General features: G+C 36.9%; 1 protein-coding gene across 1 annotated transcript; it reads left to right on the top strand.

Annotated features, from left to right (window-relative positions):
• The first annotated feature begins 18,600 nt into the window (after positions 1-18,600).
• LOC138087777 (alpha-1,6-mannosylglycoprotein 6-beta-N-acetylglucosaminyltransferase B-like) lies at positions 18,601-78,816 on the top strand. Its single transcript, XM_068983111.1, has 3 exons — positions 18,601-18,702; positions 70,993-71,064; positions 78,280-78,816. Exons 1-3 carry the CDS (start codon positions 18,601-18,603, stop codon positions 78,814-78,816), a joined length of 711 nt encoding a protein of 236 aa, XP_068839212.1.
• The last annotated feature ends 65,363 nt before the right edge of the window (positions 78,817-144,179 follow it).

The following is a 144,179-nucleotide window of genomic DNA, read 5'->3' on the forward strand; positions in this document are numbered from 1 at the left end:
AAAATATTATTTTATTACTTAAAAGCAAAATGCTGTAACAATTTATTACTCAGAAACCATATGAAAAAGATGACAGATGAGAGTATAAAATTTTTATATGTTATCATGACCATCATTTTTAATGATAATAATTTAATCAATTTTAGAAGCATCTGAAGTCATGACTAATTTCTTTTCTGTAACATTATTTCTTAAAAATATGAGTTTTAACAGCCAAAAAGAAGAAAAAAATGACTGTAATAATTTAAGTGTCTAAAATGGAAAAAGCTACTAAGAATATAAATTGAAAGAATGTTTTCTATAAGTATCTGTCAGGGTTTTAAGCATTTATGTTTAAAATATAATGCTTAATAAAATATTATGCTTAATAAGGAATGCATGATATGAATGAGACAAAGAATATAAGTTCTGGAATCCTGCTAGTAAAAATGTCAGTGCCTATGTAAAAAGAAACATTAAACAGGAAAGAAATTTATGTGTGCTAAAATATTTAGCAAAGGAATATGCACTGGTATCAATTGTTTACTGACGTGTTATATTTAAATTTCTCTCTGGAAATTCATTGAAATTCCCTAGGTCCAAACATGACTAAAAACCAGGGAGTCATATAAATACTAAAAGACTGTCTTACTGTGCATAAGATTGAATCAAAAATCATAGGTTTACGTGGAGGTGAAGTGATTTTTATTCTTTTGTTGAGAAAACATACCATATACATATAAAAAAATGTGTAAAGTATATATATTTATATATGTGAAGTGTATATTGGTATGCATATATAAATAGGTATACATTTATATCTTCAAGATATAACTACTCATCACTGTTGTACAATCATTTACACATGTGACTTGCTGACTCATTTGCAAAGGTGGCAATTTCCCAAAATACCTAAAGGAGTTTTGATTCTTATTAAGACAGTGCTAAAAGAGGCTGAAAAATTAATTAAAAATATAATGTCTCAAGACACAGAGCTTGAAATGTTTTTTCTTTGTTCCTTCTGTTGAAATCCCTATTATAAAATGTAAAAAGAGAAGCCACTCAAATCCCATTTGCATGCAGAGTAAATAGAAATCAGCAAATGATAGTGTAGCTTATTAAATTTGCAATGTCTTTTATGAACCTATCTATTCATTGTCTGTCTTGAACAGCTTTGCACTTCCTGTAAAGCGTGATAAATATAGCAGTAGGTTCCTTTTAAATGTTTAAGTTCCAGAGACAAATAAATAGCTTATCTGTTTCCTGCTGGAAAGTATAAAAGCAATATTCATACAGATATAAAAATGGCTGCATTTATTCCTCTGGATGACTTCTAGTACATCAGCTGCAGGAAGTTGAAGAAATGACAGTAATACTGGTGATTTTTTTTTTCAGTCTAGCTCCACACATTATAAAATAACCTTAAAATGAAGCCTGTTAGAAAATTTAATATACTTTATCAAGAATTCATAAGTATTTTAGATAAAAATTAAGCAGCCATCTTTATTTGTCAGGTAAATTTCAATGAGGATTCCCTTAGTGGCAAAGATTGGAATTCTGACAAGAATTCAAGGTCTCTGAAAGGGATTGATTAGCCATATGTGACTGGAAAGCAGAGACCTTAAGTTCTTTCCAAAACAAGGACAGCAGGTATTAGATTCCTCTTGGTGGATCCAGTTCACGGGGTCACAAAGAGTCAGACACAACTGAGCGACAAAACTGAACTGAACTGAACTGAAACTGCTATCTATGCCACTTGAAAACAAAACAAAACAAAAACTCAGAACTGCCCTCCTCCAAAAAAAAAAAAAAACCCAATACCTTAATTCACATAGACAAAATATGTAAAATAGAGCACTGATTAAGGAGAAGGCTGCCATGAATCAGACTACCAGATCTGAAAACTAGTACCACCAACACTTACTATACACATGACTCTGAAACATGTATTTAATTTCCCCATCTTCGTTTCTTCTTTTGCAAAATGGGAAAAACATATAGTACCTTTCTCTTAGAGATTTTATGAAGATTATGTGAGATCATAAATATAGGGTACTTATAGTTCAATGTCAGAACCATAACAATTACTCATTAAATACTGGTTGTTGTTGTTGTTATCATTACATAATTACTTATGGCTAAGGGCCACTGTTTAGTAGCCTTTGAGTGAATGATGAGAATTATTGAAATATACTGATTAATTAAAATTCAGTACTCACTAGAGTTTATGGGGGACTTTTTTCTCTCTTCTTTTAGTAGTATTGCAAACTTATGATCTCATAGGCAGTTTTCAAGATTTTCAATAACATGCTTCATGATCATTGTTAGATTTATTCTAGTTTCAAATTTTAATTATTCATGCATTAATCTTTAGTCATCATTTGCTTTTAATTGCTGTGCTATTTTCATCCAAATTTTTATTTCAACCCTCTCTATTCTTCATCTAACTCACTTTTTATTCCCAACAGAAAGTGAAAACTTGTGGGACTGTGGTCCATCTAGCCCATTCTCTCACCCATGTTTGTCTTAGGATTTTTGTTCTACCTAAAAATGTGAAAGTCAGAAAAAATTAGACTCTATTTTAGAGACTTAAGAAAATAAAGGGATTTTTTTCCACGAGGAATCTAACAGGTTAACACAGTGTGACCTAGTTAATTAAGTATTCCTTGAAGAGTGATTTGTCATAATCTATTCAGTTCTTAAAATTCATTGTATCTGCCACTGACTTCATTTGTGTTCTCGTTCTCTCTCTAAACTGAATTTCTAAACAGCCCCCTTTTATTTTTCCATTGATAATCTCTGCCTCCTTCATTCCATCCACTTATTGTCAATAGTTGTGTTTCCAAAGAGTAAACCCTTGATATTACTCTGACTTTATAAAAAAGTTTAAAGGCTATTAGTATATATGGTGAGATTGACAAATGAAAGCAGACATAAAACCACTGACCAAAAGATTTTGCTCATTAATAATAGCAGCTTTTAGTTCTGAGCTTAGTGTATTGAATATTCTCAACAGAGATTATCAGGTGATTACTGCCAACTGGAGAGGCAATGGCACCCTACTCCAGTATTCTTGCCTGGCAAATCCCATGGACGGAGGAGCCTGGTGGGCTGCAGTCCATGGAGTTGTAAAGAGGCAGACACGACTGAACGACTTCACTTTCACTTTTCACTTTCATGCATTGGAGAAAGAAATGGCAACCCACTCCAGTGTCCTTGCCTGGAGAATCCCAAGGACGGCGGAGCCTGGTGGGTTGCCGTCTATGGGATCGCACAGAGTTGGACACGACAAGCAACTTAGCAGCAGCAGCAGCAGCAGAGTTGGTAAAGGAAATCAGACCTGCCTGCCATTCTTGCTTTATGGAATCACATTCACATTCCTTTGGTATGGTTGATGATTTTCGCCTGATGGTCTCAGCCTACCTTTCTAGTCTTAACAGTAATTTCTCAGTACATTTCCTGAGCCTTGGGTCACCTTTAAAATATTGTAGCTTTTCTCATGTTTCTGCTTGTATCTGACTTGGGTTACTTAGTATTCATAGACTAAAAACTATCATAGCATAACTTTCACTGGTCAATATTTACTTTAATGGATGACAGACTTTACTTAGGCTTAGATGACCTAGACTGAGGCATATAATATATGAAACTGTACTGTATGTGAACCAATTTAACTCTTAATATGGCCAAAGTTAACCCATTCACAGAGTTATGATAATGATTATTTTACATTGTAGACATGAATATATCTGAGAAACATTGTATTGTTTTTCCTTCTTCAACTGAGGGGTTCTGTAGTAACTAATAAACTTTCTACAGGATGACTTGGTAAAGTGAAAAGCATCATTTTCACTTCATGTTCCACTGTTTTTGCAAAAGGAATGCAACTGTTTGTAACCACTGATACCTAAATTTAACTTTTAAAATACTCTCTAGACCAATGAAATGAGATCCTGTGGATTTATTTTTGGTAAAAATGGATCTCTTAAGCTGGGTTTCAGAAGTCAGAATGTATTCATTTATTTTAGTCTTTATAAAGACTTTCGAACTGCCTAATTTGGCATTTAATCTTCAAGTTTAATGGTTTGATAAGATATCATCCTCACATTCTTGTTTTGTAATATTTTTCAGTTACAGGTTTTGAGACAGGCAGCTATCAGAATATGGCTATAAATCATATAGGATCATACTTTTGCAAGACGGTCCAATAATACTTGTGTAGAAATGTGTTAGTGGCCATGTACATGAAAGATAAGAAGAGGCGAAAGGTAAGTTCTGCTTAGCTTCAAGATCATGACTTCAGTTATGTTTTAAAAAAAATCCTTATGTTTAGAAATTCTCTACTAAAATCCATATTTCCTTGAAAAGAAAAAATATAATACAATAAACCAATATTGGGTATTAGTGTCTTACTTGAAATAAATTTCATATATTAATCAGTCAACTAGTAATTCCTTGACAAAGAGAGTAAGATCTAGAAAAACATTTGATTCTATAAAATTCCCTTCTTTCTTCCTTCTCTCCTTCCCTACTTCCCTCTTGACTTCTTTCACCTAAAATTTTATTTACTGAGCACCTGAAATGTACCAGGCATTTGGTATATTCTCCTCTTTTGTAACTGGTTGATCCTTAAGGATCTCATTCATTCTCATTATCTGTTTTCTCTGAAATGTGAACCAGCAGCCCAGCCCTCTCCCTTGAACCCCCATCTAGTACAAGCAAATATCCATGGAACATCTCCATGTGGATGTGTAAATAGGCATCCTAAGCTTAATTTTTCTCCAAGTGAACACATGTAAAGACTCTGAGGAAAGAAGCTGCTCATTGGAGTCAAGTAACAATAAAAAGTCTAGTGTTCTCAGAGCAAAATAAGAGAGTGATGACAGAAAAAGGTTGAGAGCAAGACTGAGGCATGATTTTCTCTCCCTATCTCCTCCTGCTTTAATCCGTTTAATGGGTATGTGGTGCTTTCAGATATAAGAATTAGTAAATCCCGGTTTCCACTTATTCTGGGCAAATATTGAGAGAGACCTTAGATTCCCTAATTTCACTTCCATACTCCCACTCTCCAACCTTCTAAAGACCACACAGCACTGGTACTTGCTTTAAAATATATGCAAACTCCAAACACCTCCAGCCAACTCCACTGTTAATACCTTGATCCAGGCAGCAGTTATCTCCTGCCTGGATAATTGTAAAGCCCCTTAATTGGTCTCTTTGTTTCTACCCATTCCCCTGCACTCTGTGCCCTTCACACCAATAAGAGAGGTCCCTATGTTATCAGATTATATCAATATTCTGTCCAAAATCCTTGGTGACTTCACTGAAAAACACTAAGTCTGCATTGCCATCTATATGGTTCTATGTGTCTAATCGTAGCAACCTTTCCAATCTCACTTCCTACCCTTTTCAGTTTAGTTCAGTTCAGTCACTCAGTTGTGTCTGACTCTTTGCGACCTCGTGAATCGCAGCACGCCAGCCTCCCTGTCCATCACCAACGCCCGGAGTTCACTCAGACTCACGTCCATCGAGTCAGTGATGCCATCCAGCCGTCTCATCCTCTGTCGTCCCCTTCTCCTCCTGCCCCCAATCCCTCCCAGCATCAGGGTCTTTTCTAATGAGTCAATTCTTCGCATGAGATGGCCAAAGTTCTAGAGTTTCAGCTTTAGCATCAGTCCTTCCAAAGAAATCCCAGTGCTGATCTCCTTCAGAATGGACTGGTTGGATCTCCTTGCAGTCCAAGGGACTCTCAAGAGTCTTCTCCAACACCACAGTTCAAAAGCATCAACTCTTCGACGCTCAGCTTTCTTCACAGTCCAACTCTCACATCCATACATGACCACCGCAAAAACAATAGCCTTGACTAGATGGACCTTTGTTGGCAAAGTAATGCCTCTGTTTCTCAATATGCTATCTAGGTTGGTCATAACTTTTCTTCCAAGGAGTAAGCATCTTTTAATTTCATGGCTGCAATCACCATCTGCAGTGATTTTGGAGCTCCAAAAAATAAAGTCTGACACTGTTTCCACAGTTTCCCCATTTATTTCCCATGAAGTGATGGGACTGGATGCCATGATCTTCATTTTCTGAATGTTGAGCTTTAAGCCAACTTTTTCACTCTCCACTTTCACTTTCATCAAGAGGCTTTTTAGTTCGTCTTCACTTTCTGCCATAAGGGTGGTGTCATCTGCATATCTGAGGTTATTGATATTTCTCCTGGCAATCTTAATTCCAGCTTGTGTTTCTTCCAGCCCAGTGTTTCTCATGATATACTCTGCATATAAGTTAAATAAGCAGGGTGACAATATACAGCCTTGACATACTCCTTTTCCTGTTTGGAACCAATCTGTTGTTCCATGTGCAGTTCTAACCGTTGCTTCCTACCCTTTTACTTTTACCTATTCTGTTTGGCTTTTCCTCGCCTCTTTGCTGTCCCAGATAATCATGATAGTGTGATCACTCACCTAGAGCCAGACATCCTGGAAGGTGAAGTCAAGTGGGCCTTAGAAAGCATCACTATGAAAAAAGCTAGTGGAGGTGATGGAATTCCAGTTGAGCTACTTCAAATCCTGAAAGATGACACTGTGAAAGTGCTGCACTCAATATGCTAGCAAATTTGGAAAATTCAGCAGTGGCCACAGGACTGGAAAGGTCAGTTTTCATTTCAATCCCAAAGAAAGGCAATCCAAAGAATGCTCAAACTACCACAAAATTGCACTCATCTCACACAGTAGTAAAGTGTTGCTCAAAATTCTCCAAGCCAGGCTTCAGCAATACGTGAACCATAAACTTCCAGATGTTCAGCTAGTTTTAGAAAAGGCAGATGTTCCTCTGGTTTTAGAGGAACCAGAGATCAAATTGCCAAATCCAATGGTCATCAAAAAAGCAAGAGAGTTCCAGAAAAACATATATTTCTGCTTTATTGACTATGCCAAAACCTTTGATTGTATGGATCACAACAAACTGGAAAACTCTGAAAGAAATGGGAATACCAGACCACCTGACCTGCCTCTTGAGAAACCTATATGCAGGTCAGGAAGCAACAGTTAGAACTGGACATGGAACAACAGACTGGTTCTAAATAGGAAAAGGAGTACATCAAGGCTGTATGTTGTCACCCTGCTTATTTAACTTATATGCAGAGTACATTATGAGAAACGCTGGTCTGGAGGAAGCACAAGATGGAATCAAGATTCCCAGGAGAAATATCAATAATCTCAGATATGTAGAGGACACCACCTCATGGTAGAAAGTGAAGAAGAACGAAAGAGCCTCTTGATGAAAGTGAAAGAGGAGAGTGAAAAAGTTGGCTTAAAGCTCAATATTCAGAAAATGAAGATCATGGCATCCAGTCCCATCACTTCATGGCAGATAGGTGGGGAAACAGTGGAAACAGTGGCTGACTTTATTTCTGGGGCCTCTAAAACCACTGCAGATAGTGATTGCAGCCATGAAATTAAAAGACACTTACTCCTTGGAAGGAAATTTATGACCAACATAGACAACATATTGAAAAGCAGAGACGTTTCTTTGCCAACAAAGGTCCATCTAGTCAAGGCTATGGTTTTTCCAGTAGTCATGTATGGATGTGAGAGTTGGACTACAAAGAAGCTGAGTGCTGGAGAGTTGATGTTTTTGAACTGTGGTGTTGGAGAAGACTTTTGAGAGTCCCTTGGACTGCAAGGAGATCCAACCAGTCCTTCCTAAAGGAGATCAGTACTGGGTGTTCATTTGAAAGACTGATGATGAATCTGAAACTCCAGTACATTGGCCACTTGATGCGAAAAACTGACTCATTGGAAAAGACCCTGATGCTGGGAAAGGTTGAGGGCAAGAGGAGAAGGAGACTACAGAGGATGAGATGATTGGATGGCATCACCGACTCAATGGACATGAGTTTGGGTAAACTCTGGGAGTTGGTGATAGACAAGGAGGCCTGGAATGCTGCAGTTCATGGGGTCGCAAAGAGTCGGACACGACTGAGCGACTGGACTGAACTGAACTGCTGTTCCATGTCATTCAAAACCTTGGAAACTATCACTCTTTGGATATAATTTCTCCTTTTCCACATTTCTTCTGGTTTGTTCCCTCTTTTCATTCATGTTCCATCTCATATACATACCATTTCACATTAGAGGATATTACCTCTGCCACTTTTTTCTCTACTTCCCTTATGTTGCTTCAAATTTCCACACAGCACTGATGTTATCTGGTATGTAGTTATAGCTATCTGCACATATAGTTATATGCATATAGTTTTCTGGTTAGTAGTTACAGCTGTCTGAAATCCTATAATTTATAAATTCCTATTAAGGTCCTTTAGGAATGTGCTGCTTCATTCTCTCTTGTATCCAGCTCCTGGATCCTTGTCCAGGTGATAGTAGTTGCTGAAAAAATAGTGTTTGAATGAACCATTATGGGTGTAGAGGTATAGCATGAAATTACTTGAGCATTTTTGTAAAATTTGGAAGCAAAGGGAAGGTCACATACTGCATATAGAGCTTCAGTCAGGCAAAGAAATCTGTACAGAGTTTTAGGTGTCATGAAAATACTTGTACAGAGGGAGTGGAAAGAAAAAGAGGTGCAAATATACACAAAACAGAAAGGTATCACTCATTTTAAATTGTATACAATATCAGCTTTAGCTGCTTTTATAAATAAATCTAACATATTCGTAATGATTTGGAAGGGAGGCATGTTTTCCCTTTTATTTCCCCTCTTAATTTGCTTTTATCAAAATTATTCCTTCAGACCAGTGTGGAAGATGATGAATAGAAATATTTCTAAAACATGATTTTCATCCTACAAAACTTAACCAAAGGTTTACAATTGGCTTGCAAAAAAATTAATAGATGAGATTTATTGCAAAATCACTTCTTCTGTATTATGTTAGGCTGTTTACGATGGCTCTAAGGTCTTTGAGCAATTTACCCTAAGTATCTCTTATTTTCCTATGGCTCATTTATTTCTAGTATATCTTGCTTATGTTAGGAGTAATTTCATTTTATTCCTCCATACCTGCTGATCTTGTCACAATTAAAGCAGTTTCTTTTCTCTGTCACATCCTGCCGTAGGCCCCTTCTCTTTAGAAGTTATGCTGACATTCTTCCAAAATACACATAACAAAGTTATGATGCTAATATATCCAAATGAGTCAAATAATGTCAGAAAATTCTATTGACAGCTTTCTTTATCTCCAAATTAAGATCAATTCTCATTCTTGAGAACAAAATGTCCCTTTGAAAGAGTGACAGTGAAACCAAGGTATTTTACTTTGGTTTTGCATTTTTTAAATACCTGAACTCTTTTAGTTATATTCCAGCTGCTAAGAACTAGATACTGCGATATCTTCCAATAGTAAACTATTACAGTGAGAAGGGATCATTTAGACCATTCGTTTATTTGAGAGATGAAGACACTGAGGTGTGAAGTAATTTGCCTAGGGCCATATTAATAGAAAGAGAAAAGGGTACCCTAAGACATGACAGCATATATGACATCTTTTAGGGAACTAAGTTGCTCATAGTGTTTTTAGATAAGAATTTAAAAATCAGCTTAATTAAAAATATTATATAATACATCTATAAATTATACATATTTATACATGGAAACAGTGTCAGACTTTATTTTGGGGGGCTCCAATAACACCACAGATGGTGATTGCAGCCGTGAAATTAAAAGACGCTTACTCCTTGAAAAGAAAGTTATGACCAACCTAGATAGTATATTCAAAAGCAGAGACATTACTTTTCCAACAAAGGTCTGTCTAGTCAAGGCTATGGTTTTTCCAGTGGTCATGTATGGATGTGAACGTTGGACTGTGAAGAAAGCTGAGTGCCGAAGAGTTGATGCTTTTGAACTGTGGTGTTGGAGAAGACTCTTGAGAGTCCCTTGGACTGCGAGGAGATCCAACCAGTCCATTCTAAAGGAGATCAGTCCTGAGTGTTCTTTGGAAGGACTGATGCTAAAGCTGAAACTCCAGTACTTTGGCCACCTCATGCGAAGAGTTGACTCATTGGAAAAGACTCTGATGCTGGGAGGGATTGGGGGCAGGAGGAGAAGGGGACGGCAGCGGATGAAAAGGCTGGATGGCATCACTGACTTGATGGACGTGAGTTTGAGTGAACTCCGGGAGTTGGTGATGGACAGGGAGGCCTGGTGTGCTGCAATTCATAGGATTGCAAAGAGTCAGACACGACTGAGTGACTGAACTGAACTGAAGTGATACTGATGGTATATTTCCCCGCTGTGTGTATTATGCATACATTATTAAATGCCTTGATATAGGAAAATGTAGTGATAGTATTGCTATATTTAAGCACTTCATAAAAAGAAAATGGGTTTACTTTTGCAAGTTTTTATTTACTCAGGTCTTTATACAGCTGGTGGAACTGTTATGTCTAAGTCACTAAAAGAAATGTTTATTCAAACATCCATTTATGAAGTGCTTTTGTATTCAAGTTGTCTCTGCAAGTTAATTTTAATTTCTTGTGGATACATCTATAAACTTTATTTTAAATTGTATTAAAATTCTGATACTTTTCAAAATGAAAAGAAAAAGATATAAACCATACTTAATTTAGCTTATGTACACATTTAGACGGGTCTTCCTAGTTGGTGTTAGTGGTAAAAAACCTCCTGCCAATGTTGGAGACATGAGATGCAGGTTCAATCCCTGGATTGGGAAGATCCCCTGGAAGAGGGCATGGAAAACCACTATAGTATTCTTGCCTGGAAAATCTCCATGGACAGAGGAGCCTAGGGGTCTATAGCCATAGGGTCACACAGAGTCAGACACAACTGAAGCAACTTAGCAGCAACACACACACTTAGACGCACATTTGTTTGAAAGTAAAGAAGCAAACTAAATGGTTCATGATTCCTCGGATATTATAATATTCCTATTTTTTGGTAAACACTCACAGACTTTTATTTATTTTTTTTAAGAGAGAAACTATATTTTCTTCTTTATTTTCAGTTCAACAAAGTATTCGTGTTACAGCTCAAATTACAGGTTTCAGCATTTGGAAAGGCTCAGGAATGTTTTCCTTAACCGTTCTTGAAATGTCCTCTGAGAAACTGTCTGCTTTCTAAGGCTCAGTTATTGACCATTCTCAGAAATGGGTTTCTATATTTAATAACCTAACACATTCCTCTAATATTAATTTTTTTTTTTTTACTTTACAATACTGTATTGGTTTTGCCATACATTGACATGAATCCACCACGGGTGTATATAAGCTTTTAAACTATATAAAAAAACAAATAGACTAAGAATAGATATGGGCTTTATCAACCTCAAAGAATATTTGATAATGTTTTAAGAATGATCTTCTAAAAGTAAAATGGGACAAAGTATGCAGGATAATTGCATACTTGGCACAGACATAATTGATCTCTGCAGCTCAGTATAACCAACATAAATATTTCTAATATATACTTTCTTCAATCCTCATGCCTTCTTTTATATATCACCTTATTCCCAGACCAATTCTAGTCGTTCAGACTTTCTTCCTACTCTTTCAATTTTTGCATTACAAAAGATTGAAGATAATTTGCAAAGATAAAATGATCTTATATTGAAGGTGGGGTGAGGAAAGGGGCTGAAGTCAAGAGAAGAGAAGACCACTCTCTTATCCATTAGTAAATTCAATTCCTCTTCTATCAGCTGGCTTTGCAGATGCTTGAATTATTATGCAAAAGGAGTGTTAATGTCATAATCTGCATAATGTCACTAGCAGATTTACTAATTTGTTTCAACACAGTATAAAGAAATACTTTACATGAAAAAGTCAAACTTCAGGAATATATTTCAAATGACCAAAAGCAATAATGAAAATATGTATATATATATATTATATAATAATAATGTTTGTGCCATTAAAAGGAAAAAAAAGCTAGACCATTGTATTTGTGCTGAAAGTAAGATTTGAGTAGGGGATACTTAAGTGGATAAGAAAGAACAGCTCTTTGTTACTGGCCAGTGGTACGATATGACTGGCATTATGTTGTGATGAGGGAAGGTAGCAGAAAGAAATAAGTGATGGTTGCTACTTGGGATTCTCTTTTACAAGCTACCAGGTATTGTGTCTGCTTCTGTGAAAGTGAACACATTCTGTAGAGAGGAACTGAGATGCTGAATTGACTAGAAATCATGTTAAATTAGAAAGCGTGCCATACAAAGAAGAGTAGATATGAAGGTGGGGGTGGGGGGGATAAGAGGTGTTTTCAAAATCATACCTGAAGTTTTATCAGACAATGCTCAGAATAAATTCATTTTGTATGGCTTTCATGATAGAATTAGAGTCAATTAAGTGAGGCAAGGGAGAAAATGATTCAAAGAGAGCATGATTCAAATCTTTATTATCAGATATTTTAAGAAGAAAAGATATGTGTTAGAAAGCGCTGAGTATGGGCCACTTGACAAAACTATTTCATTAAAATAAAAGATAAGAGGGAGGAAGGATAATCTGAAGGATTAATTAATTAAAAATCCTTACCACTCTTATAATTTTACATTCAGTAGACAAAGATCTAATCACATGGACCACAGACTTGTTTAACCCAATGAAACTATGAGCCAGGCTGTATAGGGCCACCCAAGATGGATGGGTCATAGTGGAGAGTTCTGACAAAATGTGGTCCACTGGAGAAGGGAATGGCAAACCACTTCAGTATTCCTGCCTTGGGAACTTGATGAACAGTAAAGGCAAAAAGATAGGACACTGAAAGACGAACTCCCCAGGTCAGTAGGTTCCCAATATGTTACTGGAGATCATGGAGAAATAACTCCAGAAAGAATGAAGAGACGGAGCCAAAGTAAAAACAACACCCAGCTGTGGGTGTGACTGGTGATGGAAGCAAGGTCTGATGCCGTAAAGAGCAGTATTGCATAGGAACCTGGAATGTTAGGTCATGAATCAAGGCAAATTGGAAGTGATCAAACAGGAGATGGCAAGATTGAATGTCGACATTTTAGAAATCAGCTAACTAAAATGAATTGAAATGGGTGAATTTAACTCTAATGACCATTATACCTACCACTGTGGCAAAAATCACTTAGAAGAAATGGAGTAACCACCATAGTCAACAAAAGAGTCTGAAACAGTACTTGGGTGCAATCTCAAAAACGAAAAAATGATCTCTGTATGTCTTCAAGGCAAACCATTCAATATCACAGTAATCCAAGTCTATACCCTGAACAGTAATGCTGAAGAAGCTGAAGTTGAACGGTTCTATGAAGACCTATAAGACCTTCTAGAATTAACACCCCCAAAAGATGTCATTTTCATTATAGGGGACTGGAATGCAAAAGTAGGAAGTCAAGAAACACCTGGAGTAACAGGCAAGTTTGGCCTTGGAGTAGAGAATGAATCAGGGAAAAGGCTAATAGACTTCTGTTAAGAGAATGCACTGGTCATAGCAAACACCATCTTCCAACAACACAAGAGAAGACTCTACACATGGACATCACCAGATGATCAACCTCAAAATCAGATTGATTATATTCTCTGCAGCCAAAGATGGAGAAGCTCTATACAGTCAGCAAAAATAAAACTGGGAGCTGACTGTGTTCAGATCATGAACTCCTTATTGCCAAATTCAGACTTAAATTGAAGAAAGTAGGAAAAACCACTAGACCACTCAGGTATGACCTAAATCAAATCCCTAATGATTATACAGTGGAAGTGAGAAATAGATTTAAGGGACTAGATCTGATAGATAGAGTGCCCTATGAACAACTGACAGACGTTCATGACATTGTAGAGGAGACAGGGATCAGGACCATCCCCATGGAAAAGAAATGCAAAAAAGCAAAATGGCTGTCTGAGGAGGCCGTAGAAAAAGCCGTGAAAAGAAGAGAAGCCAAAAGCAAAGGAGAAAAGGAAAGATATATCCATTTGAATGCAGAGTTCCAAAGAATAGCAAGGAGAGATACCAAAGCCTTCCTCAGGGATCAATGCAAAGAAATAAAGAAAACAATAGAATGGGAAAGACTAGAGATCTATTCAATAAAATGAGAGATACTAAGGAAACATTTCATGCAAAGATGGGCACAATAAAGGACAGAAATGGTATGGACCTAACAGAAGCATAAGATATAAAGAAGAGGTGGCAAGAATACACAGAACTATACAAAAAATATCTTCAAGACCCCGATAATCACGATGGTGTGATCACTCACCTAGAGCCAGACATCCTGGAATGTGAAGTCAAGTGTGCTGTAGGAAGCATCACTATGAACAAAGCTAGTGGAGGTGATGGAATTCCAGTTGAGCTATTTCAAATCCTGAAAGATGATGCTATGAAAGTGCTGCACTCAATATTCCAGCAAATTTGGAAGACTCAGCAGTGGCCACAGGACTAGAAAAGGTCAGTTTTCATTCCAATTCCAAAGAAAGGCAATGCCAAAGAATGCTCAAACTACTGCACAATTGCACTTATCTCACACGCTAGTAAAGTGACGCTTAAAATTCTCCAAGCCAGGCTTTGGCAATACATAAACCATGAATTTCCAGATGTTCCACCTGCATTTAGAAAAGGCAGAGGAACCAGAGATCAAATTCCCAACATCGGCTGGATCAATGAAAAAGCAAGAGAGTTCCAGAAAAACATCTATTTCTGCTTTATTCAGTATGCCAAAGCCTTTGACTGTATGGATTACAATAAATTGTGGGAAATTCTGAAAGAGATGTGAATACCAGACCATATGACCTGCCTCTTGAGAAATCTGTATTCAGGTCAGGAAGCAACAGCTAGAACTGGACATGGAACAACAGACTGGTTCCAAATAGGAAAAGGAGTACGTCAAGGCTGTATATTGTCACCCTGCTTATTTAACTTATATGCAGAGTACATCATGAGAAACGCTGGGCTGGAAGAAGCACAAGCTGGAATCAAGATTGCCTGGAGAAATATCAATAACTTCAGATATGCAGATGACACTACCCTTATGGCAGAAAGTGAAGAACTAAAGATCCTCTTGATGAAAGTGAAAGAGGAGAGTGAAAAAGTTGGCTTAAAGCTCAACATTTAGAAAACGAAGATCATGGCATTTGGTCCCATCACTTCATGGCAATTAGATGGCGAAACGGTGTAAACAGTGTCAGACTTTATTTTTTGGACTCCAAAATCACTGCAGATGATGATTGCAGCCATGAAATTAAAAGATGCTCACTCCTTGGAAGGAAAGTTATGACCAAACTAGACAACATATTAAAAAGCAGAGACATGACTTTGCCAACAAAGGTCCATCTAGTCAAGGCTATGGTTTTCCCAGTAGTCATGTATGGATGTGAGAGTTGAACTATAAAGAAAGATGAATGCTGAAGAATTGATGCTGTTGAAATGTGGTGTTGAAGAAGACTCTTGAGAGTCCCTTGGATTGCAAGGAGATCCAACCATTCCATCCTAAAGGATATCAGTCCTGAAAGTTCTTTGGAAGGAATGATGTTGAAGCTGAAATTCCCATACTTTGGCCACCTGATGGAAAGAGCTGACTGATTTGAAATGACCCCAATGATGGGAAAGATTGAAGGCAAGAGGAGAAGGGGATGTCAAAGGATGAGATGGTTGGATGGCATCACCGACTCAATGGACATGAGTTTGAGTAAACTCTGGGATTTGGTGATGGACAGGTAAGCCTGAAGTGCTGCAGTCCATGAGGTGCAAAGAATCGGACACAACTGATCAACTAAACTGAACTGAACTGAACTGAGACAAAGATGATCTAAATAGAAAAAAAAGTCACCTCTATTACAAATAGAATTCATTTCAAATTTATGTGCATTTTCCAAAAACTCTGAAAATTTACAATTTTATGTCCATGAGATAAGCATACACATCTTTATTATGCCATAGACATCTAAACTCATACCTAAAAATATAACCATAACAAAAACAATAATAATAAAATTTACTATATAGTGAGCACTCAATAAAGATACATGAGGCATTAAGCATTTTAAATACATTTCCTTGCTTATTCCCCAAAACCTATTGGGTAGGTATGATAGAATTCATGGATTTGACAAGACACACAGTTGGTAAGTAGCAGAACTAAAATTTCAACTCATGTTTGTCTGAATTTAATCAGTATACCTAACTGCTATACTTTTGTTATGGCTTGTTCTTTAATGCTTCTCTAAATGAAACATGAATACATGTAGCATAGAAGCCATTATTATAGGGAAGAAACTTGTACCACACAGATATCCCCATGTATAGACCTGAAATTCATAAATTTTCCAAAATCACTCAGTAACACTGTGGAGATCTATCTTTAAACAAGCCTCAGCAATGAGTCAAATGGGCATTTTGTGATGTAACAGTCAATTCCTAAAATATTACCTTCTAAGCTTAATGCTGTCAATGCTTATCAGAAAAATTAGGAATAATTTATTATAATTCTCCAAAGAGAAGAACTAATTCATTAGAATTCATAAATATAGAAAGATTTTTACATTTTCTACATAAAACCAGTTGTTTCTCTGCCTTCCTGGGAATGAACCTACTCATGCAATAAAAATGTCTTTGTGAAATTTTACAGAGTAAAGGCCAAGTGAGAGAGTAATAATTTTACATTTTTTTCTTTTCTTAAAGAGGGCTCTTGTTTAACCTTTTATAAGGTATGAGGGACAGTGTTTTTATTAAGGTAGATTTTTCTTTTGAATCAAACATGAAATAAAAAATTAAAAATAATGGAAATGAGACTAGCATGGAAAGTAAACAATGGTCATTCAAGAATGCTTCATTTAATGTAATTCTTCATATGATAAAGATAGTTAATAATCTGAAGAGTCAAAAACATAACTGAGAATGTTAGAATAACAAAAGAAAGTTTAAACACAAAATATGTGCTCAAAATCTACATACCAAGACTGGCTTATTCTATCTAAACAAAAACAACAACAAAAGCTATCTCGCCCTTTTTAGATTTCTTTAAAGCTTGGATGTTGATTCATAGAAATTTGTAAGAAAGAATGATTGCTATAAGCAGACAAATCAGTAGCCTAAAATCAAGAATGAAGGAAAAAAGATCATATAATTAAGCACAATAACTGAAAGCATTCATTTTGTGATAAGTATTCTTTTGAACTGAGTATGTGAACTGGCTAATTTTATTTCCCTCCAACAGCAGGAGGAGGCTCGGAACAAAGTTTTGAATTATGCCTTTTCCATTCTAGGGCATTTCTGGTGGTTCAAATCTTAAAGAATCTGCCTGCAATATAGGAGACTCGGGTTTCTCAGGGAATCTTCTCGATTCTTGCCTGGAGAATTTCATGGACAGAGGAGCCTAGGGTAACACAATCCATGGACTCACAAAGAATTGGACACAACTGAGCAACTAACACTTTCACTTTTCCATCCTAGGGTTGGAAAAGAGATGGTTTATTCACATCAGTAAGGCTGTTTCTTGGCACTGTGAACATTGTTATGACACCTGCCAGGACTCAAATAAGTGGTAAGGAAAAAAAAGGCCACCATTTGCCATCTAAGGTAGCTCCTTATAGCCAGATAGAAGAATAAGCAGAATACTCCAAACAAATTCATCACAAAATTGAGTTATATGGACAGATTGATGGCAACTGGGATTAAAATGTCTAGACATTACCACAAAGAAGAGTCTTGGAACTATATTGTGTGAGTTTGGCAAAAGCACTAGTAAGTGAATAGAAAGACAGTATATTGAGAAATCAGAAAGAAAAAAAGAACAAAACCAAAACAATCTTTTCAAAATTAAAAGAATCATAATGCAAATACACAGAGATGGAGAGATAGAGCTCTAATAAAGTTATATAGAAAAGACTAAGTTCAAAGATTGAATCTGAAACAAGAATGACATGGAGCAGGACCTTATGGTCATTACACTCCATGTCCTCTTCCTGCCTTTTGTCCATGGAAAAACTTTAGCCAGAGAATAAGTTTAATCCGAGAAGTGAGAACATGCAGAAACAAAGGAAATGGTCAAAGGAGACCAAATAATAATAACTTAGTTATTAAGCATAGTCAAGGGCATTTAATTCCTTCTCAAGGGCTGGGCTATAGATGATATTCTCAGCCGTATCCTATGAGCTGCCTTATGGAGACTGAAACCCGCACCAAGTGAAAGAAATTAACTATATAATGACCAGACCATAGCCATGACACAAGCTGCCACAATTCCAAGAACTGGCCCTAAAGAAATGGAAACAAAAAATCGACTCTGGAGCTGAAGGCCAACTGTACCTAAAACGATCAAGATGATGCTGGTCAGACCACTAACGATGAATTTCAAGATGACTGTCAGTGATGACTGTACCGCATGTAGCCCTCTCCTTCAACCTATAAAATCTGATTATCATTGTGAGTATAAATCAGCCTTTGGGTAGGACTTCCCTCCACCACAGGTTTCTGGCATCCAAAATAAAACAACCTTTCCCTCAACCTTGCTCCTTTCTTGGCTTTTTGTGTGGTGAGCAGTCGGAGCCCACCTTTGGCTACAAGAAGACAAGTGGTTTCATTTCCTCATCTGAAAACAACATGTGTTCAGGCTACCCTACAGAGTGACAGGGACGATCATATAAAGACCTCTCAAAGTGCTTTGGAAATTGCAGATGGTTGCAAAAATATCAGATAATGATGGTGGTGGTGGTGGTGAAGAATGAGGAGGAGGAAGAGGAAGAGGGAGAAGAGAAAGAGGAAAGAGGAATGGAGTGGGAAGGGGAAGAAGAAGAAAATATGGTACACAGATGAGCAGGGCTCCACACAGAATGAAACACTCTCTGGAAAGTTAAGTTACAATCATGGTATAAATTTAAGCCAAGCTAGTGACTTTGTTTAGGCATTTCCCAGCCATAAATACTCAAACACATTCTTAGTAGAAATAAACTATTTTAGAAAGCAAAAAGAAATACATTTTTAAACAGTTCTCTTATTTAATGGGGTTTTAATATTTTCTAAGAGTCAAAAAGTGTTTTTTTAATCTTTATTTTTACTTTATTTTACTTTACAGTACTGTATTGGTTTTGCCATACATTGACATGAATCCACTACGGGTGTACATGCGATCCCAAACATGAATCTCCTGCCCACCTCCCTCCCCACAACATCCCTCTGGGTCATCCCCGTGCACCAGCCCCAAGCATGAACTTAATAAAATACAGGGAGGCCTGGCGTGCTGCAATTCATGGGGTCACAAAGAGTCGGACACAACTGAGCGACTGAACTGAACTGAACTGAAATGGAAGATGAAGGTGAGTTTTTCTGAGAAATAAATGTGTTGATAAGTGATACTTCTACTTTTTTTTTTTTCTTCTTAAGGATATATTTCTTGGATGTGAGAAATCCTGTCAGGAAAAAAAAAAAAAAAAGAAACTTTTTAGATGTGGCTTCTGTTTTGAGCCACAAGAAATGGGAAACGGTCTCATGATTATTCCCTTTTCCTTTCTCCTTCAATTGCAATTGATTTTTATTAGAACCATGAGCATTAGAAAAAGAGTGTCTGTCTCTCTTAATGAACTGAGATGTGCAGGTGCATATGATAAGTTCATAAATATCAGGGCTCTAAAGTGCACAGATTCCCCCCAATTTTCTGCAATATTTTTTGTTTCTTATCTTTATGACTAAATAATGATGAGAAAACTAATGATGCCATTACCCTGTAATTGGGAATTGAGCCTGTTTAGCAATGATAAAGCATGCACTGAGCAGAGTTAATGGGCCACCAAGCAGCCCCACTGGGTAGCTAGTCCATAGAGCACAAAGATTGAACATTTGCAAGGTAGGATGATGTTCGTAAAAGGCAGTGAGCATCAGGAAATGTTTTCTGCTGATAACTGTCTACTGCTCTATCAGCCTAGGGAGAGTTGAGAGCTCAAGAAAAGATCTAAAGTGATTCTTGATGTCAAGAGCTGTCTGCCTCCATGATTGAATGTTTTATAAACTTCTCACTGGCTTTACTTTCAACAAAGAATCCATTATTGTAATCCTACCATATTCTACCTCATAATTTAAAAGGGAAAGATATTACAGATTTTAGGGGCTATAAGTGAAGTTGCTCAGTCGTGTCAGATTCTTTGGGACCCCATGGACTGTAGCCTACCTGGCTCCTCCGTCCATGGGATTTTCCAGGCAAGAGTACTGGAGTGGGGTGCCATTTCCTTTTCCAGGGGATCTTCCCAACCCAGGGATCGAACCCAGGTTGTCTGCATTGCAGGCACACACTTTACTATCCGAACCACCAGGGAAGCCATCAAGGGACTATAAGCATATGTCTTTATTTATAATACTTGTTCCATCATGGTAGCTGGAACATAGTAGTTTCTCAGTGAGCTATTTGTTCCATCAAGATGCTTCAAATTTGGTAATAATTGCTCTTATTTATTGAGAATTTATGCCAGGCATTACGGTAAACATTTTAGATAGATCACTTAAACCTCACAATAATTCTTTGAAGTGAGTTTGATTGACTTCTTCAGATTTTAGTTTGGAAATGTGGGGCTTAGAGAGGTAAAGCGAGTGTGCCTAGGGTTATACTATCAGTAAGTAGTAAAACGGGGATTTGAAAGAAACCTGATCAATTCCATGGTCTTACATCAGACTGCATTATACCACATCATACAAAGTGTTTTCCATGCAATAACTCAAGTGAGCCATTCAAATGTTCTCTCAATTAGGTTGAGCTGGTTTTGAGCTCCATTGTACAGATGGGAGTTTAAAGAAATAAATATATGCTCAGGATTTACACAGTTATCAAATGCCAAAACCAGGTCACAATCCATTTTCTCTCTCTCTGAAGCCAGGGGACCTGGAAGTGCAGTGCATTACATATTTCCCAGGCAATCGCCAAGCCAAGTGTTCAGCACTAAATGTTAGAGGAAAGCACCTTATTTTTGGAATGCCTAAGTATCCTGGAAAGGGGCACCTCCCCTCTGTGTCATTCTTCCCTTCCAACAAGAGAGGAGGATGCAGCCTGGGTCCAGTGCTACCTCCCTTGTCTCTTTCAATCTCTTCAGCGAAGTTCTTTTCCCACTCTTAAACCACATATATCTAAACCTACAGCAAGTTTTCAGGTAATTTTAAGGGGGATCCTTTATCACAGCTCTTGATTTCACAGAATGTGAAAGGACATTCTGCTCTCAATTATACTCACCAGAATGGCTGCGCTTCATCCTGTAATCCCTAGGAGGCATCTCTTTGTGGTTTGGGGTTTTAGACATCAGTGGAAGCAGCTGTGAGTATAGTAACATTCACCCAGTAGCTACTGTCACTCTAATCATTACAGAAGCAAACTCCACCACATGCCACAGAAGCAGAGAGTCACAGCCCAGATCCGGAGGACCTCTGGGGCATGTGCCACAGCCTGTAAAAAGCTTCATTAACTTTCTCCAAAGTTCTGACTTATTTAGCTGTTGTTAAAATATTTCACATGCTCCTCCAGAAATAATTCTGATTAGCTTCATGGTACAGATTAGCACAAGACATCTAGTGGCTCAGCTGGTAAAGAATCCACTTGCAATGCAGGAGACCTGAGTTTGATCCCTGGGTTGGGAAGAGCCCCTGGAGAAGGGAAATGCTACTCACTCCAGTGTTCTGGCCTGGAGAATTCCATAGACTGTATAGTCCATGGGGTCACAAAGAGTTGAATACAGCTGAGCAACCTTCAGTTTCACTTTCACTTTCTAACAAAATATCCCTCTCTTTGAGTGGAAAATTCAAATACATTTTTCCCCTCACTGGATTTTCCAGAATTTAAAAAGGTTTTGGCCTCTACTATAGACTCATGTTGACACATTCTGGGCATGTAGAGGAGAAAATGATGACAGTTTAATCACAAAGACATGGATGGGTATGTTTGTAGCTGAGTATATAGATATCAGACTTCCTTGGTGGCTAAGACGGTAAAGAATTTGCTGGCAATGCATAAGACCTGTGTTTGATCCCTGGGTTGTGAAGAGCCCCTGGAGAAGGGAATAACAACCCACTCCAGTATTCTTGCCTTGAGAATTCCCACTGGAGCCTGGAGGGCTACCGCCTATGGGGTCACAAACAATAGGACATACTGAATGACTAATAACATAATTATCACATAGAAGAATTTAATATATAGTTTTCCTTCACCTAGAAACCCTTACAGATGGAGATTTGGCTGGGGTCCCAAGGAAGCAGTACAGATTACATTATAGTTAACCACTCTCCTGGGTGCACATCAAGTTAAAGACGAGGGGGAAGGCTGGAAATTTTGTGATAGATGCGAGGAAATGAATAGTTTCTTCACTTTATTTTTTTCTTCATTTTTTTCTTCCTTTCTTCCTTCTTCCCTCTTCTCTTTATTTTATGACCTAGCAATAGATTAGGACATTTCTATTTTTTCTACCTCCTTTCCTTGATGGAAAAGATTCATTTAAGCAACCCTTTATAAAATATTTGCTCTTATAAATAGACATGTTCCCTTATTCCCTTCCACTGAACTACTTCAGATAACCTTGAGCATAGGTTACTATTTGGGATATCATGCAGATTTAGTTCCATCCATCCATGTAGCAATCAAAGCATTTATTGATTACCCACTGTATGTTGAGCAATTTCTGGGGACTGAATAATGATTCTCAGACCGGCATTACTGATGATACATGACCTTCTTATCGGAATCTTATACTTATGTGCTTATGTGTTCCAGAGGCAACCAACCATTTATTTACATCCACAGAGCCCTGATATAATTGTGTTAAGGTATTCCATTTAGAGAAAGGTAAATCTTGCCATCAGTTCCAATGATCTGTTTTTCAATTGAAGAAGGAGTAGTTTGAGTCTTTCAAATCATTACAATATTTCACTGAAAGGAAAAAAAAATCTAAAAAACAGCTAATTTTAAAAGAATAGTGTCATTAAGAAGTGTTCAATTTAGTTCAGACATTATTATCTACAACATCACAATCTATTCATTGCCTGATCTGTTGAATGTGGAATGTGGCATGAAGTTCAATCATCTTTTTTCAGTTCTACCCTTCACCCTTGGTACCCACTAACGTGGAACGTGTGGATAAAGAGGGCTGTCTGTAGTAAGTCATTTTAAACAAGGGACTTGAACATTCTCAAATATTGCTATCTTCTAGAATCCTAGGAAACCACCCCCCTCCTGCCCCGGATACCAAGGACAACTGTAAAGAACAATGATAAACTTACTTGGGCATCAGAATAAAATTTTAAACTAAGGAGGGAAGTTATCACTAGTGATAGTAATAATAGTGCTAGCAGTAACAGAAAACGGAAGCCACAGGAATAGAATAAACTTTCACCACCATATCTTTCCAACTCAGCAGCATCTGTAGCTACTTTCTCATCTTTCATTCCTCTTATTAGGTGCATTCTCTATGCTCCTATTTAAGACCAATCCTCCCCATTTGTACAAGATGCCAATCCTTTCCATCTACTCAGAACATTCACTCCAGCATATCCCCTCTCCCCTCTTAGAATATCACTGTTTTCCTATCTCTACTGAATCCTGCTCACCAATGTATAAATATTTTTGTATTCATGAAAAGCCTCTCTTGCCTATACTTCCCAAGTTCAGTTTACTGCTATTTTCTTTATTCCCATATACAATAGAACTCTTTAAAATAGTTTATATTTCCTGGTTCAATAAGATGTTCATCACTTCTACACTCTCCCCCAACCAGCACTGGCTGGTTTTGGCAGCTATGATTTCTTCTTTTTCTTAATTACCTCTACTGAGGTGCTAATACATATCTCAAGCCAAACACACCTGAAAGTGAGCTTCTAATCTTTGCCCCAAAACCTTTCCCAATTACATCACGACTAATGATATTTCTGTCCTTGTAGGTTCCTCCCACATTTAGAGTCATTCTTGGTATGTCTTTTTCTTATACCACACAGCGGACCAGAAGATTGGCTTGGCTCTACATTCAAATTATATCCAGAGTCAAACATTTCTCACTATCCCCTTTGCTAATATTACCAACTCTCCCTTGGATTGTCATAACCAGCATTTCTGCTTCCACTTTTGATTCTCTTCCATCTTTTTCAGTTTATTTCAAACACAATAGTAACTCTTTCATAGCACACCAATGACTTACATTTCGCCCACAGGAAAACCCAAGTCCTTAAAATGGCCTCTAAATCATAAAATAATTGGCCTCCTTTATCCTCTGTTACATTTCCTAACCTCTTCTACTATGACTTTCCCCTTGTTCATTCTACTCCAGACTTATTTTTCTTTTTATTGTGCCTCAGACACACCAGAGGTATTCTGATCTTAGCACTGGGTAGTCATCACACTGGGATATCTTTCCCACAGATATTGAGAGCATTGAAGGTGCATCTATTCACCACTTTTCAAATAAAATTTACATTTTTTTGAGTGCCTTTTTCATCACACTATACTATCAGCTTCTCACTGTTGATGTTGACCTTGATAACCTGGCTGAAGTAGTGATTGTCAGAATCCTCTGTTAATAAGTGGGGGATGATGCTATAGTCCCTGAGAGTTGAATATATATACATAAGTTCTTTGCACAGGAGATTCTTCTCCACAAGAGGTTTGCTTCTTCCCTCCCATTTATTCATTTATGCTATCATATATTTATAACAGTATGGATTCATGGATATTTACTTTCTTCTTTGGATTATGATTAAATGTCACTGTATTTAATTTGCTAATTTTTTTTCCAGCTTTGCCCACTGGGAGACCTTTCAGTTAGATCCATTGTCCCTTTTATAAATCTTCTGTGTGTGTGTGTTTGAGTATTTCCTAATTTTACGGCACCACAAGACACTTTATACTCATCCTGTGTATATTCTGCCCCAGTCCCAGAATCAAACATCTTTTTTTTTTTTTCTAAGAAGCTCTGGTTTCTTTTATTAGACAATCATATTACAATCCAATAAATGGGTGCTAGATGTATTCACTGTTACTGGGAGGAATCACTGATTCTGCATCTTTTCAGCTGACAAAGGTAGGAGTTATACATTAATATATTAACATGTGTGTACACATATCTGAATATTTGCAGATGTAGCTGTGAAGTAAAAGTCATATTTTATGAGAATACAAGAGAAATTTAAACAAGCAAAAATAAACCTTCCCTGCCCTTTGGCCTCCTCTCTCCCCTCACTCAGTACCGTGTATCTGCACTTGGCACTGACCAAATCTTTTACATCACCAAAACTCTCCCATTGGTAGGAATCCTGCTCAACTGTCGACAACAACATTCTCCCAGCATCAACAAGATAACCCCTTAACAGATCACATACCTTCTTGATCTTGTAAGGGACCCCATGTCCCATGACATAATATGTAGATCTGGATTATGTAAACTGTCAATAACACATCACTTGATATTCAACCCTCTGTCTCAAAAAAACTTTTATAACTGTGCCTTGACTTCTGACTTGCTGAACAGTTCTCATAGCTTTTTGAGATGCTCTTCCCACGTTATAATACTCAAATCTGGCTTGAATAAATTTCTCCATCTCAATCTTAGATCAACTGATTAACAAATATCCATGTTTATAATAAAATAAATTAACTTCTTACAAGTGGCTTCTGGGTGGTGCAATGGTAAAGAACCCACCTGCCAGGAGATTCAAGAGATACAGTTTCAATCCCTGGATCAGGAAAATCCCTGATAGGAAAAGGCAACTCACTCCAGTATTCTTACCTGCAAAATTTCAGGAACAGAGGAACCTGGAGGGCTATAGTCCATGGGGTCACAAAGAATCAGACATGACTGAGCATCCACACACAACTTCTGGCAAGACAGGATGGGGAGCACTGCTGACCTGCTCTGCAGTGAAGCTAGTGTGGACACAAGCCCATGGAAATGGTCCTAAGGACAAATAACAAATGAAGAAACATCTATTAAGGAAAATCTGTAAACGTCAACAAGAATGGTGAAAGTTTGGAGTATTTGGACCAAGATGACTACCTCCACTCCAGATTGCTGCAGCCACAAACCCAGGGCCTTGCCTCATGGCTACCAGCCAGAAGGCTTTGGGAGGAGTAAAATTTCAGCATTACTCATGCTTTCCCCAGATGCACGGTACTGAGGCTAAGTCCCAGGAATTTCAAACAAGAGGTGAGAAGCACCCTTATACTAACCCTCACTCATGGAATGTTGATTCTACCATATGGATGGGTGCACTGAGAATGCTGGTGTCACAAATTCCTTTGTCCTGGCTCATAAAGCAGTGGTTCCATGAAAGGAGAAGCAAGCCAAAAAAGACGTCAGCTACTGTTGGCTGCCACTCTATCCAGTGCTCATTTCCTAAAGTGGGAATGTCTTTGGGAGGAAGTTTGCTGTTGTCCCCATCCCAGCTGCAGAGACATAGCTCAGAGATTTTAGCTCGGAAAGGGATCAGGCTTAAAACAGATAACTTCTAATCTCTTCTCAAAAGACCTGAATTTACTTGTAGCAGAGTATGAAAAAATTTAAGTATGAAGGCATGCTCAAGAACAGTGAAGCTTGTGGTGAGAGGAAATCAGGAAGATATTAGGAAATTTAACCAAAGGTACAACCTAAACTATAGTCTGGCTAGCTTGCAGGACAGAACTAGCAAATAAGACAGCTGGGAGTGGTCCTCTTATGTTCTGAAAAAATATAATGCATTGATCTCAGCAACTATTCTTTCAAAAGAGACACAATTTGATTGGATTCATTTGTACAACAGTTTATACCCCTGAGAATTGTTGAAACAAGACAGGAATCAACAGGCAACTAGTGGAGGTTAATATCTGAATGTAGCTAGAGAAAGAGTACTACCCAAACCATTGTTATCCCAGGATGACTGTGGGCATACACAAAACTGCACTGGATAATTAAAATTATATGTGTGGGGGGGGGGGATGTTAAATCACTAAAGTGATATAGTCATTAAAACTAACCAGGGAAACAAGGCAGGGACCTGGGCATGGGAAGTGGGCATAGGGAGGCAGGAGGGCACCAGCGCTGAGCTGCTACAAAACATGGTCGAAAACCTCCAGTTACTAACAAAAACGGATGAAAAATGCACAGTAACAGGAAAATAAAACCCTTACTTTGGGGGAAAAGGAAAAAAAAATTTAAAAAAAAGGCTATACAAACTATGAGAGTGATTAGATGCTGTGTTTAAGAGAAAAAATATTTAAAACAATCATTATAAATATGTTGATAGAGCTAAAGGAAAGCCTGATAACAGATACAATGCAAATTATGATTGACCATCTATATCAATAAATAGAAACCGTGCCAAAGAATCAAGTAGATATTAAGAAGTGAAAAATAAAACATTTGAATTTTAAAAAAATCACTAGAGGAGTTCTAAAGCAGATTGGAACTGGCATAAGAAAATATTAGTAAACTCAAAGACAGATCAATAGAGGTTATTCAAGCTAAACAATATAGAGAAAAAAATAATAAAGAAAATTGAAATGTGACATACTATTAAGCACATCAACAAATGCATAATAGGGATACAAGAAGTAAAGGAGGAAGAGAAAGGAGCAGAAAAATTTAAATAAAGACTAAAAACTTCTGAAATATATTGAAACATAATAACCTACACATTTGGAAAGCTCTACAAACTGTATATGATAAATACAAAAAGGTTCATGATAAAACGCATCACAGTAAATGTGCTGATTGTCAAAGACACATAGAAAATACTGAAACCAGAAAGAGGAAAAAAATGACTCCTCACTTATAAGGGGATCCCCAATAAGATTAACAGCTGTCTTCTCATCAGAAACAATGGAGGCCATCAGGAAGTGGGTTAATATGTTCAAAGTACTTAAAGATACATAAAAAATTGTCAATTAGAATCGAGCAAAGCTATCAAAGAAAAAATGAAGGTGAAATAAAGGCTTTACTAGATAAACAAAGTCTGAGAAAATGTGTTGTTACCAGACCCACCTTAATACTAAAGAAAGTTCTTGACTCTCAAAGCAGAGGATGCCAGATAATCAAATCCATGTGAAAAAAAGCACCATTAATTGTGCAGTTATAAGAGAGAGTATAAATGCATGTTTGCTTTTCTTTCCTAAACTATTTTAAAAAGCAATTATTAAACAGCATGTATATAAGATATTGTACATATAAGATACAGAAATATATACTTATATTTACAAAAAAAAAACAGTACAAAGTAGAAGGGTGTGTGTAAAGCTGTTATTAGGCTGAGGAAATAACTATAGGCAGTACAATAATAATAACAGCAACTTATTATTCAGTTTGTAACATTATGGATGTAATGTGTATAAAAATACAAAAAAAAGGAAAGGGATAAATCTATATAGTAGTCTTTCTATATGACACTAGAAGTAAGCTAGTATAAATATGAAGCTGATTCTGATACATTTAGACATATATAGTAAATCACTGAGCCATGACTACTATAAAAAGTATATGTATGTTTAAAAAATTAAAGAAATTAAAATGCTACGTTAGAAAATAATCCAGTTTATGCAAAATAAAGTAGTAAAGGAAAACATAGGAGCAAAAAGACAGGGAATATATAGAATACAAAAGTAAATAAGGCAGATATAAATTCAACAACATCATTAATGATATTAAATATGTTTAAATTAAGTAATCTAATTAAAAGGCAAAGATTTTCAACATGGGTTAAAAAACAACTCATTTGTATCCTATCTAAAGGAGATATATTTTTGATTCAATGATATAAATAGGTTGAAAATGAAATCATGGAGAATACATATCATGACAGCAATATAATAAAATAGAGTGACTATACTCATATAGATTCTATATACTTTATAACCAGAAATGTTACTAGAGGTAAAGAGGAACACCACATAAAGATAAAATCTCGTCAGCACATGGCAATAAGCATTTGCTTATATTTTTGGCTGCAGCAACTTAGTTAGCCTAGCTGCTATGCATCACTTGTTACCCTCCTCAACCAAAAGACTGCTCTGGGCATATTTATCTCATTGAGATGATGGAGTTGAAGGAAAGCATATGGTTATACAAGAGATCTTTTGAAGTCTAAATACAGAGATGATTCACTGTCATATCTGTTCTCTTTTATTGATCTAAGAATGTCACAAGGCAAAGTCCAAGGTCAAGGGGTAAAACTAATAAATAATAAATATCTTTAAGTTGGATAAACTGAAAAGTTACGTGACATTGAATATAGAAAAGGATGACAATTTGGACCAGTAAAGAAATCCATGTTTCAGGATTCCATAGCACACCACCTCCGCTACTGAAACGGTAGTGGCAATAGAACCTCTGCTCCTCAATGATCCTCTTTTTAAAATTTCTTAAATGTATCAAGCCAGGGACTAAGGTGGAAACATAAGGAAGCAAGAGAACATTCCAAGTGGATGTGAGGATGGTGGTATCCAGTTTCTATCTGGCTTGTTAATTTCTTTAAAGCATATGATTATGTTTCTCTGAGTGATCTCCGCCCATCGCTCCTGCAGTGCAAATATCAGTGCTTCCCAAAGGTGAGTGCATAATTTGGTGGTTTCCTAAGGTGCTTCCCTGATGGCTCACAGGGTGAAGAATCTGTCTGCAAGGAAAGAGACAGGAGAGACCTGGGTTTTATCCCTGGATAAGGAAGATCCTCTGGAGAAAGAAATGGCAACCCACTTCAGTATCCTGCCTTAGAAATTCTATGGACAAAGGAGACTGGTGGGCTGTAGTCCAGTGGGTCACAAAGAGTCGGACATGACTGAGTGACTAAGCATGAAGGCAACTTAACAATGAGAACTTTCAGAGAAAACAAGACTTTCATTGTTTTGTTATTCTACAAAAATAATCAGTCATTCTAAATGCATTTTCTGATATTTATTATCAATATATAGTGGTCAGCTTCAAATATTTACTCATCTATTAATCTAGCTCTCAAACAGTGTATTTATTTTTTATCTGCCTTCTGTTGATCTTAAATCTTCCAAAAAATAATTATGAGTATAAATGACAACAACAGAAACTACCAATAATAAAATAACATTTTCTCTCAAATGAATAGCTCTTCTAAAATTGCCAAAAGTGAAAATATTATATTTTCTAAGACATTTGATATAGGATACAGTATCTGTTATAAAAAAAAGTAACATGACTTGGAACTTAAGTTCTCTTTTACAAAAGTCATATAGTTGGATTTCAGCTTGTAGACTAAGAAAATGTATGAAAGTTACTCTGGTATTCTTACCAGGTTTAAAATATGAACCTCTTAAACATTTAAAACATAAGACCTAGAGAATTTCATTAAGAGCACACTATTCTTCAAATGATACTTCATGTATTTGAAAGCGAATTGAGGCTCAGGCGTTAGGGAAGTGCAAATCCATCCATAAATTTTGTATGAATTCATTAGAGCAAATGAATACTTAGCCTTTGATTATTTTTAGACTTTTAAACTCTACAACCAAACATGCAACCATGAAACAAAACACAGGAGCATCCAAAAAGCTTCCCAGGTAGCCCAATGGTAAAGAATCCATCTGCCAATGCAGGAAACGTGGGAGACATGAGTTCGATTCCTGGGTTAGGAAGATGCCCCTGGAGGAGGAAATGGCAACCCACTCCAGTATTCTTGCCTAGAGGAGCCTGGCAGGCTCCTGGGGTTTGCAGTCCATGGGGTCGCAGAGTCAGACACGACTGACTGAGCTCACACTCGAAATAGGATTTTAGACATCATTTTAGAACTGTTATTCTATATCTTAGGATTTGTCATCAAGATTGAAATTTATTTAAATCTACAATAACGTTGATTCTATATATTTTTTAAAATTGTCTACTTTAAAACACAAAAATGTCAATATTCTTGCTTAATCATACAGTCTTTATGAGTGACAGTTACATACTCACAGAAATATAAATGAGCAAAATTATCTTTATATACATATTTTCTTATTTAGCCAGTTAAATCAATCCATGGTTGACTATATTTTCTAAATTCAGTTGCATAGTCTAAGAACAAATGCATGTTCAGCCCTAAAAATGACTGTAAAGATTATAATATTCAACCCTCTCATTTTACAGTACACAAAGTGTGCCCATGAATGGACAGTGATTTAACACAATACCAAGCCAGAACCATGATGCAGATGCTCAACATACCAATTCAGCTTTTATCTTCATGGACATAATTTATTTTTTGGTTCAGATTTTACTTTTATTTATTATATGCTTTGGGGATAACATCCAGAAATTAACAAAAGCGACTTAAGGATGAAAGTGACTAAAATCATGACTATAGAACTGAAAACTGAAAAGAAAATTATTCTTCTCCCTTTAAAAAGATCAGTGACAGTAAATAACGTTTATATCCCAATGCCAGGAATTTGAGCAAGATTTTAATTAATTGTTACCTGGAGTCTAAATCTTTCTTAAAGTGCCATTTAGAACTTCTACCCTCTATGATAATTAGCAAGCTTAACTAAGAAAGTGATATTGTACCAAATTATCAATGCGTAGGTATATAATATCATTTTGCTGTTTTTACTATTGCCATAATCTGTTTTCACTATTTTATCTATTCCCCCCACATACTGTAAATATATTATAATGTCATTCCAAATTCAGAAATTTTCAATTCTCTTTTTAGCTTGTGGCACTGGGTGATGCCATCCATGTTTATAGTTACTTAGTTCCAATCTACTTCAAACCTCAGACATGAAAAGATGACATTTCTTACTCATTAAGATAAACAGTGCCTTCTTTCTATCACTTTAGGGAATATGTTAGTCAAGTGCTATAATGTTTCCTTTTTGGTCTTTATAATATTAATAGCTATGCAATAAGAAGTGTACTATTGAACTGTCAGGAATGATTTGTTACCAGATGTTAGCATAATTTGCCAGCTGTCAAATTTTAATAATTTTTATTTGCCTAAAATGTGACAGTTAACTTTCATGGTAAATCAAGACATATAGCAGAACTTATTTGATATTACAGAAATTGAAGTCAAGCTTGTGTGTCACTTGAACTGAGCATACACTTCACATATGGTATTCCGAATGCATCTTTTTGTAATATACCACAAAATTTGTGCTTTGCTGTAGGTTTTTATTCATTGTGTTTCAAGCAGAGCTAAACAATCTATAGGGCTTCGGTACGTATGCATACAACAAAAAAAACTTTACTTCTGAAACTGTTAGCTTCTTTACTTAAATGTATTTCATCTTTTTTTCCTTTCTCTGATAATCTCATGTGGGTGCAAAAACAGAGGGAAAATTGCCCTTTAAAATGACCATGTATTAATGTCTCATGTTAAGATATTTGTATTTTCTTCATCTATAATATTCATAAGACTGAATGATATAAATTCAGTCTGCCAATAATTTTTCCAGGCTCTATGAGGCAATCTTTCTTAATAATGAGTATTATTATGTTAGGACTATATTATAAAGTTGATTTGGCTAATCCATTCAAATAACTTGCAATCCAGTGGGGAAAACAACAGCTTCCACTGGTATTGGCTTTACCTCCACCACTTACAATACATTTAAAAATCTTCAGCCAGTTTATGGAAAAGAAAAAGACCAAAAGTAATGTCAAGCAATTTTCCAAATCTAGGATGATTCATTTTTTCCTAATTTATAGTCTGGGAAGTATAAAAAAATGTGCACACTCTAAGTTATATTAAGTTCACATTCAACAAAATCTTTAATGTTGATTTAGTAAACTTTCATTTGTTGAGAGAGTTTTTGGATTATTGATTCAGTCATATTACTAATGATTGTTCTGTTCAAATTTTCTATTTTTTCCTGATTAAGTCTTAGAAGAGTATATGTTTCCAGAAATATATCCACTCTTCAAGGCTGTCCAATTTGTTTGGCATATAAGTATACCCTCTTTTGATCATTTGTATTTTGGTGATGTCAGTTGTAACTTTTCTTTCAGTTCTGAATTTATTTATTTGGGTCTTTTCTTTCTCTGTTGAATCTGACTGAAGGTTTTTTCAATTTTGCTTATCTTTTCACAAATAAGATGTTAGTTCCATTGATCTGTTTCAGTGTTTTTATTTTTTTCTCTATTTCATTTATTTCCACTCTAATCTTTATTATTTCTTTCTTTCTACTGACATTAAGCTTTATTTGTTCTTTGCCTCCCTTTTTAAGTATAAGGACAGATTGCTTATTTGAGGGGTTCTGTTTCTCGTTGGTTTCCTGAGGTAGACTTATATCACTCTAGACCTCCCTCGTAGAATTGCTTTTGCTGCATCCCATAGGTTTTGGAACACTGTGCTTCCAATTTTATTTGTCTCAAGGTATTTTTTAATCCCCCGTTTCTTCACTGACACATTTGTGATGTAAAAGAGCATATTGTTTAGTGTGAACATATTTGTGTTTTTTTTTCCAGTTTTCTTATAATTGATTTATAGTTTTGTACTATCATGGTTGGAAAAGATGCTTGATATCATTTCAATCTTAATTTTATTGAGACTCATTTGGTTCTAGCATGTGATTTATCCTGGAGAATGTTTCATGTGCACTTGGAAGCAATGTATACTCTACTCTTTCTGGGGTGGAATGTTTGTATATGTCTCGTAAATCAGTTTGACCTAACTTGTTGTTTAAGGCCAATGTTTTCTTAATTATTTTCTATCTGGATATTCTATCCATTGATGTAAATGATGTGTTGAAGTCCCTTATCATTATTTTATTAATGTCAATTTCTACATTTATATCTGTTAATCTTGTCTTTATCTGTTCTTCTCCTTAGGTTATTGAGCATGTTTATGAATATTACTTTGAATTGTTTATCTGGTAGATTGCTTATCTCTGTTTCATTTAGTTCTTTTTCTGAGGTTTTGTTTAATTCTCTTTTATTTGAAAGGTATCCTGTTGTCTCCTCATTTTGTTTCTATGTGTTAAATATATCAGCTATGTCCCCCAGTCTTGAAAGAGAGGCCCTATGCAGAAAAGGTATCCTGTGGGGCCCAGTGGCAGAATCCTCCCTGGTCACCAGAGCCAAGTACTCCAACCATTTCTCTGCAGGTTGCGTGTCTCCTCTTATTGTAGCTGAGCCCTGATTGCTATAGGCATGTTAGTTAGTTGAACTGGTTCCCAGGCTGGCTGGGTGCATTGCTTGGCTCTAACTGCTGGACACAGTCTGTAAGTGGGGCTGGTCCTTGGCCTGGTTTGATGAAAGGTTCTGGTCTGAGTACTATCAGGGCAGTGATGTGCAGACTTGTTCCCCCAGAGTGTGAACCACTTAGGAAGGGTTCTGGTGATGGTCATGGCAGTCCTTTAGGTGGGAGAGGGCAGGAGCCAATTGGAGAGGCCAGTGGGGTGGGCAGGTTGAGTGGACTGGGTCCTCAGGGAAACAGTGGGGTTGGTGGGGCACCTGGTGTTGGCTAGGTTGATGAAGAGTGACAGAAATAACACCCACAAGAGCTGAGCCAATTAGCTGGGGGAGAGTAAACAACAACAACAAAAGGTTTACCAGCACTTCCATGACTAGAGAAAGCACCACTGGATCCTGCCAGATGTCTTTTAAGCATATATCTTAAAATTAGTCAGTGCATCTTCTTTTCATATAATCCAGGTGTTCTTCAAGCTGCTGCCTCTCTACTGAAATTTGGAGCAAGTGACTTTGTATATGAGTCTTTCAAGAGAAGAGTCACAGTGTCTCACAGCAAGATGTGGTGGTGGTGGTGGTGGGGGTACCTCTACAATGGTGACATCCCTCCTGCTTGTGGATCACTGAATGGGGATGTGAAGCTTTTTAATATCTATTTTTATTATGTATTTGACTGTTCTGGTTCTTAGTTGGAGCATGTGGGACCCAGTTCCCTGACCAGAGATCGAGCCTGGGCCCCCTGCATTGGCAGTGCAGAGTCTTAGCCAGCAGACCACCAGAGAAATCCCAGGATGTGAGTTTTGACAAGGCTGCATCTTTGCCCCTCCTACTAACCTTGATGCGTCATTTTTTATAACTTTGGTTGTCTAAAATCTGTTCTGCTAAGTCTTCACGTCATTCTCAGAGATAGGTGTTCTATATGCAGTTATAGCTTTGATGAGTGCATAGGAGGAGGTAAGTTCAGGATATTTCTACTCGCCGTCTTGATCTGGACTACCTCCCCTTCATTATTGAAGGATTTTTTTTGAGGGGATGGGGCTTGAGCAGATATTGAATACATTGTTCAGAATCTTTTTCTTCAGCACTTAACTATTTCACCCCACTTTCTTTTGGCCTCTGTGATTTCTGAGGATAAAATCTGTGGTTCATCTTGTAGTCAGTTCTTTCTTGCTAATTTCAAGGTTTCTCTTTGTCTGTGACTCATTGGGAAAAGACTCTGATGCTGGGAAAGATTGAAGGCGGAAGGAGAAGGGGGGTGGCACAGGATGAGATGGTTAGATAGCATCCCTGACCCAATGGACATGAATTTAAGCCAACTTGGGAAGATAGCGGAGAACAGAGGAACCCGGCAGGCTGCAGTCCATGGGGTTGCAAAGAGTCAAACATGATTTAGTGACCGATCATCATCAACAACAAATAGTTCTCAACAGTTTAATTATGATGTGGTTAGGTATGGATTTCTTTGACTTCATACTATTTAGAGTTCAATGAGCTCTTGGTTCTTTGAGCTCATCCCATTTAGAGTTCAATAAGCTCTAGGTTTTGCAGATTAAAGTTTTTCATTAATTTGAGACATTATTATATTATTTCTTCATATATTCTTTCTGATTCTTTCTCTCATTTATTGGGACTTCCATTATTCATATGTTGATATTTCAATTTGTGTCCCAGAGATTTCCAAGAATTTGCTTACTTTCTTTTTTTTTTTATTTGCTTACTTTCTTTTTTTTTTTTTTTCTTTTCTGCAGACTTTGTTGTTCAGTGTCCCAGTCATGTCTGACTCTTTGTGACCCCATCGACTCCAGCATGCCAGACCTACCTGTCCCTTACCATCTCCTGGAGTTTTCCCAAGTTCATGTTCATTGCATTGGTGATGTCATCCAGCCATCTCATCCTCTGACACCCTCTTCTCCTTCTGCCCTCAATCTTTCCCAGTATCAGGGACTTTTCCAATGAGTCATCTGTTTGCATCAGATGACTGGATGCAAAAATACTGGAATTTCAGCTTCAGCATCAGTCCTTCCAGTGAGTATGCAGGGTTGATCTCCTTTAAGAGTGACTGGTTTGAACTTCTTGCTATCCAAGGGATTTTCAGGAGTCTTCTCCAGTACCACAGTTCAAAGGGATCAATTCTTTGGCATTCTGTCTTCTTTATGGTCCAGCTCTCACAACCATAAATGACCACTGGAAAGTTTTGCAGACTAGATATCTCTATTCTTTGTGTTTTGCCAGAAAAAAAAAATCTGCTTTTGTAGACCCTCTAATGAATGTTTTCTCAATTAATATATTTTTAAATACATAATTTCTATTTCTTGTTGTTGTTCTACTTCTAAATAAGTCTCTCTTTGTTGACATTTTCCACATTGTGAGGAATCAATCTCATATTGCTTTAGCTCCTTAGATGTGGTTTACTTTAGTTCCTTAAATTATCAGATTTAAAGTCTTTGTAATAAGTCCAATAGATGGACTCTTCTGAGACAGTTTCTTTTGACTACTTTTTCCCTGCATATCAGGTATACTTTCACATTTCTTTGCATTTCTCATAATTTTTAGTTGAAACATAGTTATTTTAAATAATATAATGCGGCAATGTTGAACCCCAGAATCTGCCCCCTTACCAAGATTTGCGGTTGCTGCTCTTTGTTGTTGTCGTTTCTGCTGGCTTGCTTAGTGACTCTCTTGAACTAATTATTCAGAAAATTTGGTCATATGTCTCTGTTCATATAGCCTGGTGGCCAACTAGTGATTGGACATATTTCCTTAAATATTTAAACAAATGGCTATACCATCTTTGTCAGGTACTCCTAGTATTTGTTGGGATCATGCCATCATTGACAAGCCAGGGAGTTTACAATTCTGCCTTAATCTTCACTGCCTGCTTTCACGTTTCCTCATGATCAGTCAGCAGTAAGAGGATGGGCATTCCTGGGTCTTTTCTGTGCATGTGCACAGTACTATAGTATCTAGTCTACTAGATATCCACATATTTTGGAGCTTTTCAAAAATCTCTGTGGATACATCACTACCACCACCCCGCAACCCGCCCCCCCTCCTCGCCCCCAGTTTTCTATTACATATTTGGTCAGCATCTTGTTTGCTCCAACTGTTCTTACACCTCAAACAGTTGCAATGTCACTGATTGTTTTAATAAATGCCATAAAAAAAAAAAGTTGGTTGCAGACAGTGAGTTCTGAATCAGGTTAAATAATGACAAATTCTGTGAATGGTGGTTTCCAGGGAAGTGGCAGACAAGTCAAATCATGCAAAGTTTCTGAGAAAGGGACTTTGGGGAAACTTAAAATGGTTTACTTCTTCTAGTGAGTGCCATGCTTCTGTTGTTCCTGACTACAGTAATTGCAAGGCTGTTCCTTTTTAAGGGAACCATACAGTAGGAAATCATGGGCTAAAATGACACAAAGCTCACTATTATTACTAAGATACATCCATTTTTCTCGAGCAAATGCTCCTCATACTGGTGCAAGCCTTTGGATGATTTCCATAAGTTGATTTTGACAATTTTTTTCAAGTTCTTATTGCTTGGGATGAATTGTTTTGGGGGTGGTGGTGCATAATTTGCTATTTGTGTTGATAACACTTCTCTTAGTGGTTCAATTTTAATTCATATTGCTTTATTTTGAGTTTTTGGGTTTGGGATATCCACTTTCAAAGTGGTCTATCATTTTGATTTACCTTGACTTCTCTCTTCTTAAAAAAAAAAAAAAGTTTTTTCATGCCCCAGAAACTTCTCTACATGGCTTAGACCCTCTTTACAGTATGATGGCATGATAGCATTTTATGCTTGATGACATGCTTTTATAACACCAAGTAAAAAGCTTAAATGAAATATAATTACTTCTACCATAGCTTTTGGTTAATACAGTTACATATTATACCAGACCCAACAGATTCTATTTTTTACTGGAAAGAGCAAGAGTTTGTGGCACTCTGCAAATTTACCACATATGTTACCTATTTTATCTTCACAAAATTTTATGGAATACATATTGTTATTCTCACTTTACAAATGCTAAAACTGAGACTTAAGTTAAAATGTACAAAGAGTATAAAAAAGTGATATAAATCTGATATGTCAGACTAACCCTAAATTTGTATCTTTTAATGATTACAGAGTAGAAAGCACTTTTCCTAAATTGTTTTCACAGAACCATAGTAATTAGAAATTTGCTGAAAAAGAAAAGGGTTATGAAATCGAATATTTTAAAAGCAAAAATGAAAATCAGTAAATTGGAAACTGTTTTTAGATACTCACAATGTTTGTTTTCTTGTAAGGTTTTCTCTGCAAAATAACTTTTGTGTAAATAACTGCTATTATACTCCAGTGGAAAATTTAAGGAACACACTTTCAGGAAACAGTAGATAATCACTCTTAATATTTACTAAAATGACTTTAAGGGTCACAATCATTAGCTGAAATTCATCTCTGAAATTTCAAAGGTTGAGTAAACTCTTACATTTCAAGGCAAGAAGTTGAATCAGGTGCTTTAAACAAGGATGTGGGTAAGATTGTGCAAATACAGATATCCTTCACTTACCTAGTAAGTATAGCAGAACCAATTATTGTGGAAAGGAGTTATTTTATTTGGTGACATGCACCATAGAATTTAAGAATATAGAGTAAGATCATAATTCCCACTTTTCAGATCTTGGTTTCTGCTCTGAGTGTAAGTATAACATTTGCTAAACTGTTTTCATTCCAATCCCAAAGAAAGGCAATGCCAAAGAATGCTCAAACTACCGCACAGTTGCACTCATCTCACACGCTAGTAAAGTAATGCTCAAAATTTTACAAGCCAGGCTTCAGAAATACATGAACCGTGAACTTCCTGATGTTCAAGCTGGTTTTAGAAAAGACAGAGGAACCAGAGATCAAATTGCCAACATCCACTGAATCATGGAAAAAGCAAGAGAGTTCCAGAAAAACATTTATTTCTGCTTTATTGACTATGCCAAAGCCTTTGACTGTGTGTATCACAGTAAACTGTGGAAAGTTCTGAAAGAGATGGGAATACCAGACGACCTGACCTGCCTCTTGAGAAATCTGTATGCAGGCCAGGAAGCAACTGTTAGAACTGGACATGGAACAACAGACTGGTTCCAAATAGGAAAAGGAGTACGTTAAGGCTGTATATTGTCACCCTGCTCATTTAACTTATATGCAGAGTACATCATGAGAAATGCTGGACTGGAAGAAACACAAGCTGAAATCAAGATTGCCAGGAGAAATATCAATAACCTCAGATATGCAGATGACAACACCCTTATGGCAGAAAGTGAAGAGGAACTAAAAAGCCTCTTGACGAAAGTGAAAGAGGAGAGTGAAAAAGTTGGCTTAAAGCTCAACATTCAGAAAACGAAGATCATGGCATCCGGTCCCGTCACTTCATGGGAAATAGATGGGGAAACAGTGGAAACAGTGTCAGACTTTATTTTTTTGGACTCCAAAATCACTGCAGATGGTGATTGCAGCCATGAAATTAAAAGATGCTTACTCCTTGGAAGAAAAGTTATGACCAACCTAAATAGAATATTCAAAAGCAGGGACATTACTTTGCCGACTAAGGTCTGTCTAGTCAAGGCTATGGTTTTTCCAGTGGTCATGTATGGATGTGAGAGTTGGACTGTGAAGAAGGCTGAGCACCGAAGAATTGATGCTTTTGAACTGTGGTGGTGGAGAAGACTCTTGAGAGTCCCTTGGACTGCAAGGAGATCCAGCCAGTCCTTTCTGAAGGAGATCAACCCTGGGATTTTTTGGAAGGAATGATGCTAAAGCTGAAACTCCAGTACTTTGGCCACCTCATGCGAAGAATTGACTCATTGGAAAAGACTTTGATGCTGGGAGGGATTGGGGGAAGGAGAAAAAGGGGACTACAGAGGATGAGATGGCTGGATGGCATCACGGACTCGATGGAGGTGAGTCTGAGTGAACTCCGGGAGTTGGTGATGGACAGGGAGGCCTGGCGTGCTGCGAGTCATGGGGTCGCAAAGAGTTGGACACGACTGAGTGACTGAACTGAACTGAACTGAAACTGTTTATACTCTGTGCCTTTGATTCCTTAGTGTAATATGAAGGCAAAAATAATACTCCCTTTATTGAATATCTAAAGTTGAAATGAGGAAATGCCCATAAAACTGACCTTTTGTAGGTAGCCATTAAGTTTATAAGAGTAGTAATTACAAATTTTTGGTATTCTAAAGTTTAGCAGTAGTCTATTGTGTTTACAACAGATTTAGCCAGACACAATAAAGTCAATAAACTAAACTCAGGACAATTGTTAAGGCAGATCTCAACAAGTATACACACAGAAAGGCAAAGTAGGTTCCGTGCTGGCCTTATACATTTGAAAATATGTTTCAAAATCAAGTGAATGCAAATAAACATTTGTAAGGGTATGGAGAAAAGGGAACCTTCCCACACTGTAAGTGGAATGTACACTGGTATAGTCACTGTGGAAAACAGTATACAGTGTCCTCAAAAAATTAAAAATAAAACTACTCTATGGCCTAGCAATTGCACTCCTAGGTATATATAGCCAAAAAAAACAAAAGCACTAATTCAAAAGATACATACACCCCAATGTTCATAGCAGCAATATTTACAATAGCCAAGACATAGAAACAACCTAAGTGTCTATCAACAGATGAATGAATAAAGAAGCTGTGGAATACATACAAAATGGAATACTACTCAGCCGTGAAAAAGAATGAAATTTTGTCATTTGCAGCAACATGTGTGAACCTGGCAAGAATATGCTAAGTGAAATAAGTCAGACAGATAAATAAGTCAGACTCTATGATATTTCTTACATCATAGAATCTAAAAAATACCAAAAGAAAACAGCAAATGTAACACAAAAGAAGTAGACTAACAGGTATATAGAACAAACTAGTAGTTACCAGCGATGAGACGGAAAGGGGTAATACAGGGGTAAGGGAGTGGGAGGAACAAACTATTGGTTATACTAAGATAGGCTCAAGGATGTACTATACAACAAAGTGAATATAGCCAATGCTTTGTAAATAACTATAAATGGAAAGTAACCTACAAAAATTAAATAAAAAATTAAAAGGGGGAAAAACCTTTTGATCACTACTTTTCTTAGTGATAAATCTCAGAAATTTCTATGTTATTGCATTCACATAATTTTTCTATCTTTAAATCTTGATTACATATATATATATATACATATGTATGTAGGTATATAGATATATTTAAACATAGTTGCTTTCTCTCTGTGTATCCAGGGATAAATAGAAGAGTTAAAATGACAGAACACAACTGATTTTTTCATAGTTAGAATACTCATGTAAGTCTCAGATTGTGCTCAGACTAAGTAAGAGTTTTCTTTTAAAAATGTGATATAGATTGAATTTATTTACACCTAATATATATTATTGAAAAATGATGTTATAAACAAAAATGGACGTCATTTTCATTAAAAAATAAAAGCTGCATATAAAAATCTACAGAAATATGCATCAAGCTATTCAGTGTTGTGTCTTTGTGGCAAATTGCATAAAATTCTCTCTGCTATAGATTTCTGAAGTATTTATATTTTTAACAATTATGTGGATGTTTTTGTAAGGTCAGATGAAAAAGTTGATTTTAAAAACTGAAATTTGTTCAGTCAGTTAAGAAGGAATTTAGAAAAAAATTAAACCTGAATTGCATGAATTTAAATATCAGCTAGCTGCACCCTCAAATGCTCAAATAACTTCTCTGGTTAAATCTAAATGTCTTTTCTAAAATTTTGATAATAAAGGCACAGAGTTTATGTCTTATTATTAAAAAATAAAGTCTATAATTTCATCTTTATCTTTGCAACATACAATTGGAACTATAGACACTTCAAAATAATTGGGTTTAAAAATTTGTTAGTAAATATTTTGTGAATCATATGCTTCTTGGGAATAATTAGGCAATATGAAGTGTCTTTAGTTAGGAGACATAGTATAGTGCCTTCAAACAATGATAATTGAAGTAACTGGTAAAAATATTTATTATTTTAAACATTAAGTTGAGAAACTTATACTTGCATATTTCCTACACACGAATGGTTGTGGCATAACAAAAATAAAAAAAAAAAGGACTGCTAAAAACAATTGATTGAGCTCTATAAAATTTGTTTGAAAATGATATATTTGCCCCTAAAGATTAAAGGCTTATTTATAAATTCAAGAATTTAGCAATTTTGTTTCAATTAAATGAGCTTGCACATTTGCAGATCATTTTAATTCATGTTAGAAGTGCTCATAAAAATGAAAGTTTAAAAGAATTCAGTGATGAAATAGTATCTGGAACATCAAACACATTTATTGCTTGCCATAAAAATATGACATTATATAAAATGCAATGAATATATTAAAAGGCATCTTATTTATTATAAAAATTAATATATCAAACACTTAATAACTAATAAACCTTGAAAGAGCTTTGTTTTCTAATAATTTTGTGATAAAAGATAATGTTGACAAGAATGTTCTCTATGAAATATCTACAATGATGGCAGCTATTTATTGTATTTAGTAAGTGATGAAAAATACATTTTCTTATATAAAAATAGCTTAGATAGGGCACTCTATAACCTTCTTGAGGAACTTTGGCCAAGTCCAATTAAAGGTTTCTAATTAAAATTATATAGATAGAAAGGGAATTAATGTCTTTGTTTGAACTATTTGTTTACTTCAAATGTACTGTATATAATTGCAAGGCCAAGAAGAAATCATTAGAATTATTCTTTACCCTGTTGATTTCCTGTTATATCAATTCATTTCAGAACTTATTTTTCAAGCTTTGAAGGAAACAGAAGTAGCTAAATATAGGACGTTAACCTAGGTGAGTATTTTTCCCTGTCATTATTAGCTAGAGACAACATGTATTGAACAAAATAAAGGTTAAGCTTCAATTAAGCATTCTAAATATATTTACTGAGATATTAAAAAAAACTCATAATGCCTCTACCCATACAATTTACCAGAAGCTCTGAATAAAATAAATTATAGCAGAAGCCGTAAGAATGCTCAGGTGGTTTTCCATGGTATATTACAATTGCCCTAACATTACACACAGTTGTTTCTCAGAGGGGAAAAAATATGTTTTCCAAAAATAAATAAATAAATCTGTTTCATAAATGCTGCCAACATTACAGAAAGTCTTTGAAGGAATGGCTGAAAGTAAAGATACATACAGACCTATTTTTTCCTCCCCAGACTCAAATGCTCTTTCCAGAACTTAAAACTATGTGGAAACAGGTCATCGATGTGTTACCTTCAAGTCCATTGCTACAGCTAGCATACTAGAGGCTTCTTTATTGCTGAAACTCAAGGGATTAATCTATGGCTTGAAAATCAGAACAAAGCCTCAGCACTAACACACAGATTGAGGAAGACAATTTTCTGAAGAGGAAGTGGAGATCATCCCCTGGCCCTGGAGAGAGCCATTGTTTCTCTCTGCTTCTCTGCTTCTAAGAAAGAGTCTGGATACTGGCTTGAGCACACTCTTCTGGTTCCTAACTGTGAGCTGTCTTGGCACATCTTTTTCTGCATCCAAAAACTTCACGGTCTGAAACAGGTGTCAGGTCAGGTGCCACTCAGAGAGTGCTTTACAAAGGCGCCACTAACACAATCATCTCTGAAACTCTGGCTGAGCAATGACACTCCTCGAGGTTGCTTTAGGTGTGTCTCTAACACTCCTGAAACTGCACGACTCAGTAATTTTGGTAAAAATATACCACAATTTAGTGGGGAAAACATGAGCCAGAGAGTTATTTGACATCATGTATTTGTTCAACTCACTGTCTCATTCTGAGGAAGGTGCTGTGATTATCATTTAGGTATGGGAAAACTAAATTTAGAGAAGTAAAGTCATTTGCCTAATATTATATAAGTAATTAGGAAACAGCTAGGAATTTAATCCCTGTAAGTCTAATTTTAATACCTATCCTCTCAATATATTTTATCATAATAAAAGTAGTGTGTGTGTGTGTGTGTGTGTGTGTGTGTGTGTGTGTGTGTGTGTGTGTAAGACAGAGAAAGAGGCAAGAAGGGAGGAAATTCTCTTCCTCATGTTTGGAAAAATTGTCTTTACTTTTTATAACAATATTTATCTTTATGATTTATGGAATTTAAGAAAATGTGTCTACACTTGGAATCACTGAGTCATCAGCTTTCAAAGATATCTATTTAGATGTGGCAATTAACACTGTAACACATTGTGGTAGATTTATATTTTGTCAACTTAGCCAATCTGGAACAATATTTTACAGATTATATACATATAGATAGATATATGTGTGTGTGTATATATATATACACACAGAGAGAGAGAGAGAGAGAGAGAGAGAGAAATACAGTATCTGGTTAACATGAGGCAAAGGTGACAATTTACATAAGATCTGAAAGACAAAAGTTAAGGAAGCAGATATATATACATCTACATAGAGAGATATAGCTCAGCTGGTAAAGAGTTGGACACATAGTGTGTGTATATATATGAATATAGATATATTCTAAGAGACTTTTTTTTTGTTTTACTTTACAATATTGTATTGGTTTTGCCATACATCAACATGAATCTGCCATGGGTGTACACGTGTTTCCCCATCCTGAAGCCCCTTCCCTCCTCTACCCCCATACCATCCCTCTGGGTCATCCCAGTGCACCAGCCCCAAGCATCCTGTATCATGCATCAAACCTGAACTGGCAATTCGTTTCGCATATGATATTGTACATGTTTCAATGCCATTCTCCCAAGTCATCCTACCCTCACCCTCTCCCACAGAGTCCAAAAGACTGTTCTACACATCTGTGTCTCTTTTGCTATCTCGCATACAGGGTTATCATTACCATCTTTCTAGATTCTATATATATGCGTTAGTATAATGTATTGGTGTTTTTCTTTCTGGCTTACTTCATTCTGTATAATAGGCTCCAGTTTTATCCACCTCATTAGAACTGATTCAAATGTATTCTTTTTAATGGCTGAGTAATACTCCACTGTGTATATGTATCACAGCTTTCTTATCCATCCGTCTGCTGATGGACATCTAGGTTGCTTCCATGTCCTGGCTATTATAAACAGTGCTGCGATGAACATTGGGGCACACGTGTCTCTTTCAATTCTGGTTTCCTCAGTGTGTATGCCCAGCAGTGGGATTGCTGGGTCATATGGCAGTTCTATCTCCAGTTTTTTAAGGAATCTCCACACTGTTCTCCATAGTGGCTGTACTAGTTTGCATTCCCACCAACAGTGTAAGAGGGTTCCCTTTTCTCCACACCCTCTCCAGCATTTATTGCTTGTAGACTTTTGGATTGTAGCCATTCTGACTGATGTGAAATGGTACCTCATTGTGGTTTTGATTTGCATTTCTCTGATAATGAGTGATGTTGAGCATCTTTTCATGTGTTTGTTAACCATCTGTATGTCTTCTTTGGAGAAATGTCTGTTTAGTTCTTTGGCCCATTTTTTGATTGGGTCGTTTATTTTTCTGGAATTGAACTGCAGGAGTTGCTTGTATATTTTTGAGATTAGTTCTTTGTCAGTTGCTCCATTTGCTATTATTTTCTCCCATTCTGAAGGCTGTCTTTTCACCTTCCTTATAATTTCCTTTGTTGTGCAGAAGCTTTTAATTTTAATTAGGTCCCATTCATTTATTTTTGCTTTTATTTCCAATATTCTGGGAGGTGGGTCATAGAGGGTCTTGCTGTGATTTATGCCGGAGAGTGTTTTGTCTATGTTCTCTTAAAGCTAATTTGTTGTTGTTACGTTTAGTCATTCAGTCATATCTGACTCTTTTGTGATCCTATGGACTGTGGCCTGCCAGTCTCCTGTGTCATGGAATTTCTCAGGCAAGAATACTGGAGTGGGTTGCCATTTTCTACTCCAGGGGATCTTATTGACCCAGGGATTGAACTCAGGTCTCCTGCATTGGCAGATGGATTCTTTACCACTGAGCCACATGGGAAGCCCAAAAAGCTAATTTAGGTTCATAGCAAAATTGAGTGAGAAGTAGAGATTTCCTCCCATATCCCTTGTGCTCACACATGCATATCTTCCTACCTCACTATCAACATCCTAGACTGGAGGTATACATTTGTTGAAATTGCTAAATCTATATTGACATAAGTACCACCCAGAGTTCACAGCATACATTAGGATTCCCTTTTTGAGAGAATCTGTCTCCATATATTTTTCACATGCAGATGGTTGGATTTCTTGTAGCTCTCACAGGCTATTGTGTCTCTTCTATCTTACTTTCTGAAGCGGGACAGAAGCAGGATTCTGCTCGTTCAGTTTGTGGCATATTGCCTCTTTCAGTTTCTCCGACTCCTGGGCCAGGTGTGTGTTTAGACCTGAGAGCAAAGGCGGCAGTCTCTCCTGCAGGACACTCTGCTCTAAAAAGGTGGAGGCTTGGAAATGGTGAGCTCCTCACCTTGTTTCTGTCTGTCCTTACAGTCTCCTGCTCGTTCATGATTTTCTTCATCATGTCCTTTTCTCTGGAACTGCCTGCCCTGTGGATTTCAGACCCAAGCACCAGACACAGAGGCCACAGCTTCAAAAATTTTTAACTAGTTATCACAATTGAAAAGCATAAAATCAAGTTCATACAATGATCAAATCCACACAATAAATTTCCTGTTGAATGAGAGGAAAGAGTTGGAAGAAGAAAGAGAGCTCTCCTATAGTGATTCCACTTTTCTGACTGTTCCCTGATTGATACAATGTTGATTCATTTCCCCTTTCCCCATTATCACCTCCAGTACATATTTTGTTTGCTTTTTTTTCACTATATTTGTCTTGTCTATACACACAACTGATTATTTTCTAATTAGCTTATTCCTCTCAGAGGATTAAATTATTTGTATGTTGATTCTCCTTCATCTTCTGTTTTCATTAGTTTTTTCTCTAACAATGTAAGCATACCTTTTTCTCAACTTCATTTCATTCTGTTTTCTAAAGGTGATATTATTTATTTTTGCTATGTTTTAGAGTGCTTTTCATTTTGGACTTTCCAATGTGACTTTTGCTTTCACAGCGTTATTGTTGATCAGTTTCATTTATTCACTAATCCCTTTCAGTTTACTTGTTTCCTAATTCTGTTGTTTTTCTTTCTCTTCTTTGAACTCTTTGAAACTTTGAAATTCTTATTTTCATTATTTTTTGGGTATTTAAATCACACTTATTCATTATTTATTTATAACTAATGATTTAGCTCTGTTTTTACTACGTATTACAGGTTTCACGATTTCAACTGCTTTTCATGTGAGGAAACTTGCAGAGTCTCTTTGTATTTTTGTTTTTGTTGTGGTTACTCATTTTCAAATGGGAGTACTTTTTTTTTTTCCTGGACCAGATGATTTTTTTTTAATTTTATTTATTTTTTACTGAAGGATAATTGCTTTACAGAATTTTGTTGTTTTCTTTCAAGCATCAACATGGATCAGCCATAGGTATACACATATCCCCTCCTTTTTGAACTTCCATCCCATCTCCCTCCCCATCCCACCCCTCTAGGTTGATACAGAGTCCCTGTTTGAGTTTCTTTAGCCATACAGCAAATTCCCGTTGGCTACCTATTTTACATATGGTAATGTAAGTTTGCCTTTTACTCTTTCCATACATCTCACCTCTCCTCCCCTCTCCCTATGTCCGCAAGTCTATTCTCTATGTCTGTTTCTCCATTGCTGCCCTGTAAGTAAATTCTTCAGTATCATTTTTCTAGATTCATATATATGCATTAGTATACAATATTTATCTTTCTATTTCTGATTCACTTCACTCTGTATAATAGGTTCTAGGTTGATCCACCTAATTAGAACTGACTCAAAGGTGTTCATTTTATGGCTGAGCAATATACCATTGTGTATATGTACCACAACTTCTTTATCCATTCATCTGTCGATGGACATCTAGGTTGCTTCAATGTTCTAGCTATTGTAAACAGTGCTTCAGTGAACAATGGGATACATGTGTCTTTTTCCAGTTTGGTTTCCTCAGGGTATATGTCTAGGAGTGAGATTGCTAGGTCATATGGTGGTTTTATTCCTAGCTTTTTAAGGAATCTCCATACCACCTTCCATAGTGGCTGTATCAATTTACATTTCCACCAACAGTGCAAGAGCATTCTCTTTTCTCCACACCCTCTCCAGCATTTATTGTTTGTAGACTTTTTGATGATAGCCATTCTGACTGGTGTGAGGTGATATCTCATTGCAGTTTTGATTAGCATTTCTCTAATAAAGAGTGTTGTTGAGCATCTTTTTGTGTGTTTTTTAGCCATCTGTATGTCTTCTTTGGAGAAATGTCTGCTTAGGTCTTTTTCCCATTTTTTGATTGGGTTGTTTGTTTTTCTGGTATTGAGTCGTATGAGTTACTGGTATATTTCAGAAATTAATCCTTTGTCAGTTGTTTCATTTGCTATTATTTTCACCCATTCTGAGGGTTGTCTTTTCTTTTCATCTTGCTTAGTGTTTCCTTTGCTGTGCAAAAGCTTGTAAGTTTAATTAGGTTCCACTTGTTTACTTCTTTTTTTATTTCTGCTATTCTAGGAGGTGTGTCATAGAGGATTTTCTTTGATTTATTCTGAGTGTTCTGCCTATGTTTTCCTCTAAGAGTTTTATAGTTTCTGGTCTTAAATTTGGGTCTTTAATTCATTTGAGTTTATCTTCATGTATGGTGTTAGGAAGTGTTCTAATTTCATTCTTTTATATGTAGCTGTCCTGTTTTCCTGGTATCATTTATTGAAGAAACTGTCTTTGCCCCACTGTATATTCCTGCCTCCTTTGTCAAAAATAAGGTACCCATAGGAGTATGGGTTTATTTCTGGGCTTTTTTTCTTGTTCCATTGATCTATATTTCTGGTTTTGTGCCTGTACCATACTGTCTTGATGACTGTAGCTTTGCAGTATAATCTGAAGTCAGGAAGGTTGATTCCTCCAGCTCCATTCTTTTTTCTCAAGACTGCTTTGGCTATTCGGAGTCTTTTGTGTCTCCATATGAATTGTGAAAATTTTTGTTCTAGTTCTATGAAAAATGTCATTGGTCATTTGATAGGGATCACTTTGAATCTGTAGGTTGCATTTGGTAGTTTAGTTATTTTTCATAATATTGTTTCTTCCTACCCAGGAACATGAAATTCACTCCATGTTTATGTCATCTTTGATTTCTTTCATTAGAATCTTATATTTTCTGTGTACAGTTCTTTTGTCTCCTTAGTTAGGTTTATTCCTAGATACTTAATTCTTTTTGTTGCGATGGTGAATGGGATTGATTCCTTAATTTCTCTTTCTGATTTTTCATTGTTAGTATATAGAAATGCAAGTGATTTCTGTGTATTGAATTTGTATCGTGCAACTTTGCTAAATTCACTGATTAGATCTAGTAATTTTCTGATGCTATCTTTAGGGTTTTCTATGTACAATATCATGTCATCTGCATACAGTGAGAGCTTTACTTCTTCTTTTCCAGTCTGGGTTCATTTTATTTCTTTTTCTTCTCTGATTACTGTAACTAGGACTTCAAGAATTATGTTGAATAATAGTGGTGAAAGTGGACACCCTTGTCTGACCAGATGATTCTTGAATGTCAGAAGTAGTTGGGAATGTGAGTTGGATCAATATCTTAGATTTTATTTTATTGTTTTAAATACTGAAATTATTCTCAGATTTAATCTGTTCCATAATATATCTTTAGTCTGGCCTTGGCCAGAGTGCAGCTTGATTTGTTAAACATCTTTCTTCTGATTTAGACTGATTGCCATCCACTTAAAAAAAAGAATTTTATTGAATTATAGTTGATTTACAATGTTATGCTAATCTCTACTGTACAGCAAAGTGACTCAGTTATACACACACACACAAATATATATAATTTATTTATATATTTTTTTCCATTATGGCTTATCACAGGATATTGACTATAAAGAAGAAAAGTGTAAGTGATAGGTTTAGTTTGTTACCCTTCTATACAAATCAATCCCGCTATATCATTTCTCATGAAAAGCTAAGGTATTCTCCTACAATGATACTGGTTAAGCCTGCCCCTATAATTTCAGTATTGCAACTGCCTTTTTTTTGGATATGAGAAAAATATGATAGGACTTTAAGCAAGTTCTGATTCTGCCATATGTTATACAGATGACTTTGCATAGTTTAATTTCTCATCCCAAATTTCCTTCAACAGTTGTATCAGTTATCAAAATAGAATACTTTGTTTAAAGAATAACATGTGTCATTTAGTATGTGTAAGTCAAACAACTTGAGAAAGTCAGAAAGTCTGCACAGAGGAGGTACTATATGAACTAGATCTTGGAGGATCAGCATGATTTATTCAAAAGTAGAAGTGTAGAAAAGCGATTGCATGCAGAGAGAAGAATATGTGCAAAGACATAAAAGAGTAATAAGAAATGGATAAACTGGAAAATTAAACAGTTGGGTGTGAATTTATTAGACTGGAGGGTATGTTCAGAAGGAATGAGGAGGTAGAAATTGGAGAAGTAGAAGGTCATAAGGATGCCTTACCCCACGTCTATTGTTTTAGGCAATTTTTACACATTGTGCTCAAATGTTATTTTCTTTTTAGTTCATTAGTTTCATATTGAATCACTTGCATAATTGCAGTCTAGTGACTTGTGTGTTTTTAATGTGCATGTTATTGTTCTATAGTTGGTATTTTTAGTTAATACAATTCAGAGGTGTAAAAGGAATAGTGTAGCTAAGTAACCCCATGCACAATATCATTGGATCTTCATTTTTTTAAAAAAAAAGAATCCAATCTAACAATACCTTTTGATTGGGGTGTTTTGACTGTTTACATTGACTGTGATTATTGACAAAGTTTGACTTCAATATTACATTTGCTATTTGTTTTCTGTTTATGACATCTGTTATTAATCCATTTTTTCTCTTATATTGCTTTCTTTGGGGTTAAGTATGGTTTTTATATTTCCGTTTTACTTCTTTTGGTGAATGAACAATACATTGTTAGTGGTTGCTTGAGGGCTTAGGCATACATTTTTAATATTATAACTTTATTTTAAGTAATATTATGCCACTTCAGTGCATTATTTTTAAAAATGGTATACTTACTTTACCATCTTTTGTGCTGCTGTTTTTATATTTTACTTCCACAGGTGTCACAAACTACATTAAATATTGTTATCATTTTTGCTTTAAACAGTCATTTTTAAACATACTTTAATAATAGGAAAATATTAAATATTTGTATGCAAATTTCCCTTTTCCATTGCTTCTCATTCCTCCATGAAGAGCTGTCTTTCTGTATGACAGCATTTCCCTTCTGCTTCTAGGATTTACTTTAAAATTTCTTTTATGCAGGTTTACTTTTGCATATTTATGCCTGAGAAGTCTTTATTTTGTCTTCATTTCTTAAAGTTATTCCTGCTCTGTATAGACTTCTATACTGACAGACTTCTCTTTCTGTACATACTTGGAAGATGCTACTGTCTTTTGGCTGACTTTGTTTCCTGTGAGAATTCTGCCATTCTTATCTTTGCTTCTCCATATTTAATGAGTTTTTAAATTTTCTCTCTCAGACCGCTAATAATACATTCTCTTTATCATTGGCTTCCAGAAATTTGATTTTGATTTTGTTTTTATTCAATCACCCAGTTATGTCTAACTTTTGCAACCCCATGGACTACAGCATGCCAGGCCTCTCTGTCCCTCACCATCTCCTGAAGTTTGCTCAAGTTCATGTCCATTGCATCAGTGATGCCATCCTGTTATCTCATCCTCTGATGCCCTCTTCTCCTTCTGCCCTCAACTTTTCCCAGCATCAGGGACGTTTCCAATGAGTCAGCTGTTCACATTAGATGATCAAATTACTGGAGTTGCAATATCAGCATCAGTCCTTCCAAAAAGCATGCAGGGTTGATTTCCATTAGGATTGACTGGTTTGATCTGCTTGCTGCCCAAGGGACTCTCAAGAGTCTTCTCCAACACCACAGTTTAAGAGCATCAATTCTTCTTCCCTCAGTTTTCTTTATAATCCAGCTCTCACAACCATACTGTGACCAGTGGGAAGGCCATAGCCTTGACTCTCCAGACTTTTGTTGGAAGAGTATTGTCTCTGCTTCATGCTGTCCAGATTTGTCATAGTTTTCCTGCCCAGAAGCAAATGTCGTCTGGTTTCATGGCTGCAGTCACTATCTGCAGCGATTTTAGAGTCCAAGAAGAGGAAATCTATCACAACATTCACATTTTCCCCCCTCTATTTGCCATGAAGTAATGGGGTCAGATGCCATGATCTTAGCTTTTTTTTTTTTTTTTTTTAATATTTAGTTTTAAGTTGGCTCTTTCCTTCTCCTCCTTCACCCTCATCAAGAGGCTCTTTGGTTCCTCTTCACTTTCTGCCATTATAGTGGTGTCATCCACATATCTGGATTTTTATGTACCTTGGTATGATTTAGGCTTCTCTGGTGGCTCAGACGCGTCTGCCTACAATGTGGTATGATTTACTTTACATATTGTATACTTGGGGATGTTTGTGATTCTTAGATCTATTTATAGTTTTCATAAGTTTTTTTTTAAATTAAGCAATTAACTTTGAAAAAATTTTTCTAATGCTACTTCTCCCCATTCAGACAGTAAAGTGTCTGTCTACAATGCAGGAGACCTATGTTCGATCCGTGGGTCGGGAAGATCCCCTGGAGAAGGAAATGGCAATCCACTCCAGTACTATTGACTGGAAAATCCCATGGACAGAGGAGCCTGGTAGGCTACAGTCCATGGGGTCGCAAAGAGTCAGACACCACTGAGCGACTTCACTTTCACCACAATTACACACGCATTAGGTTATGTGACGCTATACCACAGCTTAGTGGTGGTCTGCTTTTCTATTTCATTTTAAATATGTTTACTTCTGTGTCTACCAATTCACCAAGCTACTAACCCCTTACTTGTCCTTCTTAACTTTCCAGCTCCGTTTCCTAAACTCTAAGCATCTACTGGACTTTGCCTTAGGTTCGCCTTCCTCTATTGCTACCCGGAAACACTAAACTGCTACATTGTAGGACTCGCTTCACTTGTTTCCAGTCTCGCCGGTGGTGCTGCCCTGCACTGCACGAAGCTCAATGGTGAAAGCAACTGCTTCTCATTTTGTCCAGTTTTCTATTTGTTTTTGGTGCAAGGGTTAACATCTTGACAGGAAGTGGAAGTACTATTTTAAACCCACTTAATGTAAATAAGCAAGTTGGTTAACAGTAAAAGAATGGAAAAACAATACACGATTCCTATATTAATCGATAGAAAACTGAAGATCCTATATAGATGTCATATCAAATAGATTTCAGAACAAAGAATATTACCTGGGCTACAGAAGGTTATTGCTTAATGATGAAAAATCAATTTAATACCATGACCTAAAGTGATTGAGACATTTATTTAGTTGTGTTTGAAACAACCCAGATTCCCACCAACAGTGAACAGCTAAACACTTTATGATGTGAGATATTACTCAGCAACAAATATAAATGGACATGCAATAACATGCATGCGTTTCAAAATAATTGTTGAGTGTAAAAAGTCATGCCAAAAAGCCTACAGACTCTACGATCCCATTTACATGAAGTTCTACAAATGAAAATAAATCTTTAGTGACCTAAAACCCATCAGTATTTGATGATGTGTGAGTAGGGGAAGTCAGAGGGAATGACAAAGTGGCAGTGGGGGAAGGGTGACCATTATGTTAATTATCTTGATCACAATGATTATTTATGTCTGCATACATATATCAAAACTCATCAAAATGTACACTTTATATTGAATCTATATACTTTTAATTATGCTTCAGCAAGCCAGAACAACAATTTAAAACAGAGAAACAGATTTTGGACTCCACATTTCTGTGTTCCCTATCTCAGCTCCCTACTAGCAATGCCAATAATTCAGAATCATTATGAGAAACAACCTCACTTATTCTTTCAACAAATATTTATGGGTTCCTGCAATGTGCCACTTCCCACTTCAGTTGTTGCAAATAAAATGGAAACAAGGTAAATAAGGCCTCTAGACATGTGATTATTACATTTTGTTGGAGAAGGAAGAAAAAAATCAAACATAAATAGAAAAATAATTGCAATGAATGGTAGGGAACAGCGTTAGAGAATAACTGAGGGACCTGCACTACAGTGATCAGGAGGAGGCTCCTCTAAGTAGATGAGCCTTGATGTTTGAGGAGTCATTCAGACAAAGAGACTGGAAAAGAATATTTCAGGGATAGGCCTAGACTGCATTAAGACTTGCAATGAAAATAAGCTAGGCTTGTTTCAGAAGCTGAGAGAAGGTCATTATGGCTATGTCTCTAGAAGCAACACATACAGAATACTCATTCTGTGCTCCTTTTTTCATTTTAATTTTGCAGCTTCAGTCCCTTCTCTCAGAGCACTCTAAATATCTCTCATAATCTTTTATAATTTCTTCTAGAGTAAACATTTCAAGCTTAAGAAAAAATCACCATGAAAAACCAGGAAAAAGAAAGAAGATCCTAAACCTTTGAAATAATGAAGCCAAATATATTAGAAAAGAGATGTTCTCATTTTAAATATTTTTTTCTATACCTTCACTTACAGTCTTAAACTGGGACAGAGATTATTTCATTGAAGCAAGATTCTTATGGAATTAGTGTCACTGTTAGATTTCTACAGAGTGTCAGAGCCAATATCAGAAAGAATAAAAGAGAGAGAGAGAAAGCAGAAAAGAAGGGAAAAAAGAGGGAAGGAAGAACAGAGGGAGAGAAGAGAAGCAACATCAAGGACAGGATTAAAATTATAAATTTACTTTAAATATATCTTTCAATGTTGTCTATAATATTTACCTTGTCATTATCCTTTCAAGAAGTGCTAGAAGATAACAACAGTGTTAAAAACAGCAGTCTCTCTGTACTCACTGCCAACATAAAGGAAGCATCGTGAATCCTAAAAAATATCAGTACTCATAGTCTCACTAGAATAATCACAGATTCTTTCTTTGTGAACATGTTATGTGAAAAATGAGGATGCTAAAATTGTCTGCCAGTTCTATAAGGTACAACTCAAGGATGCCAGGGGAGTATTAACTAATGTAAGGCAATCAATAAAGTCCAAAGGTTGCCTTCAAGCAGTGGAAGTAATGATTATAAATATGTGTCCCAGATGCCAGGAATCAGGATCGGCAAGACCAGCAGGTTTTACTTCAAAAGCAACACAGAGATGAATAAAACTGAAGAAATTTCCTATAGAGGAATGAAGTTACAAGATGGGTAAATTCTAAACATTTCCTAGATGTGCTTTCATTTGGTAAATGAAAGGTAAAAGTTGGTCTTGAATATTGCCCAAATCTAAGGTTGCTGCCCTGGTGAGAAGGAAGTTAGCATGGGAGAAATCTCTAAAATAGCCATGTTGCCTTGTTTTGAAGTTTCTCTTAGGGGTTAGTGCCAAAGGAGCCTTCTGTTCCTATTAGTTCAACAGCGATAGCAGTTTGGAATTAGCCAGTTACCTTGGACTGACCCAATGGTCAATAGTCAGTGGCCCAATGGTCCCCAGTCAAAAGTGGCTGGAGGGAGAATGCAGTCTGGTGTTATTCAAATAACTCCTACTGCAGGTAAAAATACAAACCCCAGGACTGCTCACATCAGAGATTAAGGAAGAACAAATGAGTTTCTACAGGTATCAGAACCAGCATACATGATGATGATGACAGGTAAGAAGAACCAAAGAGGAGCTTAATGGTTCTGGCCCACCACTGTACCTTAAACAAGTCACATAGAGTCATACATTTCTGTTTCACCTCTAAAACAAGAACACATTTTCCTACTTCACAGCTTATTTGTGAGGATTAAATAACATAAAAGGACAGTGTAAATTGTAAAGCCCACACAGATGTTAGCTATTGCTATGGAAATACTACAGCCAGGATGGCACATTGTTCTATTTGCCATCGCATTACTATGAGGAAAAGGTTTTGGCTCAAAATAAATTTGGATGGCGACATAGTTTAAGACAAGTGGGACAGTGGCAGAAAAACAACAGCTGGTTGTCTATATTAGTCTCTTCCACTGTTTTCTTCAATACTGGGTTTCTATCACAGATAATATAGCCCCTAATTATCAAACAGCATGTGGCTTGGAAGGGCTCAGTGATTTGTGAAATAAAAGTCTTCTTGAAGACTCACCATGGTCATAAGCTCAAATGGATCCAGAGGGGCTTGTCAAGATGCGATACATATTTTAATAACGTTTTAATTTGCTTTTTTCTTGAAAGAACTGGATTCTTGTGTCTCATTGAGCAAATAAGATTCTGAAAGGAACTGTGGTCACACACAGAAAAAAATGCACTTTGAGAGAGAGAAAGAAATCTGTCAAGGTGAGTTGTAATAGGTTAACATGGCAAGAAAACTTTAATAGAGCCCTTGTGATTAAGACTTAAAAGAAATCATGCTGTGGGTGATTATGCATTTTTATATAATTGGGAGCCCAAAGCTTTAGTACTGTACCATTTTAGAGGCTAAAAAAAAATATTTTGCCTAACTGTATTTCCTATGATATTGGCATATACAAAGTGATGTTTGATAGAAAACCTGGTTTAGTACCCATCATAATCCAGTATCTGTTATTTGCCCCTGTGTATTTTCTCTAGGAAACATTTATGACTAAATACTAATGTCAGTGAAAGAAGGCTTGGGTGATTTTCACCTGTCACATTCTATTTATTTAAGCACATTTTGACCACCTACTATACTGAGCAATAAATATATATGCTTTATTTAGGGGTCACAAAAATAACAATTTTTAAGTAGTTTCCTACAATAAAAACAAAGATATAGTATACTTTAGAGAAAGAATTGGGTATAGACTCAATTTCTATTGTTACTTGTATTGTGCTCACAGCTAACAGATGTGGAGTCCAGGTATTAACTTGACATTCTGACTCAAGTCCATTCACATAACCACTAAGTTATACTGTGTTGTTGTTGTTTAGTCATTAGGTTGTGCCTGACTTTTTTGCAACCCCATATACTGTAGTTCACCAGCTTCTGATCTATGGGATTTTCCAGGCAAGTATGCTGGAGTGGATTGACATTTCCTACTCCAGGGGATCTTTGAGACCTAGGGATCAAACCTGTGTCTCCTGCTTTGGCAGACAGATTCTTTACCACTGAGCCTGCTTCTCTTACATATTCTGAGAAATACTAAAGACTGTCTTAGTGTATGAACCAATTATAGGATTATCCATGGGAAAACCATGGCCAAGTATAGCTATAAGTCATGAAGTCACCAATTGGTAAACATTCACATAAATATAGCTTTCGGGTAGGAGGGCTGTTTGCAAAAGAGGAACCAATGAAAATTCAACACTGTTAAAAAGCACCAGCATGTGGCTAATTATGCAAGATAAACCATACCTCAAGGATGCCATGAGCTTAAAATCAGAATTGTCCCTTTCTAGTTAGTTGTGTGCCTTCAGACAGTGCACTCCTTCAAGCTTCAGTTTGTTCTTGTTTAACACGGGAAGAATACCTTAGTTAATCATATAGTAAACTGCCATATAAATTATACATAAATAATTTTAATATAAGCTATTAAGGGCTAAACACATAAAGGTATAAATAAAGTGATACATTTGGCATGAGTGTGATACAAGTATGAAAACACCCAGATAAAAGTAACTTCAAAATAAAGATTTATTATTCCTTTGTAACAAGTTGCCTGGAACCAGGTGGCACCTGGATTGGTTCAGTGGTTCAATAATGGCAGTACTCAGAATGGATTTCTCTGCAACTGTCTCAATCTCCCCAGCAGAGTGGTTGGCTATGGCAAATACATATAACTGCATCTCAGTTCTACAGTTAAAGCTGGAAGGAAGGGGAAGGGACTTTCCTTATGCATATTAGTATTACCATGGTGGAAGTTCTTTTCTAGCAGATTTCTCCTTCTGGCCTATTGGCCAGGCAATGGTCACATATGAGCATAGGCTATTGATGAAGAAGGTAAGACACATACCTGAAGCCTTCAGTGTTTAAACTGGCCCCTACCCTCAATGAACAAGATGGTATAACAGCTGTTGGAGAGGCTGCTGAAACTCCAATATAAAAAGGAGGTACTCTTGATTCATTGAATTGCAGAGGCAAAGGCATGCATAGATGGAATGAAATCATGAAGGCAGGTGGTGGTAGTGATGGAATACATAAAGATAAACATTTTGATTTGATTCGACTTGTGTGAAATTACTTAAAAAGCAGCAGAATAAGATTTTTTTCTTTCAGTTACCAGTTGCTAAATTCCTTTTATATTTATGCGGTATGTATGAACCTGCAGCTAGATCCTGGAAGACATTAAATTTGAGATAAAGGAGTTGAAATGATGGTGCCTACAAAACTGGAGTCGCTCAGTCGTGTCCGACTCTTTGCAACCCCATAGACTGTAGCCTACCAGGCTCCTCTGTCCATGGGATTTTCCAGGTACTAGTACTGGAGTGGATTGCCATTTCCCTCTCCAGGGGATCTTCCCAACCCAGGGATCGAACACAGGTCTCCTGCATTGTAGACAGACGCTTTACCATTTGAACCATCAGGGAAGTCCCTGGTGCCTACAAAAAAGCATTTCTAAAAGCATTGGGAGTCCTAAATACTGGGCCATACAATGTTAGCTGATTGGGACCAGGAGGTCTACAGCAATCATTGATAGATTCATGATGAAAGTCAAATAAAAAGGAGCAAGAAGATTAGCATATATTCACAACTACTGTTATCTCTGAGGAGTTAGACTTCCCTAAAGTTTCTCAGTGTGTTGACATATTGGACAGGACTGAGCCGTGGGGCACACGCTGTATAATTATCCTCTCCATTGCCTTCTGTTGTATTTTCCATTTATGCTGTTTCCTGGGGGACCAGCTGGCTTCTCTACATTCTGTGAGGACCAACCTGTATTTGTGGCTTCAGCCAGCCATTTTGTATATTCATGAACTTTGTCAAGGAGGACCAGCAAAAGAGATGCATTTGTACAAATCTATCCATCCTACCAGAAAATTTCAAAAAGAATCTTGACTGTATTAAGGATAGAACATAATTTCTGTGTTATGAAATCAGACACCTCATCTGTTTCATCTACTGCTATATCCCTAGAACCTAGAATGCAAATAGCACATAGTAGACAGACAGTCAGTGACAGATTTTATTTTCTTGGGTTCCAAATCACTGTGGATGGTGACTGTAGCCATGAAATTAAAAGATGCTTGCTCCTTGGAAGAAAAGCCATGACAAACCTAGGCCGCATGTTAAAAAGCAGAGACATCACCTTGCAGATAAATGTCTGTATAGTCAAAGCTATGGTTTTTCCAGTAGTCATGAATGGATATGAGACTTGGACTGTAAAGAAGTTAGAGTGGCAAAGAACTTATGCTTTTAAAGTGTGGTGTTGGAGAAGACTCTTGAGAGTCCCTTGGACTGGAAGGAGATTGAACCAGTCAATCCTAAAGGAAATCAACCCTGAATATTCATTGGAAGGACTGATGCTGAAGCTCCAATACTTTGGCCACCTGATGCAAAGAGCAGACTCATTGCAAAAGACCCTGATGCTAGGAAAGACTGGAGGCAGGAGGAGTAGAGGGTGACAGAGGATGAGATGGTTGGATGGCATCATCAACTCAACGGACATGAATTTGAGCAAACTCCAGGAAAGAGTGAAGGACAGGGTGGCCAGCCATGCTGCAGTCCACAGGGCTACAAAGTCAGACATGACTTAGCTACTAAACAAAAAAACAAACAGATGGCCAGTGAATGATAATTATTTTACTAATAGATGCATCTACTAGTTATTGACTTGCAACCCAGCTGCTTTCAAAGATAGAGAACTGCTCTGAACAATTATCTCAAAATGAAACATTCCCTGGGAATTTGGAGGTATGTGTCCCTTTCCAGTTCTAATACTGCTGCTGCTGCTGCTGCTAAGTCGCTTCAGTCGTGTCCGACCCTGTGCCTGGTGTGCTGCGATTCATGAGGTCGCAAAGAGTCGGACACAACTGAATGACTGAACTGAACTGATCTGCTTCCCAGTTTGTACAAGCCAGAAAAGCTGGCTGCTCAAAGATTCTGCAGCCACGTAATGAAACCCAAGCACCGGCGAAGGTGGATTCATGCAGAGTACACATTCTAGATTCTCAGCAAAGATGTTATAGTCATATATAATTTGAATCAACTGTCCATGTAAGCAGGAAGGACAAAGCCTTGGAAAATGGAAGAGACAATGCATGAAATGACAGCTTAGATACCACCTGTGCCTCAGGTATGGGCAGTCACCGAAGAGGCAGGTGCTGTTAAGAGCTGAGAGTGAAACACAGTAAGGTCTCCTAACCTTACCAGTTAAGATTTCCAGATAGAGGGTTTCCCTGGTAGCTTAGTGGTAGGAAATCTGCTAGCCACTGCAGTAGACACAGGTTCGATCCCTGATCTGGAAAGAACCGCCATGATGCGGGGCAACTAAACCAATGCACCACAACTACTGACTCTGTGCTCTAGAGCTTGGGAACCACAGCTACTGAGCCCACGTGCTGTAACTATTGAAGCCCACGTGCCCTAGACCCATGCACTGCTACACTAGAAGCCACCACATTGAGAAGTCCACATACCACAACTAGAGAGTAGTCCCCACTGGCCACAACTAGAGAAGAGCCCATGCAGCAACAGAGACTCAGCACAACCAAAAATAGATAAACAAATAAAATTAAGGGCTCCCCAGGTGGCATTAGTTATATATATATATATATATATATATATATATATATATATATATATATATATATATATATATATATATATATATATATAATTTTATTTAAAGTAAATGGTTGCCAGGTAGAATCTTCATGTGCCAATTGGTACCAGGTGACACTATAATGTTGTCCTAAACACTACAGAAATCTGAAATGAAAAACATCTGATGATTCAGAATTTATAACCTAAAGTTATAACAGTGTTAAGGATAGAGATTATTATACTCATTATCAAGGAAATGAGCCATGGCATTAATAATAATCCAAAATATCTGTTCATATAGATATGATACATATTTGTCTTTGGGAATGCATTAATTTATTTTTTAAAGCCGTTTTAGCCTTTTCAGTGTTAGTTCAGGTTAATACTTAAATTAGCTTGCATTTTCTAAGCACTTATCGATTGATGGAACAGAGAGTGACATCAGATGTGTGCTGGGAGGCAAAGAGAAATCAGCCTGAGATTAAACAGCTCTGAATAATTCATACATGGGTAATTGAGAGATGATTGACAACCAGCAATTGAACAACAAATAACCTTTGTAGGTATTTATAAAACTTCTCTTACTCGCATAAGACATATCTGAAATGGTAAAGTACATACTGACACTTTCCCCACGTATCACTCATTGTTTCCCCAGAGAAGCAGAACCAATAGCACAGAATAAATGGATGATTTTCTTCTGCTTTTTGTTCTATTCAAGGCTTCAACAAATTGAATAATGATCATTCACTTTGGTAAGGACAGTCTATGGAGTCCACTGGTTCATAGGATAATCTCATGTGAAAACATTTTCAAAGACACATTCAGAAATAATGTTTAATCTGGGCATCCGGTGGCCAGTCAAGTTGATATGTAAAGTCAGCAGTCACACCCGTGGTCCAGATTTTACAGCACCAATTGGAGCAGAGGACGAATAATTTTCTGTGTGCCCAGGAATCTGGGGCATTCAACAAACTTTACTCCTTATAAGACAGTTTTGTTTTGTGTAGTGAAAGCATTTCAGCAAGATTGTAAAGTCATTTAAAAGGTTGTATTAGTTTCCTTTATTACTGTTGTAATATTTTATTTTATTATGCGCTTTACTTTATTCAGTTTACTTTATTATGCACTGGGTGCATAAAGAAGAGAAATGTATCATTTTACAGTTCTGGAGGCTAGACATCCTGAGAGCAAGGTGTTGGCAGGGCTAATTCTTTCTGAGATCCATGAAGAAGACCCTGTTTTGTGATTCTCTCCTTGACACGAAGGTGGCCACCTTCTCATTGTGTCTCCTTAAACTGTCTTCTTCTATGTTATTCTCTCTGTGTTTCTAAATTCTCTTTTTTTATATATAAGGTCACCTGTCATTTTCAATTAGATCTATTGCCTGGGAAATGTCCTAGACATAGGAGGCTGGTGGGCTACAGTCCATGGGGTCACAAGAGCTGGACAGAGCTTAGCAACTAAACAGTGACCGCCACCATTCTAATGAACTCATTTTAATGTGTTGACCATTTTAAAGAATTTATCTCCAAATAAGATCACGCTCAGAAGCACTAGGGGTTAAGACCCCTACATATCTTCATTGGAGGGACACAGTAAACCTATAACAGAGGAGATGACTTGGGAATAACAAACCAAAACAAATATTAGCATGAAATATATAGGTTAATTCTCCAAAATTGTCCAAGCCAGGCTTCAGCAATACATGAACCATGAACTTCCTGATGTTCAAGCTGGTTTTAGAAAAGGCAGAGGAACCAGAGATCAAATTGCCAGCATCTGCCGGATCATGGAAAAAGCAAGAGAGTTCCAGAAAAACATCTATTTCTGCTTTATTGACTATGCCAAAGCCTTTGGCTGTGTGGATCACAATAAACTGTGAAAAATTCTGAAAGAGATGGCAATACCAGACCACCTAACCTGCCTCTTGAGAAATCTGTATGCAGGCCAGGAAGCAACTGTTAGAACTGGACATGGAACAACAGACTGTTTCCCAATAGGAAAAGGAGTATGTCAAGGCTGTATATTGTCACCCTGCTTATTTAACTTATATGCAGAGTACATCATGAGAAACGCTGGGCTGGAAGAAGCACAAGCTGGAATCAAGATTGCTGGGAGAAATATCAATCACCTCAGATATGCAGATGACACCACCCTTATGGCAGAAAGTGAAGAGGAACTAAAAAGCCTCTTGATGAAAGTGAAAGAGGAGAGTGAAAAAGTTGGCTTAAAGCTCAACATTCAGAAAACTAAGATCATGGCATCTGGTCCCATCACTTCATGGGAAATAGATGGGGAAACAGTGAAAACAGTGTCAGACTTTATTTTTTGGGGCTCCAAAATCACTTCAGATGGTGATTGCAGCCATGAAATTAAAAGATGCTTACTCCTTGGAAGAAAAGTTGTGAGCAACCTAGATAGCATATTCAAAAGCAGAGACATTACTTTGCCGACTAAGGTCTGTCTAGTCAAGGCTATGGTTTTTCCTGTGGTCATGTATGGATGTGAGAGTTGGACTGTGAAGAAGGCTGAGCACTGAAGAATTGATGCTTTTGAACTGTGGTGTTGGAGAAGACTCTTGAGAGTCCCTTGAACTGCAAGGAGAACCAACCAGTCCATTCTGAAGGAGATCAACCCTGGGATTTTTTGGAAGGAATGATGCTAAAGCTGAAACTCCAGTACTTTGGCCACCTCATGAGAAGAGCTGACTCATTGGAGAAGACTTTGATGCTGGGAGGGATTGGGGGCAAGAGGAGAAGGGGACGACAGAGGATGAGATGGCTGGATGGCATCACGGACTCGATGGACGCGAGTCTGAGTGAACTCCGGGAGTTGGTGATGGACAGGGAGGCCGGGTGTGCTGGGATTCATGGGGTCGCAAAGAGTCGGACACGACTGAGTGACTGAACTGAACTGGTAGAGGTTAATGAGAAAATACTACCAAATAGCAACTGAATGTAAGGCATGTATTCAGTGTGGGGCAGACATGGTTATTATATTTAAATGTTGCTTTTAAAGAGTTTTTATAACTGAAAAATAAAGCTATAGTAGAAATTTGTAGTTTAAGAAAAATCAAAGGAACTTTAGAAATATACCAGGGAAGTTCATGTATAATTGACAAGCTGATTAAATATGTAGTAATGACTGGCAAAGTTCAGAAAAGGAGAATGCCCCTGTAGATTGTGTGATGAGATGTTCAAACACTTTCAAGTAGGTTATAAGCTTTGAATATACATGTCTAAAACCTATGAGAAAATTATCCAGATATTCCATAATTTACATTTCTGCTATACTGACTTGCTTTAGTTTGCTAGCTAGTGTCCCACAGATGCATCCTAAGTCTTATTTTCCTGCCTTTGCCCCTATAGATTATGGTGTCCTTTCCACCTTATCTCATTTCCACTTTCTATCCTCTCTATCTTCAATTCAACCTCATTCTTTAAATTAAAAAAAAGAAGTTAAAAATGTCTGTTATGTATGAAAAGAAAGAAAAAAAGAAAGAAATCATGATTTAAAGGCAAAAAAAAAAATTAAAACCCACAAAGCCCCCACTGATTTCCGGTCACCTGTTTTATAATGTGATGCCCTACATCAGTATCACCATGTACACCTCCATGGGACTTATCAAATTCTTAGATAATATAAATACTATACTACATAATGGGCTTCCCAGGTGGCTCTAGTGGTAAAGAACCCACCTGCCAATAAGTGACATGGGTTTGATCCCTGTGTCAGGAAGAGTGGAGGAGGGCATGGCAATCCACTCCAGTATTCTTCCTTAGAGAATCCATGGACAGAGGAGCCTGGCAGGCTACATCCATAGGGTCAGAAAGAGTCAGAAATGACTGAAGCAACTTAGAAAACACATGCTAAATGATATAAATAAATAGTTATGTGTTATAGTTATATAAATATTTCTTTCCAATTTTTGTTGGAAAGAGAATTAAGGATTATATATAAGCATATATACATATATATATAGTTAAGGATTATATTTTCTTTGTATCTCCAAAGCCTAGAATCTGGAAATACAGATTCCAAAAAAATTTTAAATATTTTGCAAGATAAGCAAAAGTTCACTCAATTTAAAGAGATAAAAACTTTAGTTCTGATGTTCTGTAGTAGCAATGGAATTATTTATATATTGGTTGAAAGAATCTGAGCACTTAGCTGTTATATGTATGAAATATCTCAAATGAGCAAAACTCAAAAGTACTGGTGACTAATTTCACAGCTAGGCACATGCACAAAAATATTTTTTCTAAGTAAAATGATAATTTTTTTGTGACAATCATTGTTTTCATTTGCAAGGATTAAAAAAGGATATCCTTGAAAAATTAATATTTCCCTGTGAGAATATCACATATCTAAAATCACATACAAGATACCTAGCAATATTTTTCCTGTTTTCCAAAGCTTAGAAGAAGTTTTCAATGGAATAGAAACAACACTAAAATGCCTACAGAAATGAAATATTTTTTCAATATGCAAGTTACAGCACATTCTAACTATTTTTCAATACTAGCAACTATGGTTTGTTGGTAAAAAAAAAAATCAGTATATTATAATTCCACTGTTTATCTTCACCATGATGTTGTTTTTTAATTAAAATTACATAATGTTCTCCTCTCTACATTTAGAGTAATATGATAAAATTAATTTCTCAAAATCAGAGGTTTTATGACCAGAACAGTTTAATGGTGATAATGAAGAGAAGGGGGATATCTACAGTTTAACAGACTCCATAACATCAGCGAAGATAACCAAACAATATCATAGAAAATTATGTAATTCCATGTCTCCAAAGCAGATTTTTTAAACAAATTAACTTGACCCATGCTAAGGTATATGATGACTAACTGAGAGGCTAAATCATCAGTGATTGAATGAGCCTATAGTTATTCACCCATCATCACCATCATATTAGACCACTTAATTTGAGCAAGAAACCCTTCTCACCTTTTTTATTTTATTTGTTTATTTATTTTTGAGTATAGCTGGTTTTGCTTCCCTGATTGGCTCAGTGGTAAAGAATTTGCCTGCCAATGCAGGAGATGTGGGTTCAATACCTAGGTTGGGAAGAGCCCCTGGAGAAGGAAATGGTAACCCATTCCACTATTGTCTGGGAAATCCCATGGACAAAGAGCATGGTGGGCTATAGTCTGTAAGTTCACGAAAGAGTTAGACTCAACTTAGTGACTAAACAACAACTAGTTTCTGTATATAGCTGTGTCAGTTTCTGCTGTATAGCAAAGTAAATTCAGCCATTCATGTTCATCTGTCCCCTCTTTTTTTTTTTTTAATTTCATTCCCATTTAGGTAACCAGAGAGCACCAAGTAGAGTTTCCTGTGTACACAGTAGGTTCTCATAAGTTATCTATGTTAAACATAATAGTGTATACATGTCAATCCCAATCTCCCAATTCATTACACACATCCCTTGCCCCCTCGGTGTCCACATTTGTTCTCTACGTCTGTGTCCCTATCGCATCTCATCTTGAATTAGTTTACACAGTATAAAGCAGTCAAAGAATAAAAAATATCCGCTAAAAGTTTACTGAATTGGAAACTGTCTCCTTAGACACTAGAAAATATCAATTTTTAGACTTCTAAACATATTAATGCTATAGATGCCACAGTGTTAAGAATACATTTTTCTTGATTTCAAATTATATAGTCAGACATTCTGATTTATTATAAAATCATTCTGTAATATTCTACTCTTTCATAGAGCTAGTTTATGTATTAAGTTAAACTGAACCAAATATAATTCAATTCTTTGATAATAATACTAGGTTTAGCTTAAGCTAGAAAACCTATTGAAGCTGGGTACCAAGTAAAACAGTCATGTGAATAATTTCTCTTTCAAAATCAGTTGAATCATCACGATATTCATAAATGAATTATTTAGATGTCTTTGGAGTATGGAGGAATTATGTTTTATGAAGTCAATAGCATTTGCTGGCCACATCGTGCAAGAAAACAACAATCAAAATGGACTTAAGTTTTAAAAAAATGACTGAAAGGGCTAAAGGTAGCCCAGACAGAGCAAAAGCCAAAACTCATATGATTCCAGAGTATGCTGGCATTAGGATAAGAGTGCTGTGGTCATGCATTTATACTTGTATAAGGGTCTTCACCTCTCTCCTTTCCTCATCTGCAAAATGAGGAGGCTCAGTTGAATAAAATCAGATTATCTCACAGTTTGAGGAGATCCTTGTGGGCACTTGACCAAACTTGCAGACCCGCTGTGCTTAAGCACAATGGCTCAAGTTAGAGAGAATCTATTACTTTATGAAGCAGAATATTGAAATTTATGACACCTTCATTGAAATTATTTTTCATATTCATATAAACTGTTATAGGAAAAGGTTGCTATTTCATGCGTGATGAAATCAAGATTTAGAGATTTAGAAAGAGTAAGTGATGTGTTTAAAACCACAAACCACAAAACCATTAAGTATTATGGTAGAAGTAAATGAAGGTATTTTGGATTCCAAGTACAGTGTTCTTTCCATTACACTCCATTGCCTCTCTAGAAGCCTGCTCATATTACACTAGAAGCTACCTCTCTCCAATCCTCTTCCATTGATCCCCCATGATTATTTGAACCAATAAGCATTTGATATATTTTAATAGAGCCAATCTCTCAAACATATGCTTAACTCACTGAAAGCTCTCTTGAAGAAGCCATTTCCCAGCAATGTATAGATATTTCTTGATATGCTTATAAATATATTTGATGAACAGAGTGAGGTGGGGAAGAAATTAGAACAGAAAATGCAATTCAGACAGAGTCATTGCTAATTATAAATCAATGAGAAATTAGAAGATTTTTTTTGAATTAGATTATTTTAGAAAATACAAGGTAACAGAAGAGTAGCAGCTTCAGTTACTTTAGAAAAGCTTCATGGAATGCATGAGAAGTTAGGGGGTTTTAAATAGAGGGTATTCCAAACAGTTGTATGTCATGTGAATTTTGTAGTCTTGTTAGATTTCAGTAAGAATTTGTCAGACCAAGGAAGCAGAGCTTAAGAAGAGTCCTATGGTGTGATGAAGCAGGAAGGCAGGGGCACCATGCTTCTACCTGTTGCCATATACAGAAGAGAGAAAACTTCATGATCCTTATGGATGATCTTTCACCTCAATGATCATTTTCCTCCTAGAAAGCAGTATAAACAAATGCCAACCTCATCATTGCTGCTCTCCACAGAATAGGTAGTGGCTGGGAACTGGATGCCCAGACAGAAAGTGCATTTTCCAGTCTCTGCTGCATTTGAGGGAAGTCATAATACTATCTCTTGCCAATGGAATATAAGTGAAAGTGGCATATTTCACCTCAGTTGTTACAAGGTTAAGAAGTGTGAAAGCCTTCTTCTCCCTCATTCTTTCTTTTATTCTACCTGAGCACAATTGACCCCAGAATGCTAGACTTAAGAGAGGAAGTTCAGAGATGGAAAGATCTAAATTCCTAAATCTTCAAGTTGAGTAGAGCCACATTCTGTCTAGGAACTGCATCAGAACTGTCATCTAAGTAAGAAATTAGTTGCAATGTGTTGGTCAATACAATTGTTTATTTGTCACATTAGCTTTCATTACTCTAATTAATATTGGAAAGCACTGGTGAATAAGACAGATATAAGCTGAGCTGAAGGAAAGTTGGAAATAAGTTTTGTTGTTTATTTCTTACACAATAGTCATCCTCATTTCTCAGGATTAGTTTCTCTGTATTCCAGTCATTCCATATTATATTTTCAAATTAAAAAAAAAAAGTTCAAAATCAGAAAATATTTGAAATTTAAACTTTTTTGCAAACTTTAAAGGTGAAAATAATGAAATATTTCATTATTTTCTCTTGCTCAAGGTCTACTGAAATTTCACATGCATAAATGCACTAGAAAAGAACATGGATTCACATTTGCTTTTTCATTATTCCATTCAGAAAACATTTGTACCATGAACTGTTCCACTAACCTTGGATCCTTCCCCAGGTTTTCTCTCTTACTTATATGATATTGATTACTAGAATACTCTTCTAATATACTCATTATCAGAGAAGCGCACAAGATTCTGAAAACAACCTTTAATTGTGTGAGCATTTAAAGTTAATTTGGTCTTCATTACTTTATTTTAAATGAGGCTTCATTTTCATACTAAAATTATTCATACCTTGATTTTATAACACAACTCATTTGCCCCTTAAAAGAAAAATGTTTTTTAATTTAAATTTTTGTAAATGTATCATCTATCAATAATTCAAAAACAGTACAGTAAGTGCTATTTAACATCTTATTGGTCATCTGTCACTGTGTGAATGGTAGTCAATAATAATTTGTCAAGCAATTAACAGAGTTAATAAATAGTAACAGAATAACCTAACCTGCCCATCACCAGTAGTCACTAGTTGTGAATTAATGTACTGAAACTCTTCAACATCACACCTGATACCCAACGAGATGGAGAGCAAATATGACATACCAGATGATGATTAATGATAAGGATAACATAATTCACTAGTAATATTTGAGGTTCTAGAAATCCTTTCTCTTCCCTCTCCTTGTTAATTTTGCAAACATGTACATGTACTAAAGACTCTTTTAGGCACTGTATGCACTCTTGGCAAATTTTTCAAAAATACATATATTAATATAAAAATGAAACTGAGGTCTAAATTATCTGATTATGTAATTTCTTCACTTGAATTGTCCCATAATAGGAAAAATTATAATGTGTTATTAAAAAAATTAAAATGTTGACATTTATCCAAGTAACAAGGGACTGAATAATCATGTTTATAAAACTAAGACTGCTTATAAAATCAAATAGTCAAAGGAGTATATTCTGAGGAAAGAATAACATGAAAGAATTAGATTGGTTCTTTTACATCGTACAGTCAGAATTGAAAAAGATTTTCCACATTATCTAATCCAAATCCATCCCAATAAAATAATTTCTTTAATTGTTGTTGTTTAGTCACTCAGTCGTGTTTGACTCTTTGTAACCCCATGAACTGCAGCACACCAACCTTCCCTGTCATTTACCATCTCCTGGAGCTTGTTCAAACTCCTGTCCATTGACTTGGTGATGCCATCCAAGCATCTCATCCTCTGTTTGCCCTTATCCTGCCTTCAATCTTTCCCAGGATCAAGGTCTACTCCAAGGAGTTGGCTCTTTGTATAAGGTGGCCAAAGTATCGGAGTTTCAGCTTCAGCATCAGTCCTTCCAATGAATAGTCAGGACTGATTTCCTTTAGGATTGACTGGTTTAATTTTCTTGCAGTCCAAGGGACTCTCAAGAGTCTTCTCCAATACCACAGTTTGAAAGCATCAATTATTTGGTGCTCAGCTTTCCTTATGGTCCAACTCTCACAACCATACATGACTACTGGAAAAACCATAGCTTTGACTATACAGACCTTTGTCGGTAATGTCTGTTTTTAATATGCTATCTAGTTTTGTCATCGGAGAAGGCAATGGCAACCCACTCCAGTACTCTTGCCTGGAAAATCCCATGGACGGAGGAGCCTGGTAGGCTGTAGTCCATGGGGTCACAAAGAATTGGATACGACTGAGTGACTTCACTTTCACTTTTCACTTTCCTGCACTGGAGAAGAAAATGGCAACCCACTCCAGTGTTCTTGCCTGGAGAATCCCAGGGATGGGGAGCCTAGTGGGCTGCAGTCTATGGGGTCGCACAGAGTCAGACACGACTGAAGTGACTTAGCAGCAGCAGCAGCAGCATGTATGGATGTGAGCTGGACTATAAAGAAAGCTGAGTGCCGAAGAATTGATGCTTTTGAACTGTGGTGTTGGAGAAGACTCTTGAGAGTGAGAGAGTAACAGGCAGGAAGGCCAAGGGTCTCCAAATGGAGGAAATAGCCTGCAAGTGTCAGACATTTTTATCTTAAGCGGCAGGTGGAAACAAACTAGTGATATTTTTTTCCTTCTCTATACAAATTTAAAAGGAAGTTTCTCTTAAAATTCTGTGTTGCCATGACGCCTGGTTTCACCTGAAGTTAACCAATGCCTTTTTCTTATGTTTATCTTAAGCTATACTAATGTACTATGCATTTACCCCAAACTCTGTCTTCAAGTCGGTTCTGCCTTTTGGGCTCAGAACCTACTTGATAAACCAGTATGTTATGCTCCGATATTGTTCCTTTAATCTATGTAAACGAAACTATTTGTATGGTGCTCTGCCCTTCTTCAAGATTCAAGTTAATCCTTTTATGGCCCAAGATAAACCATTTGGAGCCAAGATTATTCCAAAATACATCTTATGGGTGAGGGGCTTGGTGCCATTCTAAATTTTGAGACATTCCTTTCTTTCATTAACAGACTGCTGGTGACTATATAACATCCAGCTAAAGACTAGCAGGGGGGTACTCTTTCTGCCCCCTTCTGATGCCTATGTCAAAAGCTTTCTCTATCTCCTTTATACTTTAATAAAACTCTGTTACACAAGAGCTCTGAGTGATCAAGCCTCGTCTCTGGCCCCAGATTGAATTCTCCTCCGGGGGCCAAAAATCCCGGCGTTGTAATTCAACAACAACCTTTCAAGAGTCCCTTGGACTGCAAGGAGAGCCAACCAGTCCATCCTAAAGGAGATCAGTCCTGGGTGTTCATTGGAAGGACTGATGTTAAAGCTGACACTCCAATACTTTGGCCACCTGATGCAAAGAGCTGACTCATTTGAAAAGACTCTGATGCTGGGGAAGATTGAAGGCAGGAGGAGAAGGGGACGACAGAGGAAGAGACGGTTGGATAGCATCACAGACTCAGTGGACATAAGTTGAGTGAACTCCAGGAGTTGATGTTGGACAGGGAGGCCTGGCGTGCTGTAGTTCATGGGGTCGCAAGAGTCAGACATGACTGAGCCACTGAACTGAACTGGTAATAGAAATAGGGGATGGGGTAGAGAATGTTAATGTGGCCAATGTATTTATCCCTTTCAACTCACATGGATTTGCACTCTTTAAAGCATCTGCATGATATAACTAGTTTTCAGGGATTCCTGATAAAGCCTTATGAAGACTATGATTAGCTAAATCAATGGAAAACATTCTTATTTCATGGACACAGATTAAGATCAGTAAGTTTAACTGAGCTTCCAAGATGGCACCAGTGATAAAGAATTAACCTCTCAATGCAGGAGATGTAGGTTTGATTCCTGGGTCAAGAAGACCCCTTGGAGTACAAAATTGCAAAGAGTCAGAGACACCTGAGCAACTGAACACACACACACACACCCCCACACACACACCCACCCACACACACACACAAGTTTACATGGTGTTTTGATCAACTTTAAGAAAACATTCATAAATATCAAGGCATAGCCAGTAGGGCATATAACCTGGTCTTCATATGTTTTATGAAAACACAGAAAGTATATGCCATAAGAGTGGTGTCATCTGCATATCTGAGGTTATTGATATTTCTCCCAACAAGCCTGAACCCAGCTTGTGCTTCATTCAGCTCAGAATTTCTCATGATGTACTCTGTATATAAGTTAAATAAGCAGGGTGTCAATATACAGCCTTGATGTACTCATTTCCCAATTTGGAGCCATTGTATCTTTGATACAATTTGTATATATGTGTGTGTGTGTGTATATATGTTTATATACATATATTCCTCAATCAGAGAATCAGAGTATGTATATATACTATACATTATATAGAGAAACAAATTTAATATGAGAAATTGGTTTGTACCAATGTCAGAGTTGGCTAAGTAAATCCAAAGCTCTTAGGGTAGGCGTTTAAGAAGCAAATATCACAAAGAGGCTGAAATCCCATGAATATGGGCTGAAGTGGCTATCTTTGGTGAAATTCTATCTCGTTCTCCCTCTCTCTCTGTCTCTGTCTCAGGTCTGCTGCTGCTGCTAAGTCGCTTCAATCGTGTCCGACTCTGTGTGACCCCATAGACGGCAGCCCACCAGGCTTCCCCGTCCCTGGGATTTTCCAGGGAAGAACACTGGAGTGGGTTGCCATTTCCTTCTCCAATGCAGGAAAGTGAAAAGTGAAAGTGAAGTCGCTCAGTTGTGCCTGACTCTTAGCGACCCCATGGACTGCAGCCTATCAGGCTCCTCTGTCATTGGGATTTTTCAGGCAAGAGTCCTGGAGTGGGGTGCCTTTGCCTTCTCCGCTCTGAGGTCTAAGTGCTCAACTAATTCTCTAAGTGCTCTTTTAAGGCCTTCCAATGAATTAGTTGAGGTCCATCCAAGATAATCTCAATAATTTAAAGTCAACTTTTTAGGATTTTAATTTTATCTTCAAAACCCCTTCATCGTAGCACCTAGGTTGTGTTTGACTCACTGGGTAAATGTTTTACTTACGGTACAAAATGGCTTGTGATTCCCTTCCTTCTTCCAACTCTCACAAAACTATCTAGTGTAGTCCACCTGTCCAGAAACTTACAAGAAAGGAATTTGGAGGTTGGGTGATTTAGCACAGTCAAATTGACACATCAAAACACACGTTCTGATTCAGAAACTCTGGGGATGGAGCACAGAAGTTTTAATAGGCCCTCTAGGTAATTCTGATAGACACTGAAATTTGAGAACAACATAAATATGTTCAATCTTTATGGTTTTTTTTTTTTTTACATCCTGTTCTTAAAACTTTTGCAAGCTAGTCAAAGAAGTATATTTTACACATATTGTTTTAAAAGCACAGCTTATCTTTTCAAATATACTATTTTTTACATATTTCTGTCTCTGATTAACTCTGATCTCCCTCCATATTACCTATAGTATTTTAAATTTGAGCAATATAAGTGTTTCTAAGAATTTATGAGAATATAACTATATTATTGTCCCATATAAATTTGAATTAATCAAATTTAATTTATTCTTCTATAATCTATGTTCCTGTAAACATGCATCACCAAATATCAGTCTCAAAAATAAACAATATATTCATTTGCACATTCAGTAAAAGTTATGTGTATTCCTATTATGTGCCAATATAAAGAGGCAGAACTATATATATTGAAAATGAGAATCATTAGCCTATTTAAAGGAAGTGTGGCTCAGATGGTAAAGAATCTGCTGGCAATGCAGGAGACCCAGATTCAATTGCTTCATCTGGAAGATCCACTAAAGAAGAGAATGGGTATCCATTCCAGTATTCTTGCCTGGTGAATTCCATGGATAGAGGGGCCTGAAGGGCTATAGTCCATGGAATTGCAAAGAGTCAGACACAACTGATCAGCTAACACACACACACACACACACACACACACACACACACACACACACAGCTGCCTATAATCTGATGGTTTATTAACAAGACTGTCCTAATTTTAAAGATAATTTCACCAGGCTGAATTAGTTTTATGCTTTTAAACATTAAATTCACATAACTGATGCACCTTGTTTTATTTCTGTATTCACCAAATACTTTTGTGGTTATAACTTGTCATACTTTACAGTGTTGCCTATGGGAAAAGTGTATTATGCCTACTGATGCAAGTATGGTCTACATGGTAGTTATATTTAAAATAAAAAATTCTCTTACAATAATATTCCAAGAGTTAGTTAAAAATCTTATAAGTGGGAAATGACCTCAAATTTGTGAAAACATTCTAAGTACATTATTTTTAATATCAATTGAAAACATTCATAAACAAATACTTGCCCCTGTGCACCAAAATGTTTGGGCATTTCAGTATTATTTCTGATGTTAAAAATGTTAACATTAATATCTATCAAGACATATATGGTCTTGGTAGAATTTAAAGCAATAACCCATACTATGCAATATCATCTTTCAGCTATAAAGAATAAAACAGTTTCACATCAGATCCCCAAGAAATTTTCTTGTATACATTTTAAGATATTTTAGAAAATAACTCATTCTGTATCCAAGATTGACAAACCATTTCTTAAAGGGCTAGAGAGCAAATATTTAAGACTTTGCAGATCATGAGACAAAAATTGAGGCTGTCATATAGGTAGCTTCTTACATAACTCTTTAAAAAAAGTAACAATTTAAAAACTGCAAAAACCAACCTTAGCTCACAAGCAGTAAACAAAAAGGAGGTCAACAAGATTTGACCACCAGGCTAAAGATTTCTGATCCCTGATGTATATAATTCCATTTCTATTCATGGATAAGATGACATAAATGCTTGTTTATAGATATCAAAAAATATCAAAACTGATAGTATGTGTATCTGAGAACAGAAATGATATTGGAATGGGGATGCGGTAGTCAAGGGATTATTGTTTTACCTATATTATTTAAAATTTTAACATATGGTTTACACACACACACACACACACACACAAGAGGGACCAACATTCACCACTCTTGGAGATGATACAAACAAAGAGAGCATTCTAAGTAGTAAGCTGCCTGGACTCCTGTACCAGTCCCAGTCCAACTTATGTAGAGTACTAAATTCAAGGTTTTAAGCTTTTCCTCATATGTGGGGCCTCCAACAGTATCAAAAAGCAGAGAAGAAACTACATGAAAGTTTAACTTCCTCCTTTATTACCTGCTCAAACTTGTCATTGTGAAAGTGGAAAGCAATAGATAAAAAAGCAACAATATCTCTCTTGAATGCATAGACATAAAATCACTCCCAAGCGTCCACCTCAAATACTTTTCTTTTGAGGTAACTTTTTTTTTTTTTTCTGTAGAGCATAAATCCCTTTCAAACTCCTTTCCAGATCTTTACCCAAAATGGAGCTAACTAGAGTATATGCAGCAGCATTTCTAGTTACTGTTTATTTCATTTCCATAACATTTTCCTTAACATATTTCCATTCTTATGAGTCTGCACAGTGTAGCCTTAATTTAGATTTAACTCTAGTTGTTAACTCTAGTTGGTCAGATTTTTACTATATTCTTGGTCTTTCTCACTTTGTGATTAAAATTATGCAAGCTATTTCAGTTTTGCTTGATTTTTTATTGTATTTATCACTTCTCCATAGTTTCTTTTGGCCTATATGTTTTCTCTGGAATTAACTGACTTAACTTCTCATTTCTGTAAGTTAGCAAAAATGTCTTTTCCTCCTCTCACACAGCAGATTTTTCATTTCTTACCTTTCTAATCAGTATCTCACATTAAACATTGCAAAGTGAAATGAGCTTATAAAATTAAGAGGTGAAATTTCTTGGTTGTTCCAAGGTGTAAACATGTACCATGTTGCAAATCCTTCTGAGCATGCTTTCAAAGACTTTATTCTTTTCTAATCTGTTTCTCTGGAATAAATTCTCAAGATATTGTGGTTAATTCCTATAATCAGGGTTTATCTTTACCTCATTCACTTTAGGCTATTCTAGTTCTTTTTCACATTTCAGCAAGATCTCATTCTTACCTCAAACTCTAAAATTTAAAAAAGAATGAGATATATCTGAAGCAAAGACTTCTTTTCTTTTTAAATTTACCAATCCCTACAATGACTTCAGAGGCACCACCACAGGCCCTGGGAACCATACAGAGTAGAGATGGAAAACCCCTAGATTATAAGTTTTGTGAGCAAACATCTACATCAATGCTTATTAAACTACTTGTGTTGAAAGAACCAGTATGTTGAGAAACAATCATCTATGAGATAATCATATGTCAGCATGTCTTAAGGGTGAAAGAGATACTCATTGCCCTTTATTCTCAACTATCTTTTCAAGAAGATTTGTATTGTGAACAACTTTGGAGGACAGAGTTTTTCTCTGAAGCAAAGAACACATTTGCTTATAACCTGAAATGCAGAGATAGCATCTGTCTTTGGAGCAAACAGCAAGTATGCTTACTGTTAAATATAAAATATTAGGCTTGTTAAACTCAGGGTCCCTTACCTATAATTCAATTCACTGCATGTGCAAGAGTAATCTGGCACTGTTTGTTCACTTTGACAATAATTGGGTTGATGAAACAATACTAGAAATGCTGGTGCTCTGGTACTTCTACTTCAAGCAATAAACTGTCCTTAGTCTACTCTCTGAGCCCAGAGTCTTTTGTCTTCATACCTGATCCATGAAATATTGGTGGGCTAACTTGTTAAATGGTACACATCAGGGAATAAAATGATAATCCTTTCACAATTTTTCATACAGTATTGGTTTCTACTTGAAATCTGGTTGAATATGACTATTTTATCACACACTGATATATATATTTTTTAAAGCCTGTGGTAAGTAGCTTCTAAGATAATTCCCAATGATACCTAACTCCTGGCTTTAATACCCTTGATATACTTCCTAAAAGGGTGAGCTAGATGCTGTGACTTTCTTCTAATGACCAGAATATGGCAAAAAGGATAGGCTGTGACTTTCAAGATTAGGTTACAAATAGACTCGGGCTTCTATTTTGATTTTCTTCATTTTCTCTTGCTTAGCTCCATGGTGGAAGCCAGATACCATGGTACGATGTTCGCTATGGAAAGGTCCACATGACAAGGAACTGACAGAAGCCTCTGTCCCACAGCCAGTGATGAACTGAAGTCCTCAGTCCAACAAACCACGAGGAATTGAATGTTGTTCAGAACCATGTGGATGAGGCCAGAAGCAGATCTCCCTTAGTTCAGCCTCCAGATAGCACTATGGACCTGACTGCCATTGTGATTGCAATCTGATGAGAAACTCTGAAATGGAAGACCCAGCTAATCTATCCCTAGATTCCCAAAAGTTCAGAAACTGAGAGATAATAAATTTTTGTTGCTTTAGGCTGCCATATTTTGGGGGTAATCTGTTAAACAGTGAGGCATTTCAAGGACTGGCATCAGTTAATGGAGATCCTTGCCCTACTCTAGATAATTCCTTCCCTAGCTCTTTGTGGGAAGGAATCCAATCTACTTTATTCATCAGTGCATCTTCATACAATGTAAGGTACATGATAGGTTACTAATAAATTATTTTTGAAAAGATTCATGAGTCACTGGTCAAGCCCAATTATGGTCAGAATATATGTTAATGAGATATAAATTGAGAATTGAGAAGTATGATAGTAAGACTCATGTAGTACAGCTACTGTATTACAATGAAGATGGTAGATGATACATATAATGAATAGAAGAGAAGTTTGGAGACAATAATTTAAATAATAATGAATGAGATCTATTCTTAATCCACATAAATGTACCTAAATACATATATACACATACATGAACCTAAATACATATATAAGAAAGTTGGCTGAATTAGATATTCACCTATTAATACAAAACCCTTGTTCTTTTAAATTTTCTATTATAATTGACTTTACTTTTATATGTAATTTTAAAAGGCTACTCTTTGGCTAACATTTGGTCACAAATCAGTGATTAAAAATGAGAGAGTCAGACAATTGCTGTTGATTGTGTGACTGAAGTCATTTAAACTGTGTGGCCCACTGTGACCGCAACGGTAAAAAGATCAGGTAAATGAACTGTATAGTCTCTTCTAAAATGTATAGATTCTGGGCCTCAAGCAGACCTGCAGGATTTCACTACCAGGGCTGAAGCTACCTGATTTCTGGCGTTGCTGGCTGGAAAATGGCATTAACATGAGGTGGACCCCTACCTGCCCTACGAGTACACGTGTGAGGGGATGCTGGAGCAAATCCGCGCCTACGTCCAGCACCAGGACTTTTGTGTAGGCCCGGCTCCTGCCCCACCTGGGGCCCGAGCCCCGCAGAGCCCCTTCATCCTGGCTCCCAATGCCACCCACCTCGAATGGGCCCGCAACACCAGCTTAGCCCCGGGGGCCTGGCCCCCAGTCCACTTCCTCTGGGCCTGGCTGGCTGCCACGGGAAGGGCCTTCACGGACGCCTGCCTGGACCACGGGCTGATCTGTGAGCCCTCTTTCTTCCGCTTCCTCAACAGCCAGGACACCTTCCAGAAGCTGCAGGTGCCCTTCGACAGCATTGAGTCAGAGATGAACCACCTGTACCCGGCCTTCGCCCAGCCCGGCCAGGAGTGCTTCCTGCAGAAGGAACCTCTGCTCTTCAGCTGCGCCGGCTCCAGCACGAAATATCCGCGGCTCTGCCCCTGCCGAGACTTCCGCAAGGGCCAGGTGGCCTTGTGCCAGGACTGTCTGGGAGGGTGACCACCAGGCTGGCCTCCCTACCGCAGGAGAAAGCCCCAGCAGATTCCGAGCTCCAGTGACTCTCCCTCCCCTCGACGCCCCCGAACTGCAGCCTTCTTCCTTGACTGGGACGTGGGCAGGGCAGATTGGTGCGTAGGTCTAGGGAGGGGGGAGACTCTGCCAAGCATCTGGTGTCCACCCTCCGCAGGCTCCGTATGCTCCTCCCAGGGGTGCATGGCAGCACAGTGGCCAAGCAGCTGGGGGTTGGTGCAAGCGTCCCAGTGAGTGGCCCAGGAGCAGGTGGTCAGAGGTCCCTTGCTCTGTGCAAGACCAGATCTGAACCAGATGGAGAGAGGGCTCTTGTCCTTCTTGGGACCAGGAGGGGCCCTCTGGGTATATAACAGAGGAAGTGGGGTGATGCTTGCTTGATGGCCCATTGAACGGTCCACAGAGTGGGGAGTGATGTGTGAGGGGTCGACCTTGTCCCTCTGGAGCTGTTTGCAATGTGGGCAGAAAGGGTGGGGGGCCTGAGGGAAGGCCAGGCTGGGGGACCCTGTTTATGCCTCCTATTAGCTTTCCCAAATTCCCTCTCCCCTCCACACTTGGGGACTACAGTCAGAGGCTGCAGGAAACACCTGGACCCTGGGTTGAATTGTCTCCCTCTTGCTTGTTCCAACTCTCTTCATTTTGGGCATTTCCTGAAACCTCCCCCAGCATTACTGTGCCTCCAGACTGTGGACTTGCTTCCAAAGCCTCAGGCCCTGCCCCACCCCACAAGCATCTTTCGTAGGCTTGGGATGGACCTTCAGCCCCGTAGCACACCTGGCCTATTTCCTGGCTCCCCAGGCCTGCTACCCCCTTGTGCCTCCCACCCCATCAATGCTGCATCCACGTCCCTACCTCCAGCCTCGTCAGCCTCAGACCTCCTCTAGATCCAGCTGTCCATCCATCTTTGTGTGGCATGCCTTCCCCTTCACCCTGAGCCCAGAGCCCTGCTTGAGGAGAAAGACCAGGACTTCAGAAACACTGCCACCCCACCCCAGTTGATTTTTAATCTCACTCCGTTTCTGGCAACCTGCCACACCCACCTAGGCCTGCCCCTCCGCCCTTTCAGGGAGGCAGCCACAGGACCCTGAGTCCAGAGACGGGGGATTAGCTCTGCTGTGGGCCTGAGGGTGGACGCCTCCCATCAGAGAGCCCTCTCGGCCTGGGTGGCCCCTGCGGCCACAGAATCTCAGTAGTCACCAAGGACCTGACCTGTCGGGGGAAAGCAATAGAGATACTCTTTTTTCTCTCTCTTTTTTTAAAGATTTATTTCTTGAAATAATAAATATTTTATTGGGATGTGAGGTGCAAAACAAAAGAAAAAAAGAAAACGTATAGATTCTATGAATCCTGATTCCTTCTAGAAAAATTAAAATAATTCAGGCCACACAGACCTGAAAGAAACATTTCATGAGACTCTTTAAAAAGCAGATCTAGTTCTAATTTAAGGCTGCCCCACAAATTTGATAAGGTAGTATTTTTAAAACAGAAAAAACCTAGGTCTTCCTGGTGGTCTAGAAGTTAAGAATCCACCTGAAAATGCAGGGGACAAGGGCTCAATCCCTGGTCCAGAAAGAATCCATATGCCACGGGACAACTAAGCCATTGAGCCACAACTACTGAAGCCTGCACACTCCAGAGCCTGTGCTATCCAACAAGAGAAGCCACCGCAATGAGAAGCACACACACCACAATTAGAGAGTAGCTCCCACTTGCCACAAATACGATAGCCTGCACACAGTAATGAAGGCCAGTAAAGTTATTAAAAAATAAAATAAATATTAAAATTTCTTCTCAAGATTAAAAATGTAACTTCTCAAAAGCATAATAATTATTTTATGTCACCACAGTTTCACTTATTTTACAAGAAGAATTACAAAAGACAGCTTGATAAACATGATAATTTTCTTTAAAATAATAGAAATAATTTCTAAAATTTAACTCAACTTTTATTTTTTATATAGTATGACTTTTTAGTTGCTTCATATTACTTTTGATTAAATTTTAGTTGACATAGGATCTATCATTCTAGCTTGCAGTTTTTCTATCACCTGATATCTCAACTGAATTTATGACTTGAAAATAACAAATCAACCAAGGACTTCCATTATGCATTGTTATATTTATAAAGAAATTCATTTTGCCTAGTAATAAAATTATAGCTCATTTCCAATTTTCTCTAATGGATTTTCTTATTTTATACATTCAAGTTTTCCCCAATAGATTTCTTTAATGTAAAGTACAACAGCAATTTCCCACACCTGTTCAAGCTGGAAGTATTAAAAAAAATTATAAAGTAATAAGATGAATAACTTACCACCCAGGGAAGAAAACCTACTTAGATAATATGCTTAATAGCTAGCTAAAATTCACTAGCTCATTCTAATTCAATAAGAAGAAATGGATATAATATTTATGCTTTAAGAAGTAAATTGATGATTGTCATACTGAGAAATATTTCAGATTATCAGTGAACCAAATTTTATAAGCAAAGACAATAGTAATTTTTTACAAAATAAACTTCACAATAGAAAAGAGAAAATAACACACATAAAAGTCTAGAGAAAAAGTGTTTCATTAGTAAAAGGTTGTATATTTTCAGAATTTAAGTAATCACAGAATGAAAAAAGCTGATTTAGGAGTAATAAAGGCACTAGAGACGTAAATAAGGAAGTTTCTATGACTTCTACTTTTTTGAAAGTGGAGTATTTTTTTGCTGATAAAAAGTAAAGAGTTATTGAAAGTGCTTATCTGTGTAAAATGGCAGATATCATTTGACTCTGTTCATAAGATTCCTCAGTATTGGCTAGGATTTATACAGGGTGCCTTCATTCAGTCCCTTTGCTTCATATGGGGATGCAGTTATTTTTAAGGTTCAATAATACACATTCTCTTACCAGGATATAATTGGACAAACTGAATTTGTAACTGTGAGCACACCCAGAAATGTCACATTTCAATATAAAACTCAGCTAATCTGGTATGACAAGCTCACCATTAAGAAACCTGGGCTGTTCTTCATGTGTGGAAAGAATGCTTAAAGGGCCCCTCAGAAAACTCTGAGGCATTAAGTATTACTTCCAGCAGACTAGGATCATTAGAAAATTTGGGACACCTTGAAGTAAGAGGGGAAAATTCATCTCATAAATATTGAAGACAGAAATTGGTTGAGATAAGTGGTTTTCTATTCAGAGAATAGAATTCAGAGAAGATGACTTTAGAAAACTCTAAAAAGAAGGAAAAGGCAATAACTTTCATGGTATAGATTCACCATATGGCTATTTTCTATAGTATCTTAGATTCACTCTGATCATAGAACAAGTGGGCTTTTGTGTGTTAACAACACATTTTGTGCCTATATAGATAAGATGGATAAAATACACAACGCATAACTATACAAGCTCATAGACTACATAAAACAGCCATTGGGATTATCTTAGTAATCATTTCCAAATGTGAGGAAGTCGTTCAAAGGAATAGTAACAATATACGTAAGGAAATACATTTGTCTTTTCAAAATCAGATATACAATTTATTGTAAGAAAAGCTTTAAAACTTATTAAAGTAACTTAAAGGAGAAAGCAAAGAAAGAAGTGCAGTGAAGTAATGAATTTATAGAAAAATCTCATCAGTATCATTGAATTCTTTCCAAAGCTTGGATTTTAACATTTCCAGATGGTCGAAGAGAAGATTCTGTAGTAGTTAAAAAGTCTCATAATATGAAAAACATATATAAATGCCATTCGGTGGATAGGCTGGCTTTGTGAAAAAAATTGAAAAAGTAATTAAGACAGTGAAAAATACACTTTCTTAGTTATATTACAGTTGGAAATACTACAAAGCTCAGCTTTCAGATACTGTGCCAGTTATTACATATTGTGAAAATAGGGCTTGCTTTTATTTATTAAACTATAAAATTATCATAACATTATCGACCCAGTGTTAAAATGCATCATCACACTATAAACAATTATAAAATTATACTCCTAAAACTATTTATCTATTTATGACCTTCTTCCTCTCTATTTCAGTCTTTGAGTTAGAAGTATACATTTATCAAATCTTTACTTTTATTTGTCTATATGTAATGGGTTAGGCTTCTGGTCCCATCACTTCATGGGAAATAGATGGGGAAACAGTGGAAACAGTGTCAGACTTTATTTTGGGGGGCTCCAGAATCACTGGAGATGGTGATTGCAGCCATGAAATTAAAAGACGCTTACTCCTTGGAAGGAAAGTTATGACCAACCTAGGCAGCATATTCAAAAGCAGACATTACTTTGCCAACAAAGGTCCATTTAGTCAAGGCTATGGTTTTTCCAGTGGTCATGTTGGACTGTGAAGAAAGCTGAGTGCCGAAGAATTGATGCTTTTGAACTGTGGTGTTGGAGGAGACTCTTGAGAGTCCCTTGGACTGCAAGGAGATCCAACCAGTCCATTCTAAAGAAGATCAATCCTGGTTGTTCTTTGGAAGGACTGATGCTAAAGCTGAAACTCCAATACTTTGGCCACCTCATGTGAAGCGTTGACTCATTGGAAAAGACTCTGATGCTGGGAGGGATTGGGGGCAGGAGGAGAAGGGGACGACAGAGGATAAAAAGGCTGGATGGCATCACTGACTCGATGGATATGAGTTTGAGTGAACTCTGGGAGTTGGTGATGGACAGGGAGGCCTGGTGTGCTGCAATTCACGGGGTAGCAAAGAGTTGGACACAACTGAGCAACTGAACTGAACTGAATGGGTTAGGCAAAAATTTGTTTAGGTTTTTCTGTAAGCTCTTATGGAAAAATCTGAACAAACTTTTTGACCAACCCAATAGGTTAAAGCTACCCTATATTTTGAAAATATAAGTAGTTATTAAAGCTAACCTTGTTATTAAACAGAATACAAAAGTGTTTTTTGAGCCCTATTTATGCCACCAGTCCTGAAATGAATTCTTTAACTGACACATACGGAAAAATAAAAATAAACAATTTCACATTTGAGGAAATAAAAATCTTGCTAAGAAGTCTAGATGTACATATAAAACAATAAGACACAGAATTGAGCATTATGAACACTGAAAATAACATTGTGATTTTCTGGTCCATTTCATATTACCACCATATTACCATAAAAAATAAAGAAAATATTATAATTATGAATGCCATGATTAAAATAATGGGCATTAATCTCTACAAAACATTATCTTATAAAGCCATTAAAACTGACTTAGTATCTGTTACTATGGGTATAATGTGCTTTGAGATTTTTGAATGAAAACCATTAAATCACCATCACTAATGACCATTGTTGCTGTCATTAGAATCTAATAGCAACCATGTGAGAGTCTAACAGGAAAAGAGAACTGCAATGAATTGTAGTGACCAATAAATTATTTAAAAATCTCTCCCCAATCATCTCTTCTCCATGGTTAAAATAAAAAATAATATGAAATTGAGTGGGCTGAAATTTGCATGAGGGATGATAATCAATTTTTTAAAATCTTCTGTTGAAAACTTAAAACCATGAGATGGCATTTGGAGGTGAATTTTTTGGTGGGGTTGGGTTGGGGGTGATAGAGCCTTCATGAATGGGAGTAATGTTCTTATAAAAGAAACCCTGGAGAATATCCTTGCCCCTTCTTCCATGTGAGGACACAGCAAGAAGCAGGCCTTCATCAGTGGTCAAATTTGCTTGCAATTTGATCATAAACCTACCAAAGCATAGGATTGTGAGAAATAAATGTTTATTTTTCATAAGTCACCTAGTTATGATACTTTGTTATGACAGGCTGCACTAAGACAGCCCGAACTGACTAGACAAGGTCTATTGCCTGTAAAAGAAAAAAAAAAAAAAATTGTCAAGTAGAGACATAATCTGAAAACTAAAAGCACTTCTTTAAATTCAACAGGTTTAGCTCTATGGATAAACTTTCACTGAAGTGTGCTTATTTTTCCTTTTGCCATCTATCTCTGACTCTACTGGGTTTGGATTTAAGGGATTCTCCTGCTTAAGAGTTTTTTCTCCCATATTTCACAGTTTATTTTCCATCGTGTTGAGGACAAGGCTTGTTGCTCCGTCATTTATGACACAAAACTAACCAGGTATTTATGAATATCAGACAGTGTGAGAATGCACCTAGACCTTAAAATCCACACCATTAAACAACAATAGCAACAACAGCAAAAAAAACACAACTCTAGGAGCCATGTTCATACTATATGCTATGGGAATATATCCCCCTCCCCTGGGGAACATGGAAAATACAGTATGAATGTTAATTTTGAATCTAGACAACTTGGTTTGTTCCCTTAAAATTTAGGGCACTCTAGAATCTAGATTGGAGAAGGCGATGGCACCCCACTCCAGTACTCTTGCCTGGAAAATCCCATGGACAGAGGAGCCTGGTAGGCTGCGGTCCATGGGGTCGCGAAGAGTCGGACACGACTGAGGGACTTCCCTTTCAGTTTTCACTTTCATGCATTGGAGAAGGAAATGGCAACCCACTCCAGTGTTCTTGCCTGGAGAATCCCAGGGATGGGGGAGCCTGGTGGGCTGCCATCTATGGGGTCACACAGAGTCGGACACGACTGAAGTGACTTGGCAGCAGAATCTAGATAATATCACTTAATTCGCAGTGTAGTAGACTGGATTGTTAAAAAATGATACATTGCCCTAAAAGTTCAGTTTAGTTCAGTTCAGTTGCTCAGTCGTGTCTGACTCTTTGCAACCCCATGAATGGCAGCACGCCAGGCCTCCCTGTCCATCATCATCTCCTGGAGTTCACTCAGACTCACGTCCATCGAGTCCGTGATGCCAGCCAGCCATCTCATCCTCTGTCGTCCCCTTCTCCTCCTGCCCCTAATCCCTCCCAGCATCAAAGTCTTCTCCAATGAGTCAGCTCTTCTCATGAGGTGGCCAAAGTACTGGAGTTTCAGTTTCAGCATCATTCCTTCCAAAGAAATCCCAGGGTTGATCTCCTTCAGAATGGATTGGTTGGATCTCCTTGCAGTCCAAGGGACTCTCAAGAGTCTTCTCCAACACCACAATTCAAAAGCATCAATTCTTCGGTGCTCAGCCTTCTTCACAGTCCAACTCTCACATCCATACATGACCACTGGAAAAACCATAGCCTTGACTAGACAGACCTTAGTCGGCAAAGTAATGTCTCTGCTTTTGAATATACTATCTAGGTTGCTCATAACTTTTCTTCCAAGGAGCAAGCATCTTTTAATTTTATGGCTGCAATCACCATCTGCAGTGATTTTGGAGCCCAAAAAATAAAGTCTGACACTATTTCCACTGTTTCCCCATCTATTTCCCATAAAGTGATGGGACCAGATGCCATGATCTTCGTTTTCTGAATGTTGAGCTTTAAGCCAACTTTTTCACTCTCCTCTTTTACTTTCATCAAGAGGCTTTTTAGTTCCTCTTCACTTTCTGCCATAAGGGTGGTGTCATCTGCATATCTGAGGTGATTGATATTTCTCCCGGCAATCTTGATTCCAGCTTGTGCTTCTTTCAGTCCAGCAGTTCTCATGATGTACTCTGCATATAATTTAAATAAGCAGGGTGACAATATACAGCCTTGACGTGCTCCTTTTCCTATTTGGAACCAGTCTGTTGTTCCATGTCCGGTTCTAACTGTTGCTTCCTGACCTGCATACAGATTTCTCAAGAGGCAGGTCAGGTGGTCTGGTATTCCCATCTCTTTCAGAATTTCCCACAGTTTATTGTGATCCACACAGTCAAAGGCTTTGGCATAGTCAATAAAGCAGAAATAGATGTTTTTCTGGAACTCTCTTGCTTTTTCCATGATCCAGCGGATGTGGGCAATTTGATCTCTGGTTCCTCTGCCTTTTCTAAAACCAGCTTGAACATCAGGCAGTTCATGGTTCACATATTGCTGAGGCCTGTCTTGGAGAATTTTGAGCATTACTTTACTAGCGTGTGAGATGAGTGCAATTGCGTGGTAGTTTGAGCATTCTTTGGCATTGCCTTTCTTTGGGATTGAAATGAAAACTGACCTTTTCCAGTCCTGTGGCGACTGTCAAGTTTTCCAAATTTGCTGGCATACTGAGTGCAGCACTTTCACTGCATCATCTTTCAGGATTTGAAATAGCTCTACTGGAATTCCATCACCTCCACTAGCTTTGTTTGTAGTGATGCTTTCTAAGGCCCACTTGACTTCACATTCCAGGATGTCTGGCTCTAGGAGAGTGATCACACCATCGTGATTATCCGGGTCATGAAGATCCTTTTTGTACAGTTCTTCTGTGTATTCTTGACATCTCTTCTTAATATCTTCTGCTTCTGTTAGGTCCATACCATTTCTGTCCTCTATCGAGCCCAGCTTTGCATGAAATGTTCCCTTGGTATCTCTAATATTCTTATTGCCTCAATTCTCTTTTTTGTTAAAGGATGTAATGGAACAAACTTTGTTATGGAGAAACAAGAGAAATGCAACTAGGAGGAGACTGTAGAAGATATTTTGCATTTGCAATATTCAAATATTTCATTTTTATATTTGCTTTATCAGTCTATGAAAGCAAAGTGATATATTCTGTGCTCATGATGTGCTCTTATGAATTATAACATCAGGGGTTTACCTAAGGTTCCGTGAACCAGGAAAGATTTTATTATTTCAGTGGTTTGTCAGTTGTCTAAAGACTTTGATGAGGACTAGAAGAAAAAATCTGATATCCATATGACAATTATTTTCATATCTAGCCAGGTAAGCATCATAACATGCCATTACATTACTAAGGGAGAGAGGTCTTGAGACACCAAAAGCAGTCAGAAATAGAATTGTCAAAATTCTTATATCCAAGAATCTTATATATAATTTTATATCTAAGTTTACTTAATTTGAAAGCCTAATCTTAGAGCTGATATATGTGAATGCATATATTTCAGAAAATCTAGGTTGTTCAGTAGATTCCACTGCAACATTCTAAGTTTTAATTGAAAATTACTATTGGATAACATGTAGTTATACAGATTATTTAAGTATGTAGCTGAATTTTAAGTTAAACTCCAGGAGAGAAAAAGATTTGAGCAAATGGTTTCTTTTGTCAAAAATACATTACCCTTTTTTGAAACAGTGTCAAATAGGCTTTGAAACATTAATCTCTGAATGCTGTGATGAACTAGATGAACTGGTTTTGGTAAAAACTGACAAAGCACTATGTACATTCACTGTTAAATGAATATATTTTTTTCATCTTGTAATCATAAAGCTATCACTCACTCTGCCTACAAGCCTTCCAGCATTAAACTTTATGTGAAATTGGAGAGAATATGTGGTAAGATATCTCATGAGCAGGAAAGTTTCAATGCTTGTGGGAGGGCAAATCTACATTTTGTACTTATGGATGTTTTAAACTGAAGGCAAATGGCATTATGAAGGTTTAAACAATTTGTAGAATCTCACAAAATATTCTACTTTGTTTTCTTTTTGGAGGTAAAGGATTAAGAAGCAATTCTACAAATATTGGGACAATCATAAACAGAGAATTGCCCAGGAAATGTATTTTTTTTAATATAGCTTAAATAATCTATCCCAAGGATGTCCTTGTTCATTTTATTTCCAGTTTTTAGCATTAAAGTATTTTTGTAGAATTTGTCTGATGTGACAAAAATACATCACTGTCTCAACTGAACCTGAGAAGTCTCAATAGTGTTCATAAATAAATGACCAACTTCTTGATCAGAAATAGTGTTCTACAGAAAAGGCTAGCATGTGGCATTAACTACATAATTTCTCAATGGGAGAAAAGAAATAAAAATAAATAGTCTCTGAATGAACCCAAAAAGGATAGAAGCAAATGATGTCAGATGACTTCTGAATGCCTGGGAGATAAGAGAAACTGAATCCCATTATACGATCATTGCTAAAGTACACAAGTGAGAGAAGGAGAACGCCATAGGACAAAGATGCATCAATGAAGAAAGATGATTGAGGCAACTACTATTGAATTGAATTGGAAAGACTAAACCAAACGATGTCATACATCTGCCACTTAATAAATGAAAAGTGTGTGAGGAAGAGCCATGTCAGAATGCTACTGCTGAGCAAATGTGAATCACATGAAGATAAATACTGTTCAAGGGTGGTTACTGAGACCAGCAGGGTGAATTAAGATAAATGATATAAACCACCAACCTTTAAATGAACTAACGACAAACCAAGATCAATGTTTCCAGATGTTAAAAATAAAAAAAATTAAAAAGGGAGTATCCTGAAGTGGAATTTTGAGAAGCATAATTACAAAAATCTGTATCTAGTGGCTACTATTAACAAACTACCTGATTCATACACTTTATCCTTCTTCCTAACATAACTCCATTAGGTTAAATTAACTTAACTTGGAAACAGTCCTTCTGAGTCATGTTGGGCTACAGAAATTCAAATTTTCAAGTTCAGTTCAGTCGCTCAGTCATAACCAAATCTTTGCGACCTCATGGACTGCAGCACACCAGACTTCCCTGTCCATCACCAATTCCCAGAGTTTACTCAAACTCATGTCCATTGAGTCGGTGATGCCATCCAACCATCTCATCCTCTGCCATCCCCTTCTCCTCCTGCCTTCAATCTTTCCCAGCATCAGGGGCTTTTCGAATGAGTCACTTCTTCCCATCAGGTGACCAAAGAATTGCAGTTTCAGCTTTAGCATCAGTCCTTCCAATGAATATTCAGAACTGATTTCTTTTAGGATTGACTGGTTGAATCTCCTTGAAGTCCAAGAGACTCTCAAGAGTCTTCACTAACACCAGAGTTCAATAGCATTAATTCTTTGGGTGCTTAGCTTTCTTTATAGTCCAACTCTCACATTCACACATGACTACTGGAAAAACCAGAGCTTTAACTAGGCAGACCTTTGTTGGCAAAGTAGTGTCTCTGCTTATTAATATGCTGTCTAGGTTAGTCATAGATTTTCTTCCAAGGAGCAAGCATCTTTTAATTTCATGGCTGCAGTCACCATCTGCAGTGATTTTGGAGCCCATGGAAATAAAGTCCCTCCCTGTTTCCATTGTTTCCTTATCTATTTACCATGAAGTGATGGGACCAGATGCCAGGATCTTAGTTTTTTGAGTGTTGAGTTTTAAATCAACATTTTCACTCTCCTCTTTCACTTTCATCAAGAGGCTGTTTAGTTCTCCTTTGCAAGGGTAGTGTCATTTGTGTATCTGAGTTGATTGATATTTCTCTCAGCAATTTTGACTCCAGCTTATGCTTCATCCAGCCCAGCATTTCACAGGATGTACTCTGCAAATAAGTTAAATAAGCAGGGTGACAATATACTGCCTTGAAGTACTCCTTTCCCTATTTGGAACCTGTCTGTTGTTCCATGTCAGGTTCTAATTGTTGCTTCTTGATCTGTATATAGATTTCTCAGGAGGTAGGTCCAGTGGTTTGGTATTCCCATCTCTTTAAGAATTTTCCACAGTTCGTGTGATCCACACAGTCGAAGGCTCTAGTATAGTCAATAAAGCAGAAGTAGATGTTTTTCTGGAACTCTCTTGCTTTTTCCATGATCCAGCGGATGTTGGGAGTTTGATCTCTGGTTTCTCCGCCTTTTTAAAATCCAGCTTGAACATCTGGAAGTTCACAGTTCATGTACTGTTAAGCCTGACTTGGAGAATTTTGAACATTACTTTGCTCGCATGTGAGATGAGTGGAAATGTGCAGTAGTTTGAACATTCATCAGCATTCCCTTTCTTTGGGATGGAATGAAAACTGACCTTTTCCTGTCCTGTGGCCACTGCTGAGTTTTCCAATTTTGCTGGCATACTGAGTGCAGCACTTTCACAGCATCATCTTTTAGCATGTGAAATAGCTCAGCTAGAATTCCATCACCTCCACTAGTTTTGTTTGTAGTGATGTTTCCTAAGGCCCACTTGACTTCGCATTCCAGGATGTCTGGCTCTAGGTGAGTGATCACACCATTGTGATTATCTGGGTTGTGAAGATGTTTTTTGTATTGTTCTTCTGTGTATTCCTACAATATCTTCTTAATATCTTTTGCTTCTGTTAGGTCCATACCATTTCTGTCCTTTATTATGCCCATCTTTGCATGAAATGTTCCCTTGGTATCTTTAATTTTCTTGAAGAGATCTCTTGTCTTTCCCATTCTATCATTTCCCTTTAGTTCTTTGCATTGATCACTACTTCTTATCTCTCCTTGTTTTCTTTGGAACTCTGCATTCAAATGGGTATATATTTCCTTTTCTCCTTTGCCTCTAGCTTCTCTTCTTTTCTTAGCTATTTGTAAGGCCTCCTCAGACAACCATTTTTCCTTTTTGTATTTCTTTTTCTTGGGAATAGTCTTGATCACTGCTTCTTGTTCAATGTCGAGAACCTCCATCCACAGTCAGGTTGGGCAACAGAAACTCGTATTTTCAAAGAGACCTATAATATGTGATGAATTAATATCTTATGTTCATATAGGACTTCTCTGGTAGCTCAGCTGGTAAAGAATCCGCCTGCAATGAGAGAGACCCCAGTTTAATTTCTGGGTCAGGAAGATTGCCTGGAGAAGGGAGCACTAGAATATTCTTGGGCTTCCCTGGTGCCTCAGATGGTAAAGAATCCGGATGCATGCAACGTGGGAGACTTGGGTTCTATCCCTGGGTTGGGAAGATCTCCTGGAGAAGGGAATCACTACCCACTCCAGTATTCTGGCCTGGAGAATTCCATGGATTGTAGAGTCCATAGAGCCGCAGAGAGTTGAACACAACTGAGCAACTTTCACTTTCACTGGAGAAAGGCACGGCAATCCACTCCAGTATTCTTGCCTGGAGAACCCCATGTACAGAGAAGCCTAGCGGGCTATGGTCCATGGGGTCACAAAGAGTCAGATACGACTGAAGGTACTGAGCACAGGACAGCACATGGGACTTAGGGACAACAGATGAGTCTTTAGTATAGGAGAAGTGAAAAAGCAAGGGGAGCAAGATATGAAATGAGTTTGCATATGTAAGCAAGTGCTAAGGCATGGAATACTTTGTGGATGACATTGAAGATTCTTGTTTTGGTCTTCAATTAAATAGCATATTTTCCAAGTGTAAAACAAAACAATACTAAACTAAACTAAACTAACATCATCTCTGGCTGAAGTGTAGAGAATAGACTGATAAGGTGTAAAGTTGACCTGATTAAACTATATAGGAAACCAGTACTTTACATCTAGGGACTTCCCTAGTGGCTCAGACAGTAAAGTGTCTGCCTACAATGTGAGAGACCTGGGTTCGATCCCTGGGTCAGGAAGAGCCTCGGGAGAAGTAAATGGCAACCCACTCCAGTACTCTTGCCTGGAAAATTCTGTGGACAGAGGAACCTGGTAGTCTACAATCCAACATTACTGGAGAATCCCGTGGATGGAGGAGCCTGGTGGGCCACAGTCCAAGGGGTCGCAAAGAGTCAGACACGACTGAGCGACTATACTTTCACTTTCACTTTAAATCTAGTAAGAGATGGTGGTACCATGGCTTACAGTGCAAACAGTGGCAAGAGAGGGAGGCAGGTTAGATATTCGTCATATTTAGAAAGTTAAAGCTCCAAGGTTTGGTGTTCAGTTGGCTATGGGAGATGAGGTAACAAAGACTGGTTAAGGCAATACCTTTGTGTCTGATTTGCTTAACAGAATATTCCACTGCTGTAAGGAATCAATAAAAAATAATCAGGTGTATAAATAAGATGAAGAGATAAGATATGTGATTGTTAGTGGTGGTGATTTAGTTGATAAGTTGTGTCTGACACTTGCTACCCCATGGACTGTAGCCATCCAGGCTCCTCTGTCCATGGGATTTTCCAGGCAAGAATACTGGAGTGGCTTGCCATTTCCTTCTCCCAGGGATCTTTCCAACCCAGGAATTGAACCCAGGTCTCCTGCATTGCAGGAAGATTCTTTACCGACTGAGATGTGATTGTTTCATATGCCTTTAAAACCTACAAGAGGAGATTTTAAGTTAAGGGTGAGGGAATTAACAGTATGGAACTCAGAAGAGAGTTTTAGCCTAGAGAGATAAATTTGGGAGTTGTGTACAAGCCAAAATAAAAATTCAAAATTCAACTCTACTTTTACTGAGAAAGAGTGGACAAATATGGCAAACTAATGCTCTTCCAAATCTACTTTTTCCATATTCCTGAGCATATTGTCATACAGCTCATGATTACACTTTACAGACCCTCTTATATCTGAATAGAGCCATGTGAGTAAATCTTCATCAACAGAATGTTACAGAATTGATGGAGCCAACTTCTAGGGTTTTCTCACAATACTATTTTTTCATAATTTTCTCATAATACTTGCCCTGAACTTGTTTATTCTTCTCATTCAAAGTGGCTGGAATTAGAAACAATAAGAACTAGAACAGACCCACTTGTCCCTGGATAACTCTCATGTGTCATAGTCTGCCCTCATGCCAGAGACTGCCCACCACTCTAGAGAAATAAACTTTTATCCTGTTTGAGCCACTCCATTTTTAGGTTTTTTGATCACTGCAGTTTACTGTTTACCTAAATTTTCAAAAGCTCACCTATAATATAATGAACCTATAGTTTAGAGAAATTTACAGGTGATGTGCAAAATGCAAACACATTTTTTAGCTTATGGCATCATGTCATAATGATAAACAAATAATTGTTTATATTCATATAAATCCTGCAAGCTAAGATTCATTATTCCTATTACATAGGCAGGAAAGTTAAAGTGCTCTAATAAAGTTATTAATTCACTGAGATGTTAAGGGATCCAGGATTCCAACACAAGCTCAAGATCAAAGATCCCATTGTTTCTAAGACTTCATGTTACAGGTTTATATCTCTTAATTGTTTCATTACCTTGAGTATCAGCATGAAGTCTTTTACTTCTTATTTTCCAGAGTGCCTAACACAAGCCCTCACACATGGTTGGAATTCATTAAATATTCATTTATTTCCTTAGAATACAGGCCTTAACAGTCTAACTAGAGAATTCACTTCCTTCCATAAAATTCAGTAGTGAAAATGAGCCTGAAGAAACTTAATTTCATTTCAGAGAATCTATATCCAACACCACATCACTATATATTATAATCATGGCTTATTTGCAAAAGGAAGGCGCTATTCTAATGGGTCTGAACTCTCGGCTTTTTTCATTTTGTTCAGGCATGTAAATCAGCGTGCAAGTAAACAAACAACTTCCAATAACCCATGTAGTTGTGCTCTTTGATTATTTGTTTTGTTTTTATTTTAACTAGCCTGCCTCATTCTCAGGAAACACATAAACACTGAAATCAGCATTTCTCCAAACCACTCACTCAGCAGAAATAATTAAATAAATGCTCCTCGCCTCTGAATAATAGCTATTTACATGATTAAATCATTTATATACTTATTATTAATATCCAACCACTGTGTCGACTGGAAACATTATGATTCCATGTGAAACAACTGAAAACCTCTATGTATTTGATTCTGTGTTTTTACCTATCTTGACACCTCTTTCTTCCATTAGTATTCATGCAGCCTTGCAAATGGAGAAATAAGGTAATGAAAACTTAGCTTGAACCCAGATCTGTATTCACATGGGCAGGCATGGATGAGGAAGTTCATTCTGGCTGAACCCATGAGCTCTGTGATTTGTTTCCTTATTAATATTTTCCTTGTAATCATTAATATACTTTTATTGCATCCTGGGAACAGTGTGGGAGTTAAATATGATCGTTAAATAAATTGAGGCCTGTGGTTCAGCTTCCCTGCTACTGTACAGATGGCAGGAGAAAACACAGAAATAGATGTATAAATTACACGTGTGCAGTCATACCTACTTATTTCTGCCAATATCATGACTTATCAACAGTTCACAGTTGGATATACAGGGGACTTTCTTCAATAATGTACAGTGAATTAGCATATCCTTTACTCCCAGTTACTAAGAACGCTAACAAAAAGGTGTCCAGTTAACAACACATGGAGGAAACATGATTGCTCATATTGTTTGAACACCAAAGGAGGCTGTCTCTGATATTAAAATTTCATTTCTCTTCATATAAATGAAGTTGCTTTGCCCAATTATACAAAGGGTGTCAAATTCTGCTTGATTAATAACATGAGGTGTATAAAAGAACTAAATATATTGTTTCAAAGAACAACTTATAATCAATTGCTGTTTTTCAAATTTGAGTTGTAGCATGATAGTGTGTTTGTGTTAAATAAGCACCAATGTTTTACCGTCTTAGACTAAAGATAAGTTTCAAATCATACGTTAAAAACTACTCTGATAACAACAGTCATCAACCAACTTAAACCTAGTTTAGCTTAATAATGAGAACAAGGCTTTATTGTGTTTATTCTACAGTTTCTAAGTTTATTCTACCGTTCATTCCTTTTTTTCATCCATCATCTCATCTTGTGATAAGATTCCAGGAAGCAAGAGATTATAGGTTTAATTCCAGCAAGCCATCTCCAAAATCCATGAATTTAATAAAATAAAGCATAATATTCAAGACTGCTTAAATCCAGGGAAAATCATCAATTTAAAAACAGTAAACAAAATAATAAGAATTAACATTATTGAGCACTTTTATGTCAAGTACTCCTTGTTGCGATTTACATGTACTTAGATTTGCTCATTTGATCTCTCAACTGACAGAAGGGGCAAGTATAAAGCACATGCCCTTTTCACAGGGATGAAATCAAGGCACTGCAAGGTTGGCTGATTTTTCCAGAGCTTAGAAGTGGTGGAACCTCAATTCAGACCCAAATAGTCTGATTCTGGGATTTGTGTTCTCATTCACTCTTACATTGTCTTTCTAGATAGTCTGCATCTTAACGTGTGACTTCAATCATGGTTACCATCCTCAATATAAAAAGAACATATGCCCATAGTTATTCATAATGTATTATAAATTTCGATTGTTGTGCAGATAATCATTGAGAATACTAGTAACTGCACAAAAGAGGCTGTGTGAGCAAGAATGAGACTCAGGAATGCATATTTCAGTATGGCTTTCGTGAATACAGGTAGAAAACTATTTGATGAGGACATTAAAGTGTAAGTAAATTGTATTTGAAGGAAAAAATTTTTGATTAAAGGCATTCTGGATGTGTGAAATTTTGACGGCAAAAGAGGAGGTGTTGCCTCCTATCGATAGGGGCAATGATAACAATGCAATCCACAAAATGCACGAAAAGTCTCATGATGGCCTTTTAAAAAATATGAAAATGGGAGAGAGGGTGGAAGAAAAAGAATGAAAGTTAGGGAAAATATAGAATAACTGCAAAACTAATTTGTTATTATTTAGCAAAGAAAATATTTACACCTCATTGTGCTGGCTTGACCTAAATGCAGGTGTATTAGTAAAATAAAACTTTCAAATATTCACATACTTAATAAAAGTAGTCATAGAGTAACTGACACTGGGAATGGTAAGAGACAGGTAATTTTACAGCCTATTATTTTATGTTATATTTCCACTTTTACTTCAAATGAAATATTTGTAAGAGTTTACAGGGAAAGTCACATAACATGAAAAAAAGAACAAAAACACTAGCTTTAGAATCAGACCATCTGGAAATAAAATTCCAACTGGAATAATTACTAGCTGTGTAATTTTTGCAAGCTATTTAAAATATTTCTAATTTCAGTTCCTTTTACATAAAATGGTAATACTCTGTATACCCTAGCAGTATTGTTAGAAATCTCTGAGATAAAGTATGTGGAAAGAAAAAAATAAAAGTTTTTTCCAGACTGATGATGTTTAATAAACACCCCTTTGAGCAAAATCCAAACTAAATAACTACTTGCAAAGGATGTGGAGCTTCAGTTGCCTAGGTGGCTGTTTCCATTTATTTTCTGTTGGGAAACCTTTCATATTGCAGCTCTAGGGTCTGTTGTGATGCTCTGATGCACTGTATTCGCTCAGTCCTCTTGACTGAGGGATTCTGCAGTGTCAGAATACTGCTCCCTTCATGCCTTTTCATTCTAACAATTCTGGATTCACTCTAACATAGGAATATCATCAGGTTGCTCTTTTCTTTCCTACTCTCCCTTGTTGGAAGATTAGTTTTAACTTTCACTTTTTATTAAAAATTTTAAATCAGATTGCATGATTCCATATTGCTCTGTACTAGGCCTTCAGTAGGGCTGCTATCCAAAGTCTAAATGAAGATTGAGCAGTTAAACAAACATTATTGAAAGCTTCACATTTAAAACCACTCAGGAACACAGCAGCAGAAATGCTTTGGCTATAAGGCATAAAAGAAAAACAAAAACAATGTTGGAATAAATGTATAAAAGCAAAACTGTAAGATCCAAAGCCCCCTTTATAATAAACTACGTACAAGCAAAACCAAAAGAGAATAGTGACTGGAAAAAAGTTTTCTTTAAAGGAAAACAAATAAAATAAAATTTGAAACTGCTTAATAGTAAATGGGTTTTTAGAAATGGTACTCTCTTAGGATGTTTGTGTGCATTCTTTGCCAAACTTCAAAAGGACAACATACTTTTTTATGTTTTTGAAGTTTGATCAATGATTCAGGAGTGGCCAGAGTGTGACCACAAGCAAAACTGCCACTTGTTGTTGATTAAAACAAACAAACAAACAAAAAAAAGTGTGGGACATAAAGATGTATACCTTTAAAGTAGTTGGGAAAATTTTTATAACTGAAGAATTTTATAAAGGTCCTCTTGGCCCCACTCTACTGAAGCGAAAGACAAAAGCAATTAAATATAACATCTTGTACTATAGTCACAGAGGCAAGGATACAATTTTTAATTATTAAAACAAAGAACATAGTGATTGCAATAACACTTGGCTCACAGTCCTGATGAACTACAGATGAGTTGTACTTTCCACCAAATTCCTTTGAAGGTTCTAGAAAAGGTGACCAAAAAAGCATCATGGAAATATAGATATGACAGTCTAACTATAAAGAATTCCCAGAAAGAACTCAGGCCTATGAAATTTAACAGAAAAATATCAAAGATGAGACCTCTGAAACTATATCTAGAAGCAGAAGATCTTTTACCATTTGAAAGTCACAGGGAAGTCTTTTGGATCTGGCTCATTTAAACAATGCATATTGAGAACCTACTATGTGCCAGGCACCTCCTGCTGCCGCTGCTGCTGCTGCTAAGTAACTTCAGTCATGTCCATCTCTGTGCGACCCCATAGACAGCAGCCCACCAGGCTCCCCCATCCCTGGGATTCTCTAGGCAAGAACACTGGAGTGGGTTGCCATTTCCTTCTCCTAGGCACTGGAATAAAACAGGTGATGGCCTTTTCTGAGAGAACTTGCATTCTGATGAAGGATGGTAGGAAATAAATAGACTGATATTGTGTCAATGTCTTGAGGAAACATAGGAGCAGATAGAGCAGTTCCAGTGAAAAGCATTTAATCCCCTAAATATTGCTGCAGACCTCATTGTATCCTGTGGTCACCGATTCTTAACTTGGGAAGTTTTAGTGTTTGTCCATGTAACATGTTCCCCATTTTCACTGCATTGCTCTCCAGAGCCTGATTTGAAGAGATTCTCTGTTTTCGTTGTCTATCAAATACCATTCTTGTTTGAAATTATTCTTTTTCCCCATATACTAATAAAAACTTCATGCCCTCTAACACTCCTATCCAGTCAGCAAGTGTTACTGTTTCTGTAATAGAGAGTGGAGGAAGGATGGGACTCAAGAATAGGGAGATTACAAGTTCCATTTATTTTCTGAAACACAAAGAGAGCTGATTTTTTTTTCCTTTTTTGCTGTTGCTGTTATTTATAGAAGTTCCATTCTTTTTAAATTGTAGTTTTTTTTTACAATGTGTTAATTTCTGCTGTAAAGTAAGGTGATTCAATTACACATATATACATTCTTTTTTCATTTTAGTTTATCATAGGATATTGAACATAGTTTCCTGTGCTATAAAGTAGGACCTTGTTGTTTATCCAGTCTATATATACTAGATTATATCTGTTTACTCCAATCTCCCACATTATCTAAAGAGAGTTGGTTTTTACTGTCTTTTTAGGTTTCAATATAAAATTTTAAAAATGCAAAAAATGTATTATTGATAATCAGAAAATTATAATATTTGAATAATTATTTAAAATTTCATGTGTATTTTACACATATCTGCTCTTATTTCCAAAAATAAAACAAAGGACAAACAGTGGGTGAGTTCTTTTTTCCATTTTCTTAGCAAATAACATTTATAAAATATCTTAAATGAATAATAAAAACCATGGGAAAATTTAAGGCCATGTAATTGTTATGACAGAAACAACTACTATATAAATACATGATACAATACTAGCACTTGATAATAGTAAAATATACAAAGTAAAACAACAGAATTCCATTTTAGAGCTTAAATGGTCAAAATATATCCTCTAATTTATAACGTGACTATTCCTATTTGTGACAATTATAAAAACACGTACAGTTGCTAGGAAGTGCACTTTAATACAACATTTTAGGAAAGCAAAATCACTCAATGTTTATTTCTTCAATACTATAATTATATTTTTTATTTTTTCCAAAATAAATATTTTTAAAAGAAAAATTAAAAGCAATTAAATATACAAAGATACTTGTCACTCTATTTGTAAAAATAAACAGATATACAGCTTAAATATTTAACAACAAAATAACTGGAAAAAATTTCATGATGTTTCAATTCATGTAATAAGTGGCAGCTATTAAAATAACTATTTAGATTACACACTGACATGGAAATATTTATAATAAATTAACGGCCAAAATTTACTATATGTATCTATGTATGCATATATATGTATATGATAGCTTAAGGTGAATGGTGCTGGATTTGTGATCTCCAAAGAAGATTTAGTTTCAGGACCAGGGACCAGGCTTGATCACTCAAGAGCCTTTGTGTAGCAGAGTTTTATTAAAGCAAGAAAGTGAATAAGCAGGGTGACAATATACAGCCTTAACGTACTCCTTTTCCTATTTGGAACCAGTCTGTTGTTCCATGTTCAGTTCTAACTGTTGCTTCCTGACCAGCATAAAGGTTTCTCAAGAGGCGGTTAGGTGGTCTGGTATTCCCATCTCTTTCAGAATTTCCCACAGTTTATTGTGATCCACACAGTCAAAGGCTTTGGCATACTGAATAAAGCAGAAATAGATGTTTTTCTGGAACTCTCTTGATTTTTCCATGATCCAGCAGATGTGGGCAATTTGATCTCTGGTTCCTCTGCCTTTTCTAAAACCAGCTTGAACATCAGGCAGTTCATGGTTCACGTATTGCTGAGGCCTGTCCTGGAGAATTTTGAGCATTACTTTACTAGCGTGTGAGATGAGTGCAATTGTGTGGTAGTTTGAGCATTCTTTGGCATTTCCTTTCTTTGGGATTGGAATGAAAACTGACCTTTTCCAGTCCTCTGGCCACTGCTGAGTTTTCCAAATTTGCTGGCATATTGAGTGTAGCACTTTCACAGCATCATCTTTCAGGATTTGAAATAGCTCTACTGGAATTCCATCACCTCCACTAGCTTTGTTCCGTAGTGATGCTTTCTAAGGCCCACTTGACTTCACATTCCAGGATGTCTGGCTCTAGATGAGTGATCACACCATCGTGATTATCCAGGTCATGAAGATCCTTTTTGTACAGTTCTTCTGTGTATTCTTGCTATCTCTTCTTAATATCTTCTGCTTCTGTTAGTTCCATACCATTTCTGTCCTTTATCGAGCCCATCCTTGCATGAAATGTTCCCTTGGTATCTCTAATTTTCTTGAAGAGATCTCTAGTCTTTCCCAATCTGTTGTTTTCCTCTATTTCTTTGCATTGATCGCTGAAGAAGGCTTTCTTATCTCTTCTTGCTATTCTTTGGAACTCTGCATTCAGATGCTTATATCTTTCCTTTTCTCCTTTGCTTTTTTCCTCTCTTCTTTTCACAGCTATTTGTAAGCCTTCCCCAGAGAGCCATTTTAGGCTTTTTTGCATTTCTTTTCCATGGGGATGGTCTTGATCCCTGTCTCCTGTACAATGTCACGAACCTCAGTCCATAGTTCATCAGGCACTCTATCTATCAGATCTAGGCCCTAAATTCTATTTCTCACTTCCACTGTATAATCATAAGGGATTTGATTTAGGTCATACCTGAATGGTCTAGCGGTTTTCCCTACTTTCTTCAATTTAAGTCTGAATTTGGTAATAAGGCGTTCATGATCTGAGCCACAGTCAGCTCCTGGTCTTGTTTTTGTTGACTGTATAGAGCTTCTCCATCTTTGGCTGCAAAGAATATAATCAATCTGATTTTGGTGTTGACCATCTGGTGATGTCCATGTGTAGAGTCTTCTCTTGTGTTGTTGGAAGAGGGTGTTTGCCATGACCAGTGCTTTTTCTTGGCAAAACTCTATCAGTCTTTGCCCTACTTCATTCCGCATTCAAAGGCCAAATTTGCCTGTTACTCCAGGTGTTTCTTCACTTCCTACTTTTGCATTCCAGTCCCCTATAATGAAAAGGACATCTTTTTTGGGTGTTAGTTCTACAAGGTCTTGTAGATCTTCATAAAACCGTTCAACTTCAGCTTCTTCAGTGTTACTGGTTGGGGTATAGACTTGGATAACTGTGATATTGAATGGTTTGCCTTGGAGACGAACAGAGATCATTCTGTTGTTTTTGAGATTGCATCCAAGTACTGCATTTCGTACTCTTTTGTTGATCATAATGGCTACTCCATTTCTTCTGAGGGATTCCTGCCCACAGTAGTAGATATAATGGTCATCTAGAGTACATCATGAGAAATGCTGGATTGAAAGAAACACAAGCTGGAATCAAGATTGCCAGGAAAAATATCAATAACCTCAGATATGCAGATGACACCACCCTTATGGCAGAAAGTGAAGAGGAGCTAAAAAGCCTCTCGATGAAAGTGAAAGAGGAGAGTGAAAAAGTTGGTTTAAAGCTCAACATTCAGAATACGAAGATCAAGGCATTTGGTCCCATCACTCCATGGGAAATAGATGGGGAAACAGTGGAAACAGTGTCAGACTTTATTTTTTGGGGCTCCAAAATCACTGCAGATGGTGATTGCAGCCATGAAATCAAAAGACGCTTACTCCTTGGAAGAAAAGTTATGAGCAACCTAGATAGCATATTCAAAAGCAGGGACATTACTTTGCCGACTAAGGTCCATCTAGTTAAGGCTATGGTTTTTCCAGTGGTCATGTATGGATGTGAGAGTTGGACTGTGAAGAAGGCTGAGCGCCAAAGAATTGATGCTTTTGAACTGTGGTGTTGGAGAAGACTCTTGAGAGTCCCTTGGACTGCACAGAGATCCAACCAGTCCATTCTGCAGGAGATCATCCTTGGGATTTTTTTGGAAGGAATGATGCTAAAGCTGAAACTCCAGTATTTCAGCCACCTCATGAGAAGAATTGACTCATTGGAAAAGACTCTGATGCTGGGAGGGATTGGGGGCAGGAGGAGAAGGGGATGACAGAGGATGAGATGGCTGGATGGCATCACGGACTCGATTCACGTGAGTCTGAGTGAACTCTGGGAGATGGTGATGGACAGGGAGGCCTGGCGTGCTGCGATTCACGGGGTCACAAAGAGTTGGACACGACTGAGCAGCTGAACTGAACTGAAGAAAGTGAAGTTGCTCAGTCGTGTCCGACTCTTTGCGACCCCATGGACTGTAGCCTACCAGGCTCCTCAGTCCATGGAATTTCCAGGCAAGAGTACTGGAGTGGGTTGCCATTTCCTTCTCCAGGGGTTCTTCCCAACCCAGGGATCGAACCTGGGTCTCCCACACTGCAGGCAGACGCTTTACCATCTGAGCCACCAGAAAAGTGACAGAAAGTTTCTGACATAGACATCAGAAGGGGTCCGTGTGTACCCCCTCGCTAGCCTAAGCAAGACAGCTATATATTTTTTAATTAGTCATTATAAGAAATCAAAAGAATGTCTCAAGGTTGAAAAGATTTTACTAGACCCATTCCCATAATTTACATTTTAAGAAAACAGGATTAGCCAGAAGGTTTTCAGGAAGGAGATACTGTCCTCAAGCAGGAAACACTGCTCTTCTATAATCCTTAGTGCAGAGCTTGAACTAAGTTGTTTGATGTGTAAGCATCATTCTGGGCTTAAGGGACCCTGGACTTCTCATCAACCTACCTAGGAATTGACTCTCTCAAACATATATATACACACACACACATAAATTTTAGTTGAACACAATGCATAAAAACAAAAGGATTAAAGAATAAAACATGAAAATAATTTGACTTCTGTCATGCGAGTGTATGCTCCTCCAGAACAAAGATTTGGAGTGATGGACATTAAACACCTCCTTGGTGTGTCAGAGCTCTCAGGTCTTATACAGATCGTGTTATAACTAACAGGTCTCAAAAGGACCGTGTTATAGCTCTTAGACAAATCAGTGTTACAGCTCAGTGCTACAGCTCTATTTTTTTTAGATAATAGCAGGAAAATCCATCTTTGAGGTGTGAGGGCATGTCAAGCCAAAAACGCAAAGAGAAGAGTGCCCCAGTGCATGGGAGAGAGAGAGAGAGAAAGAGAGCCCTTTGGCTTCTCTTTTTATATGTTTTTTTCTTCCCCAGGGCCTGCTCTATGCAAATTGGGCTTAGCCAGGAGTACTGTTCTTCCTGAAGTCCTCACTCTGGTCCTCCGACCTTCCTTTGACCTTCCTTTGTTCTATTTTCGTGGGCTTTTCCCTTCCTTGTCTTTTAGCCACCGCCATTTTGGACTCTGGTTTCTATTCTAACTACCTAACAACTTCCGAGATTAGTAGAATTATGGGTGACTTTCATTCAATTATTGCCTGTTATTCCTGTTACTGTTTCGTTATAATGTTGGTATAATTGTACTTAATTAAAATGATAAAACATTGTCAATTTGTTCTAGCTTCAAAGCCTTTGCTTACTACTTTCTGTCTTTGAATCTTCATCTTCCAGATATCCACATGGCTTTCTTGTTTGTTGGTTGGTTTGTGTATTTTTCAGATCTTTATTCAAATGCCATCTTCCTAGTGGACACTACCCTGGCTAACTTGTTTACAATTATAAATCTTGCTACTTGCCAACTGTTCTTACTTCCACTTTCCTTTCTAAAGTTTCTCCTTAACATTTATCACTAGATAACTATTATCTCTTTCATTTGTTTGCTGCTGCTGCTGCTGCTAAGTCGCTTCAGTCGAGTCCGACTCTATGCAATTCCATAAGCAGCAGCCCACCAAGCTTCCCCATCCCTGGGATTCTCCAGGTAAGAACACTGGTGTGGGTTACCATTTCCTTCTCCATTTCATTTATTTACTAGGTTCCTTTTCTATCTTCTACACAGGAATTTAAGATAAAGTATGTATGTTCAGTCACTCAGTCGTATCTGACTCTCTGTGGTCCCATGGACTGTAGCCCGCCAGGCTCCTCTGTCTAAGGGATTTTCCAGGCAAGAATACTCGAGTGGGTTGCCATTTCCTTCTCCAGGGGATCTTCCTGATCCGGGGACTGATCCCACTACTTTTGTATCTCCTGCATTGCCAGGTGATCTTTACCACTAGTGTCATCTAGGAAGCCCCCAAAGATAAGGTACGTATTTCTTAACTAAAAGAAAAGGAACAGAGCCCTTTGTGATGTGTTCTCAGTCTACTCCTCCAGCTACATCTATCCCTAAAATCTTTCTCCCTCCCTCCCTCAGTATTGTAAGTTTCCATGTTACTCTCTCCTTACATCTCACCCTCTCTTAAAACCTTTCTGACATCTTCCACTCTGGTCACATATTGTTGAAAAACTTCAAAAAAAAATAATATAGATTGAATGCAGAAATAGATAGATGGATAGATACTTGATAGAATTAAGATATTAATGGTTGAATCTACTTTGCAAATATGCATTTGCTGTATTTTTTCCATCAGCTTTGTAAATTATTATTTTTTTCTTATAAAATGCTGGGGAAAATCCCATCAAACAAGTATATGTCATACGAGGGATTTATTTTATTGAGCCTGATTGAACAAATGAACTATAATGATACTGGTTTAGATAAACCAGGGGAATATAAACACTGGTGCAATTTTAGCTGATATTATGCAAATAGTGCTATTAACTTTTTAAAGCATGATAATTTAGTAGGTATTGTATTTTTTTAAAGGACTAATATTTTAGACCACATTGAAATTTTTTAATGGGTGAAATGCTTTTGTGTCGAGGCTTTTTATGAAACAGGGAAGTGAAGGTTGAAGGAAGAATAGAGGTAAATAATAAACCTAGAGTTTGTCACACAGATAACTGATAAAATTGGATGGTGGGTACATTGGAGTTTAGCATAGTATTTTGTGTTCATTTGAAAGTTTCCACAGTGAAAGTTTGAACAGTGCTTCTCATATCTCTCTCATTTATCATATCATATGGAATCATATTTAATTTTACCTCTTTTGTTGGACCACAAGTACAACAAATATTATATCTATTGTTCCTACCATAGTGCCTAGAACTATGAAGTAGGTATTCAATACTTGTCAGTTATTGAATTTAAATATCCAGAGTAATATAGTATATAAATATTAGTTAATTTGTAGTAGAACTATTTTTAAATTTCCATTATTCTTTCATTAAATAAAACAGATGGAAGTCAGTTTTGCTAAGTAAGACCATCTGGCTATTTATAATCCTTAGGATTATATGTGAGTGTAAATAATATGTTAAGAACAACTATATAATGTTCTTAACTTCTAGTTCACTGTTTTTTCTAATCATTCTTTCACTTCATAACCACTGTGTTAGCTTTCACAACATATCCTTAGTAATAATCAAACAAGTGTCTATTTTTCTTGATATGATTTTTTTTTTCACGTTTTGCTTTTCTTCCCACCTGCTAGCTAAGTGGTTATGCATTGTTTATTGCATTGGGAAAGCCAGAGGTGAGACGTTTTTACCTCTATTCTTATTTTTTACCTCTATTCTTATTTTTTACCTCTGTTCTTCCCTCAACATTTGCTTCCCTATTTCATAAAAAATCCTAGACACAATAGCACTTCACTCACTAAAAAATTTCAATATTGTCTAAAAACACAATACCTATTAAATTATCATGCTTTAAAAAGCTTCCTTAAAAGCTACAAAGGTACAGCTATCCCTCTCCTTCCTAGATCTCAAGCAAGTGGCAAAGCTCATAGGAAAGATAGTTTTGTTGACTCTTAGAACACTGGCTTCGTGATAGTAAGTTGCTGCTATAGGCACACATTAAATGGTGTGTTTTTATTATTCATCTGACGCTATACTCTCTGACTTTTGATATACCTTCTGCCCTGTACATACCTGAGGTTGGAAAGAATCCATGCCTAAGTAGCTCTAGGGAAGCAAATTGCACAACCAGGTCACCTCTAATGCTATTGCACGAGCAAATTACATTAGCCAGCCATGAACTATCTGATGTGTACAGTTGGTTGACAGAAGAGAATGACTTTTCCAGAAACAACGACAGTGTATAAACATTTCTTTAAACCTGTATGGTTAGAATGGAAAATTCTAATATTAATGTTTTTGGAAAAAAGAAAGTTGTATAAATCTCTAGTGTAACAAATTTACAACATGTAATATTTCCTGCAAAGTATGTTATCTCACTTTTAATTACACATTTTATCATTTGCCTCAGATGTTCAATTTTCCAAGACATATAACTTTAGTCTCTCAAAGTAAATCAAGAATTAACTTCATAGTGCCACAAACTAGAAATTATCGAACCAGGTGATTAATGAAAAGCAAGTAGTGAAAGTCAACAGAAAACCTTTATGACCTTCCTTATATTCAGAGGAAATGCGTTCTACTCTGAAGAACTTTATAAATCTCTAGTGAACAAACAATTGAGATTTTCACATGATTGCTGGTACATTTTATATACTTAAGGAGTGAAATGTGTTGTCTGTTTTCTCAACTGAGCAATTCATAAAAATGTTCCTTTTACTATCCCCCCTCTAAAAAAAACACAGAAAGATGAAATATGTATTTTTAGTAAATTACAATTGGGAAAAATCTGTCCTAAAAAATATAAACTGTTCATCTACATCTTTAAATAACAATATTTAATATCCAGAATACATACACTCATTCTCAGAATTTTTCTCATGCTAAATATACAGCTAATAATGTATATATCCACAAAAATTGTAAAATATATTTCATTATCTGGCTCTTGTCAAATGATCAAATGTTTGTGATTAAGCAGGAAAATACCAATATGGATGGTTAAATTTTTATTTGTAATCAATGTTTGTTACTTTATAAATACTACCATTTTAATACTGCTGCTGCTGCTGCTAAGTCATTTTCAGTCATGTCTGACTCTGTGCGACCCCATAGATGGCATAGATACACTTGTACATATATGTACAATGACATGAATTTTTGTACTTAGGTCAAATGCAATTTAAAGAAAAATCATTTTTCTTACAAAGCAAAAACACTTTCACATTTATTAGATTAAATATAGCAAGCAAGCACATACAGGCAATCAGAATGGAAGGAAGAAATTTATTACTGCTATTCAAGAGAAGGAAAAAATATCATGCATTGAACTTCATGTGTTCAGACAAGAGAAGCTCTTGATTGGGATGACAAACTTAGAATACAATTATGTTAGCTTTGAAGTTGCATTTGTTAGATTTAGGTAAGCAGATTTTTGGGGGGTGGGAAGAACATCTGAACTTGTTTGGAATAATCTATTATTCCATAGATTATTTGTCAACTTTCAAAGAGTTTGAAACCAATGATAAAAGCTGTTGCCAGTCTATGTCCAACGCAGGATACAGCATGCTTGGGGCTGGTGCACGGTGATGACCCAGAGAGATGTTATGGGGAGGGAGGTGGAGGGGGGGTTCATGTTTGGGAATGCATATACACCTGTGGTGGATTCATGTCAATGTATGGCAAAACCAATACAGTATTGTAAAATAAAATAAAGTAAAAAAAAAAAAATTAAAAAAAAAAGCTGTTGGTAGATGGACACTAATTTATCTGTTAGTTTATCAGCACAAAGAAATTCACACAAACGAAGTTGTAGTGTTTCAACCTTGAAATCTATGAGTGCATATAGGATATTGTGATAACTAAAGTAAGATTCTCATTTGTAACCTTCTGTGACACTGGGTTGAGCAAATTTCAAACTTATTTAAGGAGAGTTTAAGAGGTACAAGTCCAGCGTGTCACTTTCCTGTCACAACTTAAGGCTGAGATTAAGGGTTCAACTTTCTTTTGAAGTAAGAGAAGGCCACAAGTTTAGATCACATTTGCAGAAAAGCAAAATCAGAAAATTAAAAAAAAAAAAAAAAGGAATGTGGCATTACAGAACATAAAAATGAACAGTATTGCTTTCTAAAACCTAGAAAGTAATAAAAATTATGTACATTTTATTGTTTAATTCCAGTTTAGTTGTTTTACAATATACTAGTTTCAAGTGTACAATGAAGTGATTCATTATTTTTATAGATGATACTCCACCTAAGGTTATTATAAAATAATGGCTATATTTCCAAGTCTTGTACAATATATCCTTGTTGCTTATTTATTTTATACATAATAGTTTGTGACTCTTAATTTCATACCCTATCCCACCCCCTCTTTCTTCCCTCTCCCCACTGGTTAACACTAGGTTATTCTTTGTATCTGTAAGTCTGTTTCTGTTCATTATATACCTTCATTTGTTTTATTTCTTGAATTTCACATATAAATGAAAACATAGTGTATGTGTCTTTCTCTACCTTATTTCATTAAGCATAATACTGTCTGTATCCATCCACATTGCAAATAGTAGACTTCATTCTTTTTTATGACTGAGTAATATTCCAGCAGGGATTCCCTGGTGGTCAGATGGGAAAGAATCTGCTGTAATGCAGCAGACCCAGGGTCAGTCAGGGGCTGGGAAGATTCCCCGGAGAAAGAAATGGTTACCCACTCCAGTATCCTTGCCTGAAGAATTTCATGAACAGAGGAGCCTTGTGAGCTATAGTTCATGGGGTCACAAAGAATTGGACATGACTGAGAAGGGAAGCAAAAAGCAAAGGAGAAAAGAAAAGATATACCCATTTGAATGCAGAGTTCCAAAGAATAGCAAGGAGAGATAACAAAGCCTTCCTCAGTGATCAATGCAAAGAAATAGAGGAAAACAATAGAATGGGAAAGACTAGAGATCTGTTCAAAAAAATTAGAGATACAAAGGGTACATTTCATGCAAAGATGGGCTCAATAAAGGACAGAAATGGTATGGACCTAACAGAAACAGAAGATATTAAGAAGAGGTGGCAAGAATACACAGAAGAACTGTACAAAAAAGATCTTCATTACGCCGATAATCACGATGGTGTGATCACTCACCTAGAACCAGACATCCTGTGATATGAAGTCAAGTGGGCCTTAGGAAGCATCACTACAAACAAAGCCAGTGGAGGTAATGGAATTCCAGTTGAGCTATTTCAAATCCTGAAAGATGATGCTGTGAAAGTGCTACACTCAATATGCCAGCAAATTTGGAAAACTCAGCAGTGGCCAGAGGACTGGAAAAGGTCAGTTTTCATTCCAATCCCAAAGAAAGGCAATGCCAAAGAATGCTCAAACTACCACACAATTGCACTCATCTCACATGCTAGTAAATTGATGCATAAAATTCTCCAAGGGCAATGGCAACCCACTCCAGTACTCTTGCGTGGAGAATACCATGGACGGAGGAGCCTGGTAGGCTGCAGTCCATGGGGTCGCTAGGAGTCGGACAGGACTGAGTGACTTCACTTTCACTTTTCACTTTCATGCATTGGAGAAGGAAATGGCAACCCACTCTAGTATTCTTGCCTGGAGAATCCCAGGGACAGAGGAGTTTGTTGGGCTGCTGTCTGTGGGGTCGCACAGAGTCGGACATGACTGACGCGACTTAGCAGTAGCAGTAGCAGCAGGCTTTAGCAATACGTGAACCGTGAACTTCCAGATGTTCAAGCTGGTTTTAGAAAAGACAGAGCAACCAGAGATCAAATTGCCAACACCTGCTGGATCATCGAAAAAGCAAGATAGTTCCAGAAAAACATCTATTTCTGCTTTATTGACTATGCCAAAGCCTTTGACTGTGTGGATCACAATAATCTGTGGAAAATTCTGAAAGATATGGGAATACCAGACCACCTAACCTGCCTCTTGAGAAACCTATACGCAGGTCAGGAAGTAACAGTTAGAACTGGACATGGAACAACAGACTGGTTCCAAATAGGAAAAGGAGTACGTCAAGCCTGTATATTGTCACCCTGCTTATTTAACTTCTATGCAGAGTACATCATGAGAAATGCTGGGCTGGCTGAAGCACAAGCTGGAATCAAGATTGCTGGGAGAAATATCAATAACCTTCTATATGCAGATGACACCACCCTTATGGCAGAAAATGAAGAACTAAAGAGTCTCTTGATGAAAGTGAAAGAGGAGAGTGAAAAAGTTGGCTTAAAGCTCAACATTCAGAAAACGAAGATCATGGCATCCAGTCCCATCACTTCATGGCAAATAGATGGGGAAAGAGTGGAAACAGTGTCAGACTTTATTTTGCTGGGCTCCAAAATCACTGCAGATGGTGATTGCAGCCAAGAAATTAAAAGGCGCTTATTCCTTGGAAGAAAAATTATGACCAACCTAGACAGCATATTTATTTTTTTTAATTAATTTTTTAAATTTAATTTTAAAATCTTTAATTCTTACATGTGTTCCCAAACATGAACCCCCCTCCCACCTCCCTCCCCATAACATCTCTGTGGGTCATCCCCATGCACCAGCCCCAAGCATGCTGTATCCTGCGTCAGACATAGACTGGCGATTCAGTTCTTACATGATAGTATACATGATAGAATGCCATTCTCCAAAATCATCCCACCCTCTCCCTCTCCCTCTGAGTCCAAAAGTCCGTTATACACAGCTGTGTCTTTTTTCCTTAGACAGCATATTTAAAAGCAGAGACATTACTTTGTCAACAAAGGTCTGTCTAGTCAAGGCTATGGTTTTTTCAGTGGTCATGTATGGATGTGAGAGTTGGACTATAAAGAAAGCTGAGTGCCGAAGAATTGATGCTTTTGAACTGCGGTGTTGGAGAAGACTCTTGAGAGTCCCTTGGACTGCAAGGAGATCCAACCAGTCCATCCTAAAAGAGATCAGTCCTGGGTGTTCACTGGAAGGACTGATGTTGAAGCTGAAACTTCAATACCTTGGCCACCTGATGCGAAGAACTGACTCATTTGAAAAGACCCTGATGCTGGGAAAGATTGAGGCCAGGAGGAGAAGGGGACGACAGAGGATGAGATGGTTGGATGACATCACCGACTCAATGGACATGAGTTTGGGTGGATTCCGGGAGTTGATGATGTACAGGGAGGCCTGGCGTGCTGCGGTTCATGGGGTCACAAAGAGTTGGACATGACTGAGTGAGTGAACTGAGCTGAACTGAGCAATTAACAGTTTCACTTTTAGCCAGTCTTCTTTATATCTGTCTGGTGGTTGATGCTTAGGCTGTTTCTATATCTTGGCTATCATAAAGAATACTACTGCAAACAATAACGTTCATTACTCTTTTGAAATTAGTGTTCTTGTTTTCTTTGGATACATGCCCAAGAGGAATTGATAGATCAACTGGTAGCTCTATTTTTAGTTTTTTGAGAACATACTGTTTTCCATAGTGGCTGCATCAATTTACAATCCTTCCTACAGGGTACTAAGGTTTCTTTTTCTCCGTATCCTTGGACAGTATTTTTTATTTCTAGACTTTTGATGATAGTCACTTTGACAATGTGAAGTGATATCTCATTATGGTTTTGACTTGTATTTCTCTGACAATTAGTGATGCTGAGCATTTTTTTCATGGGTCTGTTGGTTATCCTTATGTTTTCTTTGGAAAAAATGTCTATTTAGTTCTTTTGCCCATTTTTAATTGAGCTTTTGTCTTTTTGATATACGCTTGTATAAGCTGTTTATGTTTTTTCAATGTTAACTCATAATTGGTTATATAATTTGCAAATATTTTCTCCAGTAAGTAGGTTGCTTTTCTGTTTGAAAAATTATTAAATGTGATTAATTTTTTTAAAAAAACTACTGCTTTAATACAGGTATATGTGTAAATATAAGCTATAATCTCTATATTGTGATATGCCTAAGAGCAATTTGAAGTATTGGTTATTATCAATATGAAATTGTTTAATTTCTGAGTTTTATTATGTTGACTTTGTCTTTACCTAAGTAAGCCTAAAAAAATTAAAGTTTTCAATTAAGAACAAATAGAGCTTTAACCATTTAACCTAGTAGTTATTTTGGTTCTTGCCTGAGCAAATATTTTTAAAACTGGAGGGAACATTAAAGGATATAAAATATGAGGGAGAGAGACAGAAAAAGACAGACAGTGACCGTAGAGTGAAAGAAAGAAGTACAGACTGTCTGAAGGTAATCTTATTCATTTCTGGTTTGATATCATACTTTGCAATGCCTTTCCAACTCCAAGGGACCATGACTTTCTGAATTCTTGATAGCACTATTAAACAGCTGTGCAACACTCATTCTGGAACAAAAACGCTCAGGCAGGAACACTGGAATCAACTGTGGAGAATACAAATTAGCTAACAGATTTATTTCTCATACTGACATAATAAACAAATATTGATGGCTTCCTGTAGTGTAATACATTCTTATTCATTGCTTCACAAGTCACTCATAGCTTCTTCATTTTCTCTTCAATGCTTCAAAATGGGTGATTCATCCTACACTTCTCGAAATATTAGTCTGTTTACAGTCTTCATACAGCTAACAAATTGTACATCATTAAAGGAGCTCAGTGATGGCTTTTACTGTCGGTTGTTGTTCTCTTTCAATTTATTTGCTTTTTTCTTTTTAAAGGTTTTTTTTAAAAAAAAGGAAAAATGGCATCTTTTATTTAGTAACAATGTTTTCATTGTATACAGTAGTAGTATGTTTTTAATAGCTTTCAGCTTTCCAAATACATCTAGCATAGTTAAAATACAAATTATTCAAAGCAAAACTCTATTACCAAAGTAATTATTTTTTCCTACTTTTGTGCTTAATATCTTAATCCTTCCCCAGTTGTATAGTCAATTTGAATGGAAATCATAAGAGCTCTGTCCATCTTTCTATTTAGAGTAATGTTGGTATTGAGAAAACACTACTATTTTCCTATTTTCCTCAGGGCTTTTTGGGTTTTTTTAGTATGAATGAAGATTTCACATTTCGAAGAAAAAGGCTCAAAACTAGAAATATTTTACTTCAGTAACACCTGGTTATATTTTATAGTTTATTTAAGTCAGAACTGCTCTTTTGACCATTGGCAGGCATACCATAAAGGGATAAAATGACACCACAAAGGGATAAAGTTACATACTCTAAATTGTAGAGTATACCAGAGTGAGCAATAACATATAAATCCTGCTTGGAACATACTATCTATATTTTAGAATGCTGAACACAGGCATCTTGCAATGGAAAACCCAACTCTCACACCCTTCTTTCTTGGTTGTTTATTGATTGAACTTGGATCAATGCCACTGTTTGCTATTAAATTTGTATTCTTTACAGATTCCACACTGAAATCACAAGTAAATTTGTCTATTAATGATAATGGGCATTGAATATAAATCACTTCATTCATAATAAATGCATGCCTAAGTCATATTTACACTATTTTTTGTCAAAAAATCTCATTCTACAGTATTCCTGTGTATTAATAGTTGTTAAAATGTGTTTTGTCTTGGAAAAAAATGACAAGATTAAGTCTGAGACAGTAAAGGGCATTTATTTGGAACTCATAAAGTTCCTACAATTATGTACACAGGAACTTTACAAAGCATTGCACTTGCTTGCAATACAAAATTCTCACTTCAAGATTTCAGTTTGATGATATGAGAACCCCAGTGAGCTTAATAAATTTAGACGTTACTTTGGAGTGACATACATTAGTAACTGTACATTGATAACAAAACACAGGAAAAAATCAATTACAATCTCTTTGGAAGGAAGTTGTTGACATTTCTGAATTCAAATGCCTATATATCCCCTGTCATTTATGTCAAGAGATAACAATAAATAATAAGACAATTGATACATTATTTATGTTGGTAATAGTTTTGTAGTAATACAAGTGTGGCATCTGAAATGATTTGATATCCCAGGCCACCATTAAGGGGACAACTATGCTCTGAGGATTGATGAGTGGTGTAATGAAAAGAACTAGATTTTGACTCAGACATCCTAGCTTATGACCCAGATCTGCTACAAGCTATGTTGTTTGACCTCAGGCAAGTCATGCAACCTCTCTGAGCTCTGCAATTTCAACACCTGCAAAATACAAAATAGAGCAATTCACAGTCATTGTATAAGTAAATATATATATATGAAGACCATTGCAAATCATATATGTTGTGGGTATGTATAAAGTTTACAAGTGGCATTGGAAAGAATTTTGGCATAGAGACATCTAATCATTGATATCTTTGTCACATTGCATCTTAGCATGCATTTCATCTTTTCTACAAAATCCATCCTTTTTCTCATGTCAGTAGGAAATTAATGGACAACTAAGGAATAGGAGATCATATACAGCTCTGTGTATCATACAGAGACACTCATTAATAATAGCGTCTTATTGGTTTAATTATTTAACCTCTCTACACTTCAATTTCCTTGTGTATAAATCATAGGAAAAAAATATCATTTATGGTTGTTGAATTGACTAAAGATAATATCCTATGATCACAGCTGCTGCTGCTGCTGCTGCTGCTACTAAGTCGCTTCAGTCGTGTTCGACTCTGTGCGACCCAATAGACAGCAGCCCACCAGGCTCCTCGTCCCTGGGATTCTCTAGGCAAGAACACTGGAGTGGGTTGCCATTTCCTTCTCCAATGCATGAAAGTGAAAAGTGAAAGTGAAGTCACTCAGTCGTGTCCGACTCTTAGCGACCCCATGGACTGCAGCCCACCAGGCTCCTCCGCCCATGGGATTTTCCAGGCAAGAGTACTGGAGTGGGGTACCATTGCCTTCCCCACATATGATCACAGAGTAACCCTCAAATTATTGGTAGCTATCAGAATTTTGTGCCATATTCTTGCCGATACCCGATCACTGTTAAAAATACATTAATGATCTCATATTTGATGTACATTCTACCATGTTTTCATTTCTAGCAGAGTAGCTATAGTGATAAATTTTTTGTATGACCTCATTCATGGAACAATGGACTGGTTCAAAATTGGGAAAGGACTTCTAGGCTGTACATTGTCACCTTGCTTATTTAACTTATATGAAGAGTACATCATGAGAAATGCTGAGCTAGAGGAAGCTTGAGCTGGAATCAAGATTCCAGGAAGAAATATCAGTAATCTCAGATTTGCAGATGACACCACCCCTATGGCAGAAAGCAAAGAGGACCTAAAGAGCCTCTTGATGAAAGTGAAACAGGAGAGTGAAAAAGTTGGCTTAAAACTCAACATTCAGAAAACTATGATCATGGCATCCGGTCCCATCACTTTATTGCAAATAGACAGGGAAACAATGGAAACAGTGACAGACTTTATTTTCTTCAGCTCCAAAATCACTGTGGATGGAGATTGAAGCCATGAAATTAGAAGGTGCTTACTCTTTGAAAGAAAGGCTATGAAAAACCTAGACAGAGTTTAAAAAGCAGAGACATCACTTTGCTGACAAAAGTCCATATAGTCAAAGCTACGGTTTTTCCAATAGTCATGAACAAATGTGAGAGTTGGACCATAAAGAAGGCAGAGCATCAAAAAATTGATGTTTTGGAATTGTGGTGCTGGAGAAGACTTGAGAGTCCCTTGAACAGCAAAGAGATCAAACCAGTCAATCGTAGAGGAAATCAACCCTGAATTTTAATTTGAAGGACTGTTGCTGAAGCTGAAGCTCCAATACTTAGCCACCAGACATGAAGAGTCGACTCACTGGAAAAGACCTTGGTGTTGGGAAAGATTGAGGGTAATAGGAGAAGGGGGCAACAGAGGATGAGATGGTTGGACGGAATCACTGACTCAATGGACATGAGTTTAGGCAAACTCTGGGAGATACTGAAGGACAGGGAAGCCTGGCATGCTGCAGTACATAGGGTTGCAAAGAGTCTGACACAACTGAGTGACTAAACAATTTTTTTTAGGTTAGTCTCAGTCATGCTAACAACTGTTGTCAGATGCAGGTTGTGCCTATAATCATTTTAAACCTGTTGGACAGGTACTAGACTATCCAATTGCTATATATTTCAAGGCTGACTGGTTTCACATGTGTGTTAAACACTGTGAGGTTTTTGTGGTATATTGTTCACTGTAATATTAATAATTACACCCTAAACACACACACACTCTGTAAGACATGAATAAAGATTACAGCACTTCCAAATTGCATTCACAATAATTTTCTTTTACAGATGAAGAAACTAATGCCCAAAGGTATTAAGTAATTTGCTTAATTCACATAACTTGTGAGGAGCAAAGCAAGATATAAGAACCAAATTATTTATCATTTAATTTTATTGTCATGTGTTAAATATGTTACTAGAGTTTTTAGGAAGTTCTCAAAATTTCATATATATATATGTATATATATATATGCACTTTATGTGCAGACAAATTGTGAAAATCTAGATTTAGGGATAAAATAAAATTAAGTGGTTATGTTAAATTTCTAAGAATTTTCAATGTAATTAGTTTAACGAGATTTTCTAATCCATTTGGATGCATGCATGTGTTTCAATATCTTTGCTACATGACTACATATCACATCAAGATTCTACACTAACTTTCAAATACCTTGCTTCTTTTTAAAATGAAGAACATGTGTAATTTATAGGTTAATGACTATTTCTAAAAACCAATGTATTTGACACATTGGTTGGTTATCTACTCAAAGAGCTGATTTAAATAAGCTCTTTTTTGAAATAAGCAGCTGAAATTTGATGTTTTATTATTCCTCATTCCTCATGTACAGATGTCTTATGTTTCAGGCATGACAAGGAATTCATTCTTTCCTGAATAAAGTTCATACATTCCTGCTCCTATATTTTTGCTCATTGTCACTTCCACACTCTGGAGTTCCCTAACTCACTCTTTTCTGTGCTCCTAGAAAACACTACTAACCATCTTCACTTCTCCCTACTTGATCTGAGATATAGTGTTAGAATAATTCTTTGTGTGTGTTTAAATTTATTTATTTAAATTGGAGGCTAATTACTTTACAATATTGCAGGGGTTTTTGCCATACATTGACATGAATCAGCCATGGTGTACATGCGTCCCCCTGTCCCAAACCCCCTTCCCACCCCCCTCCCCATCCCATACCTCTGGGCTGTCCCAGCACACCGGCCTTGACTGCCCTGTTTCATGGATCAAACTTGGACTGGTCATCTCTTTCACATGTGGCAACATACATGCTTCAATGGCATTCTCTCAAATAATCCCACCCTTGCCCTCTCCCACAGAGTCCAAAAGTCTCTTCTTTACATCTGTGTCTCTTTTGCTGTCTTGTATATAGAGTCGTCATTACCATCTTTCTAAATTCCATATATTTGAGTTAATATACTATATTCGTGTTTTTCTTTCTGACTTACTTCACTCTGTATAATAGGCTCCAGTTTCATCCACCTCATTAGAACTGACTCAAATGTGTTCTTTTTTATAGTTGAGTAATTGTGTATACGTACGACAACTTTCTTATCCATTTGTCTGCCGATGGACATCTAGGTTGTTTCCTTGTCCTGGCTATTGTAAACAGTGCTGCAATGAACATTGGGGTACACACATCTCTTTCACTCTGGTTTTCTCAGTGTGTATGCCCAGCAGTGGTATTGCTGGATCATACAGCAGTTCTACATCCAGTTTTTTAAGGAATCTCCACACTGTCCTCCATAGTGGCTGTACTAGTTTGCATTCCCACAACAGTGTAAGAGGCTTCCCTTTTCTCCATACCCTTTCCAGTATTTATTGTTTGTAAACTTTTGATGGCAGTCATTCTGACCAGCATGATATGGTACCTTAGCGTGGTTTCATTTGCATTTCTCTGATAATGAGTGATGTTGAGCATCTTTTCATGTGTTTGTTAGCCATCTGTATGTCTTCTTTGGAGAAATGTCTGTTTAGTTCTTTGGCCCATTTTTTGATTGTGTCGTTTATTTTTCTGGTATTGAGCTGCATAAGCTGCTTGTATATTTTGGAGATTAATTCTTTGTCAGTTCTTTTGTTTGCTATTATTTTCTCCCTTTCTGAAGGCTGCCTTTTCACCTTATTATAGCTTCCTTCATTGTACAAAAACTTAGCTACTGTCAATATTTGGACTTATATATTTGCCATCTCTTCCTCAGCTTTTTTCAACATCCTTTCTCCTGTTCCCCACAGCCACCAAGCAGGTAGGAAGAGGTTGTGTTTAAGTGTCTATTTGGGTAGATTCAAATCTACACCACATTCTTTTGAAAGCCATTTCTGATTTTTTGCTTACTAGATTCTCATCTGTCACTATTTATATTAATTGTTCTTTTCCCTATACTGTGTAGCACTCGGCCCCTCTATTATAACATTTTAAAAAATATCTGTTTTGTAGTAAAACTACTTGATTTCATTTTGTACATTCCCAGTGGATTTTAAAGAAGACTCAGCAACACCTAGTTGAATTCATCATCACGGTGTCTATGGTTTCAAAGCCATTGTCCTTCCCTGTCCAAATTATTCCAAGTGCTTTCTCACTGGACCCCTTGTTCTGTCCTTGTCCCACTCGGTTTTAACTAACAGCAGAGTGATGTTTTAAAATCATGTGATCAATCATTTCCTTCCTTTGCTCAAAACCCTCCACTGGTTCCCCATCCACTTGGAGTAACAACCAAGGTCCTCACAATGTCCTCCACGGTCTATCACTGGGTCCCTGTCCCCTTCTGTTTCTCATCCCCTTATCTATTCCATTATAGCCTATATACTATATTTTTACTACTCCTTGAACTTCCCCTGGCATACTGCAGCATCAGAACTTCTATACTTGGTGCTATCTACAGTTTGTTCTTTCCTCAGATATCCACATGACTCAGTTCTTCATTTCTTTCCTCAAATGTTACCACCTTATTGAGGTATTCCATGGACACACTATTTAAAATTGCATCTCAATGGATGAAGATGTGGTATATTTATGCAATGGAATACTATTCAACCATAAGAAGGAATGAAATGATGCTGTTTGCAGCAGCACAGACGTTCTTAGAGATTTTCATACTAAATGAAGGAAGTAAAAAAAAGAAATGCCATATGATACCATTTATATGTGGAATCTAAAATACAACACGGGTTAACTTATTTACAAAACAGAAGCAAGCTTACAGAAATAATGGACTTGTTGCCAAGGTGGGAGGGGTGAATTGGGAGTTTGCGATTAGCAAATGTAAAGTATTATATATACATATAACTGAATCACTTTGCTATAAAACAGAAAGTAACACAACATTGTAAATCAACTATACTTCAGTAAAATAGCTTTTTAAAGAATCTCCATTAATGTCTTTCTTCCCCATTTTTTTTTTCTTTCCATCTCAAAGCCTCCCGGTGTGCTTTCTAGTTTATTTTTCTTACTTTAACTAGAGTGTAAAGAGAGCAGAAACTTGTCTGTTACTTTCACTTCTGTATTCCCAACAACTAGATCCAGTCTTGATACATAGCATGCACTTAATAATTACTTACTGAATAAATGAGTCAATCTGGAATAAATGGGTTAATTTATCCACTATACCTAATAACTAATTGATAAGTCATAATACATTAGAAGTAATATAAGTCCTAATACAATGCTGGAGGATACTAGCTAGATGAATATAGTCCTACATTTTGATGTGACACAAAGTTCTAGCCATTGTCATTTATCTAATTCACCCTTACTCTGACTGTAATTTGGAGACAAACATTTCAAAAGTTTCTGTGTAGACTCTGATGGAATACTTCCTAAGCTTCCACATTATTTGTTGAGCAGTTCTATTGTTCAAGTCATTAAATATGGTGGCTGGGGATCCTTCTACAGTTGTTAGAATTCCAGTGAACTTACTAGGATTTTCCCCTTTAGAGTTACGCTTATACCGCCATGGCTTGCCTCAAATATAACCAGAATGTACCTAATCAAGACAGTTCATAATAACTTCCTTCATCATTCCAATTTGCATGCTCTTCTTCAGAGAAATCTGCAGTACACATGCTCTAAGGCAATTTCCCTTACAGAGGAAACATCACTGCTTGTATATCTCCTCAAAAATCAAGATTTGTCTTTAAAGTCCTATAAATTATAGATAATATAGCTCTTGTGTTCCCCTGAGAGTTGGTTCAGTCATTGCTGCTCCTCTTTGAACTTCCAGGGTAGGTTTCAAACACCAAGCCGCAGATAATATCTCTGCAGCCACAGCATCTGATTCTCTGGCAGCCATTGCTGACAATTGCTTTGGCAGCCTGCCTGCTCACTCCACTTCTTATAGCCTTGGTGTCTACAGAGGGCTACTTTCTTGGATGAAAAAATATTTTACACATTTAAAGGCTCTCTAATATGAGGGCCATTCTTTTTCTGAGCCTTGTATAAAGAAGCAAGCCTGTCTGCTCCTGCGTATCACCCTGGAGGTCCTGTCCCCACAATTACCATTTCACCTTATAGGTTTCTTGCCAAAAATCTACTCTGTGCCAAAAGGCACACATCACATTCTGGGCATGTAAGATAAACCTGTCTCCTGGCTTTTGGGTCACTTTCCTGTTTTAGAACAGGCATGGGACAGCTTGCTCCTCTATTAAATTTAAGTGGTCCTCATCAAAGCGCAGAACCTCTGCTGTGAGTGAAATTAACAGTACATTTGATGCATTGCTGGCACTCCACTAATATGGATTTTTGACCACACAGCAGACTGAATACGACTAAAGTGTTCAGAATGTAAACCCTTTATGCAAGTTCTGTTCTTGCGGTCAGATGGGATCAATATTCGTCCTATAGGTTAAGCAAAACATGTGAGGTTGTGACTGTCGTTGTTTCAATTTGGGAGTATGACATTTTTTTCCTTTATAATACATAATCAATAATGTCTTCATTACATGCTAACTTAGTATCTAAAAGCACATCAGGCTTAATTTTTTGAGACCTAGTAGTCCTCAAGGTGTTCTGAGACTTACATAGTGAACACAGATGAAACAGAAATTGAGACGAGACAGACTGCAATTAAGGTAAAAATCTGTGTTGGATAATGGGTGTCATGGTGTGAAGGCATCATTAAGGGTCAGAATAACTGGGAAGGCTTAATGAAAGGTATAGGGTTTGAATTGATCCTTGAGTTTGTTATGTACTGAATGAATGCTGTAACAAAGGGTTTATACTCTTTTGAAATCAAATTCTTAATCCCAGGTCTGTCCATAACTTGCTATATTCTCAGAGTGAACCACATTTTTCACACATACATATGTCTACCTCATGAGACTGCTTGCTTTGTTTCAAAGGGTTCTGCAGTATTCTAGTTTGCATTTGCTCACAACTCAGTGTCCATTCATTAAAAGTTTACTGCTGCTTTTCTCTGCCCAAATTCAAATTTCTCCAGATGTATTTCTGGATCATTTGAATTAGATGAATTTCTTTTCTTCTTATGCTTATTTAACATTCAACTTTCCCTTAAGCCTGCCTCCTTGCATTCCTTTGATATTATTTTTCTTAGATCAGATAAATTGTGCGTGTGCTTTTATTTGTTGTTTTCACAGAAAATTGGACATTTCATACATCTCTGTAAAACAAAATACAGTCTATGTACAAAGAAAACGTAGGGATCTCTATCTAATCAAGAGCAAAGATGAGCTTTTTTTCTTTTTTGATTTCTAAACTTCTGCACACAGAAACATTACATATCTACTTTCTCGAATTTGTTTTGGGAAATGGGCACAGAAGACTGAAAGCAGAGGGAGCTTTGCATATTGATTAGAATAAGGCTATTTCCCCTGCCTTTACATACTTCAGTTCCTTTTTGCATTATAGATGGCAAAGAGGGAATATTTTCAACAATGATGGAATTGTCAGTGCCCATTCCTAGCATAATCAAAAGCTTTGTGGTCAATACTCATCGTGAGGACCTGTTTCCAATAGCAAGTTCCATTTTATCCCACAATAAATGCAACAGAAGCATTCTTTTTGTGGAACTGTCCTTCAAAGAGACAATCCTCTTTTTCCTAATCAGATTCAGTCATTGGCTACTGAATCTAACCTGAAATTCTTGATGGATAAATCCTGTTCTAAATATTGAGGCATATCAGGGATTACCAGGAAAAGTGGTCACCACTTTGGTGTACTCAGAGTGTATCAGAGTAAAGAAATTAATCAATCATGTAACTTCTTGGGCTTTCCAGGAGGGGCTAGTGGTTAAGAACCCATCTGTTGATGGAGGAGACATAAGAGACAGGTGTTGATCCCTGGGTCAGGAAGCTCCCCTGGAGGAGGGCATGACAACCCATTCCAGTAGTCTTTCCTGGGAAATCCCATGAATACGTAGCCTGGAGGGCTACTGTCCACAGGATTGCCAAGAGTCAGACACAACTTAGGTAAGTGACGTAGCATGCACGCATGCAACTTTTTCCATTTTTTTGGTCTTTTTTAGGCCTGAGTTAGAATCTGTAACCCACGTTAAGGTTGTAACACCTGCTACAAACAAGAAAAATTTCTAGTTCAAAGTTCTTGCAGCCCCAGTTCTAACTGAGGTTCTTGGGAGCCTCATCAGTGATAATAAATAAAATTGCCTTTCCTTTTTGTTAATTTTCAAAGGAGACTATATTGTCGATAAGATAAATTAAAAAAAAAATACTTAGGGACAAAAGACAAGCACACACATCACACACTAGCTTCATCTTAACATTCCTCATTTATCCCTTCCTGAGCTGACAAACAAGTAGGACAGTCCCATGGTGGTTACTATGACATCTATCCTAGTCTGTACCTTGGAGAGGATGCCTTAGCAACTGATACACTTTTTCTTAGTAGCATCCCCTTACAGATTTTAAGGAAAGCCTCCAAGGCTCTGTAAACCCTTAATTTGCATTGGAGGAATGTTCGTGGGGGGAGCTCTTTAGTCGTCTGTAATTGTAGAGCAGGAAAGCCTCTCCATCTCTTTAAGCTAACTCTCTTCACAGAGAAGAAAACCAAAACTTAGTGATGAGAGGAGTTTTTCCCAAGGTCACCGCAAAGTTACTGATTGCCTCTATCTTGTCTGCTAACTCAGGGCATGGTGTTATTCTAGCTGAATTTTGCCTTAGGTAGTCTGCTACCCTTTTCTCAAGAGCCTAGTGGTCTTTTACTTTATGCTATTTCCTTGCTGTAGAAATTCTTTGATAAGTAGTCCAAACAGGTTACCCTATCTATCTGACATTCATTTCTCTTCTTCTCTTCAAAAATACCTATATTGGGTTCCATTCCCTCAGGACCTTGTTAAGTGACCACTTACTCATCTGGCCCATAACACTACCCATATCTAAATAGGATACAAAGGACAATATACTTCATTATCCTTAGCTAAGTGTCCAGGTTTTTAACAAAGCTTTTATAGAGACTGTATCTTAATCTCAGGTACAAATATCATATGGATTTTGAGCCATTAATTTTTTTTAGCTTTCTACTTGTATCATACTTTGTAACACCAGCGTGTTGTTATTAAGGTCTTCCTATAGGTTAAGACCTAGGAATAAAGCCATGAACAAGAAAGCTCTGATTCTTGCCTATTTGGAGTTTATATTCTGCTTTGGGGAAGTGAGCATTGAGGTGAAGGTTCACTGCGTTAGCCAAGGATATTAGAGGAGGCTCTTGGTTATGTTGATGCACTTCATTAGAGATCTACTACAAAGGAGTCAGCCATACAAAGGTCTGGAATAAGAACCTTCTGGATAAGAAAAGTTTTAACATCCTGAGCTAGTAGGAAGTTTGATTCTTGACTGACATAAATGAAGTCAATGGTGCAGGAACATGAGTAGTATGTGATGAAGGTGCTGTGGGAGGTAAACATCAGATAGAAAAGGGATATTAAGTATGGATAGAGTGTGGACTATGTTCTTACTGCCATGAGTAGATACTCATTTTAATTGGAAGATTGATTATGTATGTCTGTTTTTTTCATAAAAAGTTATTTTGGTTATTTAGAGAAAATAGCCCCTAAGAGGACAAAAGTAGAAGCAGAGAATTTATTTGGAAGCTCCATTCAGCAATCTATTGAAAGATGACAGTGGCTTAGTTGAGGATTGTATCCATGGAAATTGAGATCTGTGGATGGGTCATTACCTAGGCTGGAAAGAAATCAATTGCAAATCTCCTATGTTTTCGGTGGATATTGCAATTTACTGATACAGGGGAGATGGACATTATAATAATCCAGATGATTATTTTTTTCATCCAGTGGCCACAAACACATACTCATGTAACAGAATCTTAATGAGCAAGGTACTGTACAGAGTCATTCTTTACCTAGAATTCATTAGTTCCTCTTGAAAAGTATATATATATATATACACACACACATACATATTTGAGATATTTTGTAAGCATTTGTTATGTGTAAGCATTGTGCTAAGCACTTGGTGTGGAGTGCATTTGTTAGTTATTGTCTTTTTTCTGCCAAGAATCTCTTTCTGGTAATTCTCTGATTATAGTAAAAAGTGACCACACGACAGAAAGTGAGATGACCAAATCCTTTCTGGGATTTTTCTGCTGGACTTTGAAGGAAAGATAGATTCTTTCTTCTTTAAGGAGCCCTTCTCCTGACACATTCAAACACTGGAGAAATAGAGCTAACATTTTCAAGAATGCAGAAATTAGGAGTGCAAAGAGACAATCCTGTTGGAAATGAGCTCAGAAATACTGGGTTGGCCAAAAAGTTTATTCAGATGTTTCCAAAAGGTGATATGAAAAAACTCAAAGGAACTTTGGCCAGCTCAGTCCCGAAGACTTGGAGGCTTCCCTGACCACACAGTTTTCTCTTTGATCTGTGAGCTTCCGCAGTTACAGTCCTCTTAATGAAGCTTACCCTCTCCATCTCCACTTACTCTTACTTAACAGAGTTCAAGTTGTTTATCTATCCCAATCAACAGGGGTAAGAAAAATGTCTCATTTCAACCTATAGCAACATGTTAAATTTGAATTCTTATCCCGTTTCATAGAACAAGAAGAAGCCTGAGTCATTGCCTAAGATCAGACTTCATGCTGTGAGCCAAGTTCTGAACATTGAGTCTCTCTCTATTGGTCTCTATTCAAGACCAAGTTAAACTGAGTCTCAGAGTCTAATTTGCTAATATCTGCATACCATCAGGCCCTGTATTCTGGGTGAAAGATGGATATATGTGTAGAAATCAGAGGACAGAAGAAACAAAATTCAGTCAGACCTAAGTCCTATCCTCAGCAACATTAAAATTAAAATCTCATAAACATAGTATGTGAATAATAATAAAATGAACATGAAATAATTGCTGTAATAGAGGGACAATGAAAGCGAAGGAAAATGATGGTTAATTCCCATCAGGATATCAAGAGAAAGTCTTTGAACTGGACCTTGAAAGACAAGTAGTCCATTTATTATGCCTCCCCTTTCTTGAAAATCACCTATTAAGTAGCTGCTTTGATTTATCTCATAAACTAAGTCATCCTTTATGGTTCAAATATAGGCTTTCCTACTAATTATTTTATTTTTCCCTTGTATGACTCATGCACTTGAATCTAAATCTGTCTGAATACTCCAAATGGAAACTCTAGAAATTATCTAGGTCATTTGATCCCTGGAAACAAGTGAAAGAAAAAAGTACCTCTATTCAAGACCAAATTAAACTGATAATCATCAAAACTGTGATTTATGCTATACAGGAAGTTGGAATCTCAATCTCTCCAGACCTTTACAGATATTTTCCCCCAACTAATGCTTTTTTTTTTCATTTTCCTCTGCTAACTATATGTTTTTCCTTTGCCTTATTTTTGATTCTTATTTTCTGTGTGTGCGTGTGCGTGTGTGTTAGTTGCTCAGTCGTGTCCGACTCTCTGTGACCCCATGGATTGTAGCCCACCAGGCTACAATCCTGTCTGTCCATGGGATTTTCCAGGCAAGATTACTGGAGTGGGTTACCATTTCCTTCTCCATCTTATTCTCTGTTCCATATCTTTTCCCAGTTCATACAAAGATTCTTGGCTTATTTGAAAATTGCTTCAGGTAGATAGTGCTGCTATTCCATTGCTTAGTGCTAAGAAGGGTGTGAAGAACTTTTGAAGGAAACTTATTTGAAACTCCTTTTCAACCCACTCCAATATTCTTGCCTGGAAAAATCCCATGGATGGAGGAACCTGGGAGGCTACTGTCCATGGGATTGCAAAGAGTCGGACACGACAGAGTGACTTCACTTTCTTTTCTTTCTTTCTTTCTTTCTAATCCACATTGGACAGGTTTTGTCTTTCTAAACATTAGTGTTACAATAATTTTGTGTGTATGTGTGTTTTTTAGGGATCAGTAATAAATCCCCCTTGAACATAACTATACATTTTACATTGTCTGTGACTTCCATGGATGAACTTATTTGTTTATACATAAGCTTCAGATTATCCTGAGGCAAAGTAAGGCAGATTGTGATATGAGTTGCTTCTGGGACTTTCAGAAAGATCACAATTAGAAGAAAACCAGTGCAAACATTCCATTCCCTAGATGACCTGTCTATGTTCTGACTTTTTATACCCTCCTTTTTCTCAGCCTCTCCAGGGCCTTGAATTCCCTCCATCCTTTTATTCTTATTTCGTGTAATATTAGTCATCATCTTCTTGACATTAAGCCCAACTGAGAGATACTTTAAAGACAGGCTTTTAATAAATGTACAGAATAAGAAAAGGGCATTGAATGACATCAGGCGTGTCACCCAGCATCTTAAATATCACATTTCATTTTGCTATCAATCTAATACAAAACTAATGCACAACTAGACTGTTCTGAAACTTCATTAATAATATTTGGTGGTCATCAGGTGGCATAAAAAAAGCTAATATACCTTCCAAAGTCTCCCAGCTTTCAAGTAGACAAAAGTAACATGTTATTCCTTGTTTACTGATTTTTTTTTAAGCACTGTATCATTGCACTGAAATAGAAAAAAAGTGGGCATTCCTTTATTCTGGATTCTTTTTTTATATGTAATTACAAACTAACACTTCCAGCATATATTTCTAAATCCTTTAGAAATTATTGTGAACCTTATTATCAAATATTTCAGGAGTCTAATTGCAACTGACCAACAAGACTAATAAATTTAGCTCTCTTTTGCCATGATGGCATCAACATAAGTGACACTTCTTTGTCCATAAATGGAAGACAAATATTCTCTAAGAACAGTCATTATAAATCTTTTTTAAATGACTTAAATACCACACTTTCATTTTGCTATGAGTCTAATACAAAACTCATGCACAACTAGACTGTTCTGAAGCTTCATTAATAATATTTGGTGGTTAACATCAATAATATTTGGTGTTATTTTAAAGGGGATATTTTTAAAAATACACTGGTTTCAATCTTGAATGCTCACTCTTCCTGGCTTACTTCTATCTTACATTTCACACAACCTAGTACCATATCTTCCAAGAATTTCCTGACCATTCTGTGTTGCTCAGTCAAATTTCTTGCTCCCTAGTATCATCTGGACCTTGTCAATGCCTTAAAATAGCACTTATCACAAAAATGTCATTCTCTATGTAAACACTTCTTTCCCAAAGATAATATAAGTATTAGCGGGTATGAACTGGGTTTCATTTATTCACTTCAAAGAAAATTGCTGACCTAAACTCACTCATTCATTTTTCATATGAAGTTTGTACTATTAACCCTATTTTTAGAGAAAGAAATGAAAACTTTGAGTCTCAATCCAGCCAGGGTCTACCCAGCTGGTGACAGCAGGGATAAAACACGAACCCAGGACTATCTGACTCCAAAGTCTACACTTTGTTTACTCCAAGGCATTAAAATTTATCAGAGGTCAGGGGGATTAATGCTATTTTGGTTTGCTTCTGATCTGAAGCAATGAGTTGTTAAAAATAAGCTTAGATATCTGATGAACAATCTGTATCTAGAATTTATAGAACCTTAACAATTCTAACAAAAAAGACCAAAAAATCCAGTTAAATAATGAGCAAAGAATTTGAATAAATGTTTCACTGAAGACAACATATAAGTGACTCTAAGGCATATGAAACGCTATTCAATGTTATTAGAAAAATAAAAATTAAAACAACGAGATACTATTTTACATCCACTAGAATGGTTAAAATAGAAAGAAAATAAATGCTTGTGGGGATGTGAAGAAACTAGAACCCCATCCACTTGCAAGAATGTAGTACTATTACCACTGTAATTACCATTGTAATTACAATTTCATGTAATTGTAATTACAATTTCATGAGTAATTCCACTCCTGGGAATCTATAATATATAAATTAAAATATATATTGTTAATATAAAGACTTCTTAGTGAATGTTCATAGTAGCAGCATTACTTATTGTTGTTCAGTCGCTCAGTCATGTCCAACTCTTTGCAGTCCCATAGACTGCAGCATGCCAGGTTTCTAAAAGCCCCAAACTGAAAACAAACTATGTGTCTGTCACTGGTGAATGGATAAACAGAACATTGCATACTCACTGTAGAGAAATCAAAAGGAACAAAAACATCATGTATCTACATGAGTGGACCTTAAAAACAGTATCCTAAGTGAAATAAGCCAGATATAAAGACAAAATATGATTCCATTTATAGGAAGTGTCCGTAAAAGGCAGATTTAAAGAGATAGAAAGGAGATAAATAGTTGCTTGAGGCTATGAATGAAAACAGGAATTGAATAAAGACATGTATAGGGAAATTTTCAGAGTAATAAAAACGCTTGAAAACTGAATTTGTAGCAATGATTGTACAACTTCATATATACTTATAGGAATATATTATTGAATCTTATACTTAAAATGGTGAATTTTATGGTATGTAAATTATGATTCAGTAAAACTGTAAAGGAATAAGTGTGGACTGTTGGAAAATTTACTTATTATGAACCATTTTCAACATAAATCTGTCTTCTTTTAGCATTAAATCGGCAGAGGTTCTTCCCAGCAAAACCTATTCTTAGAACTCACTTATCTTCCAAACCTATATTTAACTACTGCTATAACTAAGGTTAAGCAAACTCTTTCTGTAAAGGGACAGGTAATAAATATTTTCAGCTTTGTGGACCAGACTGTCTTTAATGAAACTATTCAATGCCGCAACTGTAGAGCAAATGCAGCCACAGAAAATATGGAAATGAATGGGTATCATTGGGCACCAATAAAGCTTTATTTATGAGAACAAACAGTGGGCAACATCTGTTTTTTTGAGCCATATTCAGTTAATAGCTGCTATAGACTAGTAACATTTGACCTTCTAGTAAAAACTGAAGGTGCCATAAAATATATCCTAGGATCTGCAATGTGAGGAAACAAAGTTCTTAAAGGATTATTTTGTCTACTACTTCTGACTTGCTCTTTGTCAAAAAAAAAAAAAAGACCGGATTTCAAACCTGGAATAACAATAGCTATTAATGATTGAGTGCTTTCCAGCGGCCAGGCACTCTTCTAAGAAACTTCTAAGAAACTTACATTCTTTGTTTTTTTAATCCTATCAACAACCCAAAGTGAAAGTGAAGTGAAGTGAAGTCACTCAGTGTCCGACTCTTTGCTACCCCATGGGCTGTAGCCTACCAGGCTCCTCTGTCCATGGGATTTTCCAGGCAATAGTCCTGGAGTGGATTGCCATTTCCTTCTCCAGGGGATCTTCCCAACCCAGGGATTGAACCCGGGTCTCCCACATTGTAGACAGACGCTTTACCGTCTGAGCCACCAGGGAAGTCCCCAGAGAAGTTGAGCTATTTTCCCCAAGATACAGATAGAATGTATTAGACTCCAGGGAACAATCACAGGGGGTCTAATTACAGAGATCACATTTTTCTAAACTCCTATACTCTACTACTTCCAAACATAAATTGGTACCTAACTATTCTTGAAGAATAAACTGCGGTTTCTAATTCATTGATAGGGATTAGTTCCTTCATTAAAGAAAGTGAAAAACATAGGCAGCTCACTATGATATCTGGGAATGTAGACTGTCCTATTTCCACTTGGAACTAGTAACAATATAAGTAAGATTTCAGAAAAGTGGTGGTGGTTTCGTTGCTAACTCATGTCCGACTCTTGTGGCCACATGGACTGCAGTCCACCAGGCTCCTCTGTACATTGAATTTTCCAGGCAAGAATACTGGAGTGGGTTGCTATTTCCTTCTCCAGGGGAATCTTCTCAACCCAAAGATTGAACCTGGGTCTCCTGTGGATTCTTTACTGACTGAGCCAGAGAAATGGATTTTGCTTCTAATTAAAGCATTTTTTATTTATCTGATAAAGGAGACCTTAAGTTCAGTTTTTAAAAAGAGCTTAAATAGTGATTTCAATCATTAGTTAGAACTGAAGTCTCTCTTCAAAAGACTTTTTTGGATCAATCTTTTTAGGATTGTTGATGTCACATTGAACCTTAATGCCAGCCACCCCCTCCCCTGTTTATAGATATATGTTATCTACAATATGTTCCAAATCGATGATTTGTTTGGCTAGCTCCAGAATGAATGCAATTGAAGAACAACTCACTCATTTTGTTTACCATATGTAATTGAGGCAACTACTTTACAAGTCACAGGGGAAGTGAAGCATTTCTAATTCTACAAGTTAATTCTGTGATTTGAGGGATCTGAGGAGAAAAGGAACTGCTTAATGCACTGCATTAGTAAAACAAGCATCCATGAAAATAAAAGGCTACTAAATTGTTCAAATGTAATACTAAAATAAAAAGCAGCAAATTTGTGGATTAGGGTAGAGTGATTTCAAAGAGAACTGCAAAGTTTACAGAGAATTACTATAGTGCTAAACAGGGAACTAAAGTAGAAACTCATAGGATATAATTATAATCTTTACTTTTGGGAGATGCTAAAACTTTTGGTCCCACTCTAATTAGTTTAGAAGCTGGAGTAGCCCAAAGGTATATGGGAAGTTGATCGGTGAATAATAAATTGTGATAATGACATAATCCAGGAAAGTTACAGAGCACTCAATTTACATCAAGTGGATTTTAGCTGGAGATGTCAAAGGGAAGTTTGTAAAACAGGGAGACATATCTCCTATCCTGTCTATACTTCCACCACCTGACTCAACCACTTGTTGTAAATTTAAATTGAAACTGGGAGTATGGTATAATGAAAAGTGCATTGCAATTAGTACCAGGAGATTTGTGTTCTAATTTTCTAATCTTAAATATGCCAATTATCATCTCTAATGATAATTAGCAATAAAAGCTTGTTATTTTTAATGGAAGATTTAGATTGGGTGATCTCCAAGATTCCTCACAGATGTATCATACAGGATTTGACTGTGCAATATCACTTTTAACAAAACATTATTTGACAGACTGTGTTATTTTCCCCATAAACACTCGAGACTCAGGATATAAGAAGAAAAGGCTACTTCCAATTTTGGGGTCATATTGTTTCTTTCTACACTCAGCATATGTAAGAACATATAACTTTTTATTAACCATAATCAGAAAATCCTTTAAAAATGTTTAATCTCAGACTTGCTTTTCCCCTATCCTCACTAGAATTGATTGATAAATATTGGAATAGACAATCTCATGTTTAAATATAACTTTGGATAATGAATTCATCCTGCCAAATGATAACAGTGAGTTTGGAAAAGAGTTTTTGAATGATTTGTGGAATTACTTAGGAGAATGTATAACCATTAGTTGACCTGACATGATTCTTATGTAGGCATTTTCATTTTGCTAAGGAGAGATAAGTCATTTTTAAAATAGATTAATAAAGAACAAAAAGCTCCTTAATGTATTATCTTAGTGCCTCATAAAACAAAATATTCTTGTTCATCTAGAATCATAAACAGTACAAAAAAAGTCTTGTTAAGATCTACCTTGAATTATAAAGACCTTGCTTATCTCTGAAAAGACCAATGCTAATTGCATTCAATGATTAATTTTGCAAAACTTAAACACAAAGTGCTCTGCTGGCTGAGCAACTGTCAAAGCCACTATAAAAAGATTTCCTTCAACCATCTTGTACAATATCGTTATAATTGAACATTTCCAAAAAAAAAAAGTGCATGTAGACTTAAGAATGTATAGGGTGACCTAGAGACATGTCATTTACCACAGCTTTTCTTATGCATTCTCAAATTCCACTTTCCCAGTGTTTACTTCAGTCAAAAATATTACCATATCAACATTCCACTTACACATTTTTATCAAGAAAATAACGTTCTTTATTAATAAAATGTCAACTGCATCTATGCCATCATGACATGAAAAACTTCAGATTTAATTAATGGCATTAGAGTCTTGAGTTTCTTTGGCATGAGTTTCTTTGGAGTATATATATTTTTCCTTTTTCATTTTAGAGTGCTAGGCACAGAATACAGAAGATTCCTGGGACAAAAGAACAGTAGATGTAAAATAAAGCAAAATAACAACAAAAACCCAGAAACAAAAGTGACAGATTTTCAAGAGTTGCCTCCTATTTTCTTTCTTTCCTGTTACCCTTTAATTTGCAAACATCAAATAAAAACTTTTGCAAATAGCACTTCAGTAAACACTTTATACAATCTATTTCTTTCATAGGCTCTCTAATTTTAAAGTTTCTATATCTGTTTGCTACTTTTTTTCTTAGTAACATGCCACCATAAGTCAAAAAGTTTCTAGAACCTTGACCCATAATTGAAGATCAGTATCTGAGACCTGAACATTCAGTCTTTTAGTTTATACAATGAGATTTTATAAATCTTTTTATAAATCTTCTTAGATTATAGAATTAGAGTTATAGCTCTTCTAATGACACGATACAAACAAGTTTTTTTTTTTAAGTAGTAATTGAGAGCCTTCATAAGATAGAATTAGTATGTTATGAAGTATTAATTTGGCTCAGTACTGTGTGGAAAAGGTCAGATCTTCACTTGAACAAAGTGAGACTGAAGGCATAGCGACAAAATCAAAGTGCCTCAATAGTTTACATTTAGTAAAACATTTAATTACTATACATCAGGGCATATTTCTTTAAAGAAATTATTATGCAGTTAGAAATGTACTAACTAGGGAGGTCTAAATATTTTATGATATAAGTGGGCTTCTAACGTTTTTCAGGTGATGCAGCTCAAAGGTGACACCTTTAATTCTACCGTATACCAAGCTTCACACTCTTTGAAGCTGAAAATTTGGGAGTGCCGTTTCAGATGCTCTTTGCAGCTATTTTATTAACTGTGGCCACATTAATGAGGGAACTGTGCTGCCAATTTATTGCCATTTGTTATGTGACTTAAATTTTAATTTGTTGTATATTCCAAAGAAAATATTTTTATATTACTCTAAAAAACCACAGATATAGGAATTACCAGGAAAAAAAATGTTTTCTGATATAAACCAGATACCAGAAGAAACCAGAACTTCATCTAAACTAGGGATGAACCAGATATAAAAACACCTTGACTGGTGGGTACCAATTGCAGTAGCATCTTTGATAGGTTGAAAAGGCCCAAACTAACCAGAATGATGCTCATCTAGATTTCAGGTCAGCCACATATTCCTCTCCTTTGGGAACAACTATCCATTTGTGCTCTTTTCAAAACTATTGATTTAAGGTTCATGTTTTATGATTTCAGAAGGATTCTTAGAAGGAAAGGCAAATTAAAACCTGTTCATTCTTTCCAGTTCTATTCCCAAACTTCACATCAGGTGATGAACTCTTGAGAATTTATACATAGATATTTTATCTCTGCTTTTCTACTAAACATATTTTGGTTTTAGGGATTTCTCTGGTGACCCAGTAAGAAGCTTCCTGCCAATGCAGAGAACACGGGATCCTTCCCTAGTCCAGGAAGATCCCATATGTCTCAGAGCAAGTAAGCCCATGCTCTAGAGTCCTCAAACTTCAACAAGAGAAGTCACCACAATGAGAAGCCTGTGCATGGACTCAAACTTGGTTTTTCCACATTGTAGGCAGACTCTGGAGCATCTGAGCTACCAGGGAAGCCCCCAAATGAAGAGTAGCCCCCACTCATCACAACTAGAGAAACCCTGTGTGTAAAAAGGAAGACAGTGCAGCCATAAATAAATAAATAAAATTAGTAAAAAAAATTTTGGTTTTGAATTTACTGTAGGAAATACACCTATAAACCAAAATGGAAAAATATCAACTGTAGTTACTATGGTGATCATGTAAATCAGTGCCTCTCCAGACCTCTTTTCAATTTATGTTCAAGATGAAAAAGGAAACTTCAAGTTTCTTTGGCCTACTGAACTGCATGCTTTGCAAAGAGCAGTTGGAAATGTATAGACAGAAGTCAACAGTTTGTGTGAAAGGAGGAGTTGGAGTTCTGAGACATATGTTGTTATTTAAAGGTCTCCTAGATTGAGTTGTTTTCTTGAACTCTCCTTATCTTCAAAAACTTCCAGATTTTACATTAATAATGTGCTTTTCAGCACAGTTTTACTCTGTTTTCATTTGCATGTGGCAACCAATACAGCGGCATTTTGCCAGTTGTGAATAAGACCATGATAAGAAAAAAAAAAAAAGAGTTTTGAGAATTAAAAACATACCTTCCATATTTTGAAGAAAACTGCTGATGCTACTGAAGAGAAAGAGAATGAATGTTCACTTTTTGGACTTTGTCTTCTCATCTGAGAATAGAGATTCATTTCGAACTTTTTATGAGGTAAATTATCTGTTTCATTACTTTTCTGTCCCCCCCCCCACCCCCGCCCGCTGAGATTTTATCTTCTCCTTTCATTTGGAACATATTCCTCTCTTTCTTCAAGTTGTTCAACTCTTGGGGTGGGATTCCATGCATTAGATGAAGCAGCCAGCTTCCTGGTCTGGAAGGAGTGGTCTGTACAGATGAACCTTATTCTGCAGTCCAGCCCCAGCTTTAGGTTGTCTCTCAGCCTTTGTGACACGCCCACGGCTATTTTTATTCTTCTTGGCTCCCAGTGGGTGGGGCTGTGACTAGAACTGTCAGCTTCCTGAAGAGGGGTCTCGGTGGCCACCTGACGGGGGCTGACAGGAAGCCTTGCTTCAGGAGGCAGCTCTTCTAGAAGCACATAGATACAGACTCTTGGGGCTGCATGTAAAAGTTACCGAAGCCGGGCTGTCTGGAGGTGACTCCTCTGCAGCCGTGGCAAATCCTAGGGCTCGGGACAAGCATGGAATCTCCTGTGTGGGGGCTGGGGGTCGCCAAGATGGCGGCGCAGCTCCCTGAGGGGAGTCTGTGCGCAGCCTCTGCAGGGGCGTGGGATGTGAGCTGTACTTCAGGCTGGAGCTCCTCACAAGCAAATAGGCCTCTTTCTCAGAAAGATGGGAACACATTTTAGCCTGCTTTCTGTGGCCAAGCCCAGGTGGGGGAAGCCCGTGGAAAACTGAGCCTTCTGTGGCTGGTTATAGGTTATAGCCGGAGGACGTCAGGAACATAACCCTCCCACCCCGCCTTCTCTGGAGTCTGGGGTTCAAGCGGCATCACATCGGCAGCCATAAAACCTGGTTCAGTGGACGTAAAACTCGGGGCACCAGACGCATGTAGAAGCTGCTGTAAGGCTCCGTGCATGGCTGAGGACAGTATGACGTGGCACCCTCTGAGCAAAGAAGAAAAAAGAAAGGAAAGGGGAGAAAAAAATAAAAAAGGATCGTGTCTGCCGATTTGGGCACCACAGAAAAAAAGTGAGAAGATGGTGTTTACCAGCCTGGTTTCCAGAGAGTATTCTAGCAGGCGCCTGTCCTTCAGATCCACACTTAAAATTAGCAAACGAGACTCTCATGTTAAATCTGGACACTTTTCAAAGGACATTACTGTGCAGGGCCCTGGAGCAGTGGGTAAGTCTGTACGAGTCATTTCTCAGTTCCCCTTATCCCCTCAGTCTTCAAAACCATGTGTCTGGGGGCTTGTGTCTCAGGTGCAGGTCTTTCTTTAATTTTATTTTTTACATACAGTTTAAAAAAATTATTTTTGGCTACACAAATTATTTTGGCTATAAAATTATTTTTGGTTGCTGGGCATGGGCTTTCTAGTTGCAGTGCGCAGGCTTTTCCTTGGTGGCTGCTCTTGTGGTCGAGCACGGGCTCTAGGGCACAGGCTCAGTATCTGTGGTGCACGGTCCTAGTTGCCTTGTGGCTTGTGGAATCTTCCTGAAGCAGGGACCAACCTCGTGTTCCTGGCACTGGCAGGTGGATTCTCCACCACTGTACCACAAGGGAAGTCTCCAGGTGCAGGTCTTAATATTTGAAGTTGTTGCTGTCAGACACCCAACTTCTCCTCAGCAACAAGCTTCAGGTTTCGAGCTCCCTCCTGATTTGGCGGTCACAGCACCCTGGTGTGAGGTATGTGAGCAGTTTCTGCCTCTTCCTTTCCTTCTTAATTACATGAGGTTTCCCTCTCACGAAGGGGTCACTCCACCAGTTTTTAGGCTCTTTTCAGAAGAAATGATTCGACAGATAGCTATGTATATTTCACGTGTCCAGGGTAGGAGGAGAGTTTGAGCTTTTCCTCAGTAGTCATCTGGACCCGAAACAGAAGATATAGATAAGAAGTAGAATTAGAAATATGGTTATCAGGACTTTCCTGGCAGTCTAATGATTAAGACTCTCAGCTTCCATTGCAAGGGGGGCCAGTTGGATCCCTGGTCTGGGAACTAAGATACCACAAGATGGTGCTGCGCGGTCAAAAGAAAAAAAGCAAACAAGCAAAATCCCTACAGTTGTCATTTTGATCAGAGTACTGGTTTGTTGGTTTGAAACCACAGGAGCTTCCGTGAAATCTGAAACTGGTGACTGGTACACGGAGAGTAGGGAGAGACAAAAGAAAGTGGAAGAACATCCCAGATTGATAGAGGGAAGTTTTAATAAGCAAGGAACTTAATGGTTTGTCTTGGACCACAGCAGGATGAGTATATCTCTGCACCAACCTGACAGAACCTTGGGAGTTTATGCAGAAGACTTCACTAGGTTTGGTCGTGTGTACCAGCCAGATAGTTTTAGCAACACATCGCTGTCTCCAGGCTGAGTTCTTCTAGTGCAGGGAAGGCAAGTGGGATGCACATTTTGGAGGACAAGGTAGGGCAGGGGCTGTCAGGCACCTCAAGTTGTCTGGGTTTAGCTCATGTGTCAATAGAGAGTCACATTCTCTCCATGACCTCTTCCAACATGGTTACACAAAATTACAAGTATTTTCTTGTGCATTTATTTTTCTGTCTCAAGTTGTAAGGAGCTCTGCAAATGGGTGCCTTATTCAAATTTGCATAGTTCAATACCTTTAACTGCAGATCTTGCTTTTCAAACATGTTTGTATATTTTAGAACTGTATTAGAACCTGTAGGCTGTTGGTAAATAGTTTAAGTACTCATTAACACTTACTAAATGATAAAATTAGAACACAAGCCAACAGTTACTGAGTGCTAACTTAAGTTCCCTCAATGAATTAAAGTTATGGAATTTAAATTATTTATTCTAAACATTAAAGGATACATTAGCATTCCAGTAGCCCTCTAACCTGATAATTGAACTATAAGAATTTCCATTTTTATCAAGAGGAACACAGGAAAAAAAAATGTAGCACAAAGGACTCAAGACATAAGAGAATTTCTGAAGAGAGAAAAACAATTAAAAGTTACTGAGCTAAGAACTTTCTTTTATAGGGATATTCAGTCAATCATTTGAAAAAATTGTATGTCAGCATAGAAACAAGACCATCGTTGCTCACTATTATCTTTATCCTTTGGTTGTATTATTATCATCTAATACTTTCAACTTACAGTTTTCACTCCAACAAGTTAATGAAGAGAAGCACTGATGTTTCCCATGACTTGCGGTGTGGATTGCCTCATTGGAATATAATCATTTGCAGTTATGCAAAAAAAATTGAAAAGCAAGATCTACACTCTAATGTACTGTACAAATTCCATTTAATATGTAATTGCTTATATTGGCAGTCTCTGTATTGACTTTCCCCAAGCAGGGCTCAAATTAAATGAATCTGTCTTTCTTATAAAATGATCATTCAACTCATTTAAAACAGTTTAATAGTCAACATTCATTTGTATGATATTCATAACAAATATCTTATTACACTACAACTGTGGGTTTTTATCCGATAGCAATTATTCCTCTATCTGGCACTGCTTTGCAAAAAGTCAACATATTGCAACAACTGTATCCATTTTGCAAAGGGAAAGGGGAGATAAATTAGGCAAAATTCTCAGCTAACTAAGATTCAATTCAAGTTACCCCAGGGGGTATTCCTGATAAATTTTCCTCAATCTCTCATATAAGATTTCTAACAAGATAAAGAACAGCACTTTGCTCCTCATGTTCTGCAAAAGATGTTTGTTCAGAAAAACAACCTTGCTGAAAAACAGAAAATTTTTTTTAAAAACTAAAAGGAATTGGGAAAATGCATGTGTAATCTCATTTGGAGAATTAATTAATATATTTGGTGCTGCAGATTCTTGTTTAGTAAGATTTCTACTTAAAATTTGATTAAAAAATAATTTAAACTTTATGAAGACAGTATATAATCAGTAAAATTTAAAAAAGCAATTTTCAAACTATTTTATATAACCATCTATGCACACTAGTCTTACAAATATTGAGGTTTTCATTTGGAAGTGCAAATTAAGTTAATAAACTAAAGTTTTTTGTTGAGATATAATTGGCACATAACATTAGTTTTGGGTGTACAGAATAATGATTAAATATATATATTGTGGGATGATCACAACAATGAGTCTAGGTAACATAAGTAATTATACACAGCTACAGTGTTATTCTTGTGATGATAACTTTTAGATCTACTCTTGTATCAAGTTTCAAATATGGAGTAAATTGTCATTTACTGTAGTCACCATGCTGTACATTACATCCCATGACATTCATATGCAGATCTTCCTTTAGCCTTATTGACCCTAGTTGCTTCTATACCTTGAAATCATATTATTTTCTATTTCTGTGGAGTGCCTTTTCTTGAACAAATTGTTACAATCCTTGTATGATGCTCTTGTTGCTTGTAGTAATTACAGTGAAAATTCATCTTCAATTAGCTTTTAAAAATCAGATTATATTGGTTTTGGCAATTTTTTTTTTTTGCTCATTAGTAAATTCAACAAATATTTAATAAAGCCCTGATTATAAAAGTATAAAGCCATGATTCTCAACTGGAGGTGATTTTGCCTCCTAGAGCAGTGGTCCCTAAACTTTTTGACTCCAGGGACCATTTTCATGAAAGACATTTTTTCCATGGATGGCGGAAGAGGGGGATAGCTTGGGGAAGATTCAAGTGCATTATGTTTATTGTGCATTTTATTTCTATTATTTTTACGTCAGCTCCACCTCAGATCATCAGGCATTAGATACCTCAAGTTGGGTTCCACTGTACTAGAGGACATTTAACCATATCTGAAGACAATTTTGGATGATTGTCGCAACTGGAGTGAGGTTTGCTACGGGCATCTAGTGGGTGCCCAACATCCTGAAATGCGCAGGACAGACTCTACAACTAAGAATTATCCAGCCCAAATGTCACTAGTGTGGAGGTTGGGAAAAACCAGTGTAAAGGAGTGATGCAACAAATCACTCATTAGAAAGTCTGAGGTGAAACTCTAGCTCTGACCAGCTAAAGCCACTTCAGAAAATTAGCATAATTATCTTATTAGAATAAAGGAAGCTTCTATCTCATGTTTTACAGACTGAAAATGGTAACATATATCTCACAGTCTATAATGAGTATTAAATACAACAAAATGTATCAAAATATTTTTGTAAACTCTAAAGCAACTTATAAAATAGAAAAATAATTTGTCATGAGACCTTTCTCATGCACTCAGTTTCAATAAAATATCCATCCCCAAAGCATCCTTTAATACATAATATAATACTATACTATTGACTTTCCTTGTGTCTCAGTTAGTAATGAATCTACCAGCAATGCAGGAGATCCCTGGGTTTGATCCCTGAGTTGGGAAGATCCTCTGGAGAAGGATATTGGTTACCCACTCCAGTATTCTTGCCTGGATAATTTCATGGGTAGAAGAGCCTGGTGATCTACAGTCCATGGGATTGCAGAGTCAGACACAACTGAGCTATATTTTCATTTGTTAAATTTTATGCTTAGGTATATGTTAATAACATACTCTTCTTTTGTCCTAGATTATATCTAGTATTTCACTCACTCCATATACTCTAAATCTTATTAAATGTATGTGTTATTTTTCTACTGCTGCATAAAAACTACCCAATACTTAGCAACTTAAAGCATTACACTATCTATAATCTTGTTTTTTGACAGCCAATAGTTTTATTTATTTATTTTATCAAAATATAGTTGATGTTCAGTATTACAGAAGTTATAATATGTAATATAGTGACTCAAAAGTTTTAAAGGTTTTACTGTTTTATGGTTATTATAAAATATTGGTTCTACAATAAATACTTGTAGGTTCTTTTGTACATAAGAGTTTTCATTTCTTAATTCCCTACGCTTATCTTGCCTCTATCCTCTTTCCTTTCCATACTGGTAACTCTTAGTTTGTTCTCTATATCTGTGAGTCTGTTTCTTTTTGGTTATATTCACTAATTTGTTGTATTTTTTTAGATTCCACGTGTGAGTGATATCATAAAATATTTTTCTTTCTCTGTCTGACTTATTTCACTTAGCATAATACCCTCCAAGTCTATCTATGCTATTGCAAATGGTAAAATGTCCTTTTTTATTTTTAAATGACTGGATAGTATAATACCACATCTTCTTTATCTGTTCATTTGTTGATGAGTACTTAGATTGCTTCCATATCTTCATAGATATAAAGAACGCTACTAGGTCTATTGAGGTCCATGTTTCTTTTTGAATGAGTGGTTTTTTTGTTGTTATTGTTTCCTTTCAGCTATATACCAGGAGTGAAAACAGAAGTTCTATTTTTAATTTTTTGAGACCCTCCATACTGTTTTCCACTCTGGCTGTACCAATTTACATTCCTGTCAACAGTGTATGAGGGTTCCCTTTCCTCCACATTCTTGCCAATGTTTGTTATTTGTGTTCTTATTGATGATAGCCATTCTGATAGATGTGAAGTGATGTCTTATTGTGGTTTTGGTTTGCATTTCTCTGATTATTGGCAACTCAAACAACTTTTTATGTTCCTGTTGGCCATCTGCATGTCCTTTTCAGAAAAATCTCTATTCAGGTCTTCTGTGTGGGCCAATAACCTGAAAGGAGCTCTGTGTCAAGGTCTCTCATGATGTCAGTCGTGTCTTCAGCTGTTTGAAGGCTTGACTGAAATTGGAAGATACACCTCCTATAAGGCTCACCACATATCTGTTAAAAGGAGATCTTATTTTCACCTGGCTGTGGTAGGAGTTCTCAGTTCTTCACCATATATACTTCTTCATAGGGCTGCTGAGAGGACCTCATAACATGGCAGTCAACTTCTCCCACAGTGAGGAATTCTAAAGAAGTTGCAGTCCATTCTATGATCTAGTTCTGGAAGTTTCATGTCAGCAGTTCTGCCATATTCTACTCATTAAGATCAAGTTATTAAACAGAACTCCACTTAAGGGTGGATCATGAATTAATCTCTACTTTTTGATGGAGGAAGGGTCAAATAATTTTGAAACATAATTTAAAACCATCACATCCTTCTCTTTCTCTCTGTGCTCAAAATTCAACTGAAGGCCCACTGTCGACTTTCTAGGAAGGTTTCATGACTATTTCAGCCCATGATGATTTATTTTCTATGCCCTTTCCATATATTTACCCTATAGAAGTTATCAACTATGGAATAACCAAATTGCTTAGCCTACAATCCCAGATAATACAACTCTGTATGGAATGAGACTCAGGAATTTATACTGTTTAAAAATATCCTATTTACTATAATTTTTATATATAGTCATACTTAAAATCTGATGACTGGTAATTAACTGTACATGAGAAAGTATAAACTTAAATCATATCCAAGGTTCTCTTTTAAAGGAAATTATTGGAATTTGGGCCATATATTTCCAAGATAAATCATTAAAAAAAACATGGATTAGGTATGCCTGAAATAACATTTTCACATGATAATTTCATATTAGTGAAATTCATGTAAATTATAGTATTCTGCTAATATTAATTTTACTGTTACCACCCCACTTATTGCTCCCATTTGCTGAATATCTGTAAGAAAAGAGATTTTTATCCCTTACTGTCCAAGTTAGAATGACATTTTTATGGTTTAAATTACACAAAGTTTTTTCTTCCTATTTTTAGATGCAGTGACAAGCATCTAATTTTTGCAAAATGTTCAGTGTGAATCAGTCTTTAAATAAAAAAATCAAAACACACAAGGAAAGTAACTTTATTCTCCAGGGAAGTGACAATGTCACTTGCAACTACTATCGCTGCTTCTTCCTTGAATTCCCTTTACATGTTCTTTCTTCTTTTCTCTTCTATTTGTTGTACCCTAGCATGGTCATCTACTACTTCAAAATAATTCATGTCATTTTAATTATTACATGAAGAGGCAGATATGGGATCATGTTTAATCTTGCCAGAAATTTAGACTTAGGTTTGAATAGCATAATTTTGAATTTTTTAGTGGACTAGGTAAGAAATATGTTTACTTGTTGGGCAGTTGAATATATGTGTCTGTGTACGTGAAACATAGTAAACATCAAATTGATTTCGTTTTATGACCAGTTTTACCAAAATTGTATACTTTTGTTTTAAACACACTTAAAAGGGGCAAGTCTGTTAATTCCTCCTAATTTGTGATGTTGATTGCATATATAGAAATGGGTTAATTTTCAGGATATGCTGGGGCCTTAAAAATAGTTTTGAAATTAAAATATCACTTTTTAAAATAAAAATCTTTCTCAGTATAAAAGAATAAACAGAAAATCACATTCCTCCAAGGTTATTCATTGAAGCATTTTTTTGATACTAGAATATTGGAAAAATCTAAATGCTTTTCCTCTGTAGAGTGGTTGAATAAACTGTTGTATATCCACACAGTAGAGCACTGTGCAGTCATTAAAAAAAATGACTGAGCATGACCTCAATGATATGATAAAGAGTGACTTACAACGTATAGTATTAAATATCAAAGCAAGCATAACATGGAAAATAGTATACAGAGTAGTCTACCATCTATGGCAGAAAAATAAAGGAATATATATATGTGTATATATAAATATTCTTCTTAGTCTGCTTTACATATACACCTATATACACATATACACATAAAAGTAGATAAATTGACTGTGTTTTTTATAACTATACATACATATTGCTTATTTTATAAAGAAACAGAGAAATGACAACATGAAAACGATATAGTTAACTACAGCTGGTTTAGTGAGAACAATGCAGAAGGAATCGGGATGCCCTCAGGAGTTTATCCTTTTATACTTTGTTAACTTGAGAACCAGGTAAATGTTTTACATAGTCAAAATAAAATAAAATAAAGATAAATGCAGAAAATAACCTCCTAAAATTGCATACAAACAAAAGCAAATGAAAATATATGTATAATGTAAATACACAGGAAAAAAAGAGTATTTTAAGTTGCATTTGATCTGAGTACAGCCTTGGTTCTTTGAAAAGAAATTCTGAACTGTATGTAGGAGGTTGTCAGTGAAGGGTATTAACATATTATTTTAGAAAATATTTTGTATGAATTAAGTGACATAACAAATGAACAAATATACCTTGTGCTTTGGAACCAATACTTTCAATATTAGGGGATGGAGGAAAAACTCGGTGCTGTTGGAATTGAATTAGCAGTGATAACATACATTTGTGGTTTAGAAAATATCGATATAAACATCTCTTAGCTCTTTACACTGAATGGTCTAGATGAAGTGCAATTGCAATAACCATAAGGACATATAGGCTCCAGAACTGGATTTCTAATGTCATTATCTGTGACAGGGGTAGGACGAGGGAAGGGGAGAGTGAAACAACTTTTCTCGAGCAAGTTTTGGTCTGGGGTCGTGGACACAGAAATTACAAGGTGAGTCTGATTTAAGGAACATTGGGATCATGTTCTAAGGACTTAATATCTCATTAAAAGCCACTGTTACAAAAATGAATAAGAAATCATAGATGGGCAGAAAAAATTTCCTAATGTTTTCTGATAAAAAATTCCAGTCCAGATTCCTTAAAAAACTGGAAATAGAACTGCAGGACGACCCAGCAATCCCACTGCTGGGCATACACACCTAGGAAACCAGAATTGAAAGAGACACG

This window comes from Capricornis sumatraensis, chromosome 10 (assembly GCF_032405125.1).
Source record: "Capricornis sumatraensis isolate serow.1 chromosome 10, serow.2, whole genome shotgun sequence".
In the NCBI taxonomy this organism is placed as follows: Eukaryota; Metazoa; Chordata; class Mammalia; order Artiodactyla; family Bovidae; genus Capricornis; species Capricornis sumatraensis.

What these genes read in the sequence shown, in the direction of transcription:
- LOC138087777 (XM_068983111.1), top strand. Translation starts at nt 18,601, where the DNA reads ATGGTGGTGGTGGTGGTGAAGAATGAGGAGGAGGAAGAGGAAGAGGGA. An exon ending in GGGAAGAAGAAGAAAATATG is followed by an intron (nt 18,703 to 70,992) that starts GTACACAGATGA and finishes CCCTTCTTCAAG; the next exon opens with ATTCAAGTTAATCCTTTTAT. An exon ending in TTCCAAAATACATCTTATGG is followed by an intron (nt 71,065 to 78,279) that starts GTGAGGGGCTTG and finishes CATTAACATGAG; the next exon opens with GTGGACCCCTACCTGCCCTA.